Source organism: Homalodisca vitripennis, chromosome 6, assembly GCF_021130785.1.
Source record: "Homalodisca vitripennis isolate AUS2020 chromosome 6, UT_GWSS_2.1, whole genome shotgun sequence".
Lineage (NCBI taxonomy): Eukaryota > Metazoa > Arthropoda > Insecta > Hemiptera > Cicadellidae > Homalodisca > Homalodisca vitripennis.
The window spans coordinates 30,230,757-30,364,407 of record NC_060212.1 but is presented as its reverse complement, the minus strand read 5'-3'; the positions used below and the strand labels follow the sequence as shown (position 1 = coordinate 30,364,407).

The 133,651-nt window shown below is 33.6% G+C and overlaps 3 protein-coding genes across 7 annotated transcripts; 2 read left to right on the top strand and 1 right to left on the bottom strand.

Moving 5' to 3' along the window:
• Window positions 1-15,943: 15,943 nt before the first annotated feature.
• LOC124364177 (integral membrane protein 2B-like) lies at window positions 15,944-52,817 on the bottom strand. The gene is made up of 7 exons (XM_046819461.1): window positions 52,613-52,817; window positions 35,020-35,220; window positions 33,931-34,020; window positions 32,379-32,522; window positions 31,881-31,995; window positions 18,988-19,134; window positions 15,944-16,437 (listed from the first exon to the last, which is right to left on the bottom strand). Exons 1-7 carry the CDS (start codon window positions 52,688-52,690, stop codon window positions 16,310-16,312), a joined length of 903 nt encoding a protein of 300 aa, XP_046675417.1. The 5' UTR covers window positions 52,691-52,817; the 3' UTR covers window positions 15,944-16,309.
• Window positions 52,818-59,227: 6,410 nt separating this feature from the next.
• LOC124364176 (sentrin-specific protease 1-like) lies at window positions 59,228-92,484 on the top strand. 5 transcript variants are annotated; one of them, XM_046819457.1, is made up of 11 exons: window positions 59,599-59,852; window positions 64,047-64,220; window positions 67,267-67,382; window positions 73,261-73,322; window positions 73,791-73,871; window positions 74,464-74,593; window positions 77,888-77,997; window positions 84,541-84,674; window positions 85,605-85,835; window positions 89,010-89,217; window positions 92,305-92,484. In XM_046819457.1, exons 2-11 carry the CDS (start codon window positions 64,162-64,164, stop codon window positions 92,467-92,469), a joined length of 1,296 nt encoding a protein of 431 aa, XP_046675413.1. In that variant the 5' UTR covers window positions 59,599-59,852; window positions 64,047-64,161; the 3' UTR covers window positions 92,470-92,484. The 5 variants fall into 5 exon arrangements, with proteins under 5 accessions (XP_046675416.1, XP_046675411.1, XP_046675413.1 ...); XM_046819460.1 differs by lacking the exons at window positions 59,599-59,852; window positions 64,047-64,220 and adding an exon at window positions 59,228-59,246; XM_046819455.1 differs by lacking the exon at window positions 64,047-64,220 and having other exon boundaries at window positions 59,594-59,852.
• A 10,256-nt stretch (window positions 92,485-102,740) lies between these two features.
• LOC124364175 (transmembrane protein 164) lies at window positions 102,741-122,759 on the top strand. The gene is made up of 6 exons (XM_046819454.1): window positions 102,741-102,945; window positions 106,633-106,958; window positions 108,894-109,010; window positions 116,453-116,531; window positions 121,413-121,513; window positions 122,341-122,759. Exons 2-6 carry the CDS (start codon window positions 106,641-106,643, stop codon window positions 122,509-122,511), a joined length of 786 nt encoding a protein of 261 aa, XP_046675410.1. The 5' UTR covers window positions 102,741-102,945; window positions 106,633-106,640; the 3' UTR covers window positions 122,512-122,759.
• Window positions 122,760-133,651: the final 10,892 nt, after the last annotated feature.

Here is a 133,651-nt window from a genome sequence, read left to right as displayed (position 1 = left end):
TGTAGAATGCTGCATTTCCAACAACAGTATTGTTACAAACTCTAAAACCTTAGGAAGATTACATAAGATAAAAAACCCTATTCTCTGTTCTATAAAACAAATCATTTTACTGACAATTTCACTCCTTATGAGAATCTTGCATTGGATGAAACACTTTTTTCTTGTGGAAAGGTAGGCTACTTTTTTCGCCAGTATATTCCTAGTAAGAGAGCAAGATTTGCATAAAACTGTTTTTATCATATCTGATTGCAAAACAGGATACGTTCTAAATGTTTTACCATATATTGGTTCTGAAACTCGGCTAAATTTTGAAGACCTCAGTGATAAAGTAGGTATGTCAGGTCAGGTAGTGTTGACTCTTACAGAATCTTTTTTCAATCTTGGACACAAACTGTACCTTGATAAACTGGTATGTCTCACCCTCATTAGCAGAAGAAAACTATTTAGTAAAAAGTACAAATATGTGTGGAACATGCTTGCCAACAAGGCGTGGTGTTCCAAAAGAAGGCCTAAAAAAAATTGAAAAAAGGGGAAACGGATTCACATCATGCAGAATTTATGTTATATGAACGTTGGCTAGATCAACGGGAGGTTAGGGTTTTATCAACAATGCAAGAACATGGTATGAAAGAAACTGGTAAACGTGATCCCCATACTGGTCAAAAGATTGTAAAACCCGTTAGTGTTCTGGATTACAATCAGCACATGGGTGCAGTTGATGCAGGTGATATGCAGTTGTCGTTCAACGAAACCGCTCGGAAGTCATTGAAAGTGGTACAAAAAACTGTTTTTCCCATTTGTTAGATGTAACCATACGTAATGCATACATTTTGCAGCATCAAATGACAGGAAAAATTCCTCAACTATCAGAATTCCGTAAGGAATTAGTGAGAGAAATCATTGAGAAACATTGTGAGATGAAAAAAGGACAAAAGAGGAGGTCGACCTTCAGCAAATATTACACCACTTAGACTGACACAGTCCAGGCGAAAATGTCATGTTTGTGCCAACACGACCAGAAGACCACAAAGAAGGCGACACTTACTTCATGTGTATCCCCAGCAATGTGTCTCTGTGTGTACACCCATGTATGATGGAATACCATACTTATAGGAACTTTTAGGCCTAAACCATACTCTGGACCATGTAAATAAAGTTTTGTTCTAATATTATTTATTTAGTTTGTTTATCCTAGTCTTATTGATTTATAAAAAATAAACTTACACTTGGAATCAAAATATATATATATATATATAAATTTAAATATGTATATTTGAATTTAGAAATATCAATAATATGAAATAAATAAACATAAAAATAAAACTTATGAGTATATGATTATGCAGATGCAAAAAATAACTATAATGCAAAGTAGTAACCAAGTGCCAGAATAAAACCCGGGCCAGCAGAATGCCCCTGTGCTGCCATAACCCGGGACTCAACAGGTTAAATTGTATTTTGCTGCTGGCAGTTTATAAGGAAGAGTCATAAACTTGTATTACCAGTACTCAGGAATAGGGATGTGTTGTCGTTCGATCATGACCTGTTCAATTTACTAAAGCCAAAAACGAGTAATCTAAATTGTAGGTTTAAAAACTTTCTCTCCCATTTAATTTTCCTTTCTTTCATTTTTCTTCAAGTATACTGGTTCAAACCTTGTTGAAAATTGTTAAGACATTTAAAGTCTTGAGATTTTCTTGGTATGGAGAGTCATCTTCAGTCATTAAATTTAATAAAAGTGTTAATCTGTTCGCTCCCTGATGTCATACATAATGTGCAAAGTGGTTTGTTTCAGTTGACCAACGTTAAATAATAAACACTTTACCAAGGTACCAGCCATGCTGAATATGACTTCTCACAAATGAAATTTAGTAAGCTGCTTGATATGGTTTTTGTTTTAATACAAAGTGGTTATAGATTAATTTATACATTAACCAATTTACTAGGTTTAAGAGCATCTTTACTGGTGGCATACATTTGTACCACTTAGTTTATGATAATTAACTTTTCTTCTTATAAGAAGCAGCCTATTACCATGCACGTAAGTTTCAAGGGCCTTTTGCACACCCCAGATACTTCCATGAAGCAGCCAGTTTACAGTTTCATCATTTCTACAAACTACTCAAAACAACCGATCAGGTACTCTTGGAGAAATTCACAACCCTTATCCAGACTACCAAAGATGGCGTAGCGCACTCTTGCTATTACAGGACAATCATGTCAAGATAAATTATGTATTGTATTAAATGAGGGAATTTCTCTGACCGAAGCATCTTTAGCAACTTTATTTTTCATGGTTTGAGGGAACTATGAGGTATGGTATTATCCACTATGGTGGTGGATTGCATACTGTACTATCTTGAAAAGTAAAAATGTTATTATTATTCAACAATTTGCAATTAGAAATGTTTATCATCTAAGAAAATTTGACAGAGTAACACATTTTTGAGGAACGAAATATATTTACTTTCAATAAAATATGCACTGTACTGTTAATTGTATATTCATAAAAATTTGTACAGATGTGAATTTAACGAGTATACTTGAAATTCCCACTTGATTTCTAAATGTACAATTAAAACTGAAAACTTGCACAAGGAAATTGCTAAAAAACATTGTGTTTATCAGGAAATACAATATTTAATCATTTCAATTTACAAGGCAGTGACGAGCTGATGTTTGAAAATAAACCAAAATTTAAGATGGAAGCGAAACAGTATATTCACCACATGATAATATAATAAAATGCTCTGTGATATGGTTGCTGATCATTATTTTGCATTTAAAGAGTTGTTATGTACTTTGTATTATGTTTAATGAATTCTGTTATTGCATTTTTATTTACAATTTCACTATCCTGTTATTGAATTTAGTTGTTTATTATTTGTTAATATTGTTGTTTCTTATTTGCTTGTTGTTCTATTATTTATAAATCTAGGTTATTGTATGAGATATTACATCATAATTAGATGTCTTTGTTGTTGTTGTTGTTGTTGTTTTTTTTTTTTACTCAATTATCTAAAAATCTAAGTCTATAATCATAGGATAGCTTACTTGCACTAGGAGTCACTTAGATTGCCCTTTCGTTAAAAACATTTGTTGTTGCTTTAGTTGTAACTGTATTTATTCTGTTTTGTAGGAATAAAGTTTTATTTTTAAAATGCTTTATTTATTTGTTTAAAATTATTAGCATTAGTTTATAAAACTTAAATTCAAAATGGAATTTTTCTGGGCGTAATGGAGGAGGAATGAAGAATATTAGACTGTTGAGCATACATATGAAAATTATTCAAAAATTAAATGAATAATTTGTCTTTATGAATTACGCAAGTGCCACCAATTCTTCTTGGCGACCACGGCTGTCTTGGTGGGATTGACACTTAAGCCCATCCCATAACATCATTTTCCCATCATTTTCAGAGCTGCATTTGTCACTTCCGTGACTGTTGTGTTAAACTTGCCACTCACAAGAATTCAAATGTAATCTGCATAACCATGTGGGAAAAAAGTGACTACTGTTCAAAGACACAACTAGGATCCACAGAAGAGTAGAAAGGACACCACCCTGAAGACAGCCACTTGTAGTCCTTGCACTGATACCCTCTCTCATAAGAGTGGTAGTAACTACCTTATCTGTAAGTAAGGCCCGTAAATAGTCACATATCTACTCATTAATACCATGTCTCGAGATTGCATTGACAATTACCTAACAACGTGTGTTGTCCAAAGTTTCTTTAATATCCAGAAAGACGCCTATGGCTACTTATTTTGCTGTTAATGCATCCATTTGATGCAAAACTGACTTGCAAGATCCTCATGGAGTAAGCATGCTGATTTGGATGAAGAGGCTCTCCTAAAGGGATCCCTCCCAAACAAACGTAGTAATCATCTTCTCCATGGCTTTAAAAAGGAAGGAGAGGAGACATTTAGGACAAGCTGATCTAGCTTAGACCTCCCCTGCTTCAGTACAAACACCACCCTGGATGCTCTCGATATAGGAACATACCTGAGAGCCACAGAGAACAGCCTGTACAACCAGGAAGGAGAAGATCCAACCCCTGCTTCAAGCAAACTGGTCTAACTCTGTTCCCACAAGAGGTTTTGTAAGGACTTACTTAATTCTTCTGAATGTTGATATGCCAATCTCCAATGTGAATCAGTGGCATGCCTTGGAGGTTTCATTCTATCACTAAGTGGTTGATCCTTGTCATAAGTGATAACAGTCCAGAAATGTGTTCCCATCATAAGTTTTAAACCTTGTGGTTGTATAGTGCAAGAGCCTCATGGTGGGTCTTCAAAATACCCCAAGATATTGCTCTTCCCCTCATCCTCAACAAGGTAATTCAGAGTTCCTCCAAACTACTTTGGATCTCCTCCTGTTAATGGCATGACAACTGCAGATTAATAACTCACAATTGCAGAAGTAAGTTAAGACTGTCGGTAGATTTGTCCAGCTGGACTTGTTGTAAATCTGTTTCCAAACACACACACACACACACACACACACACACACACACACACATATATATATATATATATATATATATAAACATACATCCATATATATGGGATCTTTCATCATAAGACTGATTGGGACTGTCACTGGACAAACCCTGATGCTCTGGTCATCATATGCAAGATATAATTTGGATTCTACACCCTCCACAGAGGGAGGCTGCTTTAGTGGACATTGCCAGCAGTGGTGTGGAATTAGTGGTTGGCTACGTGCTAACTTGCAGAGTGAGGTGTGGGGCAGAACCAATACAAAAAGCAACAGTAAGTTGCTCCTGCTATGTATATGTTGTGTTATATTACATGCAATTTGAAATGGATCTTTGAGATTGTAGTCCAGTTCACATCCTTCTGTGTCCATGGACTAACCTTTTACTTTACCATCACCAACTGTTCAGTATGTCTATGATGATTTGAGTGTGATTAACAGACAGAGACATCCATCCAAAACGAGATTGCTGGATTCAACTACCTGCTGTAACCATTCCATGTCTAAAATCTGTTGGGTTTTGTTTTGTTTTATTATTTTAAGACTCCATAAAGGTCCCACGTATATCGAGGAAATAACAGGTCCAGCTAATCAGAGCCCTGCATGATCAGGTAAGGCTCCCAAGGGCTGTGTTCGTGATGCACTACTCCTGCACCATGTATTTCTTTGCACAGGTTGCTTCACACCACAGGATTGGAGGTCCCCAGCTTATATGAAGAATGTATATGTATGGTATGGTTCTATACAGACTAGTCAAGACCAGCCATGCCCAAACTGGCACCACTACTGCGAGCGGCACAGGACAACCACCATCGCTTAGTGCAGTTTTGGGGCACTAACCTAAAGCGAAAAGCAGGGTCACTTCATGAAGGGCGCTTTGCAAGTATTGATGTGAGCCAACCACCAGTTGGACACTCAGATCTCCCCATTGCTCTTAAGTTACACTAGAGGTAGTGTTACCCCTAGGAATGTACTTAGTCCATTGAGGGTACCCGAACTTAGTTACCCTATTCTCTATAACCCAACTTTAATCCTGGTGCTGCTAAAAGCAAATCTTCAAAAAGTGTTGCATTAAGCATGATCCTCACCATCAGAGGTTGAACGTGATGCCACTAGATGCATTGCTTAGCTTGTACTCCCACTACAAATTCCATTTCCAGGGATCGCACTATATGTAACTGGAGTACAACGCAGTGCACAGTCATATTAATTACTTAACAGACAATTCCTGTACATCACCAATGCTTCAAACCATTACAGCAGTCTCGATTATACTTCTGAAGTATTTTTAACACAGAGGGTTTTAGGGGATATCTCAAACATCTTAAGAATCAAGAAACGTCCATAAGTCAGATTGACCTCAGGCCTTCACTAAGTCCCTAGAGACTTTTGGGTAAGATTTGTAAGCTCACAAAATCATCTATCTTTCAAACTATAAAAACCTTGAAGTCAAGGTTTCAACTCTACAGTGTTTTAATAATGAAATCTTCAAACTTCTTGTTTTCCTTGTAAGATTCTTTGTTTGCTAACCAAATCTAATAATACTATGACAAATACACTGCTGTGTCAAATCTTCTTCTTGTGTTGCCTGGTGCTAAAGTCAAATTACCTTTATCTTCTTTGAGTACCATTATATGGAAATTTGTGGAACTTCCTATTAAAAATTCTATTTGCAAAGTAATGGTGTTTGTTCATGAATGGCTTTTTGTGTTGTGTTGCTATCTAGAAATAGGTACTAATACATTATACTGAACACATTTGTTTTTGATTGAAAATAAGAACTTGCATAACAATAACTGTCCTATATACCAAGCCTTTGTCTTAATTTACCATTCCTTAAACCTATCCTAATGAAAAAAAAGCACAAGCGTACTTAATCTAATTACTTGACTGTCATGCCCATGCTCTAACCTACCCTACCTGAGGCCTACTACCTTATCTAAAAGCAAAAATGCCTATCCGAAGGTCAAATTTGTAATGTACCTGAGTGCACCTCTTCATCAGGTGGGGGAGTTAAATGTGAGAATTAAAGAAAATACGAAAAAAGAACTAGTGGAAAAGTCTAAAATTGCTCAACATTGCTGGTTTGAAAATCATCAAATGAAATGGAATGAAGTCGACATAATACACAGCGAGGAGAGTGTTTTTAAACAAAAACTTATTGAGGCTTCATACATAAAATTAGCAGACCAACCATTAAGTCAACCTTAGGTTGAGGTTATACCACTTTGGGTACCAATATTAAAAAAGGAACTAACTAGAAAACCTTAAAAGATTATACCAATTAAAGAAACCTCAACCAACAAAATTCGTACACACAGCATGAAATTAAGGTCTAGGACCAAAACATAGGGCCGGAAGTGGCTTGCCTTTACCCCTTCCTCCTCCTAACCGTCACCATCCTGACCCATTGTTACAGATGACTCAATGCAGTGCCAAGGACATCGATTTTCGTGTTAGTATCCCTCTTTCATCCATGCTGGTGTGATGTGTGATTGTTTCTCGTACTCGGGACTTAGACGCCTGGACTAGACTCCAAGCAGCTTTTAGGTATGTTTAAACCCTTTTCTATCCCTTCTTCTCTTCTTTCATTTCTCTTGTTGTATGTACTAATACCTCCCCTACCTGACAAAGAGGAAATATTCCAATCCTCAAAACATTGTGTTATACCTTTTTTAACCTTAACAATGGAAATGTCCATAGTCCAGTTATCCTGTCAAACCTTCCATCGTCAATAACAAACTTTAAACAAAGAAGCGGCTGATTCCTTCTGCTTTGAACCTTCTCACTGTACCTGTTTTTTTTATGTAAATGTTATCTTTCTTTGATTGTGTATTGGAAAACTTGAAACTGACATTTTTTTTAAGAAAAAAGGTTTTACTCTTCCTCTCGCAAAGCATATAGATCTGTATACACTAATTGGGACACAGGTTAGAGCAATCTTTCAGATTAATATTCACTTTAAAATTTTTAATTGGTAACTTATTGTTATTAAAAAAAAAACACATTTGGAAATTGGTTTGATGAAGTGTGAACTAAATTAGTTTTATATATGACCACAATTTCATAATTCTTCAGGTTTGATATGTAACCAACTGGGTCACTTACTAGTAGTGCTAGACAATAAATTAGAAGACCAGTTTTGTTTTGTTCTCTTAGAACAAGAAGTTGAGAAATTGCTCTTAGTCCTAAAAGGACCTTTGGGCTGCTTCCGGAGTGGCAGGATATTCTGGATAGGTAAGATTGGGGGTAGGGACCGCCTCATGTCAAGATCCACGAGGAAGGATTTTGGCCATTAATCTAGTCGTGTCTCCTTGGAAGAAGGGGAAGCCAGCTCTGTACCTGCCTCTCCAGTCAAAGCAGACAGGAGGTGGCAGGCCCTTTGTTTAGGCTAGCCCTTAACACTTAGGGAGCCCTACTAACTCCAACAGTCATTTCCTGCATTAGACTATATCTATCGATCTACTTTTGTATCCCAATATCTCGACATTTGTAGTTAGTGATTTGCCATTCCTGAACTCCATAAGGCTGCCATAAGATGTAAGTGACACATAGGTTTTTTGCTGTATCTAGTGTAGGTTTAACCTTGACATGTGCCTAGAACTCATAATACCTGTAGCTGACCATTGACACCTTTAATTAAACAGAAATGGAGACAATCTAGCTAGATTTATGCATTGTGTTCAAGTTGCACTGATAAGGCTCAACCTGGGTGTGTTCAGTATTTGAACACTGTTGCAAAACAGATTACCATGCCAGAAAGATACTAATGTCCTTGTGATAAGATCACCTTACACATAATACAACAACAAAGGAAATGTTTACCCTTCCGCCAGGCTTCTTGAATTTTTCTAAGAAAACAAACAAAGATTAAGTGGAGTTAAGGCGAATAATATTAAAAACGTTTCAAAACTCCATTGAAAGTAACATTTGTTTTTTTTTTTTTAAACCACTGTTTTTTGGATTACGAACCGATATTAAAAATGGGTAGAGATTTCACAATAAGAGTAAAATGCAAGTTTAAAGTTTATGTACTTCAAATTATAAATTAAAGTTAGCATACAATCATTATTTTTACATGTACTAAAAAAGTTCTTTTTAATATGAAAATGCAAATTATTATTTATTTTTTTATGTAATCTGTCAGAAACAATTTGGATTTCAAAATGAGGAAACAATACTGACGGTGTTAACTGTACCATTTGCTGGGGTAGTATGTGGGCTGAATACAGAGCCACCCTAATGCTGTGTAAGAAGTGTTGGAAAATGTGAGCATAGATATGCTGGAAAATGTGGGCATAGATATGCTGGAAAATATGGGCATAGATATCCTCGTACCATTGGATAGGTGATAAAATACTAACTCCCCATTCAAAATTATTCTACAAAATAATATTTGAGATTTGTAAGCTAATAACATATTAAAAATACTCGTGTAGGCAATAAATTAATTTATAATCGAAATAATGGAACTCAGTAGAAACTATCATTTCTCTTTAAACATCTGATAGTCTTTAATGTTCTTGTCATTTGACCATTAGCAGTAGAAAAAGGGTAAATATGGTACTATAAAATCAGATATTTCTTTGATTCGGTGGTATATGTAAATTGCATTGGTTGTATTATATATGGACTTAAGCATTTTCCAGGTGATCATACTAGAGTACCAAGAATAGCAGCATGAGAAGGAAGCACAGATGGATCAAGTAGACATAAAGGGATCTGAGTGTTGAAGGACCAAATTTCTGCACCTCCAAAACTCTGGGTTCCTTCATAACCTTGTAATCAGAAATGTTTACAATACATCTGTGTGCAGTTATTTAACTGTAATCATTATTTTTGACACTTAAAAATATTGAAAACAAAATACAGCAGTGATGTAACAAAATCCAGTGACGTCGTTGACATACCCAGGCTGACATTACAAGTGTGTCAGATATACAGAGCGTTAACCGACAACTGCTGACACATCAAGCACTAACCTGACCTCAATACTGCTGTTCTGACAAACATTCATAGTATTATACTTGTCTATAGTATTCAGGCTCTGATCTTATATGTGAGTCTGCATTATATGAAACAAAAGAGAAAAAAGAATCACTCTTTGTATTAAGGGTGTACTGACCATCAGTGCAAACCTTGATGCTGCAATGAACTATCTCTCAAATATGCAATGATGGACTAAGATTAGAGGAACCTATAGTTATAAAAGGTATTTAAATACCCTACAAGAAAATAATAACAACAAAATGACAGATTTACTAACAAGCTATAAACATTACAAGACACAGGCTTCTGGCAACAATAATTACTTCAACCACATATACATCAATAGACTGGATATGTTCTGATCTACATCAAAATAGAATTACAACAAAAGTAGTCCAAACAGGCCTTTCAGACCATACATCACCCAGATGATAGTCATAAATACCCAAAACATCCTCTAAATACAGTAAACCCCAAAGAAAAAAAGGTTTAGTGAGAGAGGGGAATTTCAATACAAACTTGAAAGACTTTTTAGGAATGAAGACTATGTAGAGATTCAAAAAAACTAAAGATGTTGACTTAACATAATATAATACATTCAAAATATTGTTAAATACTTTTTAGATATTGTATCTCCCTACACCACTTCAAACAAAAAATCTAAAGCACCACAGTACTTTTGGGCTACTAAGGAGAAGATTTGTACAAGCTAGTTACAGGTATTTCTGCACTGAGTTGATGGAAGAAATAGCTGCAAATAGGAAAAAGGATTATGTCTTAAAACTTAATAAAGACCAAAACAATATAGCCAATAGTCAATCATCTTTATTTACACATCATCAAGATCTGTATTGGCGTCAACAAAATAAATTAATTAATTAATAACATACATCACTAAATAGCTTCAGTTTCTTGCTTTACAATGTCTTGACCAGGTCCAGGTATTCTTTAATGGAGTAGACAGGTCTCTCCATAAGCCATTTTTTTAGTTGAGTCTTCAGTTCTGTCCCTTCTAGGTCTTTCAGTGTTGGTGGCAGCATGTTGAACAGTTTACGTCCCATGTAGGAGAGTTTCTTGGTGTATTGAGTCGTATGATGAGTAGGTAGATGATAGTCAGTAACTCTTCGGGTTCTGTCCAAGTGAAAATCCCTGCCCCTTGGAAAGTCTGCTTCTTCTGTGTAAATGATAACTGCGTGGATGTAAAGAGCGACAACAGTTAAAATTCCGAGTGACTTGTAAGCCTCTCTGCAACTGTCTTTTGGGTTAAGGTCTGCAAGCGCCCTAATCGTGTTTTTCTGTAGAACAAAAACTTTGGTGAGATTTGCCTCAGATGTCCCACCCCAAGCTGCCAGGCCATACCTAATGTGCAATTCAACCAACGCATAGTAGGCTGTCTTTGTTACATCTATACCACCTATCCATTTCATCCGACGTACTGCAAATATTCAAGTACTGATTTTTTTGTTAAGATGTCAGTGTGATTCATCCAAGATAGGTTAGAGTCAATAGTAATTCCCAATAATTTTGTGTGATTTTTAACTAAAATGTCAGGAATTTCTGGACAGTTGTCTCGTTTTCTACTGAAATTTATTTGTGTTGTTTTTAATGGGTTTATAGCTAAGTCATTATTCAGGCAGTATTTAAGTGCTTTATTTGTTGAGTTTAAAATGTTTGAGTACAGTTCTTGAGCTGAGTCATTGCTACAAATCAGGGTTGTGTCATCTGCATATTACCATAATACTACCATAGAGTACGGATTCTACATTCTCAGTTGTAAACAGCTGTGGGAATTCATTTGTAAACAGTACAAATATAAATGGTCCCAGTACCGAGCACTGTGGTACTCCTCGTACTATTGTTAGTGGTTCAGATTTATAAACTTGAACTCTCCCATTAATTGATTTTTTGACCTCAACCATCTGCTTACGCCCTTCAAGGTAGCTTTCTACCCAATCTCCAGCCTTTCCTTTGATTCCCAGTTGTAACAGTTTCTGAAGGATAAGTTTATGCCCTAGGCAATCGAAAGCCTTACTATAGTCCAACAGAATTGCTGAGACGTGTTTGTGATTCTAAAGTTGGTCAGTCACAAATTCGACTAGGCTATTTATTGCTGTGATGGTAGATCGTCCTTTTAGGAATCCATGTTGGTTTTTGGTAATGAGATTGTGTTGTTCCAGATGCTTAAGCATTCTTGAAGGGGCTATTTTTTCAGTTACCTTTGAAAAAGTGGAGATAAGTGCGATCGGTCGAAAATTGGTCAAAAAAATCCGGTAGGTTTTGTTGTGGCTCCATTTTTGTGTTAGGGTAGATTTTTGAGAGTTTCAGTGCAGAAGGAAATTGGCCAAGGCTAAAGGATTTGTTAATTATGTTTACAAGTGGTCCTGCTAATTGTTTTGCACAGTGTTTTGATAGCCTTTGATGGGATTTCCTCTACTCCACAGGATAATTTTGACTTTAGGGACTGTATGGTTTTTAGAACTTCCTCTAGGTTTATTGGTGTGAATTCCATATGAGGGTGGTTAAAATTTTGTGTTCTGTGCTTAGAAGGAAAGATTAGGTTTTGGTGCTGTTTTCTAGTGCTCTTCTTAGAATTAAGTTGAAGGCTGTGAATGCCTCTTCAGCATCTTTGGCATTATGCACACTGCCCCAGTTTACTGTGTCTAGTTCTGTTTTAAAGCAGACAAGATTAGTTTTGTTAAAACTTCTTCTTGTCAGGGTTACTTGTGTCTTGTTTTTGTTTATTGCAAAGTCTATGGTACATAATTGACCAGTGTGATCGGATAGCCCAGAATTGATGATGGACCAGCCTATTTTATTATCTGGTATGTTCGTGCAGATACAGTCAATAGATGTCTGGGATGTGTTAGTTATTCTGGTTGCAGGGAGTGGTAGTCTTTTGATTCCATAAGTAGCTAGTTCTTCTTCAAATAAAATAGTATCTGTATTTGGAGATAACCTGTCAAAATTTACATCACCTACTAAAATAATTGGTCTGGTTTCAGATTGTGCTGTAGTCAGTATGTTAGATATTATTTCTATTGCTTGTTTAGCTTGTCCTCCAGGTGAACGATAAACTCCAAGCAAGTAAAGTGTGTGACCTTTCAAGCTTAATTTTATTAGGGCAGCTTCACAGGTCAGTTCTACACAGTGGGCAGATATGTCCAGTGCACTGATCCCCTTGTTTGTTGTTTCTTGTGCATATATAGCAACTCCACCTAGTTTGTGACATTCTCTGCTGTAACCTGCCATTAGCACATAACCGTTTATGTTTGCATTTTAATACAACAACAACATATAATATTGTATTTTATTGACCAATAAATCAAAAGCATTATGGCAGATCATAAATCAAGAAGGGAGGAAGTAAGTGTAAAACAAAATGGAATGATATTTCAAGTGAATGGAAGAATTTTAAGACAACCAAAATATCCAGCAGATAGCTTCAACAACTTCTTTCCAGTGCTGCAGAAAGAGCATTCACTGATAATACCCAACTAAATAGCACTGGTAAAATATTTATAATTGGCAACCAGAGGAAATAGATGAACCCTCTCTGTATTCTGCTATTATTGAAGAAGTCCTAGGAGCTATAGATTCACCTTAACCTAAGACATCGGCTAGCATTGATGAAATTTCAGCCAAACTTGTGCTGAAATTAATGGATTTACCATTAATACCCATAATTAACAAATCATTTCAATGAGGTATTTTTCCATCAAAATTCAAAACTCCTGAAGTTTTAAGTTTAAAACTGGACCTACAACTGAAACAGCAGCTACAGAGCTACAGACCAATTCCTCTCCTACCTACATTTTCAAAAAAGTGGTTTTTTTTAGATTTTAGTTAAATAAATCTGGATATTTGATCTGTTAACTAAAAAGCAAGATCGTTTTTTTTTTTGTTTTTTGTTTTTTTTTTTTAAAGGCTACAGCTCTTTTATACAATAATTAAAAATATAATAGACAAGCTGGAAGAAGACTGTGTGGTAACATGCCTATACCAAGAATTTAGTAAGGCTTTCGATTGCTTCAAATCATGAGTGCTTACTTGGTAAGTTTAACAGTCTACGAATCACTGGAACAGCACTGTCTGGTTCAACAGCCATTTAAATAATATACAGCAGTTGGTGGAAATTCAATGACTCTCTTGAAACACTGTGATGAAATCACAATAAACTCTAACGCCAATACAGAGAGGTGTGTCCTATGGATCAATGTTGGGCCCTGTCCTGCTGCTAACAAATTACCTACCAAATCAACATATAGATATCTGCTATACTTTCTTGTTCACAGACGAGTCATAACAATTGCAGAAAAATCAAATTAGCAGATTGACATCAAAGCCGTTAATATGACAACATGATACTGAATAGACCTTGTGCTGAATGAGGGGGAAAACATTTCAAAATGGTTTATTGAGGAATTTGATGCTGGACTATCTGATCTGAAGAGAGAAGAAAACACTAAGTACCTTGGAGTTGTGATAGATGATAACCTAACATGGTGACTTCCTATTGACCAGCTGTGTAAAAAACTCAGCTTAGGAATTTATGTCATACTAAACAAATGTATGTAAATGTAAACCTGTGTTTTTTCTTACAGTGTAATGTTTTTGATACAATACTATACTCTATGTATATGTAAATAAAGATTGATTGATAAACAAGAGTACGACCGCAAAAACTGTATTTTGTACTTTTTGAATCCCACCTGAGATAGGGGTTGGAACAGCCAGATCAAACCTGGAAAGAGTTCTTATTCAACAGAAAAGAGTGATTAAGTGCCTTGCAGGACTGAACTATCAAGACTAATTTAAAAACTAAAAATACTAACTGTAGTGGTACTATACATAAGATAATTCATCCTCCATTTAGTTAGGACTAACCAAGACAGGCACAGGGATTTGCTTCAGCATAATATCCAAAATGCACCCAATTTTGGAGTCAGATTGTTTTTAAATCTGCTGACTGGACATTGCTCACTAAATTACTACCTGTTTAGGATGGGTATCTCCAAGTTGGAGATGTTACGTTTACAGGGAATCTGGAGCTCTACTATACATGTTTCAAAGGGCACTTCTAAAACCTGCTGATGTGAGATTTTTAGCTCCTTGGGACATCTAAAGGTGTGTATATATTTTCATGTTTATCACAATTGATTTCCAGGGTCATAGTTACAGGGTTACATATTACCTTGCCCTTTCGATTCCTACTGTATCATTTAGTAAGTACTTTTACAAATATGAAATTAGACTGTAAGTCAGGTGGTTGCAACTTGTAACAGTAATCATATCAAGAGTTTAAGTCAAACTGATCAAATGTAATAGATGAAGTGAATAAAACGCAATATCAGTTGCATTACGCTGATTTATAAACAATTCCTAGACCCCATAGTATTTGCTGTAGATTAATGTGAATAAAACTTATCAGATACTACCTTTGCTGCAGTAACTGCTTTATGTTTGTGGAGCCTGGCATTGTTCCAACCTCGTTTCAGTTCAGTCTGTCGAAACAATGTCCATCATGGCGATTGATGGTCATGCACGTACGTGTGCGTAAACATGTCGTTGATAAACAACTTTCATGTTTCGAGGAAGAATATGTAAATCTTTTTTGGAAGCTATTACTTGGAATTTTGGACTTTACAATAAGTTTCCATGACTGCTGGGTGTTCAGTACAGTATTTGGTTCACAGGAATGTTTTCCAGAGCACAATCAGGACTCCCACTTCATCACTGGATAACATCATCAAGAGGTGATTTGAGCATTGCATCGCATTGCAATTAAGCCTTATACGCTTGAATTTTATCACACATCTTGAAGAGCCAAGGAGTCCATAACAGAAGTAAACTTTTGGCACTTAGTATTTTCCGCAGGCCACTATTTTGTGAACAGTTCTTGTTACAGGAGACACACAGGCATCCCGCACTTCTGGCGAAAGAAAAACATCCCTCGAGATAGTACCCAAATTCAAGCTCTTTAACTTTGGTACTACTATATTTATATTTATGAAAACCTAATCTTAACCTGCTTATATCGCGTAATAACAAGAAGTAGATAGGGCCGTAGTGGCCTACTTCTTGCTGAAATTGCTTCCTTTTGGGAGGTATAATATAATTGTTTTAGGTCATCTGTAACAAAAAATGGTCCGAGATAATACCAAAGTAGCCTTGCATCTCATCACCCATCTTGGAGAATCAGGAGTCCGTAACAGATGTAAAACTAACAACTACCATCTGTTCTGGATGGCCTTACTCCATAATGGTAGCAGTTGTCTATTCACTTCGTTTTAAGAAAATGCTACTACTTTTTTTACTCACTTCACCCAATGTCTCAGTGCTGGATTTGAAAGGATTCAAAATTAATTAAATCCATAAAGTGTACTAAAATTATTAATTGATATGCCTAAACTGGGAACAGGAGGGTTAACTGGGTTTTTAAATGACTTCTCGAAATGTCTTACGATTAACATTTATTGCATTACAAATATTTTATTCAGTACATCAATCATACACATATATTTATGCTTACTTGTTGCCTAATAATATACTCATCTCAACAAATACACCGACTACGCTATCTTAAATACGTTAATAAATTATAAAAAATAAAACTTAAGCTTAAAAAGACAAATGTATTTCGAACAAGGACAATAAACCTTAAAAATTTTAAATGGTTGATGGTGATATTTTGTCGTGTATAAAGTTATCTACCTGTAAGTAGCACATTGAAATGCGAAATAGGTGGTTAAAACTCGAGTACAATTACAAAGTTAACTTGAATTTACATAAACATATATGTTATGGCTCCGGATGACTCTCCTATGTGTGGCTGTGCTCGCGCTCAAAGTCCTTCAGTTCGTCCTCGTTCACGATGGAAAGTTTCAGGTATTTTCCGGAGAAGTGGGTGAAGGTGACGGGGGATGTCTCATCGATGCTCCTCTTGAAAACTGGCAATAATTGTGATTGTTAATATAAAACATTCTTAGAAACTATAACCCTGTAACAACTAAAGAACCTACCGATATTTACACCAAATTCCTGACAACGAAAAGAAAGAACTCAACATAACAAATAAACCTGTACTTTCACACTTAATTGCTATTCCTGATACAGAATTAAATGAAGTGAGAAGAACTATAGACAGTCTAAAATCTAAAAATTCTGCTGCTGGTATTGATGAAATATCCTCTAAAATCCTAAAATATTGTTCAGATGAACTAGTTATACCTCTTACATCCATATTCAATCAATCATTCAGAGAAGGCATCTTCCCATCAGGTATGAAATTGTCCAAGGTTTATCCCAAATTCAAGAAAGGAGATAACACTGCAGTAGAGAATTATAGACCCATGTCGCTTATTTCAACCATATCAAAAGTGTGTGAAAAAATAGTCCTCAAGAGACACTTAACTCATTGTATAGAAAATAACCTACTGTCAGACAACCAGCATGGTTTCACAAAAGGCAAATCAACTTCTACAGCAATGATTACAGTGCACATACACTGGTTGAGTACATTATTGACAGCTTAGAAGAAGGCAGTCTGACAACAGCTATTCTGCTGGACTTAAGCAAGGCTTTTGATTGCCTCAGCCATGAACGAATAATTAAGAAGCTGGAACACTTGGGCGTGACCAACAGAGCAAAAAAATGGTTCAAAAGCTATCTAGAGGACAGAAAACAATTGGTAGAACTCAAACACACAACCAAAGGAATCACAAGAGAAGTTAAGTCCTTTTCCCTACCAGTACAACGAGGTGTGCCGCAAGGGTCTGTGTTAAGACCAGCCTTATTTATTTTATTTATAAATGACATGCCTCACCACTTAAGAGGTCTTTGTACTCCTCTCATGTATGCAGACGATACCACCCTCCTGCTACGGGAGACAACAACGGATAGGCTTGCAGTGAGCTCCTATATCGCCCTCAACACAGCATATGAATATTGCTCCAGAAATGATCTTGTGGTCAATCTCTCAAAAACCAGCCAGTTGGGATTTGGGAGAAGAGCAGCTGATGTTCCAGTGATCCCTGACATAGGAATGGAAACACAAGCCTCATTCTTAGGTATAATACTAGACGAAAAAAGGCCTGGACCCCACAACTTGACCATCTTACCCACAAACTTAACACAAGCATATATGTCATTAAGCAAATCAAATCTATCAGCGGCACAGAAACAGCAAAAACGGCATATTTCTCACTATTTGAAACTCACCTGAAGTATGGAAATGGAATAGCTGTATGGGGGGGAAAATCAGCAACAAATCTGCAAAGAATACTTATTTTACAAAAGAAGACAATAAGGATTCTAGCTGGACTTGGAAGGATGGAAAGTTGTAGAGAAACGTTTAAGAATCTGGGTATTCTCACAGTTGTTGCAATCTACATCCACGAGCTAATACTGCATGCAGATGCAGCAGAACTACCCAGAAACAGAGATATACACCAACACCACACAAGGCAATCTGGTCTCTACAGCCTTCCAAACCACCATCTTCAACTGTATAAAAGAAAGCCGTCATACAATGGGAGGAAACTTTACAACCATCTACCACCAGAGCTGCAATTGAAGAAGGGGAAACCCTTGAAATTGACACTGCAGGAATGGCTAAGGACCCACCCATTCTACACACTAGAGGAATACATGCAGAGAACAATATAACCATTACCTTCATATTTTCTTACTTTATTTGTCATTTCAAATAAAACAAATTGTAAAATTGACTCCATTTGTAATCTCTAAGATTATAAATAAAGATTATTCTGATTCTGATACACCAAATACTGTATTACATACTTATTGGCATAAAAAACCTGAGTTCTGAGATACACAGTGATATTAGGATAGCAGGAGATAACACTATACAAGTTATAAGAAATATCATGCCTCTTCCATAGCCACGCTCTTATTTTTGTTAGGATTATTCAGAAAATAATTTAATCCAAAATTCATTGCATGTGTTAAAGAATATTGATTTGGGTACTTTCATGGCCTTACTGACATATCATATTGTGCTGACAAGGCCAAGTATTTGTAATAATATAATGAACAAATAAATAAACTATCAAGAACTTTGATCTAATTTTATAAATACAATTTTTCAATCATAATCTAGAAGGCTTACTTTATTTAAAATGAAATAACTTGATGTTCTGTGTTTGTTCAATGTTAATTTTTTTTTTTTCAAAACAATCGATAAGTGATAAAATGCAATCTAGATTAGTATTTATAAAAACTGTTATTGCCTGAAAAACAGATCAAAACTAGGACCAACTAAACCCTTATTTATAAGATCGCTAAGGTGAGTACAATGGTTAGGATTTTCTTCAGAGTATGTGTATACAAAGGATTATCAATGAATTATAAGATAGATTGACAACAAGCTAAAAAAAATATTGAAAACATTTCAAGCTAAATGAATTCAATTAAGAGAGGTTTCAATACACATAGTTCCTTAACATTATATCAACACAAATCGTAAGGTAAGTACTAACCTCCAGATACGATTTTCTCCAGTTTGTAAATGGGGAAGCCGGCACACTCACGCTCTATGTACAATCCAACAGAGCGAGTCTCGGTGATCGGAGGTATCACTACACGCATGGTCTCCTTCACCGTCTCGGTGTCCACATCATAGTATCCTAAACATGACCAGAAATCAGAGATTTTTCATTGATAATCTTTAAGATTACAAGTAGCATCAATGAAAATAAGATGTACATAGTAGTTAGGTCTTATTATAAAAGAGTATTAGTGGTCTTGATTGAGTTGCTTCCAAGAGTAGAATTCCTCTATTGTATAGATGGTTCTCTGCAGTAGCCAGTTCTTCATTGCTGTCTTCATTTTCTTGAGATTATCTTGATTATTCTTGATTTCTTCTGGCAGAGCATTAAAGAGTTTCTTCCCAGCGTAGGTAGGTTTTTTCTCAAATAAGATTGTTCTGTGAAGAGGTAGTGGGAAGTTTTGACCATGTCTTGTATTATGCTCATGGAGATCACCATTTCGAGGAAGGTCTCTTGTTTGGCAATACAATATTGTTTCTATTATGTAAAGGGACGTTACCGTAAGTATTTTCAATTCTTTAAATGTAGTTCTACAACTTTCTAGGTCCTAGGTTGCCCACTAAAGTATTGATTTCTTTTGGATTTTGAGGACTTTTGAAAGGTTGAATTTTGTTGTGCCTCCCCATGCTGCTATTCCATACCTAAGATGACTTTCAAATAGTGCATAGTACGCTATTTTAGTGGATTCAAGGTTGCTAGTTGCATGGGTTCGTCGTAAGGCATATAGAGATGAATTTAGCTTTAGGCATAAATTGTCAATGTGATTTGTCCAAGTTAACTTATTATTTATCAGGGTTGCTACAGGCAGGCCGCCCACGGGGGGGAGCAATGGCGCAAGTTGCGCCATTGAAACAAAGATTGGGGGGGAATGAAAATTTTGGGGGGAACTTTAAAAAGCGGGTTTTCGGATACGTTATTTACAAAGTTAAAAAAAATGTACAAGTTTGCAGTAGTTTTAAACAAATTAAAGCCGTGAGAGGCAAAAAAATAAAAATAAATTAAAGCAAATTAAACTTTGCAATTCAAACGAGGCGAATGCAGTAGTTCTATTTTTAGACCAACAGACCCCCGCCTTGCCTAGGTTGTTGTCAAGGGGAAGTCCACGCACCTCATCCCTTCCGCGCCGCTCAGTTGCTCAGTCAGTCACGCATTGTCTTCAAGTGTAGTGTGTAGTGTGTAAACATAACCTCAACACAACACAATAATTAGTGTATTTACGAATGTAGTGACCACTTGAATGTCGTGGGTGCGTTTCTGTTTCGTTTTGTTATACGAGTTTAGTATTAAGTAGCTACTGTATTTCTGTGCTAACTATAACTTTTTGTTTTATAGAATTAAATAAGCCACGTAAAATTAAAAAAGGCATTCAAATATAAGTGTTTGGAACTAATGTGCGATACGGTGCACCGCCATGACAAGTGGCTAGAACACTGTAAAAAGAAACACATCTATAAGTTCAAAAACAATATTGAGATAAAATAACAGCTAGGAGAAAGAAGGTGATGGACCTTGGATACCCTACATGGGACGTAGAGAATGTTCTACTTGAACTATGGACGACGAACCTCAACCATCAACTTCTGCGCAATCATCGGCTATTGAAAGGTACCGCAATATTACAGTAACAATATGTCCATATCTTAGTTTGTTCAATTTTATAAGCAGGGAGTAAACACATATAGGCTATGCTCTATTAATGACTCACTCCTAAAGCTTTCAAAACATTAAAACCTTCCTAAGTAACAACTAATTAAGGCATTGAAGGCCATAGAAAAAAACAAAGCTTATAAAAGAAGACTAAACAAATGATAAAAAACTTCAAAAATGCAAGTAAAATATTATACTGTATTGAAGAGATGAGGCCTGCCTGAAATGGTGACAAGCTAAATATATGTAAATATTAGCATTTTACATTTACAAACATACTATCAGCCAAATATTAAAGTAGTATTGGTCCAATACGTTATAAGCAAAAACATCTAATGAAATAAAAGTTCAAATACAAATTTAGTTTAATAATGTATAAGCCTATTTATTGGTCTATAGAGTTTTTGTAATTAAAATATCAAGATCGTTTTACTTGTTATTGTTACAGCTTTTTTGCTTTGTCCCTTCAACTCTCTGTTAACACTCTTTGTATGTAGAAAGGAGTTGCTATCTTAAAAAAAACATTTTTTCATAATATATTTTACCACTTTAGTATGATATTACCATTTTGAGGTGCCCTGAGACAAAAGAGGTTTTCTCTAAAAATATATGGCTTTAATGTGTGTTCGTTTATCTCCTGTTCAGTGTAGCAGAATGTGGCATATTATTGATAATAAACTCAAAAATAGTTCTAATTAATCTGTACTTGAAGAAAGGGTTTATAGATTTTACTAAATTTTTACTAGCAGATTATTGATATAAAAGTTTACAGTGAAGCAATTCTCTATATTTAGATTGGTGGTGCCTGGGCTAGAAGACAATCCACATTCTGGAACATCAGCTGTCCAAGACCGCAAACGACGAAGTTGAGCTGCAGTGTCACCAAAGAGGAGATGGATCTAAATATACGCCTCTAATACTTGTTTCACGATAAAGAAATTGAACTTCCAACGTCCTCCATGGAAACTAGCCTGCCAATGTCAACACCAGAAGAAGAAGACGAAGTTTTTAGAAAATATAGAGGACAACATACCCACAGAGAAGATACCTGAACCTATTACTTTGACCGAACTTCAATTCTCTACAATCGATCCTCACCAGATCCAGCATTTCATGCAAACAAAAGACTCTCTGCTGAACTAATTAAACGAAGCACTAAAGCTGGAATCGCAAGACCTAAGTATAATAGATATTTTCCTTCCTCATCCGGTAGAAAATACAACCCAAAAGTTAAAAAAAAAATCTTTTACCTAATGGAACAACCAAAGATAGGAAGTGGCTTGTTTACAGTAGACATTCTGATGCTGTATTTTGTTTGCATTGTTTGATATTTGCTTTGCCATCAGAAAGAACAATTTGGGGTACCACAGGTTATAGGGTGTTGGACGGATCATAGAGGAGATCGAGATATTGAACTTCATGAAAAAATCAAAAATCCATATTTCTTCTCAAATTGGGTAGATTGCAATGGATATCCAAAAAAAGAGTTGATACTGATTTGACTGAGCTAAATGATAAATTAGTCAGTCATCACCGTGAGGTTCTATCGGTCGTTATAGACTGCTGTCGGTATCTGACCGAGAAGATGTTGGCTTTTCGAAATAAAGAGTCTCTAACGGAAAACTAGTAAATTTATTTCGATTGCTTGCTAAGTATAACCCAGACGCAAGAGTTTATTTGGAGAAGCTTGATAATTCAAAAAAGAAAATAAAACTAAACTTGGTTCTAATTTTCTGAGTTACAGAAACATTTATGATTTAATAAATCTCATGAATAGAATTGTTGTTTCAAGAATTGTGGATCATGTTAATGAAAACTAATACGTATTCTATAATTCTTGACTCCACACAAGATGTTAGTTAGCAAGAAGGAATGCACAACAACAGTGCTAATTCTATATGTCGATCACAGAGATACATTCGGAGAAATCAAAGAGAATGTGAAGCCAGAAGAGCGCTTGTTAACGTTTTTACTAAGCGGAGACACAACTGGGCAAAAACTTATCAATTGGGCAGAGCATGGTTGGGTGCGGGAAACATGCGTGGTCCATTTAGTGGGGTCAAATCATTTGTCCTCAAAGAATGCCCTAAAGCATTCTACATTTGGTGTTGTTCCGCATAGATTTGCCTTAGTTGTCGAAAAATCAATGGAATTGTGCCCACAAATAAGGGACATGTTCTCAACTCTGCAAGAACTGTATAATTTCATGTCTGGACATAAAAGACATCATATTTTCGTACAGAAGTTAGAAAAAGGTCCATGTCAGGCTAGAAAAAAGCGTTTGAAAAGAGTCAATACGACAAGGTGGTCAAGCAAAAACGATGCCGTAAAAACCGTTATAACTTGCTATGATGTCCTAAGAGAAACCCTGGAAGACATATCTGATAACACTCAATCTGAAACGGACTCAAGAAGAATCAGCAAAAGGACTTCTGAAAGCACTAATTTGATTATGAATCTGCTGCAGTTATGATCATGCTGCCGAGCTATTCAAAATTCTGTCACCAGTGACTGTTTGTTTACAGTCTAAAATTATTGACTATGGAATGATTCCAACAGTGGTGTCTGAAACTATTTCTAAACTCCAATCTATGAGAACCGACGAGGGATGGGACAAAATGGTGGGCAGTATTAATCATTTGCTCCAGAACACAATATCCAGAAAACTTCAAACAAAGGAATCCGAAAGAGAAAAAGATTCATGGACGAACTTGCCATTGATTAAATAATATTAGATCCTATGGCAAAACTGAGGACGGAAGTCTTCTTTAAAGTGCTTGATTCCATTGATCACACAACTACATGATCGTTTTCCTGAAAGGTCATTAAATTTTGTGCAGCAAATGACTCATTTTTCTCACGAAAAGCTGCTAAACACTGGGGACGACACCATAAACCCAGACATTGTCAGTGACCTGTGTGGTTACTATGGATTGGATACCGAGAAACTTTGTGAGGAGTGTTGATGTTTTTCAGCCAGTTATACAAAGGCAGCTATCAAAATATTAACCTGTCAGATGTCCTTTTCTTCAAAAGATGATAAATACAAAAATGCAAGACTTAACCAATGAAGAAGTTGAAGTTGAAACCCAAGATTCTTCTGATGAAACATTGGATTGTACAAGTACAATTGCAAAGCAACGATATCTTGATCAATGGATCAAGAAGGGCTTTATAAGACCCTATCGCTGTTTATTGAACAATATCTGGGTTTCCATATTTGACATCATTGTATCAGATAATTCTCTGCCATGGCCAGCAACAAGTTTGCTCAGCTGAAAGAGCAATGAGCAAACTTAAAATCGTTAAAAATAGATTGAGAAGCAGTAATGGGTGATACCTGGTTGTCTGAATATGTTGGTTTTGGCATCCGAAAAGGATATTTTACAATCAATTCCAAACAGTGAGATCATAGACAAATTGGGCATTTCAAGTGAGAACAGGAAAAAACTGCTGCTTTACAAAGGCCATCAAGGATAATCAAGGGTTAAGTTCATCAAGTTAGTTTTACCTTTTTGAAACACCCTCTAGCCATTTTGACTTTTAATTATAGTACTGTACATTGATTTATTATTGTTGTATGGCATATGTGTTGTTTATATACATTTTTATTTAAAAAATTTGACAATAATTATACTGTATAATTTATACACCCCCATGAATGGTAAATTTTGGGGGGGGGATGCGCCATAGCCTTTTGGGGGGATGGGCACCCCCTGGCTACAGGAGTCCAATAATGAAATTCCCTGACTTTTCCCTGATTTCCAGACCAAATTTTTCATTTTTCCCTGACTTTTTTCGACGCAATCCCCAGGGTTTTTGGCAATTAATGGGTGGAAAAAGCGGTGTTGAGGCTAACAGGGTGGCAAATATAAAAAAGCAAAAAAATAAAGTGAACACAGTTTAATACGTACAAAAAGATTGACTTAAATGACTCGGCTGGTAGGCGAGTCTGTCGCACCGGCCGGGCCAGGCCAGCCGAGCCGCCTCGGCTGCCTGCTTCATGCGCCGCGTCGTCTGCAGGCTTGGACTCGGCGCGGCGGCAGTTAGTTTATTTGTGTAAAGGGATTTTATATTTTTCCCTGACCAACGTCGAAATTCCCTGACTTGAGACTGGACTCCCTGACTTTTCCCTGATTTCCAGTACTGTTTTTTCCCTGACTTTTCCCTGACTTCCCTGACCTGTAGCATCCCTGTTTATTGTTTGTTGTGTTTATTGTTGAATTATTCCTAAATAATTCATGTCTTCTGCTTCTTGGAGGTCAGGGAGTTCGGACACATAGTTTTTATTGGTTCCTATAGTGATTTGCTTAGTCTTGGAGCTGTTTAATACTAGATCATTGTATCTGCAATATTGTTGGGCCATATTAATTGAGATGTAGGAGTTTATTTCCAGCTGTTCAACATCCTTTTGGGCAGATAGCAGAACAGTATCGTCTGCATACATAATAGAATTTGTGTCATTTTCCAAGAAAGTTGGTAAGTCATTTGTGAATAAAATATATAGGATTGGCCCTAGGACGGAGCCTTGGGGAACACCTCGAGTCACTGGTAGCCTTCCAGACCTGACAGTGCAGGTGTCTCCATTTCTCCTCTGTTTGACCTCCACAACTTTGTATCTTTCACTCAAGTAACTCTCAAACCATTTTAGAGCTGACTGTTGAATGCCAAGAGATTGTAGTTTGGCTAGGATTAGGTTATGGCCAAGACAGTCAAAAGCTTTACTCAGGTCTAGAAAGATACTGGTGATGGTGTTGCCTTCTTCTAGGTTGTCTATAATAAATTCAAGAAGGTCCATTATTGCAGTTAATGTAGATCTTCCTTTTCTGAAACCATGCTGTTTATTTGACAGGAGATTATTGGCTTGCAGGTGAGTGAGGAGTCTAGATAGAGTTATTTTTTCTATTACTTTAGATACAGTCGGTAGTAGTGAGATGGGACGGTAGTTTGTCGCATCTTTATTTCCTTGTTTATATTTAGGATATATTTTGGCCAGTTTTAGGTTTTTCGGGAATCTGCTTTGCATAAAGGATAGGTTAGTGATGTGGTGTATTGGTCTTAAGAGTTCAGCCTCACAAAATTTTATGATTTTTGAAGACATTTCGTCCAACCCTTGTTAGTGACTGGAGGTTTTACTTGTTAGTGACTTAATTGTTTGTTTAATCTCCATAACTGTGGTAGGGATCATCTCTGTCATAATGGTTTTCTATGTTGTCCAGTGGATTATATACTATGTTGTCATTTGATATTTGTTGTTGTTTTAGGGTGTTGTCAGTAATATTAACAAAGAAGGTGTTAAGGTGGTTAGCAATTTTATTTGGGTCTGTTTCTTGTACTTTATCAATTTTTAAATGAGTCAGTCCTGGTGTTTGGTTTTTAGCAGCTCTGTCTCTATTTATAATTTCCCAGATTGTTTGGTTTTATTATTAGCTTGATTTATATAGTCTGCATTGGCCTCCTTTCTAAGCTCTCTGAGTTTTAGATCATAAGCTTTCTTCTTCCGGTTTGCTTCAGTCTTATCTTCTATTCTTCCTGTGAGATTGAACTTGTCCTGCGTTTTAATAAATTCTTTCCGTAAGCTCAAGGCTTCTTCGTTGTGGTACGTATTCCTTTTAGAGTGATGTTTCTTGGTTTTAACGGACAGGCAACATCTAAGGCCCTAGTAAAGGTGATAAGGAAATTGTCATAAACGTCATCAGTGTCGTTTGATTGTGTCACATTTTCCCAAGTTTCTGTGGCTAAGAGGTGTTTTAGGTTGTTTAGATTTCTTGGGCTTGTATCCCTATATGTTGAAGATGTTGAGTTGTCAAGTATTTTAGGAAGACTAGCTGTGCTGTATTGACCGGTATGCTCTGAGAGACCAGTGTTACAGACTACATTTAGTTTACCTGAAGGGAGGTTAGTGCAGATAATGTCAATAGAGGAGTTAGAGGTGGCTGTGACTCTCGTTGGTGGCAGGGCAAGTCTCCTAAGGTCATGTAACCCCAACAGTTCATTTAGTGAAGCTTGTTCTCTGTTATTGGTAAGGTTATCAATGTTGATATCTCCTGTGACAATGATGTAGGAGTTGTTTGTATGTACTTCTGTTATAGTGTCATCTAAAACTTGGAGTGTTGTCTCAATATTGGCATTTGGTGGTCTATAATAGCCCAGTATATGTAAGTCTATTTTATTGCTTATTTTTATTGTTATTCCAGTTACCTCACATACCATTTCTACACTGTATTTTTCCAGGTTAAAGAGAGGTAGTTTTGTTGGCTAGCTTATTGTGTTTATATATAGCAACACCCCCTTTGATATGTTCTGTTCTACCGTATGCACACACACACACACTACTAAAATTACTGAGCCTTAAGTGACTAATGGTTTGTTGCTTTAGTCCGTGCTCAGTTAGGACCACTATGTCAGCTGGTTTTGTATACAATAAGTGTTCTAGTCTTTCGATTTTATTGCTTACTCTGTCTATGTTCTGATGGAAGATTATAAGTCTCTGTGTTGTTTTTTTATTTGATAAGTCGTGTTCCAGAAAGTCCTTGTTTTGAATTTCTTTTCTTTTCTGTGTCGCAGGTCTAAAAAATTACTTTTGTGTTGGTGTTAGCTGTTGTTTCTGTGGCAGATGTCTCTCCATCAGTAGAGTTGTCTGTGGCATATGCTATGTTGGCATTAAGTGTCATATCATCCGAAGATATTTGCAAATTTGATGTTTGAGTTTCCTGGTTGTTGCTCAGAGTGTCGTGTTTCGAGTGTTGTTGCTCAAATGTGTTTCGAAATATCCAAAATCGAACATGAGTTGCCTCTTTGAATTAGTTGTCCCTTCTAGTATTTTTTGTTTATTATTTTGTAGTGTTCTATGTGTTTGTTGAAAAACTCTTCTATGCATTCACTGGGATCTCGAAGTTTCGCAGAGATTGGCGGAGATTGCTGCGAGCCCCACGTTTGCTGTGCCAATTTGCTGCGTATCGGTATTCAATGTTGTTGAGGACCCACGTTGTTGTGCGCCATTTTGCTGCGGATCGCGTTGGTCGCCATCTTGCTCAAGATCTGCCCAAAGCTAGCTGTGTCCTTTTACTACGGTCCCCTCGTTTGTTTGAAACTCTGCCACGTTCCATACCCATGTTTTGTTGTCCCAATTTTCTCCCAATCAGTATTCAAAATGTGCTCCCTCTCATTGGTTATGTAAATTACTTCGTGTTGGCTTCATATTATTCCAAGTTGATACCAAATAACTATCAAAATTTAATGTCTGTGGTGTTGTTGATATCACCAACAACAAGTCTATATCTATGTTAGGTTTTTAAAATAGATTGAATAATGGTTAAAAAAAACTCAATATCACTCCATTAAAGTTCCTATCACACTTCTTTATAGATGGGACACTCAAAACTCAAAGCAAATGACCTTGATGTCAATTTATTTTATATTACACTGTCCATACATATATAATTCCACTCACCTTGCTTTGATAACTTGAGAATCTAACATAACATCCCATCCCTTATAAAAACTTCAATACACCATAATACAGTTTCCTATTAATTTTATCACTACTGTCCCAGGAGGATCCACATGAGCACAACCTCCTTGCTTCAAGTCTAGAAAGAGAAGAAGGAATCTCCGTATAAAACTACGCATACCGACTCAAAACAATACTCATCCCCTCTCCCGTTCAAATCATCGTCTTCACAATTAAATATAATTCGATTCTTTTCTTATAATTGTCGAAATTTATCACGTTCACTATAATTAATCAATTTAAGTCTTTCTATTTTCTTTTATTATTTTTCCAAAGCTTTTTATTTAAATTTTTAGCAACATGTGCTTTATGACGTCATCAATATGCAAGTCATTTTATCCCACAATTGGCTTTTCTGCGTAATTTTATTTAGTACTTTTGTAAAACACGAATTTTGGTTATGTTTAATTCATTTTAATTAATTAAATTTGTTCCCGTATAAAGTTTTAATATATTTCTCCATTATTAATTGAATAAATCTCAATTCCGACAACATGTGATTCACTGACGCCACGGTCTGCCGATTCACTGACGTCACAGTTTGCCAATTCCCCGCGAATATTCAAATGTCGTAATTTGACCCGTTACAAGATGTGACAACTGCCGTTGTAGATGAAATTGCAGTAGTGATTTGGATTTTATGGACCCTCCCCGTGGAGTGATTGTATGACCCTTTAGTTTCCTTCTCTTTCTTGTCATTATGATGTGCGATTGCTTGAGCTTTTACCACTTGCAGAGATACACTGAAATGATTTTTTCCTCGGCTTGCATTCTTTTTTGTGACTTTGGGGGAATTGCAGTAACTATAACTCAGCCTTTTTGTAGTAGCGGGGGTCACTGCCGCTGGGTTAATTTTTATATCATGCAGTTGTTTTTGAAAAGAGTTGAAAAGGTGTTCTATGTGGTCTTGGCGGACCTTCATTTTTGTCAGCTCAAGAAGGAGGGGTGTAGTCATGAGTGATATGGTGCTGGACTCTGAAGTATCGGTCTGTGTTCCTGAGTGTTTTACAGTTGTTAAGGCTTGTTTTGGATAAACTTGATCAATATAATTAGTTTTCTGTTTTTTAAGTTCATCTTGAAGTTTTTTAATTTCTTTTTCATAATTTAAAACAATTTGTTCCTTCTCCCGGTCCTGCTCCTCAAAAGTTTTGACTAATTCTATTTGAAATTGTTTCTCTTTGATGAGCTGATGTTCAATTTGATTTAGAGTTTCAGTTAAGACCAAATTTCTATTGATTAGTGCGTCTTTCTCATTTTCCAAATCTTCAATTTTCATTTCATATTCAATTTCACTGTATTTTTTAGGTCTGTGATATGTTGTGGTAGTTGGACATTTTTGAGTTTTAAATTATTTAGGTCTTGTTTTAGTTTTCCATTTTCGGCCAGCAAGGCATTTCCTACCTCAGCAGCTAAGGTAAGTGAAGTTTTCAAGGTCATCATCTTCCAAGTTTTTAATTTTTCCTTGAACTTCATCAATTGTTACTTGTGTCAAGGAAGTGAATTCATTCTTAATGACTGGTTTGTTTGAGGTGTGGTCAGTTTTATGGTCAAGGATGTGGGAAGTGCTTGGTAGTTGCTTATCTGCAAGGAAGTAAGATTGATGAGTGCCTGCTTCATTGGCCGTATTGTCAAAATTTGAGGTTACTTAATCTAATTTTTTACAGTTACTGCATTTCCACACATTAATTTCTGTAGTAGTCCATTTTTAAGGGTTTTTTTTTCAAGTATATTCTGACATCCAGCGTGGTACCACATATTGCAGGGTCCAGAACATTTTATTCCTGAGAATTTAACTCCTACGGTACAAGAGCCACAAGGATACTTTGTTGGCATTTCAAATCTCAGTCAAGTTAAGACTGGGTTAATAAAGTGATAAATATTTATTCAGGTTGGTGTAATGTAAAAGAGTTTGTGAGAGGCAAATTATTTAACAGGGAGTCAGTTCTTCAAAGTAGAAGTGTGTCAGAAGGAATGTATAATTTTATTTGATTGTCAGGTTTAATCAAGTACCGTGTCAAGTAGAATAATCTAGACAAGCATTGAGAGTGAGATGGTAGTATACAGCAGTGTTGACCAGTGTGTGAGGTCAGTTGTGGGACTGCAGACTCAGCAGCAGCGGGTTACTGCTCCCAGTCCGAGTTGACACACTAGCAACTGTCACAGGTGGTGATGAGTTGGAGACTCAGCACTAGTGAGTTGGCCAATTCTTGTCACGTCACTTGTTGGTCATTTAGGTTAATTTGAATTATAAATTAGACTACTTGTCATTTTTTATTAACAACTCAAACTACTAAGAACTTTTTGATTGAGTTAATATTTTACTTAGTGAATTCTTGAGAAGTTCTTTATAAAAATGATAAAAAGTTATTAATATCCTGCCATTGTGAAGTAGGTCAGCTTTTACTTTTCTTAAGTTTTTTGTTGTAAATTTAAGTTTCTTGGTGGAGTTTAGAAATTGGTGAGTAGACTTACGGTTGTTCCAGTTAAGGTTTGTGCACAAGTTTAGTATGAACATTAGTGTTTTGAAAATGCAGTCAACAAACAGTTTGTAGGTGACCATTTGGTTTCCACCAATGCCAAAAAGGAGGTATGGTATTCACTCATCCATACCATTTAATCATGACAGTTTGCTAAATTCTGACTGAAACATGTACCTGAAACGTAGTACTGATCATGAATCGTCCTGTGTTGGTAGTGCCTGGACAACATTGAACGAAACTCAATGATAATACAGAACATCGTCAAACTAAAAAGTCATACTCAATGAAATTCTCCGAAGACTTGATCCTGGAGTTATGGATTAAGTACTCAAGTGTATAACATATTTTGATGTTACGAAAGACGACTCGAAAACATGTATACAGTGCAACAATTATCAATAAAAAGGTAGCAAAGTAGAAATGAGCTTTGCTGAATTTTTTACTTTGTTTTACAGAGATAGGTTTGTAGTACATAAATATATACTTGTTCACGGAAAAAAGTTTATTTTAGTGACTTTTTCAAATTTTTTATATATCTTCCACTAATTCCTATTCACTATCTGTGTCCATGTCATAATCACGCAAACAAATACTTAAAGACATGCAAGAAAAATACACGGTAGAAGTTCGCAATCAGCGACTATAGCGAACTCACCAAGGTAAAACAGTAATGACAGAGGACCAAGGAAGTGCTGACATTTAGTAGAAAATGCCTAGAACTACTTTCGTGACGTGTGGTTGTCACAGAAATGCTTCTTGTGCAATATTATGGCAGACGACAGAAAAAAACAAGAACAATAAAACAGTCCATAATATTACATCAGTAGCACATTTTTACGCAACCACTATGAACATTATATTACATAAAAATCCAGTAAGGTCTCGCAAAACTAGGAAGCTTACCTGCCACGAATCAATGCATTAATTGCATAAACTCAATTAGATACACTTGCCATATATACTTGTTCCGTTGCAAACACAAAGAACACGAACAGATGATTCCTGTTTTCTGTTTACCCACATTTGGGGTGGTTAAACAAATTATTTTACTCTCACATGTTACACGGTGAAGATATTTTAGATCATTTAACTCAGACACTTTCACAATCAAAGAGTGTCACCTCTCGGATGACATACATAAAACTTAATCTTCTCCAATTACTTTCAAACAGAATATGACTCACCCTGCCACATCTTGCGCACAAGGTCGATGAGGTCGCGTGGCGGAAGCACCTGGCTGCGGTTCAGAGGCATCACGTAACAACGGCGGGCTTCAACATCAATGATACCAGTCTTGTTCTGCAACATCATTATATAAAGTTCACCCATGTAATGATAGGTGGTGGTTTCTAAATTTAAATATTTTAAAGAAACCATTATACACCTTTATCAAAAAGAAAACAAGATCTTTTAAATATGCAGTTATAAATATTTAAAAAAAATAACTACTATCAAATTTGTTTGACCTACATACTGTTGAGGCTTTTTTTTAGCTACAACAATCAATTATATTTAGATAAAATACAAATAAAGTATTTCTTTAACAAAGTTCAATAAAATAGTCTAAATTGTGCTGGAATTTTAAAAATATTTCTATGGCTTAAATAAAAATATCTATCAAGTAAAAGAAGGATTAAAAAGGTTAAACATCAATCTGGAAAAAGTGATCACATAAAACGTACTGCATTGAAATCGTGGATGAATCGGCTGCTCCTGCCGCCGTTGAAGGTGGGGACGAAGATCTTCTCGTAGCTGTACGAGTCTCCATCGATGTCGAATTCTTCTCTCATGAATTGATCAGCCTTGGAGTTTTGAACCTCTGGAAACTGAGAACACAAACACTTCACTTTGATTTCAATTCTTATTTCACGTATATTTTTCTGTCTTACCATTGGTAGAGACCCGTTATTACTTGATTGATGTCTCTAATAAAGATTTGTACTAACAATGGAACATTTTCAATTGGGTAAGTCTCATCATCTGAAACATCTACTTTTCACCCCAAGTAGAACAGAATAAACTTTGTGTACCGGTAGTTCAATCTTTGAAAACCGTCTAATAACACAAAAACTAAGCCAAAGAAACCACAACATTTAAAAGGGACTCTGTATATCCAAAGAAATGCCTATACTGTATTTTAAGAACTACAAAACTTATTTTTTTATTTGTTACATTATAAATAGGGATTCCTGAATATATGCGTATGTCTCAAACAACAAGTTTATTTGTTAGAAAATTCAAGTGCTAGAAATTTGTTTTGTTAAATTGAGGTAACAAAACAAATTTCTAATCACTCCTTACCATAACGAAATAAATTTAGATATAAGCTCTTTTCTTATATTTATATATAAAAAAAAAAACAAAAAGTATAACATAATATGTTTTAGCAATCATGTATTTGCTACCAAACTGCTGACATTCTTAAATAGATGCAGCGATACACAAAGAAACAGAAAATACAATCTTACACTAAAATATTACTTACATAACTACATTTGTTACTTTGATTAGCCTATCTAAGACTTTCCATACAGGAAAGTATATATAACAAAAACACGTTTTAGCGATTGCTTGTTTGTTTTACTGTCAATTTCTGACACAAGCTTCAACTCAAATATCTACATAACCACCAATTTCCTTATTTTTCTTATCTATGTACAGTTTTTTTGAAAAACATTAATCAAAATAGATACAGAATAAATGTGAACGATTTAGTGCTAACATCTAATATATCATAGGAAGTCCTCTGTATTCGCTACAATAAAATTATGAACACCCTATATAATGAAAGTTCACCCTATCTTACACAAGATTAACTGTATATCACCTAATAAACTCGGTAGCAATTTAAAAATTTGTATCAGTGAAGAAACCAAGTAGAAAAACAATACAGAATTAAAATTTACAGTAATACCAATTAGAAATCATTTAGTGCACAAAAAGCAACAACAAAGACTACAATTATAAATACTTTCAAAGTGTAAACTGAAAGCATTGATAAACTTTACTGAACAGCAACTAGTGCAGTGCTTGTTTCCACAGGGTCTTAAAACATGTGCATGTATGTCACAAAAAGGGTCTTAAAACTTATATGCACATCACACAAATCTGGCGATTAGGAATCAATTATTGCCAAAATTCAGTATATGAATCAATCCGCTTTCTTCACGACTGTAGGAATGGACAGCACATTCTATGAAACATTATACATAAAATATTGTTAACAATACTCACCTCAGGGATGAACTTGCCGTAGTCCCCAAAGAGAGCGCCCTGTTCACCTTGACCATACGGGATTCGGCACCAGCCTCGAAGTCGATGCATCTGCAACATTAGCACAAATTAGCTAATCCTACTCCATACTAAATTTTACTTTACTAAACTTCAATTAACTTACTTTTATACAGCTAAGGCAAATAATTTTCTTTGTGCTTATAAACTCATGTAATATGAAACTCTTGTTAGCTATTATATTGATAAATCAGCCTTTATTAATCTTCTACCTTTCTCAACTATATTCTACAACAATTGTTTCGTTAAAAAAACATTTTGACGTTAACAGTAAAAAGAATATGACAGTAACAAATAATTTTCACAAATTACAGCCCAAGATATCAGAAGTTTATTTATGGAAAATGAACCTTTCTTGCCAAAAAATTTATAATCTATATTTATTGTTTGTTACCTGTTTAACTTAAATTAAACTCATTATATGGGGGAACACGTACATAAATTAAAATACAACATATTATTGAAAATATATTGGTTATTACTATTTATCTGCAAAATATGTTTATCCAAATTTACTTTTTAATGACAACTAGATAATTCTGAATAATTGGCTGGTTCTGAATGCATATTTCACGTACCAAATACAACTGAGAAGCAAATAGTACACTGACACTGCAACTGATAAAACAGAAAAATAAATTTTAACACCTCTTGACAGTCTTGTACACAACGTAAAAATTTGGGGACAAATATTAAGTTAATTAAACATGGAGGCTTGATGGAAAGACCATCTGTTAATGCTGTAAAGACTTGAATCCCCTAAAAAACTTGTTCTGAAAAATTCTAAATGCCGGAAGGAAAAGATCAAATTTCTTCTAAATCGCTTGGAATTTCTAAAGGTATAAAACATGAACTTTATATGATTCATAATGAAAGAGATTTTTTCTCTCACTCTTTCCTTCCCACATCTGATGGTTCTGTCTTTCAGAGACGGTATAATAAGTTGATTTGCACCCCACTTAATTCACAAAGGAAAATATCAATATCTTCTGTGAACTTCAAAATACTTAGTAAACTTATCTAACAAATTACCTGGGAGTGGGCGAACTGCTTGTACATGTAGAAGCCGCCGAGGACTCCGCAGCACATGACAAGAAGGGCCATCAACAGTAGACAGGCAGTAGTGACAGAGGACGCCCGACGTGCGCGTGCACGCAGCACCAGGTAGCGAGGATCCTGTGGTGGTAGTGAGTCTCCAGCTCTCTCGGCACCACCCTCCACATCCTGGTTGGGCTGTAAAATCTCTCATTTCAGTGCATTTCAAGGTGATATTTTGGAAACATTAATATATTAACAATATTCCAACATTACACAAACAATTTTACTCTGCTTTTCATAAATTGTTACACTTACACAGTACCGTTTATTTTTTTCAATATTGTTTATGTAGTCCAATTGTTTTAATAATCCCAGATTTATAAACTGGATGAAATTAAATGGCTAACAATTAGTAAAATGAACGGCAATAGTTTCTGAAATTCTATTACATATTAACATTTATATTTACTCACATAATCTATAAGAAATATTTTTAAAGGTTAAAATTGAAAATCCAAAGAAAACTATATGTAATGAGAACTATCATTACCACAACCATCATTATGAATTTTATATATAATTGAAGAAATTAATAATCTTTTAATTACAATTAAGGCAATTGGACATCAATGGTTTTGATCTTATGAATGTTCAGACTTCAAAAAAATTAAATTTGATTCTTATATAAAACCAACTATTAATTTAGAATCAAATGAATGTCGCTTATTAGATACAGACAATCGAATTGTTTTACCTTATAATATTCGGATTCATATTTTAGTAACATCTACAGATGTTACTCACTCATGAACAATTCCATCAATTGGAATCAAAATTGATGCATATCCCCAGGATGAATTAATCAAGTGTATATTTTAATAAATCAACCTGGATTATTTTTTGGACAATGTTCATAAATTTGTGGATCAAATCATAGATTTATACCAATTGTAATTGAAAGAGTTAATCTTAAAAGTTTGATTAATTGATTAAATTCTTATTCATTAGATAACTTAAATGTAAGTGTTGATCTCTTAAATCAAATTATAGTATATTAACAAATACTTCTAATGGAAAACTTAGTTTAAGTAAAATATTAATTTGTCAAATTAAAGAAGTATTAGTGGTATAGTTTTTGTTGCCACAAATATCCCCAATATAATAAATATCCTTAACATTTATATTTATTACAACAATAATATTAATTATAACAATAGTATATTTTAATTTCAACCTCCTAAATTCAAATAAAAAAGAATTTAAAGTTATTCAATATAATTGAAAATTATAATTTATTTATTCTCAGTATTTGATCCATGTACAGGATTCACTTCAATAAATTAATTTAGAACATTTACTTAATAACTTAAATTCCATTTAAATTTTGATTAATACCAAACAAAATTTCATTACTATTTAAATCATTATCGAATGTCCTTCATAATGAAAATAAGCCATTAATAAAATTAAAGGGGACAATATTAATTATAATAACATTGTTTATTTTAATTTTATTTAATAATTTAATAGGTTTATTACCTCATATTTTTACCTCATCGTCTCATCTAGTATGAGAATTATCATTAACAGTATCACAGTTTTTCACAAATTTACACCACTATTTTTCCAAATATTTTAAAATATTGTGTATATTTCAAGTCTCAGCATCCAATGTTTACAAAGATTTTGTTGTAATGAGTATTATAAAGGTTTTCATGAGTTCTCACGATTGGTTATAAACACGTGACATACTCGTCTTGAGCACATCAATGGAATTCATGTGGAGCCAAATGGTCATTTTAATGTAACCAACTCTGAATGTGATAAAAATTCTCATTTAATTTTGTGGTAGATATTATCACAGTTTTTGTTATTAGACTTTTCACTCAAGATGTAGGACTAATATGTGAACACTGTGCAAAGTTCCATGTAAATTCATTCTGTAATTTTGGAGGTATTGTAGTGAATCAGTCAATACCCATGAATGGTATTTGGCTTATATGTATAGCCTAGATACCATGAAAATAGATGAAGAAGAGAGTGAAAAGTTTTGATTAAAATATATATTTTTTTGGCCTATTGGTTTGGCAAAAATATTATTGGAGGTTCATACAATTGCTGTGCTTCTTCAGGCAACAATAAAAATGCATACTCTTCATCTTATTACTTTGTATCAGATTCACATACGAAAAAGATAGATACTGTTGAGGTATAGAATATTTTCATAAATCATATTTAATTGTATTAAATAAATAACATAGCCTGCTGAACCACAAAATTTACCACCGGTCAACAAATCTTTTAAAATATCACATATAAATTGTCAGACCACTAAAAATTTCAAAGTAATAATAGCTACAGAATTTTTTAAATAGCTAAAGTGGCTATTTTTAGTGTCTAAAAAATGTTCTGGAGGAGTGCCCTGGACCTCTTTTATGCTGGGGAGGTATTCCTTCCCCCTGGGACCCCCAACATAATTTTCATCTACGCCACTGTTACTCATTGAGACTGGCCTTGGCTTGAACAACATTTCAGCTAATAACATAATCATTTCATCAAGCCCAATCTCTGTACATGCAGTTTGGTCATCTCAAGGTGCAAAGTCTGTGTAAGCACAGAGTTTCTTATATAAATTCAAGATTTCACTCTCTCCAAGTGTGCTGTCTCCCTGAGTGAATAAAGGGCAATCAAAAGGTAGATGCTCTATGCTGATGTGCAATTTTAACTCTATAAAGAGGATGCTAAACCAGTCCAGGAGTTTTTCAAATCCTGTATATTGATAATAAATGCCCTCCTCTAAGTCAGTTCAAGCATTTAGCCAAAACAAAAATTGGGAAAATATTTTTTAACATGAACCCATTCGAATTTCAATTTCAACTTGGTTAATTACTGTGTTGGTTAACAACAGTACAGCACATAATACAATGGAATTTGGATAGCACTTTCTAAACAATTTCCCAAGTACAGGTTTTGGGAAATTTTAGATAAAAATTTTTAAACCAATTTTGAAAAAGAATTTGTATCAAAATTAAGTTGTAATAATTATTTAAAGAACTGCCATCCAAGCAATTTGAACTGTTTTTTGAGGCTTTATACAGCTATAATTCAAAAGTGGTTTCAAATTCTTTATTGAAATGTGTGCTTTTCTTAATTTCAATAAGGAAATGCCTTGTACATTGAAAGAAATTACGTTAACAATTCAACTGAACACAATAAATTGTACTGTCTCTTAGCTAAATTACTTTATACAGATTTTTCAAATTATCCGCTAAAAGTAGTGTGGAGGAAAGATCGGGATATATTTTATTACAAGTTATGATAGCAAAACACAAACAGAACGTAAATGAGCATGTAGTTTTACCACTCATATCCAAGCACATTCAGTACCCTGTCTTGCAAGCATTAGTGGATAACTTATCAGCTCACCAGGTTGTTAAGATAACGTATCTCTGCAGCTGTATGAGCTCACAGACCTTGACTCAATGTATAAGCTTGATTGTTCCATTACTATTGAATTATTAGAAGAATGATGCAATATGTGGTGCAAAAACAAAAAACTTTTATCAAAATTACAAAATAAAAAAATAATCTAATTAATCATTTGGAGCAACCTTTTCACAAATTGCAATAACTTCTACAGGAATACTAAAACCCTAAACTGTTTAGAAATTAAAAATTGTATTTCAACCATAAGTCATTAGAAAGATGTAAAAATTCCTCTCCAAGGATTAAGCCAGAACTGAAGTTTTTCAAATAGCAATGTTTGACCCTAGGACCATTTCTAGTTGACCCAGTTGTTTACTGACCACAAATTGACCACTTTATGGCTGATTTGTATTCACTGGTTAGAATAGATAAAAAATTATTATTACCGGTGACAGACCATTTAATGACATATTAAGTGAAAGCTTGCAAGTACTAATTTATTTGTAGTGGTATTTGACTTATTTTTAGCTCTAAGGTTGGTTTCCAGTCTTAATTAGTTTTTTCAGCTGTTATTTTGTTTGCATCAGGTGCGCAGCTAAAACAGCTGTTTGTAAACAAAAGAGTTTTGTTTGGTCGGTCACAGTCTTCTGCGTTGTGTTTTAGTTTTAGCCATTAGTGATATTTTATTTACACTTTTTATACAGATCGTACATCAGGAATTTTTATGATAATACTAATCAAATTATTGTTTAGTAGAGATAAAAACCCGTTAAGACTAGAGGTACAGCAACCATTCATCCAGCCATACATCATCTACCTCATTCTACTATTTCCATTATTAGGAGTGTATTTGTTTTAAAATGTTCCCCAGAATAGAACCTTGAGGGTGTACAACCTAACTTATTCTCCAGTAAGAGTATGATGTTTCCAAACTCTTCTACTTTTACCTTTTGGAATCTTCGTGTATTCAAAAAGACTCCAGGCAATACATCTACCCCCATATTGTTCCATATTTATTGAGAAGGACTAAAAAAGACATCACACCTTTTAAAATCACCAATCAGATGAATGATACTTAACACAAAATATTGAATCTTGCCTTTGAAAGTGTTTTGGCTGACGCACAAGAAGCTTTGTTACATGACCACTCATATTTGTCTTATAAAATCAGAGAAAATACCCTAAAAGACAAAGTTGTAGAGCTGTCAACAAACAAAGTTTTAGAGATGTCCTTAACTCTTGCTGTAGCAGCCTCCTTCTAAATAAAAAGTCTACTAAAGAATGAAATAAGTGATCTTACAATTAAATATGGCACACCTCTCTCAGAATTACAAGACAGACTAAAAGAATCTGTAAACAAAATTGAAACTCTTTCACGATACATTGTAAATCTAAAAAATAAAGAAATTTGGAAATTTCACATCTACAGAATAAACTAAAAACCAAATAAATATTGATCAATAAATTTAATGATCATATGCACAAAGGGAAAAATTGGCTATGAGCAAAATATCAAAATTCTGACAGACAAAGTGAAAAAATCTACCTAACTATGACAGTAAACTGAATCTTGCTAATTCAACATCTCAAAATACCAATGTTGAATATAGAAAAGTCTCAGCAATAACTGAGAATACGCCCAATCTACAAGACCAATCACTAAAAGAAAATGAAGTGAAAAGCCAAAACTTCCAATGAAGCATTGAAAGTTAGTAAACTTGATGCTGAAGGTGAAATACAATCATTGCAAGTGGAAAAAGAAAACCCCATAATGCTAAATGAAGAGATTTGAAAACATATAACTTCTAGAGATCACCATTTCTACGTTCAAACTAAAGAGATCGTAGTGCCAACTTCCATTCTGATGACAGCCTCTCGGCGCAGCTACTTGCATGCAAAGCAGATATGGGAAAAGTAAACACACACCACCCATCCAACCTATTACAGGACACAGGTAATTGTAACGCAGTTACCACTGAACCTCAGATTCACCGAAGCCTAAATGAAACCGTTGTTCTAAAACATGTATCATCCAATGATAACATAGGTGGAGCCAGTCACACCTCTTTTGAAAAAATGTGTCCGCCCGCATCTTTTACCATAGGACCTCAGTATGAAACATCATCCAATAATGACATAGAAGGAGCCAGTCGAACATCCTTTAATAATAAACTGAAAAACTGTATAAAGATCCCTCCAATGTAAATGAGCAAAGGAAAAGTTAAAGGAGAGTGAAACCAGAGCAAATGGAAATACCTTTTTTAGAGCACATAATATTAAAAAAACTTGATACAAAACCTGGATGGTATCCAAACAATTGCCAGCACACTATGTAAAAAAAAGAAAAACTAAAAACTCCTGGTCCAAATAAAAATCTCCATCAGGTCACTATCACAAAAAACCTCAGAATACTTCACCAAAACACACGGGGTTTATTAAAAAAAAGCTAGAAAGGCTAGACCACTTACTTAGTATCCTAAAACCCACCACCATATTTTTTATAGAAAACGGCTTAAACTCTAACAACTTAGCACTAAAGAAAATTTATAGCTACACCCTGGTAGCTAGAGAAGACAATCAACAGGGAGGAGTTGCAATTTATATAGAATCATCATCAGACTTAAATGCAGATCAAGTTAATGTATCTGACCACTGTGTGGAATTGTTGTGTGAAGCTGCATTGGGAAGATTTAGCATGAAGAATAATTCTTATACATGCTTAGTATCTATCGACCACCTGGTAGACCAATAAAACAAGCCATTGAAAATAATGTCTAATATACTCAACTTTGTGCAAGCTGAATCAAAATCCTCAGTGATAAAAGGTGATGTTAACATCAATAGCGTAGTTTTGAATTCTAACAATGCATGTTTTGAAGAAGAACTTCTCTTCTAAGGTACCAGAAGCCTCTCTTTGCCAGCATCTCAAATAACCAATACTTCTAAGACTCCATAAATTCAAATTCAAAAGTTTGCATATGTAAAAATATCCCTGGTCTAGCTGGGGAACATTGGTACCATGTGCTTAATGCCCGTAATGCTGAAGAAGCTTATCAACAATTTTGAGGCGTTAACTCTTGGGTGAAGGCATTGCCCTAGGAATCACGGGTTCAATTCCCGTACCTTACATTAGGGACTTTTGCAGTCTGTTGTATACTTATGAGAGTCACTGGTCTACGCTAAAGATGGCGAGAGGACCCACTTTCAGTTGACGATGGTTAGTTTAGTTAGAAGTGTATTCTTGTTTAAGAAAACCATACCCAAAACATACAGTTTTCATTTTTTGTCTAACTATTTTTAAAAAACCACTTGTTTGTGTTATTTTATGTTTTGCAAATCATTTACAATTAAATCACAACTATAATAATAGCTTTTAAGAGTTAAAACCCCATTTAAACCATATCTAGCGTTTCAGGAAAAATTACCATCAATTAGAGGATTAAATTTCATCACAATGTTGCACTGCAAATCATGCCGGATTCTATCAGCTAATTATAGGCCTTTATGTTACGTTAAAATTCAACCATGGAAATCAAATAAATTTTAGAATTAGAACAAGAATCAAATATTTGTTGTCATTTATATAATGTGTTCAATAAATATTTTACAAGAGGTTCCAACTCTCCAGTGATTTGAACGTTGAGTTAAGCTCCAGTTTACCTTCCTCTTATTGCATCGTTTGGAATCTGATGCTGTCTCAAACTTGAATCCTGGATCTATAGTCATGTTCGTCTGAAGAGATCCAAAAAAATCAGTGACAAAAAGCTCAAAGCGAACCCATACATCGTTTTAATACCAAAGACACCTAGACTACAAAATCCACCTTATATATTATCGTATTTTGTTGTTTTTGGATGTTGGTTGGGTTATCTTTTCTACTTTAGAATGTCAGCCATTTAAGATTATTTTCCTGAATATAGAAGAAAAAACATTTTTTCAGGTATTTTGTCTCAGGTTTTTTCAGGTTCTACAAGGAATTTTAGCCATTTAAAGTAGGAATTTCATCCGTTATACAACCAGGCCCAAAGTAAATTACTGAAGATAAAATTAATTTTCACAGCATGTATTATGTAATTGTGACTTTGGGGAAATCACTTTTTTTAAATAATTTATGACTTTAGGAAAATTAAATTTTTCTGAGTAAACATGAGCAACATGTTGCTTAATGGAATAAAATCCTTTATAAGTAATAAAACATATCACTCCTTCTAGTTGTTTAAATCATACATACTGTAAAAATGTCATATAGATCATTATCTGTAGCCATTTTTATATTGATCTGGTTATCCCCAAGTACCAGTTAAAATACCAATAATTTCCTCATGGAAAGGGCAAGAAATTATATACAATTTTTTCCTGTCTTTAGGAAAAAACTAATAGGGCTGTGATTCATATTTTATAAAATATTTATTAAGGTAACACCTATTGCACCGTCTTCACAAAACAGGGAAGTAACTTAAAAACTGGAAAAGTAATTCCAACACAGTGGTTTTAAGTATTTAAATCCAGGAGTATAAATTAGGATAAATAATAAGCAAAAGATTTGATGAGAAAACATTTTAAGTTAGCCATAAAATAAATAGAAATTTCTGAAAATGTACATGTATACTACCTTAAAAACTACTCCTTATTCCTTTACATGGAGTAACAAAGCTACTGGTTTATGATAAACTACATCTATTTTAAAATTAGATAAATTAATAGCTCTATGAAAATCTAACCAAAATTTACATTTTATAAAACTTAGGTAGAAATGAACAATTATTTGCTCCTTCTTGGCCTTTTTAGACGAGGAGAGACGGTGCCAAACCCATTTCTAGACAAGACAAGTGAAACAAATTTGCATTTATCATTCAAGTATAGTACATTACGAAACAATCTTGGGAAATAGGTGGTTATCAGATAAGCAATGATAAGGTTTGCACAGAATATTCATGTGAATTTGGAAAACACTTCCAAGATAAGTAACTAATAAACTATTTTCATAATACTGAGTATAAACAGAAAAAAGCATCATTATCTGTACACTAAAGATAGAAAATCTAAAAGATATTACCAGCCTTACAAAAAATAGAAAAGGGCCAACAAAATTGCTTTTAGTAGTAGGCTATGATTTTACATTTTTTTCCACTTTTATCACTACATAATATACTTCAGTAAAATTTGAAAGGTAGAGAATCTTGTCGACAAATATTTAAAGAGTTCTAAATAATGAAAGTACCATCTATGTATATTATTATTTAGTAAGAGTTAACGTAAACCTGGATGAATATGAGATGAGTCAGGACATTCATAACGTTAACAAAATATATATTCAATCTGACGCTTAACCCTTTTAGCCCTGGCGTCCGATATATCGGACAGAGGTGGTCTAGCTAAAATGCCCAACGTCCGATATACCGGACATCTTGAGAATTTAATGTAGCTGGCTAATAATATGTCCAAATGCCATCAGTTTCGGTATAGTGGTCAGTGAAGAGACGGGCTACATGCAAAACCAATAAACCTTCCAATTGGCATCGTATTTCGTCGTCGTTGAGCGTAGTTTATTTGTCGATGTCAGCCGTCAGACGACTTCAGTTGCATTTGTTGTTGTATGCTGAGTTATAACCTCAATTAGTTTGCGTTATTGAAAGCGGTTGTTTTTCGTGTGATTTATTGTATTATTAGTAAAAAAAATGGGTAAACGTCGTAGAGAAAAGTTACCAGTGAGTGAAAACACTTTGATAAACAATATTATTAGTGGCGAAGGTGCTATTTTTGAAGACAATGAACTGAGTTGTTTATATAAAATGTATATATTGTAAATATTATATATTATTTCTTTTACTTTTTTGAAAAATAAAACAAGTTTTAGTGTTACAAACAATTACAATTAGTTTGTGTTATTTTACAATTGTTATCATTTCAAAAGTGCAAAAACAAGTATACATATCTATATACTTTTACTGACGTGTATGTGGAAATATATGAAGAAGTGCTTATGCAGCAATACAATGAATTGGATATATCTCCTACAATTATCAAGGAAAGTTCTTCAAATTTAGTGTGTGTAATAAGAAATATGCGTACAACAAAATTGCTTCATTTTTCAGGGGCTACAATTTTTTTTCTACCCTTTATGTATGTCCAAACTATAAAAAATAAATAAAAAATATTTATGTATATATACGCTAAAAAAAAAACAAATCATTCTGTAAAAGTACTTTTTAACTATTACATATAAAAGTACACTTATTTGCGAACAATTTAAAACAAAAACCTAAAAATTATCTTCAAAAATAAGAAAACTAGATGTATTTTCCCTCAATTCTGCACTACGGTCCCTTATCGCCTTGGGCTTTCTGGCAAGTCCATGGAAAAATGACTGGGGTTAAAAGGGTTAAAGAGCTGTATATGGATATGTCTGCACCATCGGAATTGTGGTAAACACAGCATAAGAAATTATCCGTATTGTCTTATTTTAGTTTATTGTGTACAATATAATTCACGAAAATTCTGTAAATGTGTAGGAATGTATAAATGTATTGATTTATGATGGTTGGGAAGAAAATTGGATTGTGTGTTGCATGAATAATCAATAAAAAAACCAGTGACCTCATTATTGATGTTTCCTCATATGATGCAATGCGGTGTGCCCACATATTGGTGCGTCTACATGTAAAACTGGTAGAGCTTTTAAAAAAATCTGCAATTATTATTTCTTATAACAATATAAGAATTGGCTTAAGATAACTCCCTTAAACAGTGTTCATGAATGCTTAGTCTATGATACAAGTACCATATTGTTTTAATGTAAAGTTTGTTATTTTTTAATTTTATCTGTTTTAACTTTGTTTTTCATTTATTTTATGTGTTTGGGTGTTACTTTAATTAAATACAAACTATATGTATTTACTGTATAACTATTGTAATATGTATTACAAAAGTTGTAACATTGTATTGACGTGTGTATAGAATATTTTCTGGCAGAATAGAATTCTTATTCTTATAAGTCTTACAGTTGAAGCTTTCTAGTCACACTGTAGACAGTTCTTGTTTTTTATTCTTCCTTTTTTTATAAATGATATACATATTTTCTTATTGTAAAAGTTTTACTTTTAACACTAGAAAACTTTAATAATGTTGATCATCAGACCAAGAATATGTGAACCACTAACAAGAAAATAATTTTAACTGCAATATATTTTACATTAGTATTATAGTAGATGTTTACTGTTTCTGGCAATGTCTATTGTACATTTGGGTATTTAATGACAATAAAGCTTCTTGATTCCAAGGCGTTTAAATAATTCCTTTGTTTTCCTCGACATTGATGCCAATGAGCTTAATAAGTTAATAGATTCAATAAAAACAGTAATACCAAAGTATTTGGCCCACCTTTAGCCACTGTCAAAGAATTTTTAGCTGTTATTTTTTCATAAGAAACTCTATTTAAAATATGAGTTATAAAACTTTAGTATTAATAGATAATAGTATTCTTAACAATTAACTAGCTATGCGACACTAACTTAAGCTCCCAGGTTTCTGAAGAGAAACATTGATGGATTTGACACGAGTTCCTATTTTTATCATATCACAGTTCAACTTTATTGCCGTGAGAAAAGCGGACCCTCACACGTGCAGCCGGCAGTAAAATTAAGTATTCTTAACAATTAATTAGCTATGCGACACTAACTTAAGCTCCCAGGTTTCTGAAGAAACATTGATGAATTTGACACGAGTTCCTATTTTTATCATATCACAGTTCAACTTTATTGCTGTGAGAAAAGCGGACCCTCACACGTGCGGCCAGCAGTAAAATTAAAGCATCTCCTCTTAATAGGAGATTATTATAGTACATTATAGTATTATGGTACATACTTGAGACCATAACATATGCTAGAACAAAGACTCTGAACCCACTCAAGACTGGATCACAACTGCACACATACAACACCCGACATGCAACAAACTACTGCCTCCCTGTACACCGCCTGACCAAATATGAAGAGAAGCCAAGCTACATGGGATCCAAGCTTTGGAACCATCTTCCAGCAGCAGTGAAGGGGACAGATGACCACCACCTGAGACAACGGCTTAGCAACTGGCTAAAAAAACATCCATTTTATTCTCTTGATGAGTTTTTTGTTCTTGATTCAAATCATGTTTAATCACTTGACAATGTACATTTTTATGAATTTATTCCACATGTTATATTTGACGCAAAACTGTTCTTGAAGAATATGTTAATAAAGAATATTGTCTATTGTCTATTATTGTCTATAGGGAAGCAGATGTTTTTATGAAAACTACACTTAAATTAAACAACTGTCAATCATATTTACATTATTACCTTCATCAACATCCGATTGAATTGGTAGACTCCCTAAAGACAATTTATATCTGAGAATAATGTATGTTTGACACTTGAGTATGTGTGTTGTGAGATGTTGTAATTGTGTTACATTTGAATAGTAATAAAACTCATAATAACTGTACAACAATAAACAATGATGCTAAATTTAACATTTAAACAATTCCTATGCTATTTTTGTCCACAAAAAAACCTTGAAATGAAAAAAAATAAATATAAAAGTAGGAGTGGAGGAGAGTGAAAATCTGTTAAAATTTGTAGTCAAATCAATTGTCTAACACAAATTAAATTGAAAAATTCCTAAAAATGATTGATAGTGGATGTCATGACCTGGGTGATATGATATAGAACCCATTAAGGAGATATTGCAAAATGCACAAATGTATGCAATTAATATAGGCTGTAATGCATTAAAACACTAAAAACTTTCACAGCTAAATTGTAAACTAGGTTTTATAGTGTTGAAACGTATAGGCAAGTATATGAAAAACAAAGATATGATAAATAATTAGTCACACAACAAAAGAATTAAAAATTGTTTCAGTAACGAAAGAATAATACAAATTTCAACAATACATATCATTGATGTTTGTAATGTAAAATTTATTATAATTGTTTTTTTTTTTTTAACTCAAATAAAATTGTTTAGTTGTACATAAAAGAAATGTGTTCCAGTACAGAGTCTAACAAATTTGATAAGGACCATAACAAGTATTTACTTGTTTAAAGGAATTTGCGGTGGTATTAAATGAGTTAGTATGATGTTTAAGTTATAATTTACTAAAGTAAAATGAGTACTACTATTATAGATCTTAACACTGCAATACTTAAAACTGCAAAACTAAGAGAATTAGTAACGTTTGTGTCCAATCAGGAAGGGCATAGTCATACACTTGAATAAATTATAGACAGGAAAGATTAATTATCATTTAACTACCTAGATATTTTAACCCTTTTAGTGCCAGAGATAAAATCAAATCCATGTTGAAAAGTGCCAGAGGGTTTTGGGCGGAAAGGCGAGCAAGGTTTTAGAAAAAATGTACATATATTTTATTTTTGATCATAGTAAGCTCCTTTTACTTCTTTTTAAAGGTATATAAAGTACATATCAGAAACTAATTAACATTTTTATATATAACTATAAAAATTAAAAAATCACTTTAAACAGCAAAATTTCCACAGAAACAAAAAAAATGAAGTTTGAGGTGAAATAACTGTTATAAAAAAATATTATTTTGAAATTTCAATATTTCCATGATGAAAAAATTTTAAAACAACCCAAAATCATGTGTAATAATCTAATATTGAACCATAAACAAATTTTTAATAAATAGTTAATTGCTAGATATTGTAGGTATTTACTAAACAGGTTTCAGAAAAAAATTCACTTAAAATTTATTTTTAATCATTAAAAGCTCCTTTTAAATTCGTTTGAAAGGTAAATGAATTGTCTATAATATATCTATATATATATATATATATATAGGCAATTAGACATATATAGATATATTATAGACAATTCATTTACCTTTCAAACGAATTTAAAAGGAGCTTTTAATGATTAAAAATATATATATATATATATATATCACAATAAGATGTTTATATAATAAAAAAAACTAAAAATTACTTTACACAATGACTTTTCTACGGAAACAAAATAAAAATCCAGTTTAAGATAAAATAACTAATGTATTTTAAAATTGTAATACTTGTATGATAAAGAGCATTTTAAAACACCCTAAAATCATGTGTTTTAACCTAATATCGTACAGTAAACACAATTATAAAAATTAGTTAAGTGCTAGAGGTTTGATTTGCAAAAAAATTTGGAAAATATTCAGTTAAAAGTTTTTTTCCACCATAAATAGCTTTTTTATAATTCTTTTCAAAACACCAATACTTATAATATTAAAACAATGCAAGATCTTGTGTAATATAACAATAATACTAAAACAAAACTCAAAACATATAAGTAACCTTATTCAGGCAATTTCCAAACCAACTTTACAACACTGTCTTCATTGACACTCAGAAGTGACGGTTATCTCTTTTTTTTATTAATTTTAATACCTAATAGCCTATAACTTAGAAACATTTTAAATTTATACGCACAATTATATAACATAAAACTTTCTCGTCACAACACCGTGATCGCGATCCAACTGAGAAAGTGTTGTATTTTAGTTACAGTAGTTGTTTACATCAACTAACACATTAAAAAGTAGAAATAATAATTGAAAAGGTTAGTTTAGTTAATGTATTGGCCTTTGGTATGATATCAGCCAGTATAGGATGTTATAGAGGTACTACAAATGAAATAGAAATCGTATCGTTCTGAGACTCCAGCACTCTTTGCATAGAAACATCTCGTCTTGGAGCGAGACTCTCGGCACTCGAACGTGTTTTTACATCATATTGTAGCGAGATCCCTGGCACTTAAAGGGTTAACTAATACCCTAAAATCACAAATAGACAATTTTCCATTATTCTACTTTACTTTATATTAAACACGAACACAAAATAACTAATGACGATGCCAAAACACAAAGTACGTCATTACTTTGGAATGTAAAACGCAGAAAAGTCTGACCACTTATGAAATGGTTAAAAAATAGTTATTTAAAACGAGATGCACAAGATAGATGCGCATTGGTAGAAAATGTTGCAAAAATATCTATGAAGAAGAACAAGAACACACAGGAATAAACGTAAACAGTGAGGTAGAATTTGATCACGTCATTTTTGTCTGTCATAAATCATCAATAAATCTTCACCGTAAAGGCAAAAACTATTGCAAAAATGCTCATACGACTAAAATTTCTTCTACTTTGTTGGCCTCTCGAGTGTTGGTATCTCGATTATCCCCTCCACCAATACTTACCCCTCCTTAGCTTGTTATCCCCCACCCTTTAACCTTGATTTCCCTCAGTCTCCTATTTGAGATATCAAAAATATCAAACATATTATCAGTTATTGTGCAATTATGGATCACAACCGCCTAAATGTCCATTCTGGGAATGAAAACAAACTGTTTTAAGAAATTAATAAAAGTGATTTGAGGGTAGGGTACAATAAGCGGACCCAGTTTTTTTATATCAAAGAATATAGTCACCAATACCTAATATTCGCATCTCAAACCTACACTATCAATCGATATAAAAGTACCTATAGTCCTCAATAACAATCATATGTTTTAAATTAAAATATGAATTAATTAATAATTAACAGTGATCAAACAAATTATTATAACCAAAATTAGGAAAACTGAAGACGACCATATTTACTCCTCTCACAGTTATAGTTGTTTCTTTCCCACAAATTTCACATAATGGGTTTTTCGGCACGAGTCCAACATGTTGAAGCCACGAAGAAGCAACGTCATGTAGTTTTCTAAAATTGACTGCCATTTTTAATAATCAGAATTACTTATGTAAAATTGAAATATTATCCTATGTGTATTGTTTTAGAGTGTTTACAGCTGTTGATATAGATTATTTAAGTTAATAGTTTAAAATAATTAATCAGTATCGATTGATTATGTTGATAGTTATGATTAAGTAATATCGTTTGCCAATTTTTATATAAAAACCGGGTCCGCTTATAGTACCCTACCCGTGATTTGATATTGTTATAGCTATCCAATGCTAACAATATCAAATCTCATTATGCATTTGGGTTTTACATACAATTCTAAGACTTTTTATTTTTTGTATTGGGTAAATATTAAGATCAGCGACTACCGCTCTAATCGCCGTAATTTTTTGCATACTAACACAGGTTAGTAATTTCACCGAAAAAAATGGTCCCCATTATTGCTAATATATAAAAACCAGTTTTTCGGCAGTACAATGTTGGTAATACAAAACACTTAAATAACAAGATTTTCGACTATCAAACTAAAAACAATGGCCGACCATGGTCGTTTCGATGAGTTGACAGTAGTCACGTGACAAACAGGAAAGTTTCTGATTGGCCGGGCGGATCACGTGACCTATAGGACGACTTCGATAGACCGCCAGACGTAAACAAACAAACCCACATGGACAAGGATAGTGATTTAGTATTAGTGAAGTTATTGAAATGGCGTGCGATGGTTCTTGTCACACGCTAAAAAGACCCTAGCTTCCCTATTCAAAACTCAGATCACGCGATGCTTGCCCGCTGCGCAGCACTTTGCGCTGCTTGCTCTTTTAGAAAAAAAATTAACTCGAGCTTGCAAAGTCCAAGCCCAGATCACGCCATGACTGCTTACACACACAAAACTCAGATAGAACTAACGCAGGTTTCATTACAGGCAAAAGATAAGCGGCGCGTGTTTATCACTGATAAGATAAGACGAGTTTATACTAGGGGTAGTACCTAAACTACTGCCCTACGAACTAATAACACAAAAAAAAAACGAATAAATGCACTTTTAATTTAATTTTATTCAAATTTTTTTTGGGGGGGGGGGGAGTAAAATCTTTGGTAGCTTGGACAGGGGTGGTGAATTTTCCCAGGAGGACTTGATAGGTTGTTTTCGGGGGTCTGTTGAACTGCTGAAGTTGTAGACTGGTGGGCCTCATGGTGTGTTTCCGGGGTGCGCAAAAAGCCCTTGAGGCTTAAGTGCATGGCAGTAGGCCGCCCCAAGGGAAAAAAAACGGCTACGGCGATAATCGGGACTATTTTTTTCGGTGAAATTACGTTAACCTGTGTTAAGTATGCAAAAAATTATGGCGATCAGAGCGGTAGTCGCTGATCTTAAGATTTACCTTGTATTGTTATGATATTATTAACCTTTAAGTCACTGGGAACATTGAAAGTTTTACAAACTCTTTCTTCAACTGTTAATTAAAGAGGCATAATTTTCCATTTGCAAACAAAAAACTTAAAACTCAAGAATGTTTTAAAAATTATTACTAAATAATTTAAATAAGCATTAAAAATAAGGTAAAGTTCACAATAGAAAGTTTACTTTAAAATTAATAGGCTGAGATCTCAATGGTAGCTACCTTCAGTTGATCACCCTATATACCTATACCGTAATTAAACCTTATATCGACAAGATTTTTGTCAACAGAATACATATAAACATAATAATCATTTGTCCAAAAAATAAACTATATCGGAAAAGTATTGTTTTAATAACATTTATATTAATTTTTTAACATTTTTCCAATTGCTCCAAGTGTTTAATAAAATGTTTCACTACCAAAGGTTACAGTAGCTTAATAATATCAACCAATATTATAAATTGTGTAACTTGACAGCCAAACAGTCAAAATTATATACCATAACTATATTAATGTTCAAACATATATTGCTGCTACCTTTTAGGGCACTCCTTACAAAAGTATAATCTAAGGTCTTAACAATTTGTAAATATGAATAATTTTTAATAGTACAAAAGACCAGACAACATGGATGCATACAATTATCTAGAATCCTGAACTAGGCTACCCTGCTTGAATTCACATAAAATTATCATAAAAATTTTGATTCAACGTGTAGATTTACAGCTAACGCTTTGGCTGCTTATTACTCCTATTAAATTTTTCACCGTTTACCCTATTGACATAAATAAGAAAAGGTAAAAAAATATGGACATTGTTACAAATCATTTAATTTTAAAAGATATATAGATATAAATTCATTATAAATTATTCATAGAAATGATACATGCTCTACATGTATATACAGATAATCGTTCTTTTCTAAAACTGAACTATGAATAAGTGAAGTTGTAAAACGAAAAGAATCGCGCAGATAGCAAAAGTAAATCAGTATCAGAGGTCAAGCAACTAATTCTAATTACTTATTTACCAAGCATTCCGCAACAACCAGAGGTTGATCAAGTTTGTCAATTTTCTTCTCACTAATTGGTTTTGTAATCACAGTCATTTTACTGTATTTTTAAATACACAAAATTTCAACAAAACACCTTGACGTTAAAGTCTCTTCCGATGACAACTGCTATTGTACTGCTCCTGTTGTTATGTTGTTTTATTTTTGTTTCGTTCCCTTCCCCATGAACCTCTTCAGATTCTCTGTTGTTATTGGTTCATTGCTTGGGTTGGTGCCCTAGAGGAGAGAAATCGAACTGTCTGCGGATAGTCCAAAGGAAATTTAAACAACATTTTTACACACACAAAATAGTAGACATGTATATACACACAGCGAGGTCAGGACGGTCGTATACTTATTATGCCTGTGTAATAATTTTATTCTTATAACACAGTATACAAATATTAATTATATATTTGTGTTCAGTATACAAAATACGTCAAATTCCAGTATATACATAATATATCACAAATCTGTCCTCTTTGGAGATTATGCGTTTCTGAATATATTTCTGGTTCAAAAGAATGTTATCTAAATTAAGTATAACACTTTGTAAAGATACCCGTAAATTACAAAAAAATAAAATGTCTGCACTCTTGAGTCATAGCCGCAGCTACATATTTTTCAGGAGGGGTAAGCTCTAAATTTGCCACCGTTAACGATCACTCAATATCAGCAGTTAAAAAATTTGTTACTATCAGTTACCAGTAGCTTCGCACGCAATTTTCAAGATCTAAGAGCGTGCTTCTTGGTGAAATCATTTATGATGTAATATAATGGAATCTTATGACAACTTTTTTACTCAAATGAAAGCACATGTCTGATAATTATTATTTTAGTGTCCGTAATTAAGAATTTAAAAAGTTAAATAAAATGTTTACTGGCTCATTTCAGGTTTTTCGAGTGTTGAAGTATACATTTTTAGTTAAATTAAATTATATTTCTGACGCCACAGGTGAGGCCATATCCCAAATAACCTGATCAAGGAAATACTTACAAATAAAGGTCACAAAAACCTGCTTTGGTCAAAAAGTTTACTTCCGGCCTTTTAATTTACATTCGGTGAAAGATTGTCCCATTAAGAAAAGTATATATATATATATATATATATATATATATATATATATATATATATATATATATATATATATATATATATATATATATATATATATATATATATATATAAAATTTTTCAAATACTATTTCAAACGTTTAATTTTAACACTGTGTTCACGGTGTTGCTAATTTACCGTGGCCGGAGCCTGCACATTTTGAAGGAACAAACCGCCAGACTATCGTACCAACACCGCCTTGGGCAATAGAATGAGACAACAAAAACTCCTCTTAAAGTTAACTGATTCTCTATCGTGTCAAGATAAAGTTTCAAAAGTTATACTTCTATCTTCAAATTTAGACAAATTGTTGCTAGTAATTGTAAAATATCAAAATGTTGATGTTTCAAGAAACTTTATGTATTGTAAAATTAAATAAAAGTTAAAACAATAAAGTTAAATATTGTATTGTATTGTTAATTCTTTATGTTCCTTGAATTTTTATCTTTAAATATAAATATTTTTAAATTTGACATAACGTTAACATTTTTTCACAAAAAGCTGAGAAACCTCGCATTACAATTAGCCCTAACAGGATGTTTACACTTGCTTACGAAGTAACAGGATATTCAGGATATGTAAGAGGAAACCAGCTCTATACCAACCTTTACAGGCAAAGTGGGCTGAGCTAACACGCCCTTACGTCTAGTCAGCTTATGACTGAATTTAACACAGTCATCTCCTATCGTTAACACTAGACCTATCGACATTTCTTGCACCCCAATATCTAGACATTTACGGCTAATGATATGCCGCTCCTGGACATCCATATAATTGTCCTTTTTTAAGTGACAGGTTTTGCTGCATCCAGTTTGAGTATAATCAAAAGAAATAAACCAACAAGAAGTGAACCCTCCTGGAGACATGTAGGTTGATATATTGTATACTTTTTATTTTAAAAAGTTATTTGACGGCTCAGCGTTAGTGAAGCCTATCACTCGAAAATGTGTATTTCTCTTTATCCGTCTGTCTGTCTTTCTATCTGTCCGCACGAAGTCTTGAAAACTAACTGACCTGTACCCTTTAAATTTTACATAAAAATGCATTGTAAATATTAGTTTAGGTCGATTATGACGTATTGTCACTCCATGATAATTGGCTGAGGGTTAGCAATTATTTTTTAATTTGGTGAGTCGTATGAAATCATGATGGCAACGAGAAAATAGCAGAATAAATTATTGTACAAACTAACTGTGTACAATAATATGAGATTTAATAAGTGTCATTTCTATTCATAGAGTAAAAAGAAAATAGAACAGGTTGTAGTCAATATTATCAAAAATCGGTAACAATATTTCACTTCAACGCACTATTGTGTTGTAGTACCTTAATTAGCTTACCCAAACTCTTATTACTTAAACACTGCTGTAATATATGTCGTAGTGAATATACAATAGTGCGTTGAAGTGAAATATTGTTATCGATTTTTGATAATATTGACTACAACCTGTTCTATTTTCTTTTTACTCTATGAATAGAAATGACACTTATTAAATCTCATATTATTGTACACAGTTAGTTTGTACAATAATTTATTCTGCTATTTTTCTCGTTGCCATCATGATTTCATACGACCAAATTAAAAAATAATTGCTAACCCTAAGCCAATTATCATGGAGTGACAATACGTCATAATCGACCTAAACTAATATTTAAAATGCATTTTTATGTAAAATTTAAAGGGTACAGGTCAGTTAGTTTTCAAGACTTCGTGCGGACAGATAGAAAGACAGACAGACGGATAAAGAGAAATACACCATTTTCGAAGTGATAGGCTTCACTAACGCTGAGCCGTCAAATAACTTTTTAAAATAAAAAGTATACAATATATCAACCTACATGTCTCCAGGAGGGTTCACTTCTTGTTGGTTTATTTCTTTTGATTATACTCAAACTGGATGCAGCAAAACCTGTCACTTAAAAAAGGACAATTATATGGATGTCCAGGAGCGGCATATCATTAGCCGTAAATGTCTAGATATTGGGGTGCAAGAAATGTCGATAGGTCTAGTGTTAACGATAGGAGATGACTGTGTTAAATTCAGTCATAAGCTGACTAGACGTAAGGGCGTGTTAGCTCAGCCCACTTTGCCTGTAAAGGTTGGTATAGAGCTGGTTTCCTCTTACATATCCTGAATATCCTGTTACTTCGTAAGCAAGTGTAAACATCCTGTTAGGGCTAATTGTAATGCGAGGTTTCTCAGCTTTTTGTGTGAAAAAATGTTAACGTTATGTCAAATTTAAAAATATTTATATTTAAAGATAAAAAATTCAAGGAACATAAAGAATTAACAATACAATACAATATTTTAACTTTATTGTTTTAACTTTTATTTAATTTTACAATACATAAAGTTTCTTGAAACATCAACATTTTGATATTTTACAATTACTAGCAACAATTTGTCTAAATTTGAAGATAGAAGTATAAACTTTTGAAACTTTATCTTGACACGATAGAGAATCAGTTAACTTTAAGAGGAGTTTTTGTTGTCTCATTCTATTGCCCAAGGCGGTGTTGGTACGATAGTCTGGCGGTTTGTTCCTTCAAAATGTGCAGGCTCCGGCCACGGTAAATTAGCAACACCGTGAACACAGTGTTAAAATTAAAACGTTTGAAATAGTATTTGCAAAACTACAAGCCCAGGGTAACAACTTTAAGAACTCGATTTAACATAATCAAAGTAGACTCTTTTGATCCACTAGGTCAAAAGTAACATTTAAAGATGGTAATTTAAGGACAAACGTTTCTAATATATCTGTAAAATTACGTACTAAAACAGTACATTTGGCCTATCTTGTATGGAAATTTGGTCTTAATTGAGGGATCTTAAGTTTCCGAGATATGAACTTTTAAAGTTGTAAATTGATTGGAAAACCACCAAAAACCGTTACCTTTTTCGTTCTTACTGACATAACTGGGTTGTATCATTCGTAAATGCAGAAATAAACAATCTAAATTACAATTGATTCCTATTATTTTAGTTCTGGTAGTTACTTTCTAGTTAACGTTCAAACACGACGATTTGTTTTTTTTGAAACTATAGTAAAGCGATTCGCGCGAAGACTAACTAAATTATACATAATCATAACATAAATTATAAACAGAACTTGCAACGCAACGATTCTACGTTCTATAATTTTGCCACCCGGGGCAAACGACCCTATATAGCCGTAGTATGTTACATTAACATTTTCAAAAGGGTCTTTGTCTTGATAAGGCCCTTTTACTATTGCATATTAGACATAATCATTACTATTCATTTAAGATGGTACAAATTTTAAATTTCATTCTTCACTTATAACATTTTGAATAGTTCCAAAAACTGATCAATGCTTTCTTTAATACTGTTTTCTTTTGAGTTGAGGATAATTTATGGCAAGCAAGCATTTCATTGGTTGGTTTACAACAAAGCGTTTTAGACATAACATATCTAGTATGGGAAGAGTTAATTCAATGCTAATATTTCAGGTCCAATTCACCTTCCGCTTAGTGCAAACGGTTGGGAATTCGGGATTGGAATCTGGAATTAAAGTCCGCATGAATAGATTAAATAAAGTAGTCGTCGACACAATGCATTCAATTGAGAACCTGATAAGATAATGAGAGCATATATTCATCTGGATTACTTTTTTGTAGTCTAGGTGATGTCGAAGCGATACAGAGTTCGTTTTGAGGTTCTTCGTAACAGATATTTTTGACGTGACAACGTCTTAAATTAGGTTGCGGCTCGGAGTCACTCATGAAAAAGTGTAAACGCCCGGTAACGTTTACGATGCCCGTCCAGTGGGTCCGCCGCACGGGATCCGCACGGGATAAAGCAGATAACTGTGGGTCCGCCGCACGAGATAAAGCAAATAACTAGGTTTATTCGTGAAAATGTGGAGTGCTTAGATTCGTCATTTACAACAACTACAACAATAAAGGTAAATAATTGTACACTGATATTTCATTATCGTAAACTATGATTGATTGATTTAATTGTTAGATTGACACAAAAGTTGAGAAACTGAGTTTATAGGTTATGTCATACTATTGACAAATGTTGATAGTGTTAAGTAAATTATTAGTTTAAATCACTCTGCAATCAATCGTAATTCAGTCGATTGAGAAGAAACAGCGCGTATTGCTAGTCAAACATTTAAAATAACAAATTTTAATAACCTCTAACCTGTCATAACAGTGCGACCAAAACAAACGAACTAAACTGACCAATCACCACGCGCGGAGTTAGAATTTAACTGTGTTTAGCAAGAATTTCAAATTCCAATTTTTAGTAAATGTTTTATTCAACTTTACCATTTACAATAACAAATTTTAATTAATTTCAAATTATGTACAATGTTTTAGTAAACAAAATGTATTTCTATAGTTAAAATTTGTGCAATTCTTATTTTCATTCAATTCCTTGTTCCTATTGTGCAATTTAATAATATTCATATCAATAAATATTCTACCGAGAAAAAGACGTTGTCACGTAAAATCTTCGCCCGTAAAACCGACTTTACAGGCAACCATAATTTTTTTAATCCAGACTTTACGTTGACTCTAGATTCTTGGAGTCAAGTCTGTAACAGCGTAAGAGTTTATACGCCGAACTGGGCGGAAGGTGAAATTGAGCTAAACTCGACATTCATAAAGCTGCTTAGAGTACTTTCAACGCGATCAAAAGTTATGTGAGCATAAATATAGGAAAACAGAATATTATTTGTAGCATTATTAATAATGTAGCATTTGTATTATTAATAAAAACCAGTGCACTTCGAAGCCGGCATAGCTGACGCTGAGGCTTAAATGAGATAAAAAATAACATTAATGAGCTCTAGATGTAAGAAGTGGGAATAACTTCAAAAAATCATTACTATTAACAACAAACCCCACCTTTCAATCTAAGAGACGGGAATTGTAATAGTTGCCCTACGAGAGTTTAAATACTAACACGGGTATTTCCAAGGGTAGGTCACGAGAACTCTTAATTGCAGTAAACAATGTTACGTAAATCATCCTACGTTATATGAATTATTATACGAATGATCCTCATCGCGTCCAGAGAACGTCACTATTTTAAACTATTACAATGCTAGAGTACATATTGCTTTTTGGCATTTTGATATTAAGTGCTATTTAGTTGATACTCTAAATCAAAGAATATTGAAATCTCTATCAAGGAGAAATATAGTTGGTACTTTAAAACGTCATTATGAGGAATTTAAGTGTAATGTATAAACGGAAAGTTTTAATCTTCTTTTTGGATAGGCAACAATACTGGTAGTTAAAATGGTGTAAAGAGTAATTTGTATCGTCTACAGATGTTCTACCACGTGATAATCTTTTAAGTTGTCATAAAAATAGTTTTTCAATGAACAAGAGTAAACAATTCAGTTCAAGCTGATTTTAGCGTGCTTTAAATATTATTTATGGAATTGTTTAATGGAAATTGAAGCAAGATTTATTCTCAAAAAGTAATTGGGTTACTTGGCTAAGTGTTTTTATCAGAGTGAGTATTGTTTATTTAGACCAGTTATAAGTGGGCTTATCTAGAAAACATGCTGTACAAATAGCTAGAAGGTCATTGCATTAAAAGATACCTTTAAAGTATTTAGGATAAGTGTGCATGTATTTTTAATTGTATGAGAGTAGTATAATTATTTTTAGGCCAAAAAAATCCTGCCAGACATGTTTAAATGTGTTTAATGTATATACTATATATTCAATTCGCGGTTACCATAAACACTTTCAACTTAGACTAGTCAAAATGTGGTGAAGCTTATTTTTCCTCTTTGGTGGATGTTGGACTAGAAGCTGGAATGGTGGATTTGAATTTCTAAACATGGATTTCGTAGGTGGAACGTAAAGTGGAACAGAGATATTTGGAGCAATTGGCATCAGTGGTGTTGGAGGCAAAATTTATGAATTTTATTCTTTATTGTATTACACTGCAGTTTATGTGCCAGATTGCATACAGATGATACATTTTTAACAATCTCTTTGATGTAGACATAAATATGACCAATTATTTTATTAATGGCATATATTCATTGTTCAATTCCGTTTCCAACTCCGTTTCCAAGTTATGGCAGAAGGAAGCTACAAAACGCCGAAGGTTTGCTATTTTTTTTTGTATGTTAACTAGTTCCTTGATTTTCCAAGTATATGATTATTGTTACCTTTTTTCAAGAAATACGGAAATTTTCAGAGTGCTATTTTTCATTTCTATTATATTTTTGGTATGGAAATATATAACCTAACAAAGTGTATGCTACTCCAAATCATCTAATCAAGCTCTTCTGTGAGCTTTTTGTTTTGTGAATTTATCCTATTGTATTATAAGTAATTTCTTTTTGATGAATATTTTTAGATGTATTTTTAATTTAGAACAATAGGTGTAACTCAAAAACCACAAATTGTTTACCTTCCTAAATTGCCCTTTTGTACTAGTTGTCATCAATTAAATACTAAAACTCAGAAAGCCTAAGTTACATCTTTTATAACTTAAATGTTATGTTGGTCCGGTTTTCAATATAAATTAATAACTAGGCTAGGATTTAGCCTAGAATTAGAATTTTAAGGCTTTTTGTTTGCACACAAAAGTATTAACATAAGCTTAGCCTAGCTAAGTATATAACATGTTTTTTTATTCTATCTGCTTACAAGGAAATTGGCTCATTTCTCATGAAATGGTTTAGCTATTACGAAGTGGTTTCTTAACAATCCCAGAAAATGTTGAGATTTTACTTAACCCTTTTAGTACCAGGGATCTTGCTACAAGACGATGTAAAACACGCTTCAGTGATGAAAGTCTTGCTCTAAAAGACAAGGTGTTCCAGTGCCTAACGTGCCGGAGTCTCGGAACGAGACGATTTCTATTTCATTTACCTCTATAACTTATCCCATATTGGCTGATATACCAAAGGCCAATACATGGAACTGATTCAGTAACCTTTTCAACTATTAGAATTATAAATACGATTTTCTTATATTAGTTATTTTACCTTAAACTGAATTTTTATTTTGTTTCTGTAGAAAATTCAGTCTAAAGTGAATTTTGATTTTTTTAATTATATAAACATCTTATTTCTATATATTTTCTGATGGGCAATTCATTTTACCTTTAACACAAATTAAAATTGAGCTTTTAATGATAAAAAATAAATTTTAGGTGAATTTGGTTCTGAAACCTTGCGTTTTATTAAAAATAATCTATAGCAATTAAAATTTTTTCAAATTTTGTTTATGGTTCATTATAAGGTTATTACACATAATTCGGAATTGTTTTTATATGTTTAAAAATATCATGAAAGTATTCAAATTTCAAAATAACATTTTTTATAATAGTAATTTCACCTCTAATTTTGACTTTTAACTTATTTTGGTTTCTGTGGAAATGTTGCTGTTAGAAATGATTTTTTAATTTTAAAAGCTGTATAAAAATTTGAACGTTAAATAGTTTTTGATATGTAATTTACTGTATTTACCTTTAAAAAGAAGTAAAAAGAAGCTTTTTATGATCAAAAATAAATTTTTTGTTCTACAACCTTGTGTTTTCATCCAAAACTCTGGAACTTTTCGCATAGTCACACAATAACTCGGCACTTTTCAACATGGATTTGTTTTTATCTCTGGCAATAAAAAGGGTTAATAAGTGAATTTTTATATTTTAAATATTTTTTCCCTTTCTAAATTTTGTTTTTTAAATATAAAATTACTAGTAGCCTATTGATGAAGTTTGATTACTACATTGTTATATCCGACGAAATTTATAGTCTACCTTAGTCAAATTACTAAAATATGTTGGGTACTAACAACTAGGCCTTTTCTACATAATATGAAGTTTACTTTAATTATAACTTATAATTAAGTGTATAAATTTAATTGATTCACTATTTATTCTAGTCATATGCCTTGCAGAAATTTACTGGCTCACAGATAATGTACAGTGTCTGTAACAAAAAAATTATATACAGGATTTCCCACAAGTAACCCGACAAACTTCTCACATGGTTTCCTCTCATCAAAATAATGAAAAAAGTTCATATAAACATATGATCAGAAACGCTTTGTTGGCGAGCTACGGCTAGCCAACGATTTCACCAGATTTTCTAGGAAAGGATGGAAATAAAGCGAAACTGATGTTTTTATGTTGTAAATATAATTGTTAAATTGGATATTGGATTTTTTGTCTTAAAATGAACCGAAAAATACAGTTGTAATGAATACCTGAAGAAGAGTACAGATTCTAACTCTTGAAATGTAGTGTTTTAGTTCTTGATTGCTTAAATCACAATATAGCAAATATCCAAAACCCAGTTTCATTTAGTGATCGATGGTTGTGATCGTATAGTGTATATTGGATATTTCACATTTGAACCATCCTTATATGCAAACTGAAATATATTATAACTCGCATATTAATTTTATATGGTTTTATATTGTTATGGTACTTGTTAGTTATGAAAATGCATGGGTTTTTTTTACTAGGAGAAACTATATACTATTAGTTTTGATTAATGTTGGGGTGTCTGCATTGTTGCACTTTAGCGTTTAAATAATCTGAGCTTGAATTTAGGTATTAACTTGAGGGATGTTTTTACTTTTCTAGCCTTCAGTGCCACTCTGCACTTCTGGCAGGGACATTTCCAATTGGTACTTTCCTGTTCTCAGATCACGTTAGACGATTTTGTACAGAAAATACCTTATCATAAATATCCCTGGCCAGAAGTGTGATCTTAGGGTGACATCTTTGGCACCATTCCGCACTTCTGGCGAAAAAAAAAAAAAATACAAATATCCATCAAGCTAGTACCTCAAATCAAGCTCTGATCACCGAAGTGCTTGTGTTAAATTATTAAATTACTGGAACTAACGGAGATGGGAACATAGAAATAAATAGCAACAAGCGACATGATGCTGCTCTGAACATGGTGGGGAAAATGGTGTGATGGGATGGGCCTTCTGTCGTGGTTGCCTTTACTAGAATGCGTCAGTTGAAGGGTATTGGTCCATTCTTACTGAGAGGCTCTTCCATGGAGTTAAAGTCCGAGGGTAAGTATCTGGGCATAATCCTTGTTAGGGTTCTAAACTAGGAACCCCATCTGGAAAGGGCTATCCTGCACTAATGTTTGGGGCTGTTGTCTGGTGGCCAAAAATGGGGACTGAGGTGGCAGTAGCTGGTTTGGTTGGAATTGTGGGGGTGAGACCATGTAGGAAGCTGGTGGTCCATATGGGTCCTTATCCTACAGTCTTTCAGGCAGAAGTCACAACCATTAAGGAATGTGCTTGTGAGAATCTTCATCTGCAGTTTAGGAGTAAGATGATTAGCATTTTCACAGATAGCTAGGCAGCACTGAAAGCTTGTGTTCAACTCCAAACGTGTCTTGAATTACTATCAAGTCATTTCTTCCCTTGCCAGAATTAACGATGTACGCAATTTTTCTTGGGTTGCTGGTCATGAGGGTATCCCTGGGAACAAAAGAGCTGATGCCCTGGCCAACTTGGGCTCAGTGTCCAATATGATAGGACCTTAACCATTTTGAGAATCCTTGGGGCTGTCTTGAAATGGGTTCGAGTTGAACATGAGCGAAGGTGGAGACTGCATCTGGGTCTGAGAGAGAGCAGAATGGTTTTACAGTCACCTTCCCCAAGGGTGGCGTCTGGCCTTCATCTTTCACTAAGTAGATTGGTGTCTCCTTGGGTTATAGGTCTGAGGAAGCATCTTTACAGAGTCAGTATCCTTCGGGAGGATCTGCTCTATAGAATGTGTGATGAGCGGAGGGAACTGCTGAACACCTGAACACTGCTTGTCCTGCAATAGCAAGGGAGCGATATGCCATCTTTGGTAGTTTGGACAAGGGTGGTGAATTTTCCCAGGAGGACCTGATCGGTTGTTTTCTGTGGTTTGTAGAACTGCTGAAACCGTAGACTGGTCAGCCTCATGGTGTTCCAGGATGCGCCAAATGCCCTTGAGGCTTAACTGCATGACAATAGATCGCCCCATAGAAGAAGAAGTTACATGACTATCGTAACAAGCTAATACTGGTAGATACGAGAGTCTGATCTAAACTTGCCTGCTCAGCGTTATCTGTTTATGTCTTGTGTAGAACTTGACTAGTGCTACTTTGACCGTACAAAAATGCAGACATTGAACAATAATTGTAGTATATTGTTGTTCCCCCAGTAAAAAAACCCATGCATATTTACAATTGACAAGCACAATTATTGCATTTTCAAATAAAGTAACATTAGGCCACAAATTTCCAGCCTTGCCACTCAGAAGGTTAAAGCCCCATTCTCTTTTTAGGTGTGGTGGCTTCCAGATACTATGAGTAAATCATATAATTCCCTTTTGAGAATCACACAAGTTAGGCTTAACATTAATTTCACTTTAAAGAAGGGTGCTCCTGTAGACAACAAATATGACAAAGAGATCAATGCGTTTGAAAGAAGCATCTCTTTTTTGGAACAAATACAATGGGTATGTAATCATAATGCAGTAATTTTAAGTATGTAGATTAAACAATTTATAGGGTTATTCATCCAGGATGGCCTTGGAAAGTCTAGAATTGTACTGAGAAATCTAGGATTCCAGCCTGTTCCTTAGAAGTATCTAGGATTTTTAGATTTGAAGAGAAATTCATGTAAATGTACTGCTGGTGATCAGCAGATGGAAATTCTTCTGGAAACAAAAGTAGTCAATTGAAATGGGATTTTGTCTAACAATTGACAAGGATAAAAGTAGAGAGTAAAAACAGTCCAGATTTATTTGGTGCTCTAAGTGAAAGATAATAGCTTTTAGATTATTGTTCTTTATTGCATGCCGTTAGCAAGTCGTGACCAAGTGTCTTGTATGGAAGGATGATTTAAGATGAAACAATGTGAGGGGAGGAGTTTTATCCCACGTTGTAGGTATGTAATTCATAAAGATCTACGTTTATTGACGAACAGTGGAATTTGGCAAAATTGACCACAGCCCAGAGTGATGCATATTGGAAAATGGAAAAAAGTGCTGTATATGGTGTGAATGGAGTTTCTACAGTGATTATTGTAAAAATTCTAATCCTGGAATAAACATTGTAAAAATGTTGATGTGAAGTGTAAGTGTGAGTTTATTACAAACCTTATATCCTCACTATGTGCTTACAGTATTTCAGTGTAGATTAATATTCACTATGTTGGCTCGTGTTTTTTGTAGTATTGCAATGCCACAGTATCAGTGCTGACTGAACATTTTGGTATCTAGGCGTGTTGGTTAAATCGCCTTTATGTAGTTCTTAAACAAGTACAATTGAATAAACCAATGTTATTTATTCCACACATTGTAGAATGTACAGTAGGTTTATAAGTCTGATTGTTTAGTCACTTGAGAAAGTGAAATAGGCCAAATTCGTATATAAAAATTCGGGGGATATAGTGTGTGGTAGCTTTATTTACAGATAGTTATTATAAAATTAAGGATCATTCTGATGTAGCAGCTTATTTTTAAATTTCATAAAACCAAACTTACGATTGATTTTGATTAAGAAGTGTTGGAACGAAAAGATTAGTGGAATCTGGACACCTCATTTGTTTGTTCAGATCATTCCAAAATAGAAGAGTGAATGAAACCTCAAAGCAGAAATTATGGGACTGAAGAGTTTAAAGAAAATCGTAAAGCCTGGTACTGTGCCATCAGTACAACTTTTACCTCTAGAAACCAAAATTGATATAGAATCGAATCAGGAAATCAGAGAAAACACAAAAAGTAGTTTTTTCTATAATGTTAAAGAATTTAGTAAAAAGTGTGGTATAACGAAGATATAACAAGGACATTCTTTACTAAGTATCTCAGTAAGCAATGTTATATTTTTTGAGAAGTCAGGTGAAAATTCCATTGCCATGCTTAAGTACACTGAAGAACTGGGCATCAGAAATAAAACTAAAGAATGGAGTACTAGGAGTTGTTTTAAATCTGATGAAAGTAGCTGTTCTGTGTGTAGAAAGACAGTTTTGGAAATCTGTTGTCCTCTCTGTGAGGAGGAGGGGAACTGAATGGCCATCCTTCACCTTTAGCGAGGTTATACAGTACATGTACGTGCTTTAGATAGAAATACTAGGAAACTAAGAAGTAATATGAACACAGAGAAAACATCTGATGAGTTAATCATTGGTAAAGTTTTGAAACAAAGCTCCATATACCTTGCCACAAGGCAATCGATGCTGGAGTTCCCAGTGATTCTGAGAATGAAGTTTAGAACATCAGAAAAAGTGAAGCTCAAATAAGGAATATGAGAAAACACGGAGAAAACATCTGATGAGTTAATCATTAATAACGTTTTGAATGAAAGCTTCATAATTTCACCTTGCCACAAAATATGCTGATTTTTCCAGTGCTGAAGTTTCCAGTGATTCTTAGAATAAAGTTTAGAACGTCAGAAAAAGTGAAGTCCAAATAAAGAACGCTGAATAGGAGGATGGGACTTTACTACATTGCAGGATGGATGGCCAGAAATATGAAGAAATATTATCTATTGTTTGGAATGTTTACTTTTACCAATTCAATTAAAATAACCTGATTTAATGATTAGTTACTTGGTACTACATCCAGGATGGATGGCAGTCAAGAGAAGAAGAAATATTATCTATTGTTTGGAATGTTTACTTTTTACCAATTCAATTAAAATAACCTGATTTAATGATTAGTTACTTGGTACTACATTGCAGATGGATGGCAAGAAATATGAAGAAATATTATCTATTGTTTGGAACGTTTACTTTTACCAATTCAATTAAAATAACCTGATTTAATGATTAGTTACTTGGTACTACATTGCAGGATGGATGGCAAGAAATATGAAGAAATATTATCTATTGTTTGGAACGTTTACTTTTACCAATTCAATTAAAATAACCTGAGTTAATGATTAATTACTTGGAGGGTTGACAATTGTTTCAAAAGTATTGTAAAGACAGTGTTTCAAAATGTACCAGTATTAGGAAAAACTTGTAAATCGTGTAAGAAAAAAGCGGGTAGTTTATCCCATGATATTGTTGAATTGTCCAGAGAAGATCAAAGTCAAAATCCCTTTTATATTATCCTTCTAAAATTAGTACTTGAAATAGTGTCAATTTATTAAAACTAATTAACCTCTGGTAAATCTAACTATGTAGTAAAATATTTAATTTTGAGATTAAAAAATGAACATTGTCAGCAATAATGCTGAAGCATTATTTTAAAAACTCCTCAACTTTTATTATTTAAACAATCCTATGAAACCTAACTTATTGAAAAAATGTGAATATATAATGTGGCAAGATATCTCGAGAATGATTTAATCTGTAAACGTAATTTCTATATGATAGACAAGAATAAGTTCTACAATGGTGCATGTCCAACCATGGCATTCAGCTGAGTGTCATTGAAACCTATAACTCTGGAGAAGCCTGTTATGCGTCATGGTGTGGTATTTTCCCACCATATTTAAATTTGATACTGAACAATCGTTAGTAATTGGCTCTTAATCAAATTGTTCACATGTTTTCAGAGACAGTTTTGATGAGGATGAAGAAGAAGACTTACTAAATGGGTGTCAAACTCTGAGTAAACGACCGAAGTGGATGACTGCTCCGTATCCTTCAAGCCTAAATATGGCGTCTGCTGGTACGTTAATTATGTCAGTGTATAAGCATCCTGTGAGGGTAAAATGTTGGCAAGTTATCTCATATTTAGTCTACTCGTACAAGATTGTTGACGAATGTTTGGTCTCATAATGGACAAAAAACAAATTATTTTATGAGATCTTTTTATTTGACCTTTTTATATTGTAACCCTGGTTTTTTTTCATTGTAGTGCTTTTAAAAGTGGATTCTGATATGTTTTGTTATATAAGTTGCTAAAACAGGTGTCGTGCAGAAGCAAAAATTATATACTTTTCGAAATTTTTAATTCTATAACGACAACAAAATATACTAACTGGCTGAGCGTTTGCAAAATCTATCACTTTAGGGGCTGGAAAAACTTAATTTCTGTTGATCTGTCTGCATGAAATCTCGAAAACGGAACTGACCTGTAGACTTGAAATTGCGCATGAAGCTTCATATCTATAAGAGAAACACTTGAGTTAGATGATGGTACATGTCACTCCATGAAATTTTAACCAGTTATTTGGTATCTGGTTTAACTCTTTACCCCCAGATCTAAATAGTAGTTGTGTGTCAGGATAGTTATCCACCGGAGGTTATATTATAGAGTTATATTGCAGATATTGAAACAAGAGAGTTACTGGTTTTTGTTACTGAATGATAGTAAATGTCCGGAAAAATATTTTGTGTCTAAAAAATATACACTGCCAGTGCCACAGACGTAATCAAAACAAAATATTTTTAGGTAAATCTTAAGATCAGCGACTACCGCTCCGATCACCATAATTTTTTGCATTCTAACACAGGTTAATGCAATTTCACCAAAAAAAAGTCCCGATTGTCGCCGTAGCCGTTTACTCCCCCCCCCAAAAAAATTGAAAAAAACAAAATTAAAAAAAAACCTGACTGACAGTGCATTTATTCGTTTTTTTGAAGTTATTAGTTCGTAGGGCAGTAGTCCAGGTACTACTTCTAGTATAAACTCGTCTTATCTTATCAGTGATAAACGCGCGCCGCTTATCTTTTGCCTGTAATGAAACCTGCTTTAGTTCTGTCTGAGTTTTGTGTGTGTAAGCAGTCATGGCGTGATCTGGGCTTGGATCTTTGCAAGCTCAAATTAATTTTTTTCTAAAAGAGCAAGCAGCGCAAAGCGCTGCGCAGCGGGCAAGCATCGCGTGATCTGAGTTTTGAATAGGCAAGCTAGGGTCTTTTTAGCGTGTGACAAGAACCATCACACGCCATGTCAATAACTTCACTAATTATTCCTTGTCCATGTGGGTTTGTTTGTTTACGTCTGGCGGTCAATCGAAGCCGTCCTATAGGTCACGTGATCCGCTGGGTAATCGGAAACTTTCCTGTTTGTCACGTGACTACTGTCAACTCATCAAAACGACCATGGTCGGCCATTGTTTTTAGTTTGATAGTCGAAAATCTTGTTATTTATGTGTTTTTGTATTGCCAACATTGTACTGCCGAAAAACTGGTTTTTATATGTTAGCGATAATCGGGACTATTTTTTTCGGTGAAATTACGTTAACACATTGACTGCTGTATAGTTTTAGGAAAATTTTTGCCAGAAGCTGAAATCATCTAACTGAAAAATCTTTAAGTTTGGCCCTCAGAAACTAAATGTTATAACAATAAAAAATGGTTCATAACAAAATTTTATACATTTTTATGACATCATTATTATAAGCGGGTTTTTCCCCGCGCTTAGCATTAGTGCAAGGATATGAATATTTAAAATAGTTTATTTATGCGTGAATGTGTTACCTTTGGCTGTTTATAGTTGAAATATGATGTCCAGTTGTGTTTATGAAGTCTCTGGAAAGCAATTGATGACGTCGTAAAGTTGAGCGGGAATTCCCGCGCCAAGCACTGAGCGAGCACATACCATTGTCGGTTTATGTCATTTACCACAAAAAGAATGTTAGAAATCAGTGGCCATTAGTGTTTATATTTATACCTATAACTATTTAGGAAAAAAACAAAGTATTTGTTTTATATACATATTTTACAAAAATCACCCAACATCCTCTTTTGACACTTATTCTTGAAGCTGCGGCCATGGTTACTTGTCGTAGCAACCAACGCACACAGTGGCGGTTCGCCAGGGCATTGCGCACACATGTACACAGTTTTCTTTGCGCCTTCCTTCCTTTAGACAGCTGACGGCATCTTTTCCCTAGAAGTCGTCCTTTCTTGTCAAGCGCAGTGGTCTTTGAAAGAACGTGCAGCGGGTTGCGTGGAGGCCGCACTGGAGGAGCTTGTTGTTTGGGAGGTAACAGAGCATCAATAACCTGTAAGCGAAAATCATACAGTTGCATTGTATTGGTGTCATTTGCAACATTGTACAACTTGTGGGCATTTACCATTATCATTTGTAGAAGATGTATGAAAATCTTCTTGTACCAACGTACAGATTATATGGTCACTGGGGTAGTAGGCGAGCATTTGGTCACTCCTATCTACCCCCTTCATGGTTGGCATTGTACTGGACAATAGCCATTGGGCTTTTCTCGTTGCACATTACGTCGATTAGATATTAGCACAATGTTGTTTTTCATGTTCAGTAGATAGATATGACACTATCCGCTTTGTCCTACATTTGGCCACCATGACTCCTTCAGCGTATCTTTGTTGTCTCCCCCACCTGCAGCTTAGCTGTCTTGACGTCAGCTGGAACATGCTTCCTGTCGAGTCTGAGGGTGCCAGTACAGTATGTTTTATTTGCTAACAACTTGGAGGCAAGAGCAACACTATTATAGTAGTTATCCATATATAAGGAATGGCCTACACCAAGTTTCCCTCTCATTAGGTGCATAACCACCTTAGAGGCGTGGCCTTTGCCCCCTAACTCACCTTCACCACCAGAATACACTGCAAACCTAATCACAAGGCCCTGAGGCTCACAAAGGGAGTACAACTTTACGCCATATTTGTGGCGCTTCCCCTTGATATACTGTCGAAAGAGCAAACGCCCTCTCCACAGCACCATACCCTCATCAAGGGAAAGTTTCCCTGCATGGATAATATAAATCGTCCATTTTTTGATTGAAATAGCTAACCAACATGCTAATTTTTTTTCAATCTGTCATCTTTGCCCTCTCCTTCTACATTTCTTGAGAAATGCAGACATCTAAGAATGAGCAAAAAATCCTATCTCTGCTCATTTGATCTCTATGGAAACATTTAATATGAAATAATCTGGATGTCTTCCAGTAGTCCTGGTAACGGTTTCAATCTGATGGTTCCCATATGCAGTAGTAAACCTATAAATACCTTTAATTCTGGAACAGTCAAATCTTGCCATTTGTTTATTCTTAAGTGTTCTCCAAGATTTGGCTTACCATACACTTCAAATGCATATATGTTCGATTCTCGAACAACATTCTCTAGGAAAATATCATCAAAGTACCAGAGTAAACCAATCTATGGCTTTGTTGTTACCAGGTACTGGTATTTGAACCTATTTTCTGCTGTAAATGGTATACGGCGAAGTCCTTGTGTAAAGGGAGACCACGAAGGGTTGAGATGGTCATTATCTTCATCCAAATTGTCACTTTCATCTCCACTCAGGTCATAGTCGCTGTCCTCACTTATGTCTGATTCACTGTCACTAGAGTTGTAGCAGTGTCATTATTTTTGTCTAGAGGTCGAAGCAGCCATTTATTAAAATTTAAAACCCTAACACAATAAATAAAATGTGTTATTAACTAAGAACAACACCCCAAACATAAGTAAATTACGAAGCACGACGATCAAAACTAAACGAAAGGCGCTACTCGGAAACTGGAAACTGCACAAAAGTGAGGTTATAGCCGATACACAGTGCTGCGGCCGCGACGAAAACAAACTACAAGCAATGCTAACCACAGACTGAGTTGTAAACAATCAAGGGTGCAAAAGCGCGGGAACTCCGGCGCGCAGGCACGGCGGCGCCTGGCTGTAGCGCGGGAACTCCCGCGCGCCGCACTCAATGTGTTAACCGCTGTGTTAGTATACAAAAAATTACGGCGATTGGAGCGGTAGTTGCTGATCTTAAGATTTACCTATTTTTAAATAGCTGTAAATTTTGTTTATATGTACTAATATGAAACAAAGTACATTGTTATAAATCCACTAAATATTATATAAACTGATTTTACAAATTATATTAGTAAAAGAGAAAATAGTAGTTAATTTACATTGTTTAACCATTCAAACCTAGTATGTAATATGTTGATAGTAATAATATCACATTACACACACAAGTTTGATAGTAATAATATCACATTACATACACAAGTTTGTTATACCTGTGATATTAAACTTATCCTGTGCATTGATAAATTCCTTTCGTAATCTTAAGTTTTCTTCATCATAGACTGTGTTCTTTCTAGAGTGGCTTTGTTTCTTGGTCTTGAGTGGGCAGGCAAGATCTAATGCCCTTGTAAAGGTATTAAGGAAGTTATCGTAAGCGTCATCAATGTTGTTCGATTGCGTCACATTCTCCCAGGTTATACTTAATATAATAAAATCAAAATTACATTATAATAAGTAGCACAGTACGAATTTTATTAGGTTAAATAAAACAATAAACAATGAAGACAAGCGAATGAATCACCAGCTGCTGAACTGAGTGGCACGGATTAATAAATTAAAAACAATTTATGCATCTTTATATTAACACATTGATCCTTTGGTAATAAGAAAACGATTTTAGCAACCAGTACCAATTATATAACTATGGTGTATTTTAATAAATGTGCGGTTGCCCAATCCCCACACTAAAAGACTAAATCAAGGATTCACTCACAGTGACGCTATAGCATTAAATTATGTTGTGAAAATTTATTTGAATTAAACTATTTTTGAGCCTTGGAAATACACATATATAGGCGTGGTTGTTACAAGACAAGACAATTTCTTTATTAACATATTCTTTGAGAACAGTTACACGTCAAATGGTCAATAAATAAAATTATAATAAATTTCAGCAATTCACTGGAGCAAGTCCATAAACTCATCCTCTGAGTAGAACGGCCGTTCCAGAAGCCATGCTGTGAGTTGCCTCTTGAAGTTTTTTGGCTGTTCTCTCTTGAGGTGCTCTGGAAGGTTGTTGTAATAGAGGGCACCTTTGTAAGATGATTTTTGCTCGAACAGGCTCAGGCGATGCTGTGGGATGGTGAAGTTTGCTGCGTGTCTGGTGTTGTGCTGATGTAGGTCTCGGTGTCTTGGCTGTGTTGTTGTAATTAATTGTGTGAATGATGACTTCCCTTATATAAAGTGATACTATTGTGAGTATTTTTAGGTCCTTAAATGACTCCCTGCAGCTGTCCCTGTAGTTTAAGTTGGCTGGGCATCTAATTGTTTTTTTTTGCTTTACAAGTAATTTATCTAAATTGCCCTTTGATGCCCCTCCCCATGCTGCAATACCATATCTGAGGTGCGATTCAAAAAGGGCATAGTAAGCAACTCTGGCCACGTCTGGACTGCATACTTGCTTAATTCTTCTTATGGTGTACAGGCTAGTGGATAATTTCTTGTTAAGCTGATCGACGTGGGGTTTCCAGGATAGTTTGGAGTCAATTATGATGCCTAGGTATTTTGTAGAGGTTTGTGTCTGTAGTATAGCCTCTATCTTCTTCAAGTGTAATAATAAACTAAATAATTAATATCCATAAAAAGTTCTCTTATTATCTTAAGCCAAATTTTTACCTTCCTCCAAAAGTTCCAACTTTAAAAAATATTTTTACAAAACAGATAAACGTTTGCTTGAGTTTAGGAGAGCCAATGGAATCAACAGAAGCTTGATTTTAAATTTCTTAGATTTTCCTAGCAGTTTGTGATGCGATAAAAATAATAGAAGTTTAAGTAGCAATATGTGTGGTGCTCAGGAGTTGTTATTGTTACAGATGCGCAGTTGCCTCATTCGTCTACAGGAAATAGATCTCCAGCCTTAACAGTGAAAGTGCCTGTAAGTACATTGTTACATATCACCTAAGCCAAATTATATTTTAAATTTGGACTCACAGCCATGACTACAATACCCTGAATGTTGTATACATTCATTTAACCCCAAAAAAATTATGTTGTAAATTCGTTTGAGCTCTTATAATTAGTGAATTACAAGAAGTATATTATTTTGAAAAAAATTTTTACATATTCAGAAAATAATTAAGGCAATTATTTCTAATTTGTAACAAACCTAATGGTTGTTAGGACATGTTGTCACAAAGAAAGGTTGTCAATTCTAAATATTTGGTTTGGGAGCCCCAAACTGGGGCAGACCAGCTTCTTTTCATTCAACCTAGTTATAGAATTATCCCTAAAGTTTACCTTTTACATGAAATATTTCCAAAAACAATTCTGAATTGGGCAAATTGTTTAATCATTCTGCTTGGGTAGTGTAATATGCAATTTTTACTAAAAGATATTTTTCCAGATCAAGAAACCTTTTCATCGAAGATTAAAGCCAGAGGTTAAAGAAAATGGAGCTGATGTGGAGATCGTTGACTTGAGTAATGTAAGTTTTTTTTCGTTACCTATGTAATAAGAATTATTGTAATACTGAAAATTTGATCATTTTTTATCATTTATTTCTGTAATTAGTATTATTTTACATCAGATGTTACAAAATCCATTCATTCCATCCTCCTCTCTTTACATCGGACCAGCTTTCACAATTTAAGATAATATTTAGTAAATGTATACTGATTTAGGTTGGATGATAAAGGAGAATTAGTGAGTGGGTAAGGGTAATTTTAACAAGTTTTATTTTGGTAATAAGGACGTTATCTTTGAGATGTAGAAAGTTTCAAAATGTGGAATTCCAAGCAATCTTTTGGATTCCAAAAATGATCTAGAAACATGTTTCAAGTGGTGGTTTTGGTACCAAATTGATGGGCTGTTAATATCAAAATCTTAAGTCAAATTATTCATTTGAAACAATTTCTGTATAAATACTTTTTGAATAGACCTCTTTGATATTAATTTGTAGGCTACAATAGCCAATGACAAAACGTGATTGTTTCAAAATTGCTTGATAGTGTGTTGACAAGCATTGTAGCATATTGTGTAGATCTAACGATGAATTACATGGTGATCTGATGTTGTAGAGTGGCTCCACTTCACCCACTGAGACCAGACCACCTCTGACAAATCTGTCAGTGAGGACCAAGACTAAACAGCAGCAGTTTTCTGATGTCACCTACCCTGGGTCCTCCAGTCGTCCCACCCATGTCCACGGTAGGTTTCCACCTTTGTATGTCGACGATAAGTAACTAGGTCATCTATTGCTACAGATTCGCAGGATATTTGGCATTTTTGACTGAATCGTTTCTTTCAAGAACGGATATCCTTTCTCATATGTAAAGCCCTAAAAATTAAGTTGAGTATGCTTAAAAGTTAACAAATCGTGGTACTGAACATGCCAAAGTCAACCTCAATAATAAAAAAAATATTGTTTTATACCAGAAAACAAACATTACAAAATAAAAATGAACTAAGCACCATACCACAATAGGTCCCATCAGTGTGGTGGCATGCCATTGGCTGTGATGTATCTAACAGATTGTTACACAGTGTTAATGCTCCACCATTTCTTTTTCTCTTAGGACAAGAAGCTTATAAATTGCACTTGGCCCTATAAGAACCTTAGTGCTGCTTCCGGAGAGACAGGATATTTAGGATGGGTAAGGTTAGGGAGTAGGGGCCGCCTCCTATCGAGTTCCTTAAGGCAGAATTAGGGCACTGAATCTCAATGTCATGTCTCCCTGGAAGAATGGTAGTCCAGCTCTGAACCAGCCTCTCCAGTCAAAGTAGGCAGGGGGTGGCACACCCTTGTTGAGGCTGGCAAGAACCTCTGAGGTTAGGGAACAATCCCAGCCAACTCCAACAGTCATCTCCTGCAGTAGTCTAGACCTATCAAATTGGCCTTGAACCTCAGAATCTTGACATTTGCGGTTAGTGATGTGCCGTTCCTGGACATCCATAAGGTTGCCCAGATTTAACTGACACATCGGTTTTTGCTGTGTCCCAGTGGTGGGTTCAACTGGAAGGTATAAAACAGCCAGAAGTGATCCCTGCTGGGTGATGCCCCACCATTGCTATTCATCTGTTTGCTGTACAACTCTTCTTTCTGTATGGGTCTACGGCAGTTTCTTAATTTTTAACACCCCACGCTGTGAATATTTCCCCGCTAAAACTTGGACAGGTTGTATGTATGTTGGAAATGGTGTATTGATAAAGAAGACATTATACTTGTTAAACTCTAGGAATCCCTTTATTTTATATGACATGCATTGTATATTTGGTAACACTGTGTGAACAGTGTTTACATTGGGCAATATCAATGGACACCTATAACAAAATCATATGATTTTGTAGGATTTTTGTTATCAAAAGTTAACCCCTTTGAACGCCGATATAAATTTAGTATTTTTTTTTAGATTACGCTTATTTAAGGTGAAAAAATAAAAATGAAAATTCCTTAAAGCTATTTTTTTTATTCATTCCTAATGACTGATAGTTTCACAAAAAAATAAATTTTACAATAATGTAATACTTGCATTATAAAATAATCACCTTTTTTCATAATAATGGAATATTTCAATCAAAATCAAATTCAGGTTACAGAGTAATCAAATACACTTGATGAAAAATATGAAAACTATGTACAAGGATAAGAAAACAAATAAAGTGTAATATGCTGATCTTGATTAGTTTTTAAGTTCTGATAATAGATTTAGGCAGTTGCATGCATGGTAAACTTCAAAACACAAATCGGGATGAAGCCATGGGGTCTCGAGACATGACTTGCAGCCATAATTACACAACAGAATAGAATAGAAACAATAAAAACTCGATTATAACACCTAAAACATGGTAACAATAACTTTTTACAACTGTTTGTATAAGGAATTGACAACGCAAGAACACTTCCCAAAGGCACAATGTGTGCTCCACTGATAGTCGGTTAATGGCGGGTTAGTATAGTCATCGGCGTACAGACGGGGAGTGGGAGAACAGCTGCCAGCAACAAAACATTTGATTGTTTACCTAATGCGGCCAGCTGGACAGCTGCAACTGGATTATTTGGTCAAGCCAGTACATTAATTAGTATTGTGGCTTATATATTGAGCTTATAAACTTAAAAAACAGTGATAAAATATATTTTTATCGATCGGCGAATTATTTCATCTTTGGCGTTATAAGACCAAACAACATCGAGGATTATTTCGTCTACGGCGTGCTAAGGGTTAAATTATATTGCTTTTTCACAGTAACTTATGGAGAGCTTCTTTGTTTGAAGGTTATTTTTGACGATGGAAGGATTGTGAAGGAAACAGGATTTTTTCGGACATTTGCCATCGTTCAGTGAAACAATAAATCAGTAACACTACGTTTCGAGATCTGCAATCTGATCTCTTCTTCAGGTAAAGAACTAACCTAATACATAATATTACAAACTAGGTTAAAATAAACAAATCTCACCACCAAAGCGTTTGTGGGCACGCCTAAGTCAGGAATGACAACCTACATGTTGTTTGTCAACTTCACTAACTCTATAAAACATGCACTTAATAAAAAACTATACAAAACACTAATCATTAAAACTGAACTACGGAATACAGGTCACAATACGTCTTCATTCGTCTACTAACCACCTACGACTGACCAAAGGGGCTAGCCAATGGTAATCGTGATGGCAGAACTGAAACAAGATGGTGGAAATAAAAAGGAAGGGGGACAGGAATGGGCCCTTTTGTTATTATTGGTTCATGCGAGATGAACTTCTTAAAACCATATTGTGACTCCGCATTGGTTTATTACAAATATCTGATCCGTTTTGATACTTTTGGTTTTCTCTTTAGTTCATTTTTTTAAATTGGGCACAACCAAAGCGGCCTAATCTCGACTGATGGTTGACTGATTGGTTGGTCTGCCAATTTAATGTATGTTGCCTCAATTAATTTCCTTTTTGAAGAAATGTGGTTCCCGATGTATTATGTTGGCTTCATCCCAATTCATATGATGGTATTTTGAGTTAGAGGGTAAAATTTACCGTCAAGATGAGGGGATGGCAATGGGTTCTCCACTGTCTCCTATTTCGCCAATATCTTTATGGAGAAATTTGAGCGAAAAGCTTTTGGCTTCAGCTCAGTTTCAAACCGAAGATTTGGTTATTTTTTACAAATACCTTTGTTATTTTTTCTCATGGAGACATTGAATTAAATAATTTTTTTGTTATTTTAAACCAGTTTGTAATATTATGTATTAGGTTAGTTCTTTACCTGAAGAAAAGAGATCAGATTGCAGATCTCGAAACGTAGTGTTACTGATTTATTGTTTCACTGAACGATGGCAAATGTCCGAAAAAATACTGTTTCCCTTATGGAGAGAATTGTTCAATTTGATTTAGTTTAAAAACAAAACGAAAAACATTATTGTTGGTGATCTCAATGAGCTGACCCTGCAGACTACAAAGTATTTAGAGTTAGTTGGGAACCAGAAAAGCTGAGCCAAGGTTGTGTGTTACAGAGAGGAGGCAGAACGGTGTACACCCGAGCATGATGAACACGTTCACAAGCTCGATGAGGATGAACAAGTCCACTGTGTCTGCAGTGCCCAAACAGACAGCTTTACATGAGGTGAGAGTTCTTGTGTACAACATGGTCCAAACTCACTCATCATTTTATGTATTTCAGTCATGTGTTATGTCTTAACACAATTTAACCCTATCCACGTCGAATTACAGCGACACACTTGTGGCGCTACCGGGTTAGATTGATTGGACCGCGGAAGAACACATTTGTTTTGACAACTCTATTGGAACAAAACTGTTACATATACACCATTATAAATGTTATTAAATTCTCTATAATATGGTGGTATTTGAAAAATTATTAAGCCTATAAGGTAAACTAGTTCTAAATGAATTCACATTTTCAAATTCAAATTAACTTTATTCAAAACTCATACAATGTACACATATAGTATAAATACAGAATAGCGTCAACCATTACATTACAATATCCATTTAGTGACTACATAAATCATTAAATAAAGAAGTTTGCCTCAAAGTGTTATGTAAATGACAACACTGATTTTACAATTTTGCTACTATTTATAATGTCATATTAACTACTAAATTGTTGGATGAACTCAGTTACCTTCAAAATATTCTTTAAATGAGTATACTGATTTTTCAATTTAAAATCATTTTAACTTTGTTTTAAATACGCAAATTTGTGAAATTTTTTAAATATTTTTTTGTATAAGAAATGTTTTGTTCGTATAGTTATATTTCAATATAAAAAAAACATGTATTGTAAAAACAACATAACAATGCGTCAGTAAAACAATACCCGCAGGAAGTTACAAACAGGTCTAATATAATTTTATAAAATAGCAAAAGAAGTTGGAAGGTATTTTGATGAAAAACTGCTAAATCACTGTCAATGAAGAGATCGATAAAACGTTTCATATATTACTCCTAGATAGTATCACTAGGCAAAAGATCATTGGAATGAACGTGGACAACAGCACTGTCAATAGATATTTCCATTAGCAGTTCTATGACTTGCCACATGATGACAGCATTTCAGAAAGCAATCATAAAGCAGTTGGTGGTGATCAGACTTTAGCTTCATAATTTCATTCATTCTAGGGTTGGTTGGGGTAATTGTGAATAGATTTTAATTTCAACTAAAATCTTGATTTTTGAAAAAGTCTTCAGATGAATTAATATTAAGTATAACACTGTTAAACTTGTACATATTTCATGTTAAATGTTTAATCAAATTCCATTTAAAAATAAAAAAAAACTTATTAACTCATTTATAATTATCCGAACCACATAAGTAATCACTGTATTTCAAGGAAATTGTGAATGCTGTCTGATAAAATATTTAGAATGTAAATAGATCTACAATCTAATCTATATGAGAATAAAGCCCTTTTCGAGTGTTCACAAACACGTCACTCTCAGAACGATATATCAACTTTTAGTGTTCACAATATTGCCAGTTTCTATAAATCTTGAAAACAGGCATATTTAAAATAATTTACCTATTTTACAAAAACCCAATATTTTATTTATTTATTTATTTTTGTACAATAGCTACAGGAATATTATCCCAAAACAGCTATATCGACAATACAAGTTAATAATAATAATTTACAATATAATATATAAGTATGTATACAAAGAAACTCAATTACAAAGTCATTATTAGGCTGAGTAAAAATTAACTGTTTCTATTACAGCACGAGAAAAAATAAAAATATAATACAATACATAATAATAATTTAAAACTTTAACAAAACTCGGTTACTACCTTAAGTTAAAAAAATAATATTTAGCTTATTTACAAATGAATTAAAATTATCATTAAATATATCCAATTCATTTTTATACATGTTTAACAACCTAATACCTTTAAAAAATGAAAAGTTATAAAACTGCACTGTATTACAACGTGGTGTAAAAAAAACCAAAGAGGGTCTCAGATTATTTCTTGGGACATGCAGAAAAACCTTACCAACTAAAAAAGAACTATCAACTAAGTTATGTAAAATGTTATAAATGTATAAAATAATAGATTGGTTTCGTCTTGTTAACAAAGTTTCAAAAGAAAAAATACTTCTTAAGACAGTTGTTGACAGGTTTCGCTCACAAGAAACATTAAATCTTTTAAAATATAAATACCTTAGTAACTTGTTTTGAATTAGCTCCAGAGAAGCAATGCTATGTAACGTATAAGGGGTCCAAATTATGAACAACAATCACTTTGTTGTTTTATTCACTAAATTTACTAAAATTTTCATCTTATTGGCTGGGACAGTATAGTTTACACAGGAAAAAATACTTTTACTGTTCATTTATTCATATTGACCCACTAAAATGTATGTTACTAGTCTATTCTTATATGTTGTTACTGGAAATGACAGCACAACAACAATATCAAAATTTGTAATATTTAAAACATTATATTTCTTGATTACATTCCTCTTACTTTTTCCTTCATTACAACCAATCTGTATTTATTCCATTAGTACAGCAGAATCCATGTACCAGTACCTCACCATCCTCAACATTTTCTATTTTACACACATACAATGGTTGTAAAGGCTTGACTTTCTTAATCCAACCGTCATGTCACTAAGCACAAATCATTATTCATTTATCTGAACAAATAAAATTTGAGAATGTGGGGCAGTTGTGAACCATCGTTGTGCAATTATTGTGAATGTGCAGTACAATTTGTAGAATAAGTTGTGTTAAGAAATATTTACGTAAAAAGATATCCCGATTAGTTTTAAGTTGCTCTATGTTATTAAATAAACAAATGTTAAATAATAAATTTTACAAAACTTCACTAACAAAAACGTAGAAAAATGTAGTGGAATATTGCTTGTGTTAAAAAAATTTTAAATATGAGCAGTGAACAGCTTTGATATTTGTAATACAAGTTGTTATCAGATCGCTGATGAGTCCGGACCTCTTATCTTCGACGTCCAGCCTTGTCTGATTGCAAGATTCTACCTGTCCAGCTGAGGTTATTACCTGCCATTCTAGTTTTATTTTATTTGTGCCGTTTATTATATTTATTATTTTAAAATGTCAGAAAAGTGTGAAAAGTGCGATACAAATTTCGTTGCTTCTGATGTTGTGGCAAAGTGCGTTGAGTGTAAGCGCTGCTTTCACCCCGCGTGCTCACGTGCCGGTTCGACGCAAAATTTTACGAAGGGCAAGTATAGGTCCTGGAAGTGTGACAAATGTGTGGAGGAAACTGCCTCGGTTTCATCGGTTTGTAGCAACGAAGATACCAATATGAAAAAATTCATTGCAGAACTTCTTCAGTCTTTCAGAAAAGACATTAACAAGAACACAGACGAAAAAATCAACACGGTTTTAGAATCTGTCAATTGCTTATCGGCAGAGGTGAAAAACTTGCAGTCCAGGGTGTTTGAGCTGCAAAATTCTCAGCAGAAGTTGGAAGCCCGCTGCAGTGACTTAGAACAAATAAACACCAAGCTAAATGAAGGGGTGCGTAATCTAAACAATCAACTGCAAGACATTGAGCAGCATTCGCGCTCGGCCAACATCGAGATTGTCGGACTGCCAAGTACACATGGAGAGGATATATACTTTTGTCTTCAAAAAGTCACTCGCACCATCAATGTCCCCTTCAGAAAAGAAGATTTCTTTATCGCTCACAGGCTGCGTCTCTTCTCCAAAAAGTACGTCCATCCGCCAATAACTGCGCAGTTTATCTCCAGGAAGGTGAGAGAAGAATGGTTGACGGCTACAAGAGGGAGGAAGAACATCAACGCCTCTGATGTCGACCCAGTGCTGATTAACAGTCCAGTGTTTATTAATGAGCACCTAACCCTCCACAACAAGGCGATTCTCGGGCGAGCATGGAGACTCCAGCGAGAGAAGAAGATCAGTTTCGCGGGGTTCTTCAACGGAAAGATTCTCGTCAAGGTGTCTGAGGGTGCTGAGACTGAAAGAATTACTTCTCTCTCTGATCTCGACAAGTTTGACCAGTAAAAAACTCTATTCCGCACAAGGTACACATTTTAGTTATGTTATTGTATTTTAATTATTGTTAATTTAAATATCTGGCAAACACAATTTTTATTTTATTTGTTTCTTTTAGCTCAGAGAAAGTTTTTATTTTTTACAAGAATTAATCAATTTATTTTGATAAGAATATATATCTGTATAAATAAGAGTACATTTTATGTTATTACTCTTTCATCAATGGTATAGTATAAATAGTTTATTGTCAGTCTTTTTAACCATGTGTTCAATTATGTTGTGTCCATTTTTCAGTTTATATTGGCAAATCCGTAGTTTTATTAATTTATATCAATCGCACTCGTTTAGTGTTAAAATATTTGAGTAAATGGCATATAAATAGAATTTTGTTAATTTAAATTAATTTCATCCTTCAAATTAAATAATCTCAAACAAAAATCATAATTAATTTATTAATAATTCATGAATGTTTATAATATGTATATTTTGTTTGCATTTCATCCTATTTTATTTAATAAGTAATACTAGTACAAATTCTATCAGTCCGGTTGATGTGAATTTACCATCCATATAATACATATTTTTCAAATCTTACTTATTGTGACTATTTTTTCATAACATTTAGTAATTTTATTTATAGCTTTAATTAGTGTATATCTAAGGGTCTATTTTTTTTTAATATCATATGTAAAACACTCAAGTTCTTAGTCCAATTAAATTTATATTTATGTACTACAGCTAAACCATACAATGCTATATTTATTTAACCATAACAGTATATATTAGGCTAATATTAGATATATTATATTCAAGTACTAGTTTTATAGAAAACCTGTCTTTTTAAATGTATTGATGATTATTTTAGTCCGGTCAATTTAGACATTGACCCTTGCAAAAATTCCGAGAAAAAGCTGAAAATTTGCATAGATGTTAGGGACACCATTATTATGAAATTGTGAAAAGTCCCCATCGATCCCATGTCTGCAAATTTTTTTATTAAAGGTCAAATTTCACAAAAATAGGTTTCTTGAATTTTTCAGTGAAACGGTTAGTTTTATGAAAAAAACATATCAGACAAAAATTGTAGAGCATGCAATTATCTACAAAAATGCTCCTTATGCATTCTTTCATAACACTACCCATTTTTGAGAAAAAACAATTACAAACTTTTCTTATTCTGTATTGTCTATAATAAGCACAACTAAGCTGCCTATGATATTATTGGGCGTGTAATATAAGTAAAACTGTAAGTCTGCGTGACTAATACATTCATATTGACCGATAATTCTGAGAATATGATATTAAAAAAACGGAGTACCTAATTTTAAGGGACCATGTGCCCTTTGAACAACATCTGCCTGTCATTCCATTGTTCGAGTGGCCGTTCCGTCTACCTACTTTTCTGAGGTCGCACCTAAATCACCGTTAGTCTTGAAAATTCCTTCGCAGTGAAAACACGTAGTTATTTCAAATATTCTCTGCTAAAGTTTATGCTGTATTAAATTTTTTTGAAAATATGTCGCAATAGTGTTTTATTTGCACTCAACTTTTATCTTCAAGTGAATGTGTTATTGTTGGTCGCGGCATGAAGACGTTACTTAACGCGAGTATTCAAGGGGGGAATCAATAATATATTTATCTATTTAACTTTACTGCTTCACTTTAATCCTCTCAACCAACCACTGTATATAAGTTAACAATCTGCTCTTTCTTCTTGATTCTCGATATACACCATTCTAAATTTTAATACTTTTAATATTATTCGCTAAGATTGACATTAGTACAATATTTCATGAAGTGTGTGTGTGTTTGTGTGGGTGAGCACGCGACGAGTGCACCACATAGTTCGCATGATTTATATTGAATAAAGACAACAAATTACAATCCGTCCACGGTTTCATGGGAGCAACTCGAGCCTACGCACAGGCTTTCTACAGGCCCATGTAGGCTTATTTCCTAGGCCACTAATATTTTTTATTAATGAGTTCATCTTCTTAAAATAAATTAACTGTTTACTACTAATGAATGTACAACTAGTTACATAAATAGATTCCTTAATTGTATGTTATTAAATAACTTATAATTACTGCTTAATTTATACATTGTTACTCTTTGTTTATGTTTTAAGGAGTTTGAGTTTTAGCTTGTACACTATTTCAAGTACCGAAATTGGAAATAAATTATGATTCAATTCAATTCAATTGGTAAAGATTGAAAAAAAGCATAATTTTGGTGTGAAATAAATAATATTACTATTAGTAAGAAAGACATAAGCAGCATTCCCAATTACCCCAGGTAAACTTACTCCTGTGTGAACGTTTGTTTAGGCACCAAATGCTCTCCAACAGTGAAAACACTGGTACCAACCGTCTTATCACTGTCCACACACAACAACTTTACCATGGCACTTGCTATTTTTTTTTAATCCTCTACACTATTCTCACCATGTACCGTTTTGTGGCTTTGACATAATAGAAATTATATTGGGACTTTTTTACCATTCTGTTGAAGAATATATTTGTAAAATATATTTTTTAAGAATACGTATAAATTGAAGACTGAATCAACTCTTTCAGGATAAGTACAGTAATACGCAAGTTAGACAGACATGGTATAAAAATTACATTTATTGTTCTGTTTGCAGATTTTCAAAATCGACGAGAAACTCAAATATTCACAGTTGTTGGCGGATTACCATAAATCATCAACCAACTTTAAAACGTCAAGCACAATTAGTGAAACACCCCAGCAGAGGAAGGTCTGGACGCAATCGTTGTCGTAAGTACAAAAACCGAGCAGTTGTAATCCCAGACCTGTATGTTACATCTAATCAGGAACGTTCATTAAAGATTTCTACCGACTGTGTGTGGATTGAGAGCAACAAACTTGTTGTAAATTAGTGGATTCCACCCTCGAACACACGCTTCTCTCATCTCTTAACTCTTTCGCTCTCGACATCTGAATTTCGGATGTTTAGAAAAAAATATGATAAACCACTCACAGCAATTCTTGGCTCTAAAATGGTTAAGGCAAAAATACCAAATTTTAGGTGTTAAAAACACTTTACTATAGGTTAGTAAATTGCCTATTTTAGCTTTTTTTATATTTTTCTGTTTTCTTATTGATTAGCAATGATTATATTTATCATATTCTCTAATTATGAAAGACTAAATTATACACTATATTGTTCATATAATATAGAAACTAAACAGTAATATTGGTTTAAATATTTTTTTTTTCAATTTGAAGCAAGTCTACATTGCATTCACTGACACTGGTAAGGTCAGATTTTGGTAATATCATCTGTACATTCTGTGCTCAACAGAATCAGAATAGCATACCCTCATCATTTAGTGGCAGAACAACTACTTATATCCTATATTAATGTATGTATGTTTAGATCACCATAAAAACTATCTTTTGTTAATAACTATTATTTTTTAAATTGTGTTTTTGTTGGTTTTTGCGTAGGAAAATTTATTACATTTCAAGTGAAGGTGCAACTCGTTTTGAATTATAAGTTGACCAGGTCTAATATTCTAAACTCCACTTCTTCCCAAGAGTAGAGAAATGACATGTCCCCGCTTAGGTCTATTTGTTCAAAGATTTAGCTCATTTATGAAAGTAATGATGCTTTTTTTTCTCTTAGTTATTACAATGCATTAATGCACATTATGAGAACATTATGAAGGTTTTGAAATGTTTCAGAAACACAACACCGAAATCCGTATCCAGCCCGAGGCTGGTTGAGACAATCGATCTCACCGGCGAAGAGAAGAAACGCACACGTATCAAGGTCAAACCTTATCAGTCCACTGTTATTAGCAGCGATGAGGATGAAGTGAAAATACTCGAGGAGATGCCGATCACACGGGTGAACTCTCTCGAGAAGAAACTGTCACAGAACTGCTTAGTCAGCCCCCAGTGGATCATAGAGATGTCAGTAACATTGGATTATATACTTTTCATATTTAATATTAGTGATGTACTTATATCTTGTCAACACGTTGTTGAATTGTTAATCCCCTTGTATTGCATAAACAATTATTATGATATTATAATTATTATTAAAAGTGTAATTAACAACAGAGGACAGTGTGGTTAAATTTTGTGGTTTGAACGAATTTAAATTATTGAATAGAATAGAAAGGATACCGGAATATTCCAGTTGGCTTGGTCTAAAAAAAGGAAACCTCTTTCATCAATTCAATTCAATTCAATAATATCTTTATTCACACATTCATCAAGAATGGTTACAGAGTCAACACATGCAGTAAAAATTGATGTCATCAAGAAGTAGGTAAACTAGTTTAAAACTATTATAAATGCAAAGAGAAAATATCTTTAAAATTTGATATTAACTAACATTTCTGTAAAATAAAATATATATGAGGAGAAAATATATGAATGCATATACATACACATACATGTCTTAAATAATAGCATTAACAGAATTAAAAAAAACTCATTCAAACTATAAATTGTAGAGTTTATCAATTGTAGAGTTTTAAAACTGTGCAGTCTTTTCTTCAGAGTTTTAGAGTCACATGTTTTGAAGTTTTCTGGAAGCATGTTAAAGAGTCTTGCACCGCTATAGGAAGGCTTCTTGGTGTAAAGGGTTGTTCTATGCGCTGGAAGGGATATATCATTTGCCTGTCTTGTTGTGTAGCTGTTGACGTCACCAACCCTTGGTAATCTTTCTCTTGAGGCGTGGGTGATTACCTTGATGATGTATATGGACACTACTGTGAGTATCTCAAAAGATTTAAAAGCCTCTCTACAAGATTCTTGTGGCTGTAGTCCTGCCATGATCCGCATAACCCGCTTCTGTAATACCAGGACACGATGAAGGTTGCCGGCAGATGAACTTCCCCACAGAGTTATTCCATATCGAACATGTGATTCGAACAGAGCGTGATATGCGGCTTTCAAAGCGATAGAGGTACCAATGGATTTAATCCTCTTCATTGCAAAGATTGCAGAGCTAAGCCTTGAACACAGTTGGTCGGTGTGATTGCTCCAGGAGAGGCCTTGATCCAGAGTTAGGCCTAAGTGTTTTGTGTTGTCAACTCTCTGAAGATCTGGGGGCTCAGTCAAGCATTCTTTTAATCGTCCAGAAGCGAGATATTTTGTCTTTGCAGCGTTAAAAACTAGGTCGTTATTTGAGCAATATTGTTGTGCCATACTGACTGATATGAAGGTACGAATGTCCAGGTCTTCAATGGCATTGCCACTCGTTACAAGAACAGTGTCATCAGCAAACATGACTGGGTAGCTTATATTACCCAAATACTTAGGTAGGTCTGCAGTAAAAAGAACAAACAGAACCGGGCCCAACACTGAACCCTGGGGAAACACCTCTTGTAACAGCCAAGGGCCCAGATCTTGCAGTCCTCTCTGTTCCATCCAGGTTTTGTTTTATTTCAACGACCTGTTCTCTTCCCGTTAAGTAACTCTCAAACCACTTGACTGTAGTCCCTCCAAAACCAAGAGATTTAATTTTGTTGATAATTAAACTATGGCCCAAACAGTCAAACGCCTTACTTAAATCAAGGAAAACACTTGTAAGTGTGTTCCCTTCCTCCAAGTTGTCAATGATGTGTTCTATTAAATCGGTAAAAGCACTTGTGGTTGATCTTCCAGGGATAAACCCATGTTGTCTATCAGGCAGGAGATTGTTGAGTTTAAGGTGGTTTTGAATTCTGGTTAAAATTATTTTTTCTATGATTTTTGAAATAGTTGGGATTAGGGATATCGGCCTGAAATTTTGTAGCTCCTTTTTGCTTCCCTGCTTATGAAGGGGATAAACTTTAGATATTTTTGAGTTTGCTAGGAAAAATCCCCTGAGACAAAGACTTGTTGATTATATCTGTAATGGGTAAAAATACTTCACCAATGCAAAACTTTAGCAGCTTAGAGCTCACGTCATCGATACCTGAAGAAGATGTTGACTTCAGTGACATTATAGTGTTAAAAAACTTCACTGAAGGAAGTGAGTCTCCATTCCATAAGTGAAGTTCCAAGAAAAGAAGTATCACTCATAACAATGGCTCTTGATTGATTGTTTTGCAGTAGAGTTTGCTCAGCTATATTGGAAAAAAAGATATTAAAGTGTTCACACAATTTGTCTGGGTCTTCTTCTACCTTTCCTCCAACATCAATCTGCCATCTTGCCCCTGCACTGTCTTTTCTTGAAATTCTCTCACTATTGATGACATTCCAGATGGCTTTAGATTTATTACTTGACTCAGCAATAAGGCTTTCATTTTCTTCCCGTCTTAAAGTTTTTAGTTTTTTTATACATCTTTATAGAATTGGTGTTATTAGCAATGATCCGATCTGTAAAGAGCATGAGGACACTGCTAACCACCTGCTTTTTGACTGCGTGTTTTAGTAAGTGAACATTTGCATTTGTGGAATTCTAGACAAGATCACTTTTCTATGTCATTTTGTGAAATTGCTGAAATTTTAAAGTAGTAGTTTCAGTGCAAGGCCATAGGCCACCACCTAGGAGAAGAAGAAGGATAATGTATAAGCTATTTATGTATTTCTTTGAATTTCTTATATTATGCAAGTCATGCAGATCTAAGCAATATATTAAAAATACCTATAGACAACTTTTAAAGCATGTTCAGATATTCAGGTAAAGTTTAGTTGATCTATAGTGTATTTCATTTGTTGTTTCTAGATTTGATTTCCAGGTTTGTGCCACTTCTGTCATCAATATTGGGCATTTGTCTGTCCACTTTTATACATCATCATCATTGATGCAAGATACTAACAGTCATCAAATTTGGTCCATACATAGCTTAAATCTCCCATAACTGTCAGGAGCTTTAAGGTTTTACTATGGAACGAACATTCATTTATTGGGATTTTTCAATATATTGGCCTTTTCATTGATTACTGTAAACAACAACATGAAGTGCGTTTTTCACGCTGTATTAACCTAATATGTGCGTCAACACAAAAACTATTCGGCTTTACCCATTATTCCTCAAGCTTCACGAAAATTTAGGTTAATCTCTGTACAACCTTTGTACTGAAATGGTCTTTACATTCCGTACAACGAACGGAAATCATTTCATAATGTTTGTGCTTTTTTATTGGCAGGCAACAGAAGTACAGTGAGAAAGAGAGAGAAAGCCTGAGGCAGGTCGAGGAGGAGAAACTCAAGAAGGAGTTGTACGCAAAACACAACCAATCCCGACGTTTGGAGGCCTTGGATGCGAGGATAAGGAATCACCTTAAGATTACCGACATAGTCTTGGATGACACAGAGGACGAACAAGCACTTGTGGAGTTAACTCCAGAGATGAATGTGAGTTCCTAAGTAATTTAGTATGAAGAATGTTACCCTTGATGTAGATATTTTATTCCCAGTGTTTATTAATTTGTACTAGGATTTATAGTGAATAATCTGCACCAGTTGTGTTTGAAGGAGGAGTGTGTTAGTTCAAAACACTTAGTATTAACTGTTTTTGAGACCAGCTGATAATACAAAAAGCAAACCAAAAGGTATCAATTTACAATAACGTGACCATGGAAAGGTATGTTCATTTTTTTTCCTGAAAACTACAATTTTTCCTGAAAACAATAGTGAAGAAAAAATTCATCTGCAACGAAAATCAAAGGAGTTACGATTTTTTGAAATCCTCTGAAAACTCTGTTTTTGACAGTACCTCTGGCAACACTCTCCATATTTGACAGTTTGGTATTACTCCGCGGCTCTCTCAAATAAAGAAGGGACGCCATTTTGAACTATTTTGTTCCTCCGTGTCTATTCTTAACCTCCTAGTTCAGTAGTGGTAATGGCACACCTTTGTGTTGGATGTTCATTAAGGTAAGTGATAAGTTACTGAAATGATACTGACTAGTACGTTAATCCTGTCAACGATGCCTGCCCGCTGCGCAGTGCTGCGCACTGCTTGCTCTTTTAGAAAAAAAATTAACTCGATCTTGCAAAAGTCGAATCCCAGATCACGTGATGCCCCTGCTCCTTAACGCAATAATGCCCGAAAGGCATCAATATAATACAATAATATACTTTTCCCCCAGTTTATATGCACCTGTGATAATAATACTTGGATATAAATGCCCAACCCATGAAAAAAGTCCATTTTCCATGGTCACGGTATTGTAAATAAATACCAACCAAAAATACCAGGTTATATCAAAATTGTTTGCAAAGTTTCAAGGAATAATATGAGGCCTTGCTATCGAAAGGCCTCACAAAAATAAAAGTTTTTAAGTGTTGGTCTTGTGGGTTTTAAATGTAATTAAGTTTTCATAGGATAGATTGTATTTTAATAACTATACCATTTTAAGCAAAACAATATTTTTAAGGTTATCTTTTATTATTAAATGGTGGATTGTAAAACGGATTTCCATAATTTATAACATAACATAAAAATATATAAATCCAAATACTTAAATATAATGAGTTTGTAATTTTAGAAATAGAATTTGCAATCCACTCCTAACTGTGATACAAAATTGAGGTATTCCTGTACATTGAATTCAATTAAGTACAGGCCATTTTAGCATTTGGCTGTTCACTGCCAAGCACATGTCTTCTGGATATGTTAGGTTAAGTTAGATAGGTTATAGAGGCAGCAGGCACATGGCAGTGCAGAAACATGTACAAAGAAATAATGTTTAGAAATAAAATTAAAGTATTATTAACATAATAACAGTTTATTACTATCTATAGATATTTCAATAATATTTTTTATTGAAATATGTAATGGAATAAATATAAACTATTTATTACGTTATGACTTTCAATTTTTTGGAAGTTTCCCCTAATGGCTACTATAACGAACTTTAGATGTATTGGAAGTTGGTTCTCAAACGGTTGTTGTACGTGGGATTAATAACATCATCTGATTGATCAATTAAAAAAACTATACTATCATTTTAAAAATGTTGCCTTGACTTGACAATAATCGTTGTGCTTCACTGAAATTTGTTTTACAAACTAGGCATAAGTTAAACTGCATTTTAAACAAAAAAAATATTGAGTAGGATTGTTGAAATTTGGAGTGAAGTAAATCAAAACCCACAGATTGCTTGTAGTGAATGTAAAAATTGTATTATATTTTTATTTTGTATTACAATGAAGTATCGAACTTAAACAAAATCTAAAGTTGTGAAGTATGATATGAAACAGTTATCCTGTGAGAAAATTCTTTATTCATCGGTTAGGCAATATTTGTGTTTGAAAAGTTTTAGATAGATATAACTATATTTTTTATTTAGTGTTTAACTTAACTGGGAGTAAGAGATTAAGAAAACTGGCTATGCCAGACCTAAACAGTATGTTTGTGTGTGTTGTGTATTTTCTAAAATGCATATTTTTCTCATCACAGTGTAGTATTTATATTTTACAACTGCAATGCAAAATGGACTAAGAATTATTAATATGTTACCAACAATAATTAAAAAATCTTTATAGAAAAATATTTTTAGCCCAAACATTAATTTTTTTGCAATTATCATAATTTATTATCAAAATTAACAATATTAGTTTGCTTGAAAAAATAACCTTTGTAAACTTCTGTCTAAAACCAAGATAAGAGCAGTTTTTGTGTATTTCTTTCAAGTTAAAACTTTTTGTACAAAAAGGCCATTTATTATTTAGCTTGGTAACTAATACATAACGTCTTCAAATTTACATAAGAAGTAGTCTTAAAATTTCTAAACTTGCTTTCTTATGTCATAATTTGAATTTGTTTACAATTTTTATAATATCAGTCTTCATGTAAAGGGTTCATAATATTGAAGAACCCTAAACCTGCACTCAAAAGTGTTAATATACAGACAAAGAAAAATCCATCTTATAAATGGTGTTATAACAATACTAGAGTTGTATATATGAAGTGAAATAAAATGAAAGAAAGTTTATTTCCGTTATAATTGCAATACTATTACAATTATTATTAATATATGAATTGACAATTAATATATGTACAATAAATAACTAAAAAGTATTATACATAGCGTTTGGAAATTAGCCTACATGGGCAAGCAGCCTGTGCGTAGGCTAGAGTTGCATTATTAATAAATAGTATGTATATACAAACTAATCTCCAAGGAATGTAGCACTGATATATCTCTTACACCAAAGCTACTGTAGTCTCTATTAAATAAAAATTTTCATCGCCATCAGTGTATCCAGTACCTGTCAACAGGATTTATTTTCAAGTTTACTGCTGAAGATGGATGTGAAGAAGGAGATAAATGTAGTGTTCAGTAATGTCAGTAATAGATTTGAAAACATTGGAATGTCCAAAGATATTAAGCTATTTAGGGAAGGTTTGACTCTAATAATAATAATAATAATAATAATAATGGTTTCTTTAGTATTATCAACTATTTTAGCAGCAGTTCTTGATGTGGTTTTCAGGAGAAGATCAAAGCGGCCTTGAGGCCAAACCCTCCGAGCGAGGTACTGGTGGAAGGGTTCGGCCAGAGATTAACCCGTAACGATATTCAGACTCTGAACAGACTGAACTGGCTCAACGATGAGGTAATTCATCATTATATTAGGCTAAAACGATATCGACAATAAGAATTGTACAATTATTGATAGTGGGGGAATTTACAGCTAGGAGCCAAGCAAATGAATAAAGAAGCTTCAAGAAAGAATGTGTACAAATAATATATAAAGTCATCCACAATAAACACTAAAAAATGTATTTATTACATAGATTTACACAAGGTATTCAGGTGATCAGCTCCATCAACTATTTTTGGAGAATGATCTAAAGTTCAAGCCCGGAACTTTGTTATCACTACTCAGGTTACGTACATATTATTATTTATAAGCATGTGGAAATGCTGTGGCATAACTCTGATTCAAACCGGATCTTTGAAGTGATTAATTCATCTTTTATATCTGAAGAAAGAGTACCTTCTATTTACTCAGTACAGAACTTTGTATTTATCCCTCAAATTTGAGGCTTCTGCAGATACCAATTATATTTTTGGGTTCCTGTCCTCTAATTTCCTTTGGGCTCAAGAAATAAGCACCTAGAAATGTTTTCCTGGTCATACAAAGAACAGGACAGTTCAGCCGTATGTTCTCCGCTGTATCTTCTGTCTCTCTACAGAGTTTGACAATAGGCAATATTTTTTTATTTACAAATTCATGGAGAATAGTAACATTGTCACTGAACTAACAGTATAAATTGATATTTACAAAGTCAAGTTAAATATTAATTTTGATTAATGGTAAGTTAGTTAAGTTGAGTTTATTTTACAGTTTTATATTGATCTTCAGTTTTCATCACGTCATACAAAATCTTTTCCAAAATACTTTTCTAATAGTGTAAAAGGATTTTTTAGCAGCCACTTCTTTACTTCACTCTTGAAACTATTTGCTTTACACTTCCTGAGGTCTTCTGGTAAGTGATCCCACAGCTTTATTCCCATGTATGAAAGGCGTCTCCTATTAAGGATAATAAGGATGGAAGCTACCCAGTTGACTACAAGTGATGACAACGATGTCTACTTATGTCTAATCATTAACAACGAGACAACAAAATGGCTCTCTATGCTTTAAACTAGTTTTGAGCAAATTCTGAATTAAAAAAAATAGATTCCTGTTTCTCGAATTTTGAATACTAATAATCGCTTTTAGTAGACTAAGTACAATTTAAAAATAATCATTACATAATTTCATCAACATCTAATTTCTTTTTAGCAAAATAATTAGTACAGTAATAAAATAGATAGAATATTGTGATTGTATGAGATAGCTGGTGTATTTTAACCCTTATAACGTCAGTATATCTTTTCACGACTTCCAGCAAACGGCACAATATTAAAAAAAAAAATTTTAATGTGTAAAGTTCATTTTTATTTTTACTTCTATAATTATGGTAAGTATAAAAAAGTAAAAATTTTAAAATTATCTTGTACGTACATATATTTATGGGACATTAAATTGTAGATATAAATAAAGTCAAAATAAAAGGCACACAAAATTTTATTAGCTAAACTATAAAACATTACCAGACAATTATATAAATTACAGTTGTGATAAATATAAAAAAGAAATGCATGATTGTAAATATACAACGAACCTAATAGTGTTCTTTTATATAAACAGAAAAACACGACGAAGGAAACCGACTCAGCGATGGTCACACGCACTACCTGAAGCCAAACTGCAAACAAAAATCGCGCACGCTGTACGGCGTCTGTGCCGTGTGGCGGGGTGAGTGTCTAGACACCGCGTCTAATGTTTTCAAACAATGTAACGCGACAGCTATATTTTGACGCTTGACATAGGTCAATAACCCACACACATGGTTGACGCATACCGTTAGTGACATTGATTGGATTTAAAAGGAACTTAAATTTGCTATAGACGCAGTTTTGTGTCGATGCGCCATACTGCGTCTTTGCCGTTTGGAGATAGTTTGTCTAAGCGCCATATGGTGTCTGTGACGTTATAAGGGTTAACAATGGAGATAAAGACGATTTTCTGCCAGTCTTAAACCTTTGGGGATTGTCTGATAGTAATTTAAGTATACCTAACTCTAGTTTAAAGGGATTTGCTGGTGTTCAGAGAATTAGCTATATTTTAAGACCTAAGTAATATCCCCTAACTTTTTCTTTAATTTGATTGATTATAATATGGGCTTCCAGAGTATATGTCTTTAATATGCAAATAATATATAGCACATATTTGTATCACTTATAAGTTGTATTTTAAACTTAAAATGTTTGAGAAATTTCAAACCATCGCTAATCATGATAATAAATATTAACATTAAATAAAAATCTAAACATAATATATTTGATATAGTAAATATTTATAACACAAAAAATCTGGAGTAAATAAAATATAGTGGTTATATCTTTGCTTCTTTGCTTCTCCGTGATCCACAACGCTGACATCAGGGCATATACAACGGCAATGCACAAACATAAACAAATATGCAAACTGCAAGAGTGACGTATTATTTACATAAGGACATTTTTTCATAAACAAAGGATAGCAAAAAATACGTTTTAGCGATTGTTGGGTACTGCCTATCAGTGGTCCGTCTGTGAAGAGACGCAGCAGGACCCGCGGCGATGCATTCCCGTAAATATAGACAATACTAATTGCAAGGAGAATATTATTTTTTTTAAATATAGTAATTTGTTTTTTACGGCTTTTCAAATACAAAATACAATAAAACACGTTTAAGCAATCTGTAATTAGCGTAATGCTGATCAGCTTGCTAACCACGAGTACACGCAACAGTATTACATTAGTACTCAATTAATATTACATAGAGGGACTCAACATTAGCCTAGTATTTATTTTTGCTATAGTATAGTGCAAGCAAACTAAAATTCTTAATACAGTTTTACATATAAGTTACCAAAGTGTTTTATTTAGAGAATAATTATAACTCCAATATTGAAGAATTATCGTGTACCACTACAGTTATAATCGTTATTAAAAATTACAAACATTAGAATTACTAACCATTGAAAATAGTCTAAATTAAACAAGAACGACAGAAACAATATGATTAATAATACTATGCATGCAGTATGCAAATATAAAATTTTTCAATTAAAGAAAAGATATAGGTAGTCAAATTATAAACAATTTTATTGTAATTACACATTAAATACATAATGTTGTTTTTATTTTAGCAATGACAACGAAAAAACGTGACAAGATGGGGGGGGGTGGGGGGGGGGGGGGGTGGGGGGGGGGGGGGGTGGGGGGGGGGGGGGGTGGGGGGGGGGGGGGGTGGGGGGGGGGGGGGGTGGGGGGGGGACCAACCAAGCTAACTTACAAAATAAAAATATAGCTATACAATTAACATAAACAATAATTTAAATTCAATACAATTATTTTAAAATTAGAGGTTTAAAATATGAATAGCCCCCAAATACTTAATTATGTACATTTTTCATACTGTTAACATTAATTTAAATTCAATAGTGGTGTTTATATATATTATAATATATAAAACACCATATATATATATATATATATATATATATATGAATAGCCCCAATAAAATTCAATTCAATCACTTTAAATCTTCCATACAGTTTTGTGAAATATAACTTTATAAAATATGTAAGTTATTATGCTTGGATTAATTTAGGTTCCTATCAATAAATTGTTAACAAAATTACATAAAAAGAATTTTCCACAAGGTAAACAAAACTCTCACCTCTCACGCTTATTACTTGCCTTTGGATGAAGCTGCTGTTGTTTTCCTCTTCATGGATTTCCTTTTATGAATTTGTAGCTCTTTCATCTTCACTGTCAAATGTGTCACTTTCACTGCTACTGGTGTCACCCAGTTGGTTGGCAATATCCTTTTCTCTAAGGTCTAGGGCTAGTCCATGTTTTTTTTTAAGTTTAATTAAATGTATCAATAGCTCACAGTATTCCTCGATTGCGGTTATTTTCCTGAAAAGAATCACATTACACTGTAGAAAAAGGAACAGATTTACGTTAGAAATTAATTCCGATAGTTACATGCTGTTCATAAATCAATTCTAACGTAGGTCATTCTGAGCAATTACTTGGTCAACCCCAAAACTTTTTCATATTTTACTACGGTCATAAGGATGTTCTCAGAAATCAAGAAACATATAATTCAAGCCCCACAAGGCCGTCCTACAGGTTGCCGAGCAATAAGAGGTCCATGCGGATAACAGAATTGGCTTGCGGGAGACACGCGGAAGGCCAGTTGTGACGTACCGTTATGGCTAGTGGTTCCTCCGATAATCCTTTTTTATGTGACGGGTGTGAGAACACTTTTACTTAGTTTCACGGTTTCAAGTGAAGATCAGGAAAAGTTAAAACGTTTTTTGTACGAAACACGGCGTTTTGCAATGCACCAAAGTTTGCCCTCTAGAATTTTATATTTTACTGATAGGTACTATCTCGAGGGATGTTTTTCTTTCGTTGACATCAGTGCGGAGCAGCACCAAAGGTGCTGCCGAAGCCCGCGCCGATGGCCGGAGACACTCGTCTCAACTCGATAAACAACTAATTAATTTGTAGCTCGAAATTTAAGAAAAACATTGTTCATTTGGATCAAAATTCTGCTCATTTCAGTATTTATATTTCATTTACGTTAACTCTCCGAGACCTAAATTATGTTTTTTTTAATTTCACATACAGTCTCTAGATTATCGTAGTAAAATATGAAACAATTTGAGGTTGACCAAGTAATTGCTCAGAATTACCCTAACGTAAATTGAAAATGGTTGGGATTGATGACAAAATATTGCACATAAGCCTATAAAATATGTTTTGGAATTAATCTTAGATTGCAAATGTCTATTACTCTTGACATCAATGTTAGTTACAAAGCTACTGAACACCCTGACTGAAGCAAATATTTCATCTTGAAACATCTGACTTGGACATCAAAGAGCACATGACCAACTTGATCGTAGTTTTGATGCAGGTAATCTAATCAAAACTATATTATTTCACTTTGAGTCAAATGACAAGTAAATAAATGCCTGTTTCAATGGCTATATAAAATAAATCCAAAATATACATTTGGACGAAATTCTTTCTGTTCGTCTAATAAGAATCCACGCCTTATCACTGGCATCAGAACACAGTCGAATCAGTTCTGTGCATAAGTGTAATGGATCTTTTATAATATCCTTATTTATTTTATTAATTGATGTTCAGGGATAGATTACACCACCAAATCCTGTCCTACATGGCCTAGGGCATTTGTAATCAATTAATTATCATGCTAAAACATTCAGTCGTGAACTGGGTGATGAGAAAGTACCGATCCACTAAGAATAATTCGCCTTGCCATCAGTGTGGGGTTCAGCACACCGTACTGCTGGCAGAACAAAGCAAAAAACATCTTTCTAGCTCAGATCACATGAGTGCCCCCAACTCCTCACTCAGGTTTGACGAGACAAGAGGCAATATGACACATAGACAATAAATATTATCACTCAGGCAAGCTCATCCATGGCTCATTCCGAACCCTTAATTTTCATGTTTCTTACTTTGTAAGGTCAGCCCTGATCATCATACAAAAATATGAAAGAAATTGATGTTGACCCAGTAATTTTTTACAATTACTTACATTTTTTCTCATTTAAAATTTTCCTTTACTACATTGGTACACACTATAGAAAGAGGTCTGAGCAATTTTTAACTATAAAACACTCTGTACAACTCCTACAGCCAAATAAATACGATTAAAATCATCTGTAGAATACAATTTAAAAAAACTATTTACAGTATGTTTACTTCAGCCAAATAAAGCTAGAAGATTATGAATACACAAGTTAGTGTCTTGAGCACAATTTAAAGATAATTACTATATTATTGTGTCAGAATGGACAGATAAGACTGTTGAGTTATTTTCTTTTCATTTCGCAATGGGAATTTAAGGTAGGGTACGATAAGCGGGGACCCGGTTTTTATATTGAAATGATCAAACGATATTTAAGTTAATTATTATACATCAATATAATCAACCAATAGTAATTCATTTGAATAGTAACTAAATCATCAACTGTAGAAAACTAAAACAAATTTTCATTTCTAAACACAGTTTGTTCTATTAGTAACTTTTTTGGTTTCAAAAAAGGTAGTTAACTTTAGAAAACTAAAACATTTTCTTGGTACCAGTAAGATTAAAGGCCGGGGCGGCAAATCACGAATTTGACATTACCAACGTATTCTGCTCACCTTCCTGAACAAAAAATATATATAGTACTCAGGGGGTGCAAATGACAAATAACATGATTTTAGGGGGTATATTGATAAGTGGTTAAAGTTCCTAATGTTTTAAATGTTCAGTTTGTGTGCTGTGTCTGGATAATCTGTTTTTACTTGAATATTATCTGCGGCCGGGACTGATAGCAGCCTGATAGCATATCTGTTATCTGAGTTCTCCGGGGCATGGGTCAGTTCTACACAAGATTTCGTGTTCAGTAGTTTGGATTGAGTGAAGTGAGTTTACAATGATGAATCAACCATCCACTAGTTCAACCAACCCTAGTGAATTGTGTGTGTTAGAGTGTTTTCATAGGGCCACGTAAAGAGCTTACCGTTTTTAACCGAAACGAAATTATCTCTTTTTTAATAGAACATGGAATTTTTAAAAATGAGTGTATTTGTTCGTCGTGCGGGTCGGAGTGGTGTTTTTAAAACCGGGAGACTTTGTCGTTTCGTTGTGATAGACCACTTTTTTGTTGCTGCTGATCAGCTATATCCACCAACACTACTAATGGTAAGTGTTCTCTGTTTAATATCCATCTATATATTTGAAGTTTTTCATGATTTATTTAGTTTTTTTAACTTTACGTAATTGCCTTTGCATTACATTTTCAATTTATATTTTTGATCAGCCCCTCTAGAATTTTATATTTTACTGATAGGTACTATCTCGAGGGATGTTTTTTAATTTCTTTTATTGACATCAGCGCGGGGCAGCACCGAAGGTGCTGCCGAAGCCCGCGCTGATGGCCGGAGGCACTCGTAATTAATTTTTTTCTCGAAATTAAGAAAAACATTATTAATTTTTATCAAAATTCTGCTCATTTCTGTATTATTTCTCATTTACGTTTGCAAAGATGGCGGCGCAACCGATGACGTCATCACGAGGTTCAATCATTGGCCACAAAAGGTCACGTGACGCTAGACGTGGATGTAGAACATGGAGATATTACTGGAAAGTTATTTAGGCCTAATTTTTTTATTTTCTAGAACTTCGTTATTTCTCATTTCCACCCCATCAAACCTTATACTTTTTTGTTCTATAGGACGATTCCAATAAGTTAATAACGCAAAACTCGTATTTTTCCGCCCCGGCGGTTAATATGATAATTACCTTCTTTTTTATTAAATAACATTTTTCCTGTCACCTGTCTTAATTTTATCATGTGATCAATGGTTATGATTCCTTTATTATTTATGACATTACATAATTTTTATTGTTTAAACTATTTCTATTAATTTGAAACATGTGACTTATTTTAGATACATTTACATCGATTGATAGTTGTTGTTAATATCAATATATTATTATATAAGGTATCGTTAATTGTAATAAGCGATATAAAACCGGGTTCGCTTATCATACTCTGCTCGGAAAATTAAAATCATTGGGTATTTCAAGTATGGGGTCATCTCTATCCTCCTGCTAGCTAAAAGAATTATGGTTGGGTGAGTTTGTAATATTTTTTAGCTCTCAAGCATTAGTGATGAGCTATTTAGAATTTTATATTTTGCTGATCTAAACAAAGGATATTTTTATTCGTCACGTTCAGCATGGAGCAGCATCACTGCTGGAGCCCACACTGATGATCAAAAGCATTATCACCAACTCGTTCAATTACTAGTTCCTTTTACAGGTTTTGTTTTTAGTTTACAAACCTTCCAAAACTTGTTTTCTGTTGATTATTAATTTAGGCTATTTTCTAAGCATTTTCTTTTTGAAATAAAAATAATGTGACTAAAGTAAATATTTACCAACAATTTATGAAATTAGATGTTACTTTCTCAATATTTACCTCTCTAAGTATCTTACCTAAGTAAACAACACATTCCACAGTAATGCTACACATTCCCCACTGACATTGATTCTAATTCTTAATAATGTAATTTTGTCTAGCCAATCTGATTTAAAGGCCACTGATTCCGTATTAACTACTAAATTCAATCAAACTTAAAATAACCTACCTGACTAAGAAGCACAAGTTATTGTACCGTTAGACCTCTCAGATTTTCAAACAAAATATCCAAGTTTATATACTAAGTTGAACAAGGCAACTGAGAGACACACGCAAATTAAATACAGAAAGTAAGTACTCACAATAACACTTTCAATGAGTATTTATCTGATTTTTTATTAAATTTACAAGTGATATCCGTCTCTTAAATTGCCTAATCATACAAAATTCCTCTCATACCTAGAGATTAGTAAGTTGTAAGATAACCACTAACCAGCCAATCCAAGTGCTAAAATCACAAGAGTTTCTCCACTTCCCGCCATCCCGCAAAATTCAACCGGTGACCGGTTAAATTGGTTGTATTTGAGAGTATGACCTTTAAGTGTATATGGACCAGTTCACAGGTGTGTCCGATAAAACTGGCTTCTTATATCCAAATAATAAATCAATATTTCTTTATGCACCTATGTGTGTGTAAATTTATATAATCGAGATGTTCAGAACAATCCATGTCAATGTGGATGGATTAGTATTAATTGAATTAATTTTCAATGTTATTATGTATTCGTTTAATTTCTCGATAGATATTGAAACAACAATCAGTACCTCTCTTATTTTAACTATTTATTACTCTCCTTTTAAGCCTCAGCATTAACCGTTTCGAACCGTAAACTAGAACAGCTTTGAAGAAACAATTTTTACTTTTATAATACTAAGTTTTAGTGACCTGACGTAAATCGAATCCGTAATATTTCGCTAGAGAGCTATGGTCTTATTGTCACAAGTTAGTACAGTATATTACATGCATGAACTCTATTAAATGTGAAACACTGTAACAGACTTTCGTACATTACTGTTTCCCCATTCTGTGGGCCACCATATTATTTTCTAAATTGAGTATATATCTGAAGGTTTGGTCACATATAAAGAAAAAATTAGTAACTCACTGCCAATTAGTTAATTAGATAATATCGGTAAAATCAATTAATTCACAAAAGTAAGACGTCAGGGCCATTCTACCCGTACTCGAAGTCACTCTTCATATGTAAACAAGAAAAACATATATAAAGAATATGCCTCCTTTCAAAAAAAAAAAAAAACTCGTGTCTTCTTAAAATTGCCCATAGAGCCCGTTTACAAAATGAATGAAATAGGAGTAATTGTCGATTATTCCTAAGAAGGCCCAGGGCACATACATAGTCTACAAAATGTAGACCGTGATTTTCTTAAAATTAAAAACTAATATATCATTGTGTAATGATTTATATATATATATATAAATGTAATATTTTGTATAAAAGATTAAACATAGGTACAAACATCCTAATCAGAGAAATGATTACTTGCGTCATTTAAGAAACTGATTCAGTTGCACAGTACTATGGATGACTCCGTGTTGGATTAGAGTGGTCATGTGGGAGTCTGGAGCTGCTCAGTTATTCTAACACCGTGAATTTGCAGGACTGCTAGGGCCGCTAAACCGAATAATGAACGTAAGCTCCCCGTTAAACCACTGTTACAAATTGTTTACACACAAGAGACTGTTAAATTTACAGGTGCCTGAATTATACCACTAGCTATATAATTGATTATCACATATTTGTGATGTATATGCTGTTGTCGGTTGTCATTTTTTAGGCTTCCCAAAAAGACCTCTGACAAACTATTGTTTACACCAAACTAGTCATGTACTGGAGCGTTTTTCTTAAAGTTCAAAAGACTTAGAGGATTTCGGCCTTCCATATTGTTAATTGTCTTATACACCTGGCAGTTATATATCTTAAGCTTCATAATGGATTATATTAAATATACATTTCTGTCACACAGGTTTTTAAATTAATTATCTTTCCGACTATAAAAGGTTTTATATAATTGTTACACTCGTTGTATGTGATTGTCATGTAAGAAACCTTTGTTTTTGTTTTTAGCCCTTCCCGCATTAGCAGTGGAAATCAAATCATAATATGTTTAACATGCTTTTGTTTTCGATTTCTTTATTAATTACATCATATTCAATGAAGCAGCAACTGCTCGTATTTACTGTTCAACATTTACTAACGAAATATCACAAGTCTTTCCCAAGCTCTGTATTTATCTCAATGGTTACGGCAACCAGAAACACATGTTACTCTACTTGCAGTTGACAGACGACAAAAAAAAGGATTGAAAAGTCAATATCATGACAGAACACAGAAGATAATTAGTGTATAAAATTCTTGTTAAATTATTTGTAAATTATGTACAAGTGTTGTAGATAATATCTAGGAGAGATGTAAAATTATATTTTTCGTCTTTCATAATGAAACGGTGAATACAATAATTAGGCATATCGTATACCCCACAGTGCAACAAGAAGGTGAGCAGGCAGGCAATGATTATTATGTTTTATTTCGAATTAGTTTTGAAGTTTAAGTTGTATTTGTCTATTAAGATTTTAGTCTGTATAATTAATGTAGCATACTTCTTATCTATCTACCAATAGCTCATTCATGTTTTTCAGAGAAATTGAATACACCTACAAGTAACATCTATGTTTATATTGTGTATGGCTTTACTTATTTGTTTATTGACTTAATTGACTACCCTACATTAGAAAATGTTTTATGGGTGCACACACATATATTTTTAAAAAAAACATAGTTACATTTGGTTACAGCATAATAAATGACAATCAAATTCTACTATTGATTAGAAATATTAAAACTATTGAATATTATGGTAATATTATGGCACATTTGGTAATTGTTTATATTAACCGGCCGCCGGAGCAGCAAAAAATACGAGTTTCATGTTATTAACTTATTGGAATTGTCCTACAAAACGAAACAATATAAGCTGTGATGGGGTGGAAATGAGAAATAACACAAGTTCTAGAACATTAAAAAAATGGAACAACTGTTCAAGCACGGAAGCAATATTTCTATGTTCTACATCCACATTGGGCATCACGTGATCTTTTGTGACCATGATTCAACCTCGTTGATGACGTCATTGGATGCGGGCGCCATCTTTGCAAACGTAAATAAAAATTAATACTGAAATGATGAGCAGAATTTTGATCTAAATGAACAATGTTTTTCTTAAATTTCGAGCCACAAATTAATTAGTTGTTATCGAGTTGAGACGAGTTGCCTTCGGCCATCTGCGCGGGCTTCGGCAGCCCCGCGCTGATATCAGCGAAAGAAAAACATCCCTCGAGATAGTAGTACCTATCAGTAAAATATCAAATTCTAGAGGGGCTGATCAGATATATAAAATTGAATTGTTTATGGAAATACAATTATGTACTGTGTAAAAAAACTTAATAAATCATGAATACCCCTAATATGAATACGTATATAAATTAATAGAGAACACTTACCATTAGTGGTGTTCCACTGAATGTACAGAAACTAAATAATCTCGGTACTTTGGGATTATACCGACCCACACCCATGACATGAATCGTTATTTCACATTTCGTTTCTACTGATTACTAGATTAGCGTAGAACAATATTTCGTCAATATAAAACAGGAATTGTCTTATCGCAAACCCCTCCCCATCCTCAGACAGAGGTCAAAGTCGAGCGTCCTAGTAGATAACGTGATTGCAGAGTCTCGCTGCCCGTTCAGCTGGTGCATCGCTTTGTTGTACTTCCGTGTTTTACCTTTACATTTCTCCAAACACAAAAATTCAACAAAAACAAACATTTTACCAAACTAAACTCTTTATTAAAAAAACACTAAAAACTTGGTTTTTATTCTTGATCACATTTCCGCCACCCAAAATGCGAGTGCCTCCGGCCATCAGCGCGGGCTTTGGCAGCACCTTTGGTGCTGCCCCGCGCTGATGGTCGACGAAAGAAAAACATCCCCTCGAGATAGTACCTATCAGTAAAATATCAAATTCTAGAGGGTGCTTAATCAGAAATATAAATTGAATTGTAATGGAAAGGCAATTATGTACCGTGCAAATCATGTGATGGCCGCGCGGTCTGCCGTAATCAGGATTCTCGAGAAAGATAAGATAACAGCGACAACAATAACGATCACAATACCTGGAAATGCTTGTAAGTTTTGTAATTTTGTAATTGAAGAGTTGTTTTTTCGTTCTATCATGTTTGTTTCTATAAATTTCTATTTTTTGTGTTTCTTCATACTAGTGTGGTCGGTATAATCCCAAAGTTCCATAATCTCATTTCGGTCGAAACATAAACTCTTAACATTCCCGACAAAACACTCCGACACACCAATTCACTACGATTGGTCGAACTAGTGGATGGTTTGATCCATGATGATCGTCACGCACTCACTCGATCCAAACTACAGTACACGATATCTAGTGAAGCACTGACTTCTGCCCCGGTAGTGTTCAGATAACAGATAAACTATCAGTCCCAGCCGCAGATAATATTTACGACACACCAGTTCACTACGATTGGTTCTCCGACGAACTAAAGTGGATGGTTGATCCATGATTGTCACGCACTCACTCAATCCAACCTACAGTACACGTTATGTCCTGACTTCTGCCCCAGAGCGCTCAGATAACAGATACGCTATCAGTCCCACCTCCCCACCCGCAGATAATATTACAGATATCCGGACACAGCACACAAACAGAACATTAAAACATTAAGAACTTAACTATTTATGTATATACCCTCAAAAATCATGTTATTTGTCATTTGCACTCCCTAAAACCATATATATTTTTTTGTTCAGGGAGCATGAGCAGAATACGTTGATAACGTCAAATTCGTGATTTGCCACCTCGGCCTTTAATCTTATAATATCCAAACATTTTACAGATATTCATAATGAATAGCTAATTATCAGCTGCTTTTATTTTTACAAAATAACAATATTGTTTTATTGTTTAAGTTCATTCAAACAAGTAAAATCAAGTAAAACCTTATTGAGTCTAAATGACATTGTCAAGAAAAAATTACGTTTTAATATACTGTTTTGTGTCAAATGTAGGCTATTTTTAAAACATTGAGCAATGTTTTTTTAAATGGCTACATAATGATCTTTTCTCTGTAAATTAAAAGAGCCAATTTGTAGTAACGAGGTAAAAAACTAGAACTGTAAGGGGAAATCAAATGGTTTTTTGTTGCAAGAAAAGTCAAAACAAACACAATGTTACAAAAAAAAACCACACATTAAGACTTTTTTTATTAAGTTTTGTTTAATTAAATATTAAAAATCATGTACAATTTTAGTGGATCCAAACTAACTATTACTTTTTAATAAGCTAATGTAGTTTTGACGTCATCAGTACATGCAGAAATACCATTACAGATTGCCTATCATTTTGTAAAGAGATTTGTTTAGTATAGTTATAACAATATAACTAAATTACTGTACTTTTCTATAATCTTAAATACCTATATTTATTTTATAAATAAAAATATTCACTTTAATACAATATTGAAAGCCTATAACGTAATTCGGTTCAATATTATTGTTCTAAATTCATTCAAATGAAGTAAAATCATGTAGGCCTATATCGTATTTGAGTATTGGCTGCAAGTACAATGCGATATACACGTGTTATTTGTGTCTCAAGCTGTCAGACACATTTATCCTTCAAAATAGTAAAAAGTAACTATATGGTACATTGTTTTTGTTTGTTACATTTTATAAATAAATAATATTTTAACATAGCCAAACTATAGTGTAATTTGAAATATCTATTATGTAATTTGGTTCAAGATTGGTTTTAGAAGTTTTAGATAATTACGAATATGAAGATTTCGATAAGGCTTCATGAATACCTTATTATACTGCACCCTTACAGTTATTTGATTGATACAAATGTGGGTACAGTAAATAGGCTTTACCATCCATCGAATGATAAATTATCGATTTTTTGTGAAATTACAACTTTAGCTCCTAAGAACTAATCACATGGGTTCTTATAGGCTGCATTATAATAAGGAGCCACCAGTATCATACATGACATTAAACATAATTTTTAATTCATATTTGCGTGTATATGAAATTGACATATTATTATTGTTGTATGGATGATCCCTACTTAGATTTGATCTATTACAGATAACACGATGTTAGACTGGGCTCACACTGGCGTCAATATCACCGTCGGGGGCAACGGTGGCCCTGAGTGCACTGCGTATCTCTCCATGACCAAGCGCATACTGGAGACGATATTTGTCATGGGCCTGACAGCCCCACTTTTGAAATGGGGCCTTAGAAACCTCTCGCCAATTCCGGTTGTACAGGAGCACACAGTGGACCCCTTTGGGAAAAGGTTACTTCTGGTGCTCATGACTCTAATTTTTGGAATAGAAATAGGTTTCAAGTTTTCATCTAAAACTGTGATATTTCTCCTCAACCCCTGCCATGTTACCACAGCTTTACAGGTAAGTGTTGTCTTAGTTCTTTTGCTATTTATGCAGTAAACTCTATTATTTTAAAAGCCATTGATTATTAAGAGAACTTTTCCTTGTGGATTTTAGTTTTAGAATATTACTCCAATTTTAGCTGTCACCATGTGCTGTTCAGAAATACTACGCCTATGACAGCATAGGCTACTTACTATCTTGCTTTGTCATTTCTATTCCTGGTAGTGGCATAGGCAGAATTTTTTCAAAGCAGTGGCTTATCATGTTCTGGTGTTTTTTCAGATTACAGTTATAATCTACAGTTCCTAATATATATATATATTATAAATAGGGGCTTCACGATAATAACAAATTATCGAGAACTATGTTAAATTTACATTCCAAGCAGTATATGTTTAATTAACTGTAATTTTATAGTTTTAATTGTATCTGGAAGAAATAATAGATACCCTTGTTTTAATGCAATCATAATACGTTTTATTAGATGATATATTAAACTTTATTCATAATCTATAATCATTTACTACTTGTGAATGGCTCTCTATTCAATCCACTGTCACATCATTAGAAATCAAATCTGATTAATTTTAAAATATTTTAAACCTCTAAATGTCTTTGGACATTTACCTATTGAAATTTATATTTACTTAACCTGTGAGAGTTGATGTAGAAGTATTCTTAATTTGCCAAGTGCTTACAAATGTTTGTAGAAATGTAATGCATATTTTAAAAATAATGATTGTATCATCAGGCAATATTAATGAGTATGATAATAATATGACAATATTTGCTCATTTACAATGAAACTATTAAACTCATAATGATAGTGGAAATAAAACAAAAATATTAGTAAATTTAAGCTATTATTTCAAATTCTATAGTAATGTGAAGTTTTAATCTTATTAATATTGTACAGTGCTAAAATTTGTGTTTTTTATTTTGTTAAATACATTTTATTACTTACCAAATAATTGTTAAGCGAATTAAACCTATAGTGCTGTCATCTATTAAGGAGTAACAGTTTCCTATTACAGATCTATTTACTAGCTGTCCCTCCAAGTAAGCAAGTCAGTGCTGTATTCTGTTTCACCTGACCTGTTGCTGTTACAGATCTATTTACTAGCTGCCCCTCCAAGTAAGCAAGTCGGTGCTGTATTCTGTTTCACCTGAACTGTTGCTGTTACAGATCTATTTACTAGAAGGTCCTCCAAATAACCAAGTCGGTGCTGTATTCTGTTTCACCTGAACATTTGTGATTACAGATCTATTTACTAGCTGCCCCTCCAAATAACCAAGTCGGTGCTGTATTATGTTTCACCTGAACTGTTGCTGTTACAGATCTATTTCCTAGAAGGTCCTCCAAATAACCAAGTCGGTGCTGTATTCTGTTTCACCTGAACATTTGTGATTACAGATCTATTTACTAGCTGCCCCTCCAAATAACCAAGTCGGTGCTGTATTCTGTTTCACCTGAACATTTGTGATTACAGATCTATTTACTAGCTGCCCCTCCAAGTAAGCAAGTCGGTGCTGTATTCTGTTTCACCTGAACATTTGTGATTTAGGACCAGATCTATTTACTAGCTGCCCCTCCAAGTAAGCAAGTCGGTGCTGTATTATGTTTCACCTGAACATTTGTGATTACAGATCTATTTACTAGCTGCCCCTCCAAGTAAGCAAGTCGGTGCTGTATTCTGTTTCACCTGAACATATTTGTGATTACAGATCTATTTACTAGCTGCCCCTCCAAGTAAGCAAGTCGGTGCTGTATTATGTTTCACCTGAACATTTGTGATTACAGATCTATTTACTAGCTGCCCCTCCAAGTAAGCAAGTCGGTGCCGTATTATGTTTCACCTGAACTGTTGCTGTTACAGATCTATTTCCTAGAAGGTCCTCCAAATAACCAAGTCGGTGCTGTATTCTGTTTCACCTGAACATTTGTGATTACAGATCTATTTACTAGCTGCCCCTCCAAGTAAGCAAGTCGGTGCTGTATTCCGTTTTCACCTGAACTGCATGAATGGTGCCGTCCTAGCTCTAGGTTTCCCCGAACTCGATGCACTCAATGTAAGCATACAATCTGTATATCCTTATTTCATAGATACATGTGTATCATTACCATGCCAAACTTAGAGGATTGTTCATTTAAACATAGTTATCATTCCATACAGTCTATAACCATGATTTTGTGTTATGGATAGTACAATGTATTTTCTTCATCTCTGAATTATGGTACCTGCCATTAAGTATGGTCTACTTGAGTGCTTTGGACTGTACTCTTATGGGTCCCATACACCTGCGAGTGTGGCTCGCGAGCCTGGCTCGACTCGCCTAGAAATGGACCAAATCCGTCAGTGTATGGACAATAAAGAACCGAGCCGAGTCAAATTCAGGCGAGCCGAGCCGGATCCGCCACTGCTTGCCGTGCGGCTAGGCTCGGCTCGGCTCGAGTATCAGTTCGCCAGTGTATGGCGCATTACGCATCGGACTCGTGCCCCCACCACCGAAAAATCTGTTCATTCCGTTTTCACTACTGCAGGCCAAATGTTATGCACCACTCGTTCCGCCAAGGGTAAGGTGTTTTGTTTTGTTTTGAGTTAACATGGCTGACTCCAAGTTATTTATGAGCCCTGATTTTTTAACAACATTTATTGAAGAGTATCGAAATTTGCCGATAGCATTTATTATGTAGACCGTCCGGTAGCCATAAAACGGAGAGTAGCAGTGAGGCGTTCCTCTGGTGATATAGCGTTTTTTGGTGATATAGGCGCAGTATAGTGTCTTTTTTTGTTATAAGCGGTTTAACCTTGTCCAATAACATGTTAAAACTTTCAGCTGACATCCTTAAATAGTTCTGATAGTCTTGGTGACTATCATTCCTAACAAAATTCAATAAATTCATGTGACTAAATCTCTTTCTACAGTATTTAGTAACCAATTCTTTGACCACATTACCCTTTTCTTCCGTTTCTTTTTACATAGCTCATACAATACACCTAGCTCATCTAACACTATGACCGCAGCTGCAACCTTCTTCGAAAAACTCATGTTTGTAACTGGGCGAACAAGATACGTAGGTGTATGCTGAATAATCAGCGGATCCGGCTCGCGAGCTAGACTCGGCGCAGACTCGCAGGTGTATGGGGCCCTTTAACACTCCCATCCTCCCTCTCCTCCCCCCCCTACTCGTGAAAGTCGTATATTAATTATTATTATGTGTGCTGTACAGTAATGATGTAATTTATATCCCATTTTTATGAAATGCTGTATATTGGGATGTTGAACATCGTACAACCTTGGCTTGCACTTAGAACTACACATAGTCTCATTGGCTACATTTTATATAGTACAACTTTTGTTGTATAACCTGTAGCATATAAAATACCGGCTTCACTAAACACATGTTCGCACCACTCTGGTGCAATCTGCTGTCTGCAGCCACATATTCATTCAGTTCACTTCCTAATGTATCCACGAATTGGGGAAAAAATATTTTTTAGTGTCTTGTGTTATCGTATTCACCTCTGAAACAACTGATCCTTGTGGTTTAAGTAACAATCGTGAGATATCACTTTAGGAAAATCATTATTCAGAAAGCTCTGAAGGATAGTTATATGTGGGGTTTCTTTTAATGAAATACCTGACATTATTTAAAAATAACCTTTTTGTGATTCCAAATGAGTGTATATATCAGTAGAAATCTTGTTAGAAAATAGTTAAAATGTTGTACATATAACATTTTAATCTACCTTGTCTAGAAGCTATTAAGTTCAAATATTGTTTTTTAAAACTTAAAAAGTTTACATTTGTTAAGAGATAAAATTATTAATAATTATTTATAACTGTATTACTGTGCTTATTCTATGTTTTATGAAAAAAATGATATATAATACAAATATATATGTTGTTAATGTATGTAAACAAAGAAGGCTTTACACATAGTAGAAGAATCACCTATCATTTTAGTGGTATTACATAACCAGTTATAGGGTTAAAAAGCTCTTTATAAATAAATATTAATTTAAAATATTATATACATGTTTCAAATTTAACGTTTTTTGTGTGGTTTCACAATATATTATTTCTGTTTGTAAACTGTTGTCTGATTATAAAACTCAAAAACATATTATAAAAAATACTTAACATTTATATGAAACATGAAGACAACAAATGAGAAGAGTTAATCAAATTACTGGAAAAAAATGTTTAAATAGACAATAACTGTATCAGTAAATAAAATGTTTTACCTAAAAAAATGTATATCCCACACATAAAGTAATTTTAAAATGGTATTGTTTACTAATGTTAAAGATAGGAACTAACAATTATTATAACAAACCAGAAGGAACAAGAATTCTGAGAGCCAAGGTTGGTAATAAAATACCTGTTTGATTGTTCTTTTTATACTAATTAAATTAGAAAATATGTAAGTACCTTTACAAAATTACGTTCGAGTGGCCAAAATGAGTATGAGTTTTTATAAAAATGGGCATAAACCAATGAAACAAATTTCTGAAAAACGAACCTTAATAAAAGGGGTGTTTATTGAAGCCTGTTTGTTTGTTTTTATTCCTAAAGCATTAAATTTGTTTTAACATTCAGCTTTGCAGTAGCTAGTCTGTATGGCAGTGGCGTAACTAGGAATCTGATTGGACAACACACCACAACAGGAATTATGGAATAAATTTTAATTAGTTGAAATTCAAATAAATTATATAGATCTAATTCAAAGTAAAACATTTATAAACTGCATTTCAAACAAAATTGGATTGCTGTTACACAAAAAAGCTGTAGGACTTTTGAAAGGTTTATTCAGATTTTTCACCACACTCCCCCCCCCCCCTTAGTTACGCCGCTGCTGTACATTTTACCCATTCCGTATCCTTATGCTGATTTGATGTGACTTCATAGTAACAAATTAGACATAAAACACATTCACACATTCTCAAATCAGTACTCCCTGGTTGTAGTACAAAAAATTACTCTATTCTGTATCTATCTCCTACTACAATAGGACAATAGATTCTAGTTTACCAAACTTGATCAAATATTGTTAAATTTATCATAGGTTAATTAGTTTTAATAAATTATAATATTTCATATACTAATTGTACAAGAATAAATAAAGAGAATTTAGAGTATGACTTTGACCACTTTGATGTCTTGAATGTCTCGCATTTTAACTTAAGTTGTTTAGTGTTAAATTAATTCAAAAGAGCACATTGGGGGCAGAAACAGCCCTTTGAAGCGCAATTTTCATAAATCCAATCCTAAGAATTTACTCACATATCCTTTGAATATTCAAGATTTAATCATTGTTTGTTCATAAAATATACAATTGTACAAAGTAGTGTCAGAGGTATACAACTAAATAAACATATTAAGAATAGCAGGGTTTTAATATTGAAGTCTTACTTCTAATAGGTGGAGAATGTAAAAACTTAAATTTTGTAAATGTACACAAACTTATTTACATACACATAAATACACAATAGTAGTAATTTTGTTTTCTTTTAGTTTTCTTAAAACTTCTTGAAGGAGTAATATTCAAGTTGGACCAGGTAATCCCTTAGTTTTGTTTTAAATGTGTTTATATTTTTTTCTAAAAAGAACTCTTTTTGGAGGTGATACAAGAATTATTTTTCTAATAAATTCAGTTTTAAAAAATTCAAAATTTTGGCCATTTACCTGTTTATGATTTTCCTAGCAAGCTTCTGCATAGCTTGCTTCCTAGCAATCTTCCAATTTCTGTATTGCCAGTCTTCAACCAAGTTTTTGGAAACAAAAAATATAGCTAAAGGTATCTCACTGGGATCTATTTTTGGCCCAGTACTCTAAATTACGCAGTGTAGTGGTATAGCGGTTATTGTGAGAGCTTTGATGTAAGAATGTTGGAAAGAATTTGTATTGAGTGAGGGTAAGATGTAAGTGAGAGATTAAGTTTGATAATGAAGGAGGTATCAAACTGTATATGTAAATATTAAGTTCAGCTTCTGTCCATCTTCTTAGTGCAGCGTCTGCAATCTGATGCTGTCACAGACTTGACTCCTGGAATCTGGAGCCATATTCGTCTGAAGATAACCAAAAACAAGATCTTATTTTCGATCTCTTCAGGCAGGCACTCACTTCAGACGCTGCACTAAGCAGAAGATGAAAAGGAGCTGAACTCAACATTCACATTGAATCGACTCTTCACACCATATCAACATTATATGTAGAAAACTGTATATATGTGTAGTATTATTGTAGGGCAACTTAAATATTGTTTTCGTGCAATTAAGTGATTGTAGTGTCTTATTTCAATATTGAAAAATTAAAAAACCTAATACTAAGCTATAATGTGATTTTTATTTAAAATTCTTTGTCTCTCTATTTGTGAAATAAATTTTATTTTCATTTTTTACACACTAGATGTGTGCTAATTTCAGAATGCCTTTAATTTGTTATATACAATTTTAGATGAATTAGACATTATTAGGGCATTCCAGAAGCATACTACCTTATAAGCTCGTTTAAGTCTACAGTTTTGAGATATGAGTAAAATAATTGATAAGGCATTATTACAAAAAACTGGAAATCTTAATAAATCTCCAAGTCCAATAGGCTATTGGCAAATGAGTAAGTATGGATGTTAATAATAATAATATGAATGTCTAAATTACAACTCTATAACATAAATTTATATATTGAATATTTCAAGAACTAGTTTACATTCAACTTTCCCAATGTAATAAATGTCTATATAATTTTTGGTCTTCTCATCTTGTTTTAACTAAGAAATTTAAAACTTTATTTTTACTTTTTCCTAATAAGCACTAGTTAATTGTTTACAATTTAAATACAGATAGTACACTCTAAGAAACAGTGCACAGTGAAACTTTTATTGTTAAAGGTAAATTATTTCTTATAATCTCAAAGACTAAACTATTCATTTTAAGTTTCTGGTTAACAAATTCACATCTTATACGTAAAGCATTACATTTTTCATAGTAGATAACTGTGTATAGCTACTATTGTCATAGAATGTGTTGAGATCATTAATGAAATTCATATTTAAAAAGATTGCATTTTCTGAGCAGTCACACCTTTTTTGTTTTGAAGGTGTCGAATCGGTCGTTACTTTTGTATTTGACGACCTTCAAGTATTACATATATTTTTTTATAAGATCTGAATTGATAAAAAATCATTGTAAACATGTCATAAATTATGTAAACAGAATATTTTTTAACATCAACTTTAAACTATTTATATGTTTAGTAATTCATATTTTTAATAGCCTAACTGCTTTTGAAAGTAAAACAAAGACTTACTTGCTTCCTGTACTGAAACATAGCCTTCAGTTTTCAAAACACAAAATGTACTAGGAGCTCTTATAAGACCTCTTACACTGGTCATTAAATGTGTGGAATTTTGGGAGAACTACATTAAACCTTGAAATATTTTACTTTCTTATTAGTTTTTAGAGTTTAAATAGATGTCTCATTTTTTAGATATAAGTGTCCAACCTGTTTGGGTGATTTTGTGTGTGTATAGTTTTGATTTCATGTAATAAAAGTTGTGCAATTTTTTTTTGTTCACTAGTCAATTAGTTCATGAAGATCCAGAAGGCATTTATTATTATTATTATTATTATTTATCTCTGTGGTTGAAACAGATTAATTACTACTTATTCCTAAAACCAAATAATGGTTCAAACATCAGTTGTACACCGAAAAAGCAGACTTATTTTTTGCAATAAGATGATGGAAATTATTTTTTAGCTGTGTCAATAATTGTATCTGGCTGTTTTCGAAAAGAGCATAATTAATGGTGTATATTATCATGCATCATTATTGCACAGATTAAGAAAAATATTTGCAGTAATAAAGTCAATGGTAGACCCTCATAGTTCTTTTTCAATCACGAAAACACACCAGCTCCATTTCTGTGCAGAACTGTAAAATTAAAGTAGGGTCTCAACTTTGCTCACATCTCTTCTAATTCAGGCTTTACTGCTTCCAAATGCCCTTGTATTACTGCTCATTACTTAATATAATGGATGGAAAAACGTTTGTGCAAGGAGGATAAAATTGTGGAAGCAGATGTTTATTTTGTAAAATGTTATAAATACTCTAATTTGATAGGGACAACACTGAGCCGAAGTTTCTAGTTTTATGCGCAAACTATGCTAAAACAAAACCTGATTTATGTCAAAATATTAAGCACTTTGTATTGATAAATTAACTTCTAAACCACTCTTAGAAAACACAAAATAAAATCAATGGTCAAAAATATTGTTACAAACTTGTTAGTTAATTATTCAATAGTTTACACTAGGTTTTAATTAAATTCTAGGAAAAATAGAAGTCGAAAATTATTTTAAATTAAAAAACAAATTACAATACTAAAGTCATGCTAATCTAACAAGGTAAATCTTAATAATAAATAGATTAATTCTTAATAGATAAATCCACATAGTATGTAAGCAAACATGAATGTTTTTAAATTTGATGTAATTATTTTAGACTTTAAACAGTAGTGCAGATAAGGCTCCCCCTTATCTACTCAGTAAAGGAGTCTGGCTACTCCAAACCCTAAAGAAACTGTTCTTTATATATAGTGAATTATTTTTAAATCGCTTGAATAAATAATCCAGTGTTATTAAGTACTTAATAACTCTTTGTTTTCTAGTACATTAGTAATAAATGTTATTAATTTATTCAGTACAAAGTCAAGGGTGTAATAAGATTGGTCAAACTTGACAGAGGATGTTTCAATGGTTTGTCGGTGAGATCTATGTGGAAAATCAGTTAAACTTAGAATTGGCCCTGATTCTTATTGCATACTCTCATGTCTAGTATATGGCACGGTGTTCCAGAATAAATTCTTGGAAAACATGAGTGTTTTTGGATTTAATTGTATTATTTATATTTATTTAAATTAAAGCTATTTTATAAAATAACGTATTGTTTGATTCTACAATATAATTAAAGCATAGTTATATGTAATGGTTTTGTAGTATCTGACATGGCTGAACAAGATATTAAATTAATAAATACAGTATGATCTATTATAAGTATTAGGTAATAATAATTAATACGATGATGACAAATCTCTTGCTTAGAAAAATAAGAATAGTTTATGATATTAAAGTAATATTTTTGCATAACACTCTACTGTCTTTCCCACATCTGACCAGCCATTGCATTATTTCATGAAACAATTTATATTTTATTATTTCATAAATATAAACAATTTTACAATCATCGGATTCATTAAAACTTATATAACATTTTTATGTAACTTTAAATTTTTTTTTTAAATAAATGTTTAACTATACATGGAAAAAATTAACTCTAAAATTCATAACTTGTAATAGTAAAGATTTTCAGTGGCTGTATACAAATAGCTGCAGTAAAATTAAAATGTGATGTTTTTGTCATGTCAACTTCAGATTTCTATGTTTCTCCCTATTTTAAATTTTGTTCATAGTAGTTAAATATTTTATGGAAAATCTTTTTTGGTTTAGCTGCCATTTGAGACTTGGATATATTGGATTCAGCATACGATGATGTTGATAATTCCGATATATTTGTTACGACTGGGAGGTATGTTTATCAGGTCATCGTTTATTTTATTTCCTGTTATGCTTTCCTGTTTTTTTTCTTTTTTTTTGTATTTTTTGGGTTTTGACATATCTGACCTCTGGAGTATTGTAATTTTGTAACATTTGCACTGTTTTGGATGTAGTGGTTCACAGTTCTGTTTCAGTTAGGTTTTATTGTAGTTTTTTGTTTATAACATTTATTTTTTTAGTTATATTTGCACTGATTTTATTGTTTTACCCCGCAGTACCATGTTGGCCTGTAGTTTAACAACAGGGCTTATTTGTGTGATTATTGGTTTTACTTTCTTTTTTTATTTCCTATGCCCTTTCTCTTTTGAGAATTATTGAAGTAGTTTAACATTTTTTTACTTTGTTATTTGGGTGTCCGTTCATAGCTTTCTTCAGCTATTGCCTGAGTCTGAGTATCTTCTTCATACTTTTGTCTGATATTACACACATTTGGGATATTATAGTAAATACATGAACACTATAATACCTAAGTGCTGTTGAAAGCCATATAGGTAAAGAGAGATGTAAGATTTCCTCTTTATATCTCGAAAATTATCTGCTACAGAAAAAATATCAATGGGATGCTATTTATTGAAATTGTTTAACCACTTTCCTGATAGTTTTAATTTTTGATACATGTTATCATATATTATCTAAAGCTTATTCAGTATATATTGTGTGCATGAACACTTAGTTATTTTTATGAGCTGTCAGGTTTAAATCTGCAAGTAATAAAGTAAGTGTGCAATCTCTTTAAACACTGTTTTGTTCTAATTTAAGATAGGCTTACCTATTCCAACTTTTTCCGACAGCAATCGATTTCGTCCCTTAGAGCATGTACAAGGGGTATTAGAAAAATAAGGTTCCCATGATTTTTTAAATAGACAGCTCTATATTTCTACTTAGTGTTATACATCAATTTAAAACTTAAAAGTTAAGCTATTTTTCCACATAATCACCGTTTCTGTCCAAACACTTCTGTAGACAATGCTCCAACTTTTCTATCCCCATGTTGTAGAATTCTGCCGCCAATCCTTTGAGGAATCGAGTAACCTCTTTCTTGACTTCATCATCGGTACTGAAGCATTGGCCACCCAAGTGTTCCTTTAATTTTGGGAATAAGTGATAATCACTTGGGGCTAGGTCTGGGCTGTAGGGGGGATGGCCGATCTTCAACCAATATTGTCTCAACTTTTTCAACAACTCCATCTGAAACTGAAGGCCGTCCACTTAGGGTTTCATCGTGAATTTCCATGCGGCCTTCACTGAATTCTCTGCACCGTTACCGAACGTGTTGAACAGATATGCAGTTTTCCCCATAAACTTCGATTAACTGACGATGAATTTCAATAGGTGAAATCTGTTTTGCATTTAAAAAACGTATCACAGCACGAATTTCGCATCTGGCGGTAACAACGATAGGGAGCTCCATCTTTGAAAGCAGCTAGGCCAGCACTGTTGGACGTAGCGAGGCGCGAGTGGTATGGATAGAGAGAGGAACAGCTGATGAGTAAGACAGTGTTGCCAGATTTCTCCCAACATATCGCATTCTGTCTCGGCGGCATAGGGAACCTTATTTTTCTAATACCCCTCGTATAAAGTTTATTACTTCAAATATAGTACAAGACATGTTTTTAAAGTAAGTACCATTTTGGAATTTCACCATTATAGCACTGTGGTCGGAAATCAGTGTATGCGCGCTGAGTACCACATTCTGTTATCAAGCCATAGCCGCCATTACAGATCCATTTGACGTTGTTGAAAGTGTTCAAATGCCAAAGACTGTGATATGTTTTTTAATGCTAAAGGCGTGAAAGCTGTTGACATTCATCGTCAGATCTGTGTATGTGTACAGAGAAAACATTACAAGTTATGGGATGGTACGAAAATGGGTGAGAACTTTTAAAGATGGCCATACAAATGTGCATGATGAGCTACTAGTTGATAAAAAAGTGAAAGAGAACAGACACTTTACAATTTCCTCATTACCTGGTGAGTTTCAAGAAGTGTGATTTATGAAACTGTGGCAGAACGTGTGAAGTACAGAAATTAAGGTCATGCTGGGTTCTGAAAATGCTGACTGAAAATCACAAAAACAAATGTTTAGCTAGTTCTCTCTAGTAGAATGGGATATAGAACAGTAGATGTATATTCCTGATTCTGCCAGGAGGTGCAAGATATAGGGATGAGATTTAATGGTAGGGTGTATTCCTGATACTGTCAGAAAGTGGTCAACTTTTAGGGATGAGATCTAGAATGGTAGGAGTGTACTCCTGATGCTGTCAGAAAATGGGCAAGATATAAGGATGAGATTTAGAATGGCAGGGGTGTATAATTCCTAATACTGCCAGGATGTTGGTAAATTATAGTAATTAGATCTAGAATGGTATATTTCTGATGCTGCCACAAAGTGATCACCGTATAGGGATGAGATATAGAATGGTAGGGGTGTATTCCTGGTGCTATCAGGATGTTGGTAAAATATAGATATCAGAATGGTAAGGGTGTATTCTTGATGATGCCAGGATTTTTGCAAATATAGCGCTGAAATCTAGAATGGAAGGGGTGTATTCCTAGTGCAACCAGGATGTTTGTAAAATATAGGTGTGAGATATAGAATGGTAAGGGTGTATTCTTGATGATGCCAGGATTTTGGCAAAATTTAGTGCTGAAATCTAGAATGGAAGGGGTGTTGGTACAGTCAGGATGTTGGCAAGATATAGGGACGAGATCCTGTGTTTGAGATGCATCATGGCCCATGCTGCAGGCTTTTTTTTACCAATGGCAATGCTTTGCTTTATGGTGCTTTATTTGTTTCAAGCTACTTTCTATAGGTTAAAAAATCGTTTTCAATTACAAAGATTATTTTTTAAGATTGCGGTATTGTACATTTCTTGGAAAATAAATTAAAAATTTATTCATTTTTTCACGTTTGGTGCCAGTGGCGTAACTATGGAGGTTAGATAGAAGCAACCCCCCTCACCAAGAACTCCAAAAAATAAAAATACATATATTCAAGCAGCAATTTTTGTTGGATACAGGAATTATTGTTTTACTTTAATTAGGCTATATAATTTATTAAAATTTTGATTTATTCCATATCCCTTGCTGTAATGTGCTGTAAAACAGATTCATTGCCCCCTCCCCCCCACCTCTTCCCTCAGCCAAGTCAAGTACATCGCTGTGTGTGCTATTATGTATTTTGCTTTACCCATTGAATCGCTCATCCCAACGATATGCACTTACTGAATAAAATATCTCTTTTTCTCAAATTGGTATAGCTAGAATTTGTTGTTTTAATTACATACACACGATATATGTGCTTTGATTTACAATTAACAAATTATTTGCATCATATGAGTGAAAAAGTATAACAATTGAAGTTATTTCTGGTTTCTGAGGTAAATTCTTAATCACTTTTATCAATTATATTGTGAATCCTTACCAATCTGACAAATTTTAGGGGGGAGTGTACATTAATGTATTAAAATATTTTGTGTAAGTAGTCCCACCTGGTCATTTTTGTTACTTAGAAAGTCATGTGGAAATAGATGAAAGATACGCAGTATTTGCAACCTTATTTTAAGCTAACACCCACATTTCATTATGCCTCTGTCTTGAGTTTTAATCCCAAAAAATTTATCTTAATGAATGTTTGAAGTTACTTTAAACATTATATACTGTATTTCGTTATGTATTGTCTGAACTTGTATTTTTACTATAAATGAATTTTTAATTCAGTGTAGATAGCCCAGGATCAATTATAATGACTAAAAATAAAAATAGGATTGGTATCCTACTGCCAATCCTATCCAATATAACGTGTTCTTATGGTGTTTCAAAAGTTAACTTTCATCATCGGATCTTAGTTGGTGGTGGATGGCTTTGTCATAAAATTTAAATTACACAACACAAATGTAAATAAATAAACAAATATCCCTTGAACATTTACACATAACATGAACGTGTGCGATGTTACTGTAGACTGCAGCGCAGTAGCGACAGTTGGATGACTGGAATTATGCAAGCTGTGTTGCTGTTTCTGACCCACATGTGGTGTTAATGTTCCAAACAGCTGTACTGACTGGGGTGCCGTCCTTTCCATTTTTGATAACAGTGTTGAAGGCGATATTAGATTTGTATTGTAATTTTTCATTTAACTCTTAAAAGCTGCATAAATTTCATACTCTTCAATGTTGATAATAACCTGCCCATATTACAACAATCATTATTTCCAGGCCAATTTTCATCTCATTCATGTTTTAATTTTCATACAGTAGATGTTGGGTGAATGTAGAACTTTAATAATTTAATTTTACATTAGGACTTCTACCTACTAAAGTAAAGATAAATTTAGAAAAGAGAGAGTTCTGTCTAATTTTAATTTTATAACAAAGGCCATTCACCATCACGGCTACTAAGGTCAGACGATGAAGGTTAACTTTTGAAACACGTCACCATAAGAACACATAAACTTGGATTGGTTGGACGGTAGGAAAAGAAACCTAATTTTATTTTTAGTGATAAATGAATCATACATTTGCTTATGCAAAATTATGTTGTTTTAGATGTATAAATTATTTGTGAATATGTTAACCAGAAAGCCAACCATCCTGAACAGCCAAATGAGCCTGAATTTGGATATAATTATGCCTGTTGAAAGTGAATTATAACTTAAAATAATCCAGTTAACTCCCTATTTAAATGTATTTCTTTTAGTTCAGTTTTATCAAACCTCATGTCTGTTCCATAACTGTTTAACTCTATGTCCAGCTTTTAATGTATCTGAAGAAAATTCACATGTTGAATAACTTTATAACTTTTGTGATATAATAATAATTAATTAATTTAAGGCTGTTTGATTGTTTTACAGGCGTCTTTGAAGTGGAAGACTTGACAGATATGAGTTGGCCGGCTGTGTCGTATGGAATACTGCTCATATATCACTTCATACTGCTTCAAGCTCTTGGAATCGTAAGTTCGCTTGCTGTGATATTTATTTATTAGCCCTTTTATTGACAGAAAACTATTTACTATAAGATCAGCTACTGCCAAAATGTTTCCCATTTGCTTGCATAGTAAAAATAGTTTTGAACTTTTATACAATTTTTAAGATTTTATTTATTGATTTGTACAGTTTGTTTAGGTGTAACACAATACTATTCTGAAAATGATATAAAATTATTCAATTTTCTCTGTAAAATTGTTCAATTCTAGATTTATTATTCACCATGAATAGTAGCCTTCTAAATGCTTGAATTAGAGGCTATCAGAGCTTTGAAAGGTTATAGGGTAGTGTGTTTTTATATCTCCCATGATTGAGAAATAGTTGAATATTTAGCAATGACTCTAACTATAGCATAGAGAATATATATTTTCTATTGTTGCTATGCAGTGCTATCACACCAGTTATTACTGCCAACATTATAGATGAACCTTTACCAGTAAGAACACAAGATCAAGAACATGGACATGCTATGAACATACAATTATAAATGGGGCATTTTTATTCATCATTGAGATTATTACTACAATTTATAATTATAAAGAGGTTACAAATTTTGACTTGGACTCATTATTTTCAGTACTCAGTGTAATCTTTAGAATCATGCTTTTTTTAAAGCTAACTCGAGTAAATTTGAACCACATGATGTCCTGCTATGAAGGACTCATTTGCAGGACCCTATTATCGCATGTACGCCATTGTACATCAGGCCATTCTCGCCCATTGTTGAGCAAGTCCATCCCTGCATTGGTCTACCAGTTCTCGAGGAAGTCTCATCAGCCATGTTCTGTTACAGCCAGCCCAAGTGAACTTGAACCACATGCTGTGTCCTGCTGTGAAGGACCCGTTTGCAGGACCCTACTATCGCATGTACGCCATCGTACATCAGGCCATTCTCGTCCCGTTGTTGAGCAAGTCCATCCCTGCATTGGTCTACCAGTTCTCGAGGAAGTCTCATCAGTCATGAACGTAGCTGACACTACCACAAACTAGTTTTAACAGTTTCAATCATTCATTACAATACATGCTTTTAACAATATTGTTCATGTAGGAACTGAATAAGGCCGGTTTTAAACTAAATGAACCAAAGTATTAAATATTTTTAATAGTTTTGCAGTTATTTTGTGATCTTTTATAAAGTAGTACTATAGGGTAGACTGCCTTCATTAGGGTAAGTGATAAGAAAATATCAGAAATAAAATTACGAATCTTGTGCTTGATATTTATTATTTAAACCCTATCAGCATGATCCTCTTTCTTATCTTACTAGTATGCTTGCCTTACAGTTTCAAAGTTTCTTAAAATGAAGCAAACTGAGTTTCACCCCATAAGAACAATGTTGATCTTAAAACACTTTTACGCCTTTATTTTTTGTTGTAGAATGATGATGGAAGAAAATGCATAAAAAAGCTAGCTCTTCACCTAGTAGTTGCAAATGCAAATAAATATTCTCATAAATAAATTATTTGTTACTGGTGAATAACTGTTAATTAGAACTTCAAACCTATTGGTATCCATATATATATATATATATATATATATATATATATATATATATATATATATATATATATATATCAATCAATCAATCAATAAATACTTTATTCAAGTAAAAATGCACACTGTACATTGAATAGGGTCAAAATAACATTAATCAGTTTAACATAATTTATGCTTAGTAATTAACAGTTTACAATTAATTGTTCAAAGCATTATAGACTACTACTATTTTACCAATAAAGCTTATTTATCCAAACATATATATATATATATAAATATACATACATATACATACATACATATATACACACACACATACATACATGTATACACACACACACAAAAAAAAATCCATTATTAAAATATAAATCAATTATCCTGAAAAGAACTCATCAAGTGAATATAAAGGAAGTTTTAACAAATGTTCTTTTAATTTCCTTTTGAATTTGCCAAGATCTGGTTCTAATCTCAGATCTCTTGGCAAATTAAATAAAAATTTTGTTCCCATGAATGTAGTTTTCTTTTCAAAAAAGTTTAATGTATGTTTTTCTACTCTTCTGTTTAATCTTGTGTTATATTTATGTTCATTGTTATTGTCTGTTGATTTGTCGTATTGTCTAACATAAAGAACGGTTTGGAAAATATATAAGCTATAAACTGTCAGAATTCCAAGCTCTTCAAAGTATTTTTTAACTGTTTCTGTATTTTTCAAATGTAATATAATTCTAAGTGCCTTTTTTTGTTGAACTAAAATTCTGTCTAAATTTTTTTTGTCGTTGCTCCATAAATATTTAATCCATAAGCCAAATGTGAATGTATTAATGAGAAATAGATAGTTTTTAGAAAGTCAATGCTACAAACCTTAGCCATTTGACGCAATGCGTAAAGTCCAGATGCCATTTTTTAAGTATCTTATCAATATGTTGGTCCCAACTAAGATTATTATCTATTAGTAATCCAAGAAAATTTGTGCTATTCACTTGAAGCAGTTCTTCATTATAAACAGTGATATGAGGGTTTAACTTTGATGTCGCCTGTTTTGTGGAAAACGAAATAAAATTAGACTTTCCTGAATTTAAAAGTAAATTTTTACTTGCTAAAAATTGTTGTATCCTTGAAAGACCAACGAATGAGGATATTTCAATACTTTCCTTTGATTTGCCTGAGACAGTGATGCTGACGTCGTCAGCATACATACAGACAGAGCCACCCCCAGGTACCAATCCAGGCAACCCCCCGACATAACAAAGAAAGAGGAGAGGACCCAGAATCGATCCCTGGGGTACTCCATATTGCATTGCTTGCAATTTTGAGCGATATGTTTTAATATATTTGTATTTGCATAAAGGATCATCAGCTACATGTTGTATTTCAACACATTGTTGCCTGTTTTTAAGATACGAATCAAACCAATTAAATTCTTTATTTTTTATTTTTTATTTGCTAAGACATTTTAATAGTGTGTCATGTGAAACGCTATCGAAAGCTCTTGTTAGATCTAAAAATATGCCAATTACTTTATCATGCTTATCCACTGACTCAATTATATTTTCAATAAAATTTATACTTGCTGTTATTGTTGATCTACCAACCCTAAAACCATATTGTTGTTCATCCAATAATTGATTCCTTTCTAAATAATTTAACAGCTGAATAAAAACTACTTTTTCGTAAATTTTTGAAAATACAGGGAGCAATGATACCGGCCTATATGATGCCGGATCACATAGATTTCCTTTTTTAAAAATTGGAATTACCTTAGCGATTTTTAGCTTTTGAGGAAATATACCAGAAATCAATGAGGAGTTAATAAGGTGAGTGAGTGGTTTTGAGATTAAATAAAAGGCCTTTTTTATTATTGTTATTGGGACCTCGTCAATTCCTGCAGATGACTTGTTTTCAATGGCCATTACAATTTTTTCCAATTTAAGCTCATCAATTGGTTCAAATCTAAAAGTTAAACCATTAGGAATATTAGGAATGGTTTCACTGTTTACCCTATTTGTGTGATTAAAATGTATGGTACTATAAGCCTGTCTACTGCATTGACGAAAAAATCATTTAAGCAGTTGCTTACTGCAATAGGGTTGGTTATTTTTTTACCACTGTCTTCAATGTTTATATTCTTAACAGACTTATTTTGGTTATTTATTTCAGATCTAACAATATTCCAAATTGCTTTCGATTTATTTCTCGAACTTGTTATTTTTTCTTGAAAGTATTTTTTTTTAACATTATTTATTTCAACTCTAAGACTTTTTTTTAAACTTCTAATTGTTACGTTCAACTCTTTATCTTTAAACATTCTAAAATCTTTTTCTAATTCTAATATTTTTGTTTTTTTATTTTAATGTCATCTGAAATCCACTGATTAAAATCAAACATTCTATCGGTTACCATAATTTTAGGAAAGCAAATTTCAAAAATGTGTGAAAAAATATTACAAAACATGTCATATTTTCTTTCCACAGTAGCTTCTTGGTACACTTGAGACCAACTTTCACTACCTAAATATCTCAAAAACAATTCTATATTTTTGTGTGTATATTTTCTAGAGAACTTTCTGTATACATTTTTTTGTAACTTATTTAATCCCAAAACTTCCAACATTTGAGCATCATGATCGGAGATCTGGGTTATAATTCCACATATTTTCAAGGGTTTACTATTTATATTAGTAACAAAGTTATCTATTGCAGTTTCTGATTCTGTAGTGATTCTAGTCGGGAAGTTTACTTTGTAATCCAAATTATAAGATTTTAAAATATTTACAAATGTAAAATATGTTTTGTCATGGTTTAGAACGTTAATATTAAAGTCACCAGTTATAATAATATTTTTGAATTTGTCATGTAATATTGTACATAAGATGTCAAATTTTTCTAAAAAAGATTCTACAAAACATTGTTTAGGAGACCTGTACACACATACCAGAATAAAGGAAAACTTGTCAACAGTTATTTCTGACAGGCAACATTCAAATTCTTTTTCATTTAGTAAATTCTGAACCGCAGGAATTAAGATTGTTTTACTTTTAATATCCTTTCTCACCATGATGACAACCCCTCCACCAATTGAATTAGATCTTGAAAAGAAGGAGCATTTTTTATAATTTGGAATGTTCAATACCATGATTTCTTCCTCAGACATTTTGTGTTCTGACAATGCTAGTATATCAGGATGTACTTCCTCCAGATTTATTTTCAAGATATCCAAACGTGATGGCAGATGCTGTACATTCTGGTGCAAAATAGACAATCCATCTGATTTATTTTGAATGTTACCTGTTTTACGTTCATATAACATTTCTTTTGAATGCTTATCCTCATGTATACCCTTACAATTATTTAAACTATCGTCATTTACTAGAATATCTTCAGCATAAAGAAAAGAATTGTTTAAAGTCAACGAACTATTTACTTCTACATTTTTTTACTTAACATTTTCGTGACTTTAGAAGTACTATTTAAAGTATGGATTTTATAATCACTATCAGCTAGGTTACACTCCTGGACACAGGAGGATGGCAGTTTTTTTCAGCTGTTACAACCCAAGGAGCCACCCACTATTGAGGCAGGTACTGCCTGACTATGACTAATTAATAATTCACCAAAACCACTATTACTCTGCTTTAGAGCCTCAGAAAATGTGAGGTCTCCCGGAACCACAAACACATCACCAGTCCGATTTTGCGGTCTCAGCTGCTCCCCGTACAGTGTCACGAAGCTTGCTGGGGCCCTCTCCACTGCCGATTGTTCTGTATCTAGATTGATGTTAGACCTTTTATCTCTCATTGCTTCTTGGCTGGACATCACCTCTGGACCAGTTGTGTAGTGAAGTCCAGGCTGCATAGTCTGATGGTTGAATTGAGGCGATTTAGGTTGCTCACAGAGTTGAGTTTGGGCCGGATTAGGAGATCTGTCCTCGTTCACTGATGGCAAGTTGTTTGAGCAATTTTGTTTGTGTTGTCCAATTAATGTTATTCTGTCATTTGTTATTGGTGTTTTGGGGGATTTAGATGTTTGCATAGTTTCCTTGTTTATCATTTGGCGCATTTTGTGTATAAATTCTTCAAAATTTAGTCCATTTCTTAGGGTTCTTGAAGACTCTTCTTTATATGTTACTATTTGAACTAGTGCCCCTGTTGCCTTACAGAAATCCTTTACATTTGAGATGAAGGGATGCAGTGAGATATTATCCCGTACACAGCCAAGAGGAGAACAAATTAATCGTTTTAGTTTCTTGTTTTGAAAATTTAATTTTAGTTGTTTAAAGGCCAAGTCATAGTCATCTTTTGATGGTTTCCAATTATATTTCTGTTTGGTTATTAAACTATATATGGTAGCTCCATCTTCAATTGTCTGACATGCCAAATGTGTACTGGGACACTGAGATGGTAAAGGTTTCCCAAAGCGATTTCTAAAAGCCACAGCAACACCAGCACTCATTTGTCTAGGCTCCCCAAAATCGGAGGATATGCAGTGGGCAAAGGCTGTCGATTTGTCATTTTCGAATTTCTTAATGACGGTTGCCATGTTCTCAACAATCACCTGAATACAGGAGCCCGAACACACTTTCTCCCCTTCCGAAACAGGAAATGAAAGCTCCTCCTCAGGCTTAAGAGATGTTGTTCTGACTAATTCCATAAGTTCTGGTCCAGGAATGCCACCAAGAAATGCTTTTTATAATTTTGTGAGCCAATTTTGTCTTGCCTTTATTGTTCAGGTGTAAACCATGTCTGGTGTAATCAGATCTTCTAAAACCGTTGAGATTAAGGAGATGAACATTACCATTTCGAGCTGTTATCTCACTGATATAATTGTTAGCTAGCTGTATATCCTGGTTAGTAGGGTGATTAAAAGGCTTGTCATGTCTGATTGGAATTGTAGTAATAAATACTGGTCTGTTTTGACTTATTGTAATTAATTTATTTTCTACTGACTCATATATTTCTTGCATGTTATCACTTAGACTGTCATTTGTACCACCCAACAGAATAACAGGGTTCTCATTGTCCAAGGATGCCGACTCTATCACCTGCATCAGAGTTGTGTTAGCTCTACTATATCCGAAAGCATTGATTTTCCCATGGCTGAGTACCTTTACTTTATTAGCAATGTTGCTACCTTGACTGTCAGAACAAATAATCATCCTAGTTTCAGGCAACTCAAGAAGTTTAGTCCCTACTGACCCAAGTTTTTCATTTTTATGTTTGATTCTAGCAGTTTTCATAGCTCTGTTATTGTTACTTTGTGTTGGTGTCGAGGCCAGTATAGTCCCTGAAGATATACATAAAAGTATCCACATTATAATTAAATATAATAACACTTATATATATATATATATATATATATATATATATATATATATATATACACATAAAGGTATCCACATTATAATTAAATATAATAACACACAAATCTACTGTACAGGGTTCAGAAATAAAAATTGAAATAATTTTTATGTTTACAAGATACAAGATCGTTTATTTTCCATTAAGTAATACAGTCATAGTCATAGTCATAGTCATAGTCATATTTCTTTATTAACATATTCTTCAAGAACAGTAATAGAGTCACAATGTTAACAAATTACATAATTGATATTAATAAATAATCAATACAAGATGTCAGAGCCTCCAATCTTCCTTGTTTACTTCTGTGAATTCTTCGATGGTGTATATTGGGTGGTCCACCAGGAAGTTGTGAAGACCATCTTTTCAAGGCAGCTCCCTTGAGGTTTTCACAGCTTGTGGCAGGAGGTTCCTCAGCTTCCTACCAATGTAGGATGGTTTTTTCCTCGAAAAGTGATGTCCGATGTAGTGGTAGTGTGTAATTTCCTGCATGGCGTGTGTTTTATGTGTATGAAGGGTTTTTCCTGTTTGTACATGCAGTTGGTCAACGTGCAAAATTACTTTCTTGTATGTAGAGTGCAGTAATTGTCATAATTCCCAAGGTTTTAAATGCTTGTCGGCAGCTTTGTTGGTGTTCGAGTTCCGCTAGGGTTCGGATAGCTTTTTTCTGCAGGAGTAGTACTCTGTTCAGGTTTCCTGCAGAGGATCCACCCCAAACAGCAAGTCCATACCTCACATGAGTTTCCACCAAAGCATAGTAAGCTGTTTTTTGCTGCCTCCAAGTTGCCGATACATTTTATTCGGCGTACTACATATATACCAGTGCTGATTTTTTTGCAAACCTGGTTTACATGCTCAGTCCACGTAAGTTTGTGGTCAATAGTTACGCCAAGGAATTTGATATGGTCTTTTCTTGATACATCAAGTGGGTTAGGGATATGGGTCCTTCCTCTTGCTGAAGTTGATGTGAACTGTCTTCGATGGATTCATGGCTAGATCATTCCTTCTGCAGTAATTGAGAGGGCTTTACTGAGAGAGCTTGTGGCACTTTCGTACACTCCTTCAGCAGAGTCATTCTTAATCAACAATGTTGTATCGTCTGCATACATCACACAAGTGGTATTGTGATCACGTATATAAGCTGGGAAGTCATTCACAAATAAGACAAAGAGAACTGGGCCCAAAACAGATCCTTGCGGTACTCCACGGGTAACAGGTAGTGGATTGGATTGATGTGAAGTAGTTACACCATAAATGGTAGTTTGCAGCTCGACTATTTGAGATCCGGCCTGTGAGGTAACTTACAAACCATTTGTTAGCTGTGTTTCTGATTCCTAATGATGTTAATTTCTTTGAGATGATGTCGTGGCCCCAGGCAATCAAACGCCTTGCTGTAGTCAAGAAAGAGTGCAGATACGTATTGTTCTTTGTCTATTTGGTCAATAACATGTTCAACAAGGCTGATGATGGCAGAGCTGGTTGATTTTCCTTTCAAAAATCCATGTTGCTTTTCGGTTATCAGATTTTCTTGTTTTAGGTGAGCCATGAGTCTGTGTAGAGCTATTTTTTCTATGATTTTTTGAGAATGTTGAGATTAGAGAGATGGGACGGTAATTTTGGACTTCCAGTGTTGAACCTTTTTTATGTTTGGGGTATACTTTAGAGAGCTTAAGGGCTGTAGGGAACTCACCAAGGCTGAAGGACTTATTAATTATGCTGACTAAAGGCGGCATTAGCTCTTCAGAGCAGTGTTTCACAATTTTAGAAGAATATTCATCCACTCCACTTGAAGATTTTGATTTTAGGGCATTTATGATGTTCCGTACTTCATTGATGCATGTTGGGGTTAGATATAGAGATTTATCAACATAGTTAAGGGGAGTTTCGTAATTTTCATTATCATCTGCGTCCCCTGGGGAGCAGTTTATTCTGTTTTCAGCGTCAATTCTGCTACTTCTGTGAAGAAGGTGTTAAAGTGGTCTGCAGTTTGTGTGGGTTGTCCACATGTTTCCCATTCACTGAGAGACATATGTTTGGCTGTAGTTGATGTTTTCCTCTTCTTTCATTGTTTATGACATTCCAAAGAGCTTTACTTTTGTTGTCAGCTGAGTTGATGAAGTCAGCATTAGCATTTTTTCTTATTTCTCTAAGTTTTTTATCATAATTTTTCTTTTTTACCACCATATCTTCTTTGTCTTGGGTATTTTCCTGTGGTCTCAAATTTGTGCAGGGCTTTTAGAAAGTCATTTTTAAGGTCTTTGGCCTCGTTGTCATAATACACATGTTTCCTTTTTGTGTTTTTGACTACATTTTTAGTAGGACAGGCAATGTCTAGCGTTTGCTTGGAGAGTTCTATGAAAGATGTTGTATGCTTGCTCTGCATCTGGGGCCATATAGACAGCATTCCAGTTTTTATTCATTAGGAGAGATTTTATCTGGTCTGTATTAGAATAACAAAAGTTTCTCTTGAGAATGATCTGTGGAGGGATGTTTACTCTGTTAGGGAGTGATTACAATAGGCATCGTCAGTTACATTTTGTTATTATCTACAAACAAGATTGTTCAATATCATAAATAAACATATAGATACACACAAAAATAAATAGCACTTATAACACAGACATTATAAAATATTACATAAAATAAATTAACAGTTATTATCAAGTTTGTAAAATTGATCCTGCTAAAGCGTTCGTGTCACATGTCATGTACTCCTCAATATTATAAAATGGATTTTCTGCCAACCAACCCTTGAGTAATAATTTAAATTTATTTAGTTCAAGGTACCAACATTCCTTTGGCAGTTTATTAAAAAGTGCAATGTTCATGCAATAATGGCTGACCTGGGCTTTCTTGAGCCTTACAAATGGTAATTCTAGCTTATACTTAGATCTCGTATTATAATTGTGTATGTCCTGTCTTAGCTGGTAATTATGAATATTTTCCCTAACATTGACTAGAGCGGAGAAAATATACATGTTTATAACAGTCATTATTTTATATTCTTTAAAAATAGGACGACAGTGTTCTCTACTACCAGTATTTTTGATAACCCTTAGTGCCATTTTTTGCCATATCAAAACTCTCTGAACCCCACAGCTGTTCCCCCATAGATTTATACCATATGATAATATAGAATGAAAAAAAGCATAATATGACATAATTAACATTTTTTTACTAACACAGAGACTTAATTTACGTAACAAATATATAACTCTAGATAACTTAACACATAATTGACTAGTATGATTATCCCAGCTTAGTTTGCTATCCAGGTGAATTCCTAAAAGTTTAACAGAACTCTTTGTGCTGTTGTTGTCCAAAGAGAAAAATATTTCTTCGGTTTTACCAGCATTTACAGTCAACATATTGTTTTTGAACCATTCAAGCGCTATTTGTAAAGATTGATTTTGCAATGTAACTAAGTCATTAAGGTGTTTGCTTGAATTGAATAAAGTTGTGTCGTCCGCGTATAAAACTGATGCACAGGGTATACTATTGGCAAAATCATTAATGGCTATAATAAACAAAAAAAGGACCAAGTACCGATCCTTGTGGTACACCAACTTGCACATTTTTGTAATCTGAGAAATCAGAACCCTGAATCACAATTTGACTTCTGTTTGTTAAATATGATGATAACAAGAAAAGTTCTTTACCCCTAACTCCGTAGCTGTGTAATTTTTTAACAAGAAGCTTGTGTGGTATACTATCAAATGCTTTTGACAAGTCAATTAGAGTAGCAGAGCATGGATCTCTGTTTTCAAAACTTATGAGGACCTTTTCAACAATTGATTGAACTGCTTTTGATGTGTTTTTTCCTGGTAAAAATCCAAACTGTTCTTCACACAAAAGCGAGCTACTGTCAAAAAAATTATACAGCTGATCTTTAACACAACACTCAAATATTTTACTCACTATAGGGACTAATGATATTGACCTGTAGCTAGAGGGACTGTTTCTATCACCTTTCTTGAATATTGGTGTAATCCTCACTACCTTAAGTTTGCTAGGAAAAATCCCTTGATCCAAAATCATATTAAATATATATACTAAAGGTTCAGCTATTGTGTCTATTATTTCTTTAAATATCTTATTAGAAAACCCATAGAAATCTTCACTTTGTGATGAGCTAAATTTAGATACACACAACAAGACATCCTTGACAGTAATGGGTTTCCAAGTAAAGTACTTTCTTTCAAAGGATCTACAAGAGATAAAACTGTTTACATTTTGAATAGCTAAATCAAAGTTATCATTTGGATGTAGGTTATTCATTTGGCTAACACAATTTAAAAAATAATTATTAAAAGTATCAGAATCAATTGTAGTCTTTTGATATTCCTTGTTACAGTTTGATTCAGACTTAATAACATTCCAAGCAGCTTTACACTTATTTTTTGATGATAGAATGTAATTTTCAAAAGCAATTTGTTTGGCCCGTCTTATTTCAGCCTTGTATTGCTTTCTGATTGTAATGTATGCAGTTTTGTGAACATTTTCATCAGTAAGATCTTTGTGATTTTTATATATATCATAAAATACCATAACAGAATCCCTGTAGGATTTAAGTTGAGGTGTAAACCACTTATTTTTTATTTTATTTTTACTTTTGGACTCGTTTACCTTTACATTTTTTACAGGGCAACATTCGTCATAATTAACACTTAATATGCTCAAAAAATAAGTCAAAGCTTCGTTTACATTAGCATACCGATACAAGTAATTCCAACTAAAGTTATTTAAATTTTCTTTCAGATAAGATACAGCCTGGGAGTCTAAAGATCTAACCTGTTTAGTGATTACGTTAGCTCTACTTTTGAGATTGTCAAGGCTACTAAAGTTTGCTAAAACACCAAAATGGTCTGACATACAAGCATCTACAACTTTGCACTGCACTTCGTCATTGCTTATGTTAGTTATTATATTATCAATGCAAGCTTGGCCTCTAGTCGCTTCCATGTTGACACAATACATATTATATGATCGTAATAGGTTAAGAAAAGATTTTGTTGTTTGGTCATTTTTAAAAACATTAATATTAAAATCCCCTGTTAAAATAAAATTAGATGAGTATTTTTTACTTAAATACTCCAGAAAAATATCAAGACATTGAAAAAAAATTTCCACATTAGACTGTGGTGTCCTATAAATTGAAACAATGACAGTGTTTAACTTTGTTATGTAGGCAGCTGAGACTTCAAAGATGCTATTTATAGAAAATTTACTGACATTTATGACTGAAAACTCCAGG

Excerpts from the sequence above, each read along its gene's own strand:
- LOC124364175 (XM_046819454.1), top strand. The coding sequence starts at position 106,641 with ATGTTAGACTGGGCTCACACTGGCGTCAATATCACCGTCGGGGGCAAC. Across the intron at positions 109,011-116,452 it reads CCGAACTCGATGCACTCAAT|CTGCCATTTGAGACTTGGAT; the intron begins GTAAGCATACAA and ends TTTTTGGTTTAG. Across the intron at positions 121,514-122,340 it reads TGCTTCAAGCTCTTGGAATC|CCAGCCCAAGTGAACTTGAA; the intron begins GTAAGTTCGCTT and ends GTTCTGTTACAG.
- LOC124364177 (XM_046819461.1), bottom strand. The coding sequence starts at position 52,690 with ATGACTGTGATTACAAAACCAATTAGTGAGAAGAAAATTGACAAACTT. Across the intron at positions 34,021-35,019 it reads AGCAGTTCGCCCACTCCCAG|ATGCATCGACTTCGAGGCTG; the intron begins GTAATTTGTTAG and ends CTAATGTTGCAG. Across the intron at positions 19,135-31,880 it reads TGTGCGCAAGATGTGGCAGG|GATACTATGATGTGGACACC; the intron begins GTGAGTCATATT and ends GGTCATGTTTAG.
- LOC124364176 (XM_046819455.1), top strand. The coding sequence starts at position 59,755 with ATGACCAATTATTTTATTAATGGCATATATTCATTGTTCAATTCCGTT. Across the intron at positions 73,323-73,790 it reads CCTTAACAGTGAAAGTGCCT|ATCAAGAAACCTTTTCATCG; the intron begins GTAAGTACATTG and ends ATATTTTTCCAG. Across the intron at positions 89,218-92,304 it reads AGTTAACTCCAGAGATGAAT|GAGAAGATCAAAGCGGCCTT; the intron begins GTGAGTTCCTAA and ends TGTGGTTTTCAG.